The sequence below is a fragment of the Ursus arctos genome, unplaced genomic scaffold, assembly GCF_023065955.2.
Source record: "Ursus arctos isolate Adak ecotype North America unplaced genomic scaffold, UrsArc2.0 scaffold_2, whole genome shotgun sequence".
NCBI lineage: Eukaryota > Metazoa > Chordata > Mammalia > Carnivora > Ursidae > Ursus > Ursus arctos.
The window spans coordinates 62,685,233-62,825,168 of NW_026622874.1; the positions used below are offsets into that span (position 1 = coordinate 62,685,233).

Genomic DNA, 139,936 nt, shown 5'->3' on the forward strand with positions numbered 1-139,936 from the left:
ACAAGGGCTTCTGCAGAGAGAAGTCTGCGGGGTGGGACGAAGCGGCGGCCCTTGCAGGGAAACAAGAAACACCATGCTACCTAAAGAGAAACAGCGGGACGACGCCACAGCCACGCAGTTACTCCACGCCACGCTCTCCTGCGCAAACTTCTGATCTGCCCCACGGTGGCCCCACCGACTTCAAAGATCCGGCTCCAAAAGCCGACCGTCGTCCCTCGAACTACAACACCCAACATGCCCCACGCGCAGGAAGAGCGACCCAGCCTCTTCCGCCCCCGTCAGCGAACGGGCTTCGCCAATCTCCTCTGCCCCGGAAAAGCCCCCAGAAGAGAGGGCTCTTTCTGTCACGTGACTCGTTCAGTTTCCACCCCCCCCCCCGGGGGGGATTCCAAAACTGTGGTACTGGACACGAAACCAAAGGCATAGGTCATAGGTCCAAGGACGAGATCTTCGGCGGCTTGGGTTCCACTAATGGAGCGTGGGCTGCTTGGGCGGATAGCTTGTGCCACGCCACTCCTTTCACACTCCGTCCCCGCCTCTTCCGGGGCAGGCCTTGGAACTGTGGCACATGCGCACTTCCCCACCTTTTGGGGGCGGGCCTCGGACTTGCGGCACTTGCGCACTGCGCCACCTCTTCTGGGGCGGTCCTTGTAATCGGAGCACACGCTCCATTCCCCACCTCTGGGGGAGGTTCCTCGGACCCGAGGCACATGCGCACTTTCTACCTTTCTCTGGGCGGGCTTCGGACTCGAGGCACATGCGCACTTTCCACCTTTCTCTGGGCGGGCCTCGGACCCCAGGCACATGCGCACTGCCTTATCTTCCCTTGGGCGTAGGTTGAAAAAGATTCGACCGTTCTGTTTCCTGAGCTAGAGATTGTATTTTGGGTAATGCTTTCTTTCCTTTTTTTTAATTCTTTTTTTCCTCGTGTTTCACTTCAGGATGCAGCAATGAAATGTTATTTTTAAAAAGCCCTGAAGCAGGGGTTGCAGTCTGCACTGCGTAACAGACCAGCCGTGGGGTTGCTGGTCACCTAAAGCCTGGCCCTGGGCGGGTGGTCTGTGAAGCCGGGGGGACTCGAGGCGCAGCCTGCCTTCTCGCGCTGCGGGGGCTGTGGACCCAGGCCTGCCGCCTGGAGCCCCGAAGCGAGCAGGTCAGCGTCGGATCCAGCATTTCTGGGGCCTCTGGAAGGAGCAGCCAGGAAAGAGAAGACAGCTTCGTTGGGCCTTTCCTCCACCTGCAATTCCTGATAATTCTCTGCATACGTACCTTCCCAGCTGACCACTTTTCCCATCCCTACCACCATTCACAGATCATCATCATCGCTTGCCTAAGTGATTTCCCTGTGTCGGTCCCCACCCCAGCCCTATGATCCCTCTAAAATGCAAATATGATCATTAAAACCATGCCATGGCTCCCGTGACCCCAGAATAAAGTACACACGCCTTAACAAGGCGTCCATGGCCCGGCCGCCTCCTCCAGCAGAGCTCTCCCACTCTGTGTTCCAATCCTCTGCAAATACCGCAGTCCCTTTAACGCATCAGGCTACCTCTTACCCCAAGGGCTTCTTTCATAAAGAAGCAATTTAATAAGCATCCTGAGCTCTGCTGAACACTATCCTGACGTGGTTTCTTCCAGAGCCTTCCACCACACTCAGTGCTTCTTGTCTGCCTCTGACAGATTCTGTAGCTTTCTGCTCCCTTGGTTATCAGAAGTCCAGTCTAGTGAATCTGCTTTAAAACTTCAGTCTCATATGAGGTCTTACACTCCCTTCCCGCAGCGCCAGCCAGGCTTCCGCTGTGGCACTTGGTTTGGGGAACTGGTGCATTCTGTCCTTTAGTAGAACTCTCACTAATTGAAATGACTTGTTGCCTTGGGAGCTGGAGGATGCGTTGGAGAGGAAGGGCAAGGAGTTCCTTCACCTGACTGGGCATGTAATTATAATCATCTGTTGGTTCTCTGCCTCCCAGGGTAAGGCTGACTGGTCCTGGATACCTTCCATTTGGAAGGTGCCCAAATGCCAGCTCTTATGGGCACATGGGCTAGTTTCCTGGAAGCTCTCCCCATTGCACAATCCCAGATGGGGAATGTGCTCCAGCTTAACTGCTTCCCACAAGCCCTCAGGTCCTGCCTTTGGTGATATAACAAGGCTCCCCCCGCTACTGTTTTTCTTGGGAGGAGAACTGGCAAGATGGCTCAAGCCCTGCTGATCTCACACTGTCCGTATGACTTGCAGGAAACTCACAGAACCTTCTACACCAGAGAACCTCCTTCCCACTATGTGACTGCAATGGAAAGAAAGCTACAGCGTCTCCTATCGCTATGCTCCAGCCTCTGGGTGTGACATTCCTTCGTTTGTTCAACTAGCCACTGTTAACTGACCTGGAAGGGGTGAGGGAGCTTTACTGCATGTCTGGCTGGGGCCCTTCACACCAGTGAGGACAGGATGATGGGTGAACAGCTTCCCTGGAGCGCGTATGCCCACGCTCAGATACCAGGTAGAGTTCTCGGGAGCTACAGCCTCTCTCCCTCTCTACGCCCCCACGATAGAGCAGAAAGGACAGGTTCTTCCACAGGCCCACGGAAAAATGCTGCTTGGCCTTCAGAGCCCGAGGCTAAAATTGGATATTGCTCCCAAGAGGCAGTTCCAGACGTAAGACCCTCCCAGATCTCCTGCCCTGAACTGTTCTCGCCTTTAAAATGGGGACAGCAATTTTGTCTGAAGAGCCAAGTTTCTGGGATAACGAAAACTGAGCTTACCCCAAGCATCACATTCTGTTCATCCAACAAAAATATATGAGCGATATTTATATGCTAGTGTTCAGGGAAGCTACGGCAAAGACAGTTGCTGCTCTCAAGTCACAATCGGGGTGGGGGCACTTTGAGCACCAAATACTCTGATGGGGTTATGCATGTTTGGCCTGGAGGTGCAGGTCAGGGTCCCAGGAAAATAGCTGTGACGGTAAAGTAGGAGCTGAGCACGCAGAGAAGCGGGAGGGGAGAGACGCAGGGCTGCGGACAGAGTCAGTGCCAGGTGCAGAGGCCAAGAGGTGGCCGAAGCAGATGGCCTTGCCGACCCCTGAGCCTGCTGGACACCTCTCTGGGAACCGGGCAAGTATTGCTTTGTTTGGTTCTTACAGCTCTTTGAGATCAGCACTATGATGAACCTCATTTTATGGAGGAGGAAAGAGAGGCAGGGAGGTCAAGTAAACGTTTGAACAAGATCACGGTTTGCACCATAAGTGCTGAGGCCAAGACTCAAACAGGAGCGTGAGTGCAGGCAGCGCCCTTCACCCCTTTGCCTCCTGGCTCTGGAGGTTGGTGGAAGTGCTCTTTAGAAAAGGAGTACAAGATGCAAGGGGATGTGGGACAGGCAAGGAAACTAGGCAGGTAGGCTTGGCAGGATGTGAATGCAGAGTTTATACACCGTGTGGGGCACTTGGACTTTATCTTAGGGTAACAGGGACGCAGATGATAGATTTTGAGGAGAAAAGTGGCCTGACTTTACAGATATTACTCTGTCAATGTGAGTAGGGGGGCGGGGGGTGATCCCGGAATAAGGCTGGTAGAGGTGTGAAGGCTGGCTGGCAAACACTGCAGGAGTAGTAGGGACCGGGAGACGATCACTCGCATGGAGGTGGAAGCAGAGGGGGTCAGGAGGAGGGGTGGATGAAGAGGGTACTTCAGAAGCGGGGAGTATCGAAACTGAGGGCAGGGGTCAGGGAGGAGGAACAGGCCAGCGAGACTCCTGGGCTGCTTACTTTGGAGTGAGGACGGGGAGAGGCAGACGGGAAAGGGAAGACCCCTGGGATGGGTTGGGAGGAGGGCTTGCAGTGCCCCGGTGCCTTGCAACGGTGAGCAGGACGGGACGGTGCAGTTCGACCTGGAGCCTGGGGTCGGGAGTGCGGTCTGGGCGCAGGCACGGGAGCCACTGGTGTGTAGGCCGTCACCGAAACCAGGAGAACGGATGAGACAACCAGAGGAGACTCCAGAAGACAAAGACCGGAGGTGGACCAGAGGGACCACGCAGCATACAGAAGGGCACTGGATGAAGGGGGCAAAGGAAGGGGTGCAGAGGGAGGAGCACAGCGTGCAGGGGCGCAGCTTCCAGAGCCCCAGGCGCAAAGCGGCTCAGCAGAGGGGCTGGGCAGTCCTGACACACCCGGATAAACTCAGAGAAGCTCGTGCACTTGGGACGAGGACATGGTTGTTGGGTCTGGAGAACACGGGCTGGGGGTGGGCTCGGACCCCAGATCAGGGTGGGTTTGAGAGCAGGGGTGCGGGAAGCCGATGAAGACGGCTCTCGTCACTCAACTTGGCTCTGATGGGGAGGAGAGAGAACACAGTATCCAGGGACGGTTTTGTTTTGTTTTTGTTTCCTGTGGCTGCTGTAACAACTGGTACAAACTTAGTGACTGAAAACTGCACGAACTTATTCTCTGACAGCTCTGGAGATCAGAGGTCTTAAACTGGGTGGCGGGGAGGGGGGGAACCTTTGTGGAGGTTCTAGGCAAGAATCTGTTTCCTTGCCTTTTCTCACTTCCAGAGGCAGCCTGGAGTCTTCGGCCCGTGGCCCCTTCCTCCGTCTCCAAAGCCAGCAACACAGCACCTTCCAAGCTTGCTCGCTCTCTGTCTCTCTGTCTCTCTGCTTCTGTCGTCACATCGTCTCTGTCTGGCTCTTAAAAGGACTCTAGTAATTACATCTGGTCCACCCAGGTAATCCAGGATAATTCCCTCATTTCAAAATTTTTAACTCAGTCGTATCTGCAAAGTTGCTGCTACCGTGGAGAGTAACTTAGCCACGTGTTCTGGGGATTAGGGTGGGATGCGGTCGGGGAGCCGTCACACAGCCCACTGCAGGTGGTATCTGCCTGGGGCATAGTAGGTGTTCAGCAGTATTATTACTAGTAGTATTATCAATATTTCTGTGCTGAGCTGAGAAAGAGCCATCGGAAAGACATTACAAACAGAGAGAGAGAGAGACTCCGGGGGAGAAAGCAAGAACCCTCAGGCAGAAGGGATGCGCCTGGAACGTGGCTGGTGGAGGAACCACGTGGCTCCCAGACCCTAGGTGAGCTAGTACACACTCACCTGCAAACGCTTCCCCATGTGGCATTCAGGACACTTCTGTTTTTCTCCCTCGCTCCTTCGGCTGTGCCCACACGGGGGAAGGACCATGGCATCGTCACAACTTCAGCCTGGCAACCGCGTCGTATGCAGCATGCAAACTTCCCAAAATCTCACCTCTGATTCATTATTGCCACCCCCACCCCCAGCCCAGAGCTCCTGGCTTGGCCTCTTCTGCAAATCCACGTTCAATACATGTTTGGGGATGAATAAGTAAATGAATTAGCGGGAGAACAAATACGCAAACTTCGCGGGCCGGGGGCTGGGGTTTTAGGATGATGAAGATGGAGCCCCTTCCGGCCGTGAAGGCTTCCTGCGGAAAGGCCCGTGTCCGCTGGGTCAAGGGCAGAGAGCTCGAGGAACAGAAAGGGGGTGCTGCAGGTCGAAGGGCTTCTGTGGGGTAGACGAGAGGGGGTACGTGGGAGCCAAGTGAACGCTGGCTGAGCCGGGGGGCAGGGGAGGAGCGGAGGAGCGGAGGCTGTCACAAGCCCCAGGAGTGAGCGTGCACTGGTACGAGGTAAATTAAGACTCACTCTAGGTTTCTGAGAGATGTGAGAACTGAACCACAGCAGAAAGAGCACTGGAATAAAAAGAGCCCTAGGTTGGGGTTTTTTTTTTTCCTCTAAAGCTAAATGTCTGGTCCTAGAACTGATTTCTGCCCGACTTGGAGCAAATGACTCAACCGCTTGAGCCTCGGTTGCCTGAGACGACTAAGGCAGCAGCAGGTGCAGCCCTTCGCCCCGTAGCTGGCGTAAAGAAAGAAAGAAGGCGATAATGGATTGCTATTACTGTCTCTTACAGTTATTGTTTTAAATAAAATGATGTCAAAGCACTCAGGATTGTGTCTTGATGGAGGCTCAGTGAACTTTATTTCCTCTCCTCCGTGTTAGAAATTAAAGTGCTCTACACACACAAACGTAAATGCTCTCCAGCAGCGGGGCCTGGGACAGGCTGGAAGCTGGGAGGTGAGAAGACTCAGGTGGTCGTCAGGCTTTGCCAGAGGAGAACGTGCAGATGTGTGTGTGTGTGTGTGTGTGTATGCACGCACACGGATAATGGGCATTATCTCCTGCGATTATGGAGGCAGAGAAGCCCCCTGATCTGCCATCTGCAGCAGGAGACCTAGGAGAGCTGCTGCTGTCATTCAGTCCAAGTCCACAGGCCTGAGAACTGGCGGTGCTAATGTCCATGGGCAGGAGAAGGTGGGCGTCCCAGCTCACGCAGACGCCACAGAGAAAGGAGGCAGATGGCACAACTCATCTCTATAGCAGATAAAGACCGTGTTGGAAGACACGGCTTCAGTGTGCAGCCACAGTGGGCTTCCTAACGGAAGACTGGAATCAGACTGACTCCCCACCCCATCCTGATGGTCAGTGGAAAACCACAGGCCTCTCGCTCATGGGGTGAGCTTCCGTAAAAGTCATGGGAAGGAGCAGACCCTGTGGGTGCTCTCCGCACCGGGGAGAGGGAGTGAAAGCTGGAGTGCAGAGAGGCCATGAGTATTGGGAACACGGTTTCTGCTCCAAGAGAGAAGACCTCAGGAGTGCAGAGAAAGTGTCCGCCAATACCATGTTCTAGGTCTTGTTTTCTCCTCAGGCGTCCAGACACCGTCACCTGGGCCATCCAGAGATGCATGAGGAGTACATTCCATTCTCCCAGTTCCTCCTACGAAGCACGAACCCCGGATGTTTTACGTAAAAACAACATAAGAAGACTGTGAAAGGCGGGAAGGAGAAGGCAGACTGACCGGGGAACCCAAGGATGGACGTGGCAGTGAGTTTGTCTCATAAATTCTGGACCGAGTGCTGGAGAAACAACCCAGAAATGCCAATGGGCAGAGACAAAATAAAGTCTCAAGAAAAGCCTGCTTGGCTTTCTCTGGCCAAAAAACTAGGGAAAAGGCAATCCAGCAAGACACAAAACTTTTAGACAATAGTTGCCCTACTCTAGCCAAACACCACAGGAAAACTTGTGGCCCCACCCCCACCTGTAAGCAAAGACCAGGTGGGGATCCCAGGGTCCCACCCTTGCCCAGCTGGAACGAGGTACCCCTCCCCATGCTCCACCCCAGGCTAGGGTAGTATCAGAGAAGACAGAATGAGGATCTAGGACTTCCGTCCCTGCCCAGAGGTAGTGAGCTCCCCATCCAGAGGTAACAAGTGCCCTGCCCTGTCCTTGCCAGAGTGTCAGAGGCCACCTTGGGGGTCTGAGATCTCATATCCACCCAGCAATGGGGAGTCACCTCTCTCCCCAACCCTTAGTTGATAAAGGAGGCTAAGCAGAGAGCCCAGACCGTCACCACTGCCTGGCATTAGTGAGGTGATGCCCCCTACGCACAATGGCATGATGTCAGAGTAGACATCCTGCTAGTAGAATCCTGCTAGAATAGAAGATTTTAATAAGATCCAGAGTCTCCTAACACCTAAATGTTCAGCATACAATCAAAATCAGCCATCACACCAGGAAAATCTCAAATTAAAAAAAAAAAATGCTTAATTAAAAATCAGCAGAGGCTAACACCAAGATGGGCAGATATTAGAATTACCTGACAAGGATATTAAAGAATCAGAAAAATACTTCAACAAGCAATTATGAATACACTTGAAAGAAATAAAAAATAGAAAATCTCAGTGAAGAAATGGACAATGTGAAGGAGAACCAAGTGGAAATTTTAGAACTGCAAAACCTAATTACCAAAGTATAAACTCCAAGTATGGGCTCACCTGTAGAATGGAGGGGACGGAGGAACGGAATCTGTGAACTTGAAGACCTAACAGTACAGATGACCCGAGCTGAACAACACTAAGTGGGGTAAACAAAACAGACTTTCCTTCTCCTCTCGTGTTCTGTAAATCACATCTGACCCTGAAAGCAAAAAGTATAACATTGCTGGATGTAAATTTCAACATATACAGAGGAAATATTTAATAAAGCTGTCCTGCAAATGGAGAAGGGGGGAAGCAGCTTGAGGAAGGGACGTTTTCTGCACCTGTCTCCACCTGGTAGGATGTGGACACCATTAGTCTTCATGGTGACGGAGTAATTCTGTATCATGGTTTCAGCGGTGGTTACAAGAATCCGTGCACATGATAAAGGCCGTGGAACTACACACACGCATTTGTTCCAACGTCTGTTCACTGGTTTTGATTTTGTACTGTAGTTACACACGATGAGCCGTCTGGATACGTGGGGTCTCTGCTAGCTCTGCAACTTCCTGTAAGTCTACAATTATTTCAAAATGAATAGGAAATGATAAAAGGGGATTGAAGGGGGCATCTTCACAAGCAGTTAGGGAGTCTTTTCCAACCTAGAGGCCAAGTGTGAAGGGAAGTGGGGCTCAGAGGATGGAGGCATCTGGGCTAGAACCTTCAGTTCAGACCTCAGCCTCACCCTCAAGTGACGTCACAAAGCCTCAGACGCCCCGCCCCCACCTGGAAGTTTTATCAACCCAGCCATCGTCTGAGGACTGGGTTTGTCCTGGAAACAGTTGTTCAACCTCGCTGAGCAAGCTTCTCTGCCCGCTCGGTTAACATCCAAGGAAAATGGCACCACGTGAGCAACAGGGCTGATAGATGTGTGACTGGAGCTCCACACCTGGTTTGAGGCCATAACGAAGAGCAGCCCGGTTCTCTGGGTGTGTAGCCATTGGGGCGGTCTGCATCGACCACATAGCTCAGCGGTCTCTGAGAAACCTATGTCTTCCTCACAACTCCCAGCCTTCCTGTGGGACAAGGGCACACTCACCACCGCCATATCTGATCCTGCCTACCTAGTAAAGGTTCTCTTCTTCTTCGCACTCCTGATGACGCTAGTCACTCTGCTCCTCCTGGTCTGGAAAGTAACCAAAGACAAAGGCCACAAGAACAGAGGGCCAGACCCAAGAAAGGAGGAGACTCTGCTGGCATGAAGATGGGCCGTCCCTACTGAGGACTCCATTGAGGGGAAGACCTGGAGGCTCATGAGGCCGGGCCGTCTGTCCGGGAGCCTTCTCAGAGCCAGAGCCTGAGGACGAAGAGCTGCTCTGGCCCCCCAGGTGCCCCAGGGCCGGAGTGCCCCCCCTCTCCCGCCTCCTGCCCTCCTCCACCACCACTTCCACTGTCGTTCCCGCTCATCCTGCTGTTCTCTAGCTGGTCCAGGTGGCCGGGTCTGAATGTCTTCTCTCTGCGGATCTTCTCCACTGAAATTATAAATGGCTCTTGATTTCTGCATTAACAGAGGAAAGAAGCAAACACACGGAGGATTAAAAATTGATGACAAAGCCCAAATTTTCCTTTCTAAATTGGGTATGTGTTGACTCTGGGATATTAAAATTATTGGGAGCTCACAGCATCTCCGGTATATAATGACGCTATACCATGAAGCTCAGTTCCAGAAGGTCCTTGACATAGAACAGCTCGCCTACCCCAGAATTCTAGGGAAAATGCTCTCTCCTCTTCACCTAATTCTGTGAATAAAAAACTATGGCCTCTCAAAAAATGATTTGGAGCACCAAATACTTTTCTCTCTTCTCTCTCATCCTCCAACTTTGTGGGTTGGCAAACTTTAAAAATATCATATTCTAAAATAACAAATTCATTTTAAAAAATCCTTTCTGAGTTTGGAATGAATTAACTCCCTTTTCAAGTGAAATCCAAATTAAAGAGGCAGTGTTTTGAAAGTCCATAGTCTCACTCAGGCTTGGGTTACCCCAAGGAGCATTTGAGCATTTGCCTGGATGGAATTAGTAATTTTTTGGAGAAACACCTATGTCCAACCCCGCTATTAATCCTTCCTCCTAGACACATCCCATCATGTGTTCCCTTGTCTCGCCTTCACGGGCACCCAACCTTGGAGTCATAAGCCAAGAGCCCCTTCCTCAAAAGCCTTTCCCATTGTTTAGAATCATGGGACTGTGTTCAGTCATCTCTGATGGTTTGGTCCCCCCGCCCCGGGAATCTGGGCTGCGTATCTGCATCTCAACCATGGGCACCCATATACTTCCGCTTTAGCCTGTAGAGATGAAGGAGCTCGGTCACCTGGTGCTGAAGAGAGGCCAGTATTGCTACCAGACCCAAGGGGAGCCCACCCCGGTCAGTGAGTGTTCCCACCTGCCTCCTCCAGTGTCCGATGGCGGTGTGGTGTTTGTTTTGTGGTTGATCAACTCCAGCAGAGACAGATCACGGCTGGCCAGCAATGGGACTGAAAGCTTCATGGCCAAGGAAGATGTACCCCTCTTCCTCTGAAGCATGGGTCCCTTTCTCAGAGGCTGGCTGGCATTCATCTCCAGCTGGCTACCACACCCCTTCTCCATCCAGCACGACAGCTTGAGAAGTAGAGGGTGGGGTAAGGTGTTGCCTTGAGTGTGCATGGTTTCCACATCGCTCGTGGAGACGGAGCTCAGAGTCAGCAGCAAGGTCCTCAGCACCTCAGCACTCAGCAGATCTTTCTCTCCTACTCTGCAGACACCTGTATTCATCCATCAGTTGTTTACTGAGCTCTTGCCATGAATCAGGCTCAGTCCTGGGTGCCAGGGCTACAAGAGGAAGGGGCCCCATCTTCTCTCTTCCAGACCCTGTACAGCACAGTGAGAGATAGACGCCCATGAAGTGATCACGTAGGTTAACTATAAACTGAGAAAGTGCTCTGGAAAAGAACCGGGCTTGATGGGGGCAGGTATGGAGGCAGGTATGGAAGGAGCCTGGCCCCGGCTGGAGAAGGCGCGTGGGGGGCGGGGGGTGCTGGCTGAAGCTGCAGAACAGGAGGAAGGTCTGCACGTGACGGGTGCAGGCCGGCAGCCCCGTACTCCAGAAGGAGATCAGCATGGGCAAAGGCCCATACGGGAGGAGTTTGTTGTGTCCGTGGGATAGAAAGATGATGCTTCTGGAGCACAGACCGCAAGCACGAGAACGGAAAATGAAGCGCGGGAGACGCAGGTGGGAGTGGAACTCACAAACTCCGGACGGGGTGCTCCGAGTCCGCTGGGGTTCCTTTGGTCAACAGCCAAGTGTGTGTATTATAGGCCACTCCCTGGGGCCCTAAGTCAACCTCCTCCCCAAACTCCTCACGCTCCCCAAATCTGTTTTACTGACCAACCAGCTGGACTGCATTGCAAGCTTATGGCCACCCGATGGCAGCAAAGGGCCAGCGAATCCAGTCCTCAGGCCACACTGGGCACAGGGATCCTCCCCTCCCCACTCAGAGCAGGATAGAACCTAATGGACTGCACCCATGTTCTCCACAATGCCCGGAATCTCTTATCCTCAAGATCTCCTGGCTGGCAATCTCATCCTTTTTATTTTTTTTATTTTTTTAAAGATTTTATTTATTTATTTATTTATTTATTTATTTATTTATTTGACAGAGATAGAGACAGCCAGCGAGAGAGGGAACACAAGCAGGGGGAGTGGGAGAGGAAGAAGCAGGCTCATAGCAGAGGAGCCTGATGTGGGGCTCAATCCCATAACGCCGGGATCACGCCCTGAGCTGAAGGCAGAGGCTCAACCGCTGTGCCACCCAGGCGCCCCAATCTCATCCTTTTTAAAACATACTATATAATGAGCATCAGTTATATGCTGGCTTTTAACATATGGTCTATCTATTCTGCCTAAGTACCCTGTGGGCAGGACTCTGTCCCTTGTACAGATGGCAAGGTGAGGCTCTGAAGCTCAGAGAGGCTGCTACCTGCCCGAAGTCTCATAGCAGAGCTGAATGATTACCCCCCTCCCATGCATTCTTCAGGGAGTAAGACACGCCCGTTTGGAGGCAGCCCTTGGTTCCCTCTCAGAAGTTCCTGCTCTAAAATGTCACCAGCATGAGTATGTGTGGTTCCCTTGTGCCTGGGGCTCCCCGTCAGCTTCTGCCTCTGCCACCTGCAGAGCGGTCTGTCTGCTGCCCCCGGGCCTTATGCCTGCAGGGACCAAACACCATAAAGCATTCAGAGGGTGATGGGGACCAGAGGGAGGAGGCAGTGAAGGGGCCGAGGATGCTGCCTCCTCCAGGGAGCTGCGAGTCCAGACGCGGCTGAGGACCTCCCTCGGGCCAGTTACAATCCAGGGTGATTTCTGAGAAAGGCCAAGGATGGATGCTAGTGCAATGCTCTAGGCTTTCTGAAGCTTGAGGGGCCCCTGTGGGCTGAATCAATCAGGGAAGGCTTCTTGAAGCAGGTGACATGTTAGGGTACCAGACAGGATTTAGGATCAGAAGGAAGCACGTGACATGAAAGACAAGGGACAGTGAGCCAGCTGCAGGATGCATTAGGGGATATTGGGCAGTCAGGGCAGGAAGAGAGTACCAGTGGTGGGAAAGGCCTTGAATGCCAGAGGTTTCCAAATTGGACCAAGAGGAGCCAGGGAAGTTTCTCCACAAGGGGAGTGACAGCATAGTCGAGGTGCAGGTGAGAGGAGAAGGAAGAGACTGGGGAAAAGGCCCTTTGAAATGCCCACCGAACACTAACTCTCCAGTTCCCGGACCTTCCCTGCTCCGTGACTTCCTGAATCCCATTCCTTCCACCTGAAATGCTCTTCTGTAGACCTTTCTCTGCTCAACAGTGTGTGTGAGGAAGGAGGGAGGTGGAATTCCCGCTCCGTCTGAAAGCAGGTCATACGGACCGGGACCTCCGAACACAGCCTGGCCCCCAACCTGCCCCCTCTGCCACCTACCACCCCCTGCCCTGGGGGCCGGAGGCTGAGTCCATGCCTGAACTCCGTGATGCCACAGGTGGGGGTGGGGAGAGGCACCTCTTTTCTTGGGAAAGTATAGAACCCAGAGCTGTCTTCCCAAGAGAAGGTGGAAGCAGAAAGAGGTCCCACTGGTCTTTCTTGCCGCTGTAGACATTCTCGCTGTGCTGGCCCCGTGACATGCAGATACCGCGCACTCCCCATGTGGGCCGTGGCCCAGGACCCAGAGCTGCCCCAGACTGGGTCAGGAAAGGTCAGAGTCAGAGGGCCCTAGGCCACGGAGAAGCCCACCCTCATCTTACAGAGGAGCCCCTGATGCCCAGAGAGGGTGAGTGGGGGCCGGGAGTGTTGGGCGAGCCTGGGTGCCTCCCAGCTCCACCACCCCACGTGGGCTGCCCAGCCACGGGCACATCAGTTAAACCGGTAACTTTCGGAGTTCCGCCCTGGGGTCCCTGGGGGTCCCCCAAGACCCTTTCAGGACTTCCACAAGGTTGAAAACTACTTCCATACAAACATTATGACATTGTTTGCCTTTTTATTTTTTAAATCTTTTTCTTTAAGTAAGCTCTACGCCCAACGTGGGCTTGAACTCACGACCCCCAGATGGAGAGTCGCATGCTCTCCCAATGAGCCAGCCAGGTGCCCCTGATTCTCTTTTCTTACTCCCGTTCTTTCATGGGTGAGGTGGTCTGTGAGCAGCTGTGATCTGTCTCTAACAAGCCAAGTGTTCAAGAGATTTACAAAAGTGTAAGTATTGTTCTTCTCTCAAAATGTTTTTTATGTTAACATATAATGTGTGTTGTTATTTTTAAATGAATTAATAAGTATTTGTTAAAGTTCATTGTTACTTTCTAACACAGCCGATATGGATACATATAACCCCGATTAACAAAAGCTCCTGGGGGTTCTCCATAGGTTTTAAGAGTGTACAGGGATAATGGAACTACCAAGTGTAAGAACCACGGATTTAAACTCCGCCTGTTTCTTTATCTGCAAAATGGACATCACACTTCTCTGGCAGGATGGTGTGAGCCCTTGGGTAGAATGTAGAATGCATGTTCCAGGTCCCATGGTTACTTAGTAACAGGAAAGGACAGCTGCTGGCTTTCTTGATCCCCTGCTCCCTCCAGCATCCCCTCAGGGCTGTCCTTGGCTGGCGGGAGGGGGGCGGTTGGAGAGTGTGGCTGAGGTCTAGGGATGAAGCATCTCGGAATGAAGGGGCTGAGCTGCTGGAAGCCTAGGCTGCATGCACAAAATCCCCATCGGTGGCCTGGGGCAGGTCCCTCGGGCAAGGTCACCGTGCAATGAATGACAACCCTACTGGATTGCCTGCTGGGCCAGGTGAGAGCCCAGACGGGTCAGTGCACCTTCGGTCACTGCTCTCACCACCTGAGGGCAGCATCCCCTCAAGGAGAACAGCGGAGAGACTCAGGACGCAAAAGCTCTCAGAGCGTGTTGCAATAAGAAGTCACTTCAGTGTCTCCCTGAAGCCTGTTTTAGGAGCCGTGACATTTCCCAACCCTAAGTGAGTAAGGGCGGCCGACTCAGCAGCAAGATGATAGACCAAGGGCAAGGGAAACACCTCTGAAGAGTTGCAGCTACCAGTTTTCCTCCAAGGGAGGATTTCAATGTTGCCCTACCTCCTGCTTCCCATCCCTGCTGCCCCACGCTCCGTGAGCCCATCTTCATTCCAACGGAAGTGAGTCCTAGAAAGAGTCAGATGAGGGACTCCTGGACCCATGTGATCACTAATTTTCTGTATGAGCCTCAGTTTCTTTATCTGAGCCCATTTCGGAGGATTGTGAGCTCTAAGGAGGGAGATATAAAGGATATTCATGAAGTCCAAGGTGCTGTGGGCCCTTTAAGAACTTAACATCTTAGGGAGGAAAAGCGAAGGAGGTAAATCCCTTCATAGACAGAGGCAGAGCTCCTCCAGGGTCTGCAGAAGACTGTGTCTGCCTGGTTTGGGTTAGAAAGGTGAGCGACCGAGCAGGAGCAAGTTCCTTGGCCTCTGCGAGTCTCGTGGATTCACAGCTCCGTCAAGACAAGACGGCTGCCGAGGACACACAGGCACGTGACCCGGGAAACCCTGTCTTTTCCTGTTAATAATAGCTAACAGCTGTCTAGCCCCTTAGTGCTGACAGATTACCCCCGAGAACAGAGAGGAAGAGGCTCATTCTCTCTCAGTGGAGAGAGCAGGCTCAATGCAGGCAGGTGATGCTCAAGGTCCCGCTGTGAGTCTGGGGTACAGGGCGGTGGTGGAGTCTGAGGCTGGCATTCTTTCTTCTGTGGGCCCCCGAAGGCCGGGGGGTGAGGGAGCCCCTCCACCTCAGCTCCCAGGGAGTCCCGTGGGTGGGTCCCTTTATCCAGCCTGCTGATGGAGGGCCAACGGCGTCTGGCCCCCACTTCCTCACCCCCAGTCCACGCCAGTGGCTTTTCCTTGTCCTGCCTGAATGCAAGCCAACCTCTCTCTTCAACTCAAAGGAGCAGCCACCACTCCTCTGAGCCCAGCTCCCTCCTGCCACTGAGCCCAAGCCCCAGCAAGCAGTGGTGCACAGCCATGAGCCACGTGGAGCCACGTGGAGCCATACAGGACCACGCAGAATAAAGCAGAGCCACCCACACGTGCAGTGTGGAGGGGTGGGGAGAGCACGCTGGACAGAGGGGGCTGTGTTCTCCTCAAGAGGGGAGAGCAGAGGGCAAGGGGGCACAACGAGATGGAGATCACCTGGGAGCAGGGGCGGGGGCACCGAGGAGTGGGAGCCCTGTTTCTGCTGCCCACCCCTTCGTGTGCTCAGGCAGGTCGTTCAACCACCCAGGTTCTTGGCTGCCTTGCTCATAAAAACGCCTACATGTTCCAGAAAGCCCTCGTGGGTGGACCCTCTCTGTCTCTGATCTCCCTAAATTGCTTTTCCTAATTCACATGAATGTGTATTTCAGCCAATCGCTTCTACTCTTAACCTGAGATGCATGGGTAGCTTTTAAAGGGGGCCGGGGACTTGGGTGAGGGGCCATATTTTCACTAACTCTAAATGATTTCAGGATTTTTCTACCACAAGCCCCAGTACTGTTAATAACACCCGGATCTCTGTCATTGGTAGAAACCAAGGAGCGTTCATATTCTCCCTGTGGCTGCGGGCCTCCTGAAAATCCTCCACCCTCGTTCCACCTCGGAAGTGATCTGCCACTAGATCTGGTGATTGAATGTATCATTGGAGAAGGGGGTAGATGTCGTGAATTTGTTTGTTTTGGTTCCTTCAATAACGGTTTTTCAGTAAAATCGGCTTCCTTTACAATTGTAGGTGCCCACTGTGATGTGGGAGCTGCCCCAGGGTGGGCCACTTTCGCATCTGGACTGTTCTGAGCTGCAGGCAATCGACCCTGTGGGCTCAAGAGAAACATTTGCCCCTCCCTTAACCACACAGAAGAATCTGAATCGGGGGTCTTTCCCAGAATAAGGGTTATGAGCGGAGATGAACTTTATCTGAGTGTCCTGTCTGCACGGCAGGGAAGACATCTAATTACCAAATATCTGCTCTTCTCCGCATTGCCCTGTGAGCTACACTCCTTCCCTCTGAAGTCCCAGACCCCTGCCCCCTTCTCCTTAGTTTGGGATGACACAGATACCTCATTTTGCCTGATGGTCTTTGGAATTTCCATGTCTGTGTGGATTCCCCATATAGATGCTATTGAATTTGACTTTTTCCCCTGTTAATCTGTTTCATGTCAATCGGGCTCTTGGTCTGGCTGGAAGGGCCATGAAGGAGACCGGGTTCTTGCTCGCCGACAGTGAGAAGTAGTCCCTAGGCTTTATCAGACTGCCAGAAGGGTCCTGAGCATAGGAAGGTTTGGGCGTCTGCGTGCAGCCAGGCTCTCGGCTCCGAGCCCCCTGAGTGCAGAGGGACACGGGGCAGAGGCTAAAGGCTGAGGCACCTCTTCTCTTGAGCCACTGCATGCACCAAGCCTTGCTATCTCATTACATCCCCAAGAGGATTCAGAGATGAGCAGACCACACGCACTTTAAAGAGGGAGACGCAAAAGCTCACACGAGAAGTGACCCGCCCTTGCTCCTCTGGGGACTCACGCTCCTGCCACAGAGCCCCGTCCCGGCACCTGCAGAGCCGGGTTCCGGTAGGACACAACCAGTGTGTCCTCATCCCTACAGCGAACAGAAACACCGATTCCACGGGGCTCCCTCATGGGGATCGAGGAAAGCACATGTGTGTGCAGGGCCCCACACGGTCCTAGACCTGCTGGCTAGACCCTGAAGAGTGGCCGTCCTCGCTGTGGCAGACGGACCCAGCACAGGGCATCTGGAGTCTCAGGGCCGTCCGTGTCAGGACAGACAGGCAAGTCCTGCGGCCTCCCTCCCACCTGCAGCGGCTGTCGTCAGACACCGCCAAGCGTTCTGTTTGTCTTCCTTGGCATCCGTGACCTCTGAAGGCCAGATGGAGCTCCCCGTCCTGCCCAGCGAGGAGTTCGGGCTGGAAGGAGGGGGTCAGTGTCCAGCCAGGCTGTGGGGTGGATGCAGGCAGGTGTGCAGTCCAGGGCTGGCCCGGCTGAGACCCTGCGCCCGAGGGCGAGATCGCGCCCCCGTGTCTGTGTACATGTGTGTGATTCATTTTCCTGCGTGGTTGGGGGTGGCTGAGGCTTCCCCGCTGTACCTGACAGATAATTACGCCAAGATAAATGTGGCTGCCTTACCCTTCTCCCACCGTGTGTGCTGGGAGGGGTGCGGGCTGCTCGGGAGTGGGAGGCCTGGCCGGTGGCCCCTTACTCACACGCATGCTCGCGGCGGGGGTGGGGGGTACAAAGGGGCCCTAAGTACAGCTGAGCTTCTGGACCCAGGAGCGCCTCTCCTACAGGGTGACAGCCAAGGACAGTGGCTCCCATGAAGGCCCAAACCTGGTTGCTCTGTGGGAGGCCAGAAGCCAGAGCCCCGGGGCTGCGGGGACCAGACTCGGGGTTCTCTGCTGCACCCCCAGAGCCTGGAGGGGCCCGACGGTGCCGGCTCGGCTCCAGGAGCTGATGGGAATCCCAGTCCCTCCTGGGGGTTCTCTGGCCTCCCAGGCTCCACCCCACGCTCTCCACTCCCACCTCTTCGCCTCTTTCCTTCTCTTTCCCATTAAAACCTTTTCTATTGCGTGACAGGATTTTTTTAATGTTTCCAGAAGAAATACGGGAGACAGTGTATAGCCTACGAACCTCCTATGCTGTTTTTTTAAATTAAAATGGTAGTGATTTTCACTGTAATCTTGAATTTATAATTATTTTATGTTGACCAGCATGGAAGCTAATAAAAATAAATCAAACCTATAAACATATTAAGATTTTTTTTTTAAAGAGAAAAACAGACTGTTCCAGCCGAGGGATGCTCTGACTTCAGTTTTAAATCGTCCCAGAGCTGAAGGAGAGCTTGACGCCCTCCGTAGGGTGGGAAAGGACTACGTTCCCGGGAGGGTCTCGCCTGCGGCAGGACACACTGGAGCGTCGGCGGTTTGCCCGCGGAGCGTCTGTTGGGCACACGGCACGTCTGGCACCGGAGGTGACCTGGTTGGGCCTGTATCCCCAGAGAGCTGAATAGAAGGGTCCTCTGCGGGCCCATCAAGGCAGGAGGGATCCCCGTCCTGCACCGAGGGGCCCGGGGAGCTGCAGTGACGGGCTTCTGGGATCAGCAGCCCCGTCTTGGGTCGGGCCCTCCTTGGCCCCTCTGGCCACGTCCCTGTGGTGCACCTCAGCCTCGTGCTGGTTCCGCCCTCGGCCTCCACGGCCCCGGGTGACATGAGCAGCTCCCCTCAGAGCCACCGAGAAAGCACCTGTGACGGTATCTGCTCCCCACCATGGGCCGGCCCCACGGGGCACTGAGCAGGTGCCCACCTACACTCAGGGAGCTGGGCCCATCTCGGTGGGCTCTGCCGTTCTCTTGCCTGCCTCCCCCCAAACTCCTCCCCCATCCGGCTCCTGGGCTCCTGCTCACCCTCCTCTCTGCGTCTGGGCTGCTCCTTTGTTCTCTCTCCTGAGATCTGTGGCTGAGAAAGGTTCCTCCTCCCTGTCAGGCCCATTCATCCTCCTGCCGCCTCCCACCTCCTGCCTGGCCAGCTCTGTGGGTATCGCTCACCTCCCCTGGATGCTCTGCCTTCCCTTGGCTCCTCCCTCTCTCCCGGAGCAGTGGCTGAGCCCTGGCAGGTGCACCCAAGACCCTCTCGGCCTCAGTAGCAACCTCAGTGCATACCTTCCCACCACATGCATGTTTCCACCGCAACACAGACCTCTTGGGGCACACGCACCCCACACAAACCCCAGGGGCTGCAGCCTTTCCCTTCCGGGAGAAGTGGGGCTGCCTTGACCATGAACCCACACGTTCTTGGGAGGAGGTGCCCCTACATTACTGGGAAGTTCAGCAAACCTCAGGGGACAGGGCTCTCTGACCCCAGAGGCTCAGAGGACATTTAGGGAGGTCCAGGTCCCCACAATACACTCCCAACTCATGTCCTGGAGGGTCCTGGTCCATGGTGCCGGGTCAGGTGCTGGCCTGGGCACTTCTCTTGCTCTTTCCCCCGCTGTCTACCAGGGCCCTTCTGGCTCCTCTGGCTCCTTCTTGCATCCCTTGCTCCCTGAGAACATTGCCTGAGGATTTCTGGGACCCCATCCTAACCATCCTACCCCCACACTCCTGCTTGCGGCTGCATTTGTCCCCAGCCCAGTGCCTGCCCTGCTCCTGTCACACAGAGGCCCCAAATCACTCCCTGGCCACTCCATGCTCTGCTCGACTACTCACAGGCCACCTTGGATGGCGAGCCTTCCCAAATCCATGAGCACAGAGGACACTACCCTGCCCGGGATATTCTGGAATAGCCTCTACCCTCACATGGGAACTCAGTGTGTATGACCTCTGAGTCCAGCCAAGGCAACCTCCTTACTTTACAGAGCAGGGGAGATGGAAGGCTCCAGAAGGAGGAGAAGCATCCCAAGCACACAACTCACTTGCCGGAATAGGAACAGCCTGTGCCCAATCGTCTGAGCTCACACTCGTCTGCAATCTCACTCATCAGCGCTCACACTCGTCTGCACTCACACTCGTCAAGCTCACACTCACTAAGCTCACACTCGTCAGCGCTCACACTTGTCAGCACTCACACTGGGCTGCGCTCACACTCGGCTGTGCTCACACTTGGCTGTGCTGTGCGGACAGCCCCCAGGCACGAGTTCCGCGGCCTGGCCTGATGCTGCCGATGGCGCAGGGAAGGGCAGGGGTGAGAGCTGTGGATACTTGTGCGTGGGGACCGCAGGGACGGACACCTGCCAGCTTCCTTCTGAGTGTGTGTAGAAACTCACCAGCCCAGCCACAGTCAGTGGTGGGTTGGACACCCCAGGGCGCTCCCCCCAGGAGACCCCAGCCTGGCAAGGTCTGGGCTTCACGAGGGAATCGCCTCTGGTGAATGGGAAGGCTGGGGGCAGGTCCTCCAGTGAGGCAGGTGCCCATCCTTGGGATCTGCCTGGACTTTCATCACCTGGAAATGATGGCAGCATACTGGGGGTGTCTTCCCGTGGGCATAGGGATGAAGGTCAGGGTCAGCGGGAAAACAGATCATGAGGGAGCCGGAGGGAGAAGGAGGGACAGAGATGGCCAAGGGTGGGAGAGAGGAAGCCAGGGTCCCCAGAGGCTGAGTTCCTGTGGCAAGGGGACGGTTGCTGTCATCCCTCTACACCCTCCAGCGCCACCCCGTCCCAGCACAAAAAAGAGGGTAATGGGAGAAGGAACCACTAGGCTCAAGAGCACAGAGCAGAAGGACAGGGCAGCAGGGGAAAGAAAGCAAGCCGCACAAGAGGAAGGGTAGGGGGAGCCATGGAGGCCCCAGCCTCCTTCGTGCAGCCCCCGGCCCCCTCCGTGCAGCCCCAGCCCTCACGCCCACCCTGCCTGCCGCCTCGCCACACTCCAGCACAGCCATTACAGAGAACAAACTACCTTCTTGTCTCCGAGATGGGTCCCCGGGGCGGGAGGCAAATTGCCTGCCTCGTGCATAATAAACCAGGCGTGGAGAGGAGGCTGCAGTCCTGTGCCTGGAGCCCCTGCTGGAGCCTGGGTGCCCACGGGGGCGGGGGCAGAAGCACCTCAGCCTGCCTGGAACACGGGGTGGCCTGTCCCCGTCCCCACACCCAGGCCACACACAAGCGGGTGACCACGGGTTAGCCCAGGAAAACCACGCCAAGCACTGGGAACCTTGCCTGGAATGCCTTCCTTCCCCGGGAAAAAGTAGGCTGCCTTTCTCATCCTTCACGTCCCTGCTCAGAGGTTACACTGTCCTCGCTTTGAACCCTCAACGCTTACTAGTAATGGCCTTCTCTTCCTGCTGAAGCAGCCCTAGGCTCAGATTCCGAGGGTTCAGAGATCACCCTGCAGGTCCGGGGCTTTGCAGACAGGTACGTCTCTGCTCTTGGACGGCACATTCCCAAAGGACAGAAGCCATCATTTACGTGTCTCCACACTTCCAGAGACTTGGCCCAGAGTCCCGAGCTGAAGGACTGAGTGGGTTTAAACGATGAAATGGGAAGCCTGTGTCGCCAGTCCCTCACACGTCCTTCCCCTCCACTCACTGCTGGCCTCCTGTATCTCCTGCTGTCCCTGAGAGCCTACCTGGGGTGAGGGGCTACACACAGATGCTCTCCTCTGGGGGGCCAGCCACCCTCAGGCACTGGGCAGGAAGAGGACATCGAGTGGGGAAAGGAGTTTACACCGAGCCCAATTCCTGGAAGCCTCTTGACAGAGAGAGACACCACCCAGCATGCCAAGTGCATAGAAAGAGAAAAGCAGGGAGCCACCAGCTTTTCCTGCGATAAGTCAATGGCCACAAGCTTGTCCGTGACCCTGAATGCAGAGATGGAAACACAGGGAAGGAACACTGAGGCAGGGCCCATAATGAGACAGGAGCAGGTGGGGAGAACATCTTCAGGGAGGAGGCAAAGCCCAGTATGGGTTTTGTAGGATGACCAGGAGTAAACTAGGCAAAGATAAAGGGGGGTGGACACTGTTCCAAGGAGAAAACCACCTGTTCCAAGGAGGCAAGAAATGGCATGTGCCTCATCCCCGGGAACCGAAAGTAGACTCACAGGTGATATCCTTAAACCCCAGGACGGGACTCAGCAAGACGTGAGGCTGGAGAGAGGGGTAGGTCACGGAGGCCCTTAACCATGTTGCTAATGGGCTTAACTTTGTCCCGACCTTGACAGGGAGCCATGGAATGACTTCAGGGATGAGAGTATCACATCAGATTTGCATTTTAGAAGGATTATTCCAGCAGCAGAGTCAAGGGTGGTTTAGATGGAGCCAGGCCGGAGACGGGAAGATCAGATTGGAGGCTGTCACATTAATACAGACTAGACTGAAGAAAGCCAAAAACCAACGCGGAGTAATGGATGGGAGAGGAGAAGCCGGGCTGGAGCGTGATGGGGGAGAGCAGAATCTGCAGGTCTGAGATCCAGGAAGTGAGGAAGGGGAGAGACACAAGCCTGGCTCCCGAGGTGGTAGCGTCGGCCCCTGGGTGAAAAGTGATGCAGTTTGAGGAAGAAAAGTGGGTTCGGCAGGTAGGGCATGCTGTCCTTAGGTGCTGGTGAAGATACAAACAAACAGAGGTCAGCAGCCTGGAGGGAAGCTGGCCACAGAACTTCCTGAGTCCCCAGCCTATCGCTGGAGCCCTAAAGACAACAGAGTCGGTGGGATGTCCCTCAGGGGTGTGGGTCCGGGGTAAAGGGGGTCCCGGATAAAAGCTTGGAGAATGCCTACAGGAAAGGGGCAGGTGGAGGAAGAGGAGCCCCTGCCGAGGAGTGGTCAGAGAGATGGGGGGATCCGAGCCACGCCACACAGCGGAAGGAGGGGCTCCCCGTGCTCAAGGCTGCCCACAGGTCAAGGAAGTGTCAGGACAGAAGAGCCCACTGCATGTCCTGCCTTACCCATCAAGGTCACCTCTGCCCTTCGTGGTCTCTCCGCTCCCTTATATTCCCGTCAGTTGTAGAAAACTGCAGTGTGCAGGTCCCGTCCACGGACACGCAGACGCACCGTGCTTGGCCGGTGCGCACTTTGTGTCCAGACCACGTTTGCTTCTCTTTGCAAATTCGTGGCAGAATGTCTGGCTGGCCCGTGCCCTGTGGCCTTCTGGATTTTCCCTCGAACATGCTGAGATCTCTCATTAATGAATGGGTTAAATACAATGCTTGACTCGGGTTCACTTTGTATTTGTAGGAAGTCATGATTCAGCCTTTGTTTAAAGATGATCCCAGAACAGAGTAGCTGAAAAGTGACCATTGGGCTTGATGACCAGAGCAGGGTGTGTTTGGGAGTCTTGGCAGGAGCAGAAGGCAGACTGTAGTGTGCTCGGGTGTGACTGGGGGGCCACGCGCGGGCAATGGCCGGAGGGCACCCTGTTGCAGAAAGAAAGACTCCTCTTCCAACTGCCAGGACCTTGGTAAGCTGCGCTGGGTGTACAATGACAGGCACAGATAAGACCACCAAGGAGGGGCACTTAATGTGGCGTGGTGGGCGGAGGCCTTCCTGGAGGAGGTGACTCTTCCTTGGAGTCTTTAGGTAAGAGGAAGTCACGTCTTTTTTTTTTTTCTGCGGTGCCGAAAGCCCGGAGGGAGTCTGAGATGCTGCACTGAGTCAGCGTCCAGGACGAGGGGAAGAAGCTGCGGTGGGAAGGCCTTCGGGTCCCAAACCCCGATCCTGGCTCCTGCCACTGACTTGCCAAGACCGTTACAGACACAGAAGCTGGTGCAGAGCGTTTGAAAGCGTCTGCTCCTGAAAGTCCAGGCTGCCCCATGGTGGCCGTTTTGGCACCCCTAAAAGACCTCAGAATCTTGCGCCCCTAGATGTTAGAGCCTAGAAGAATCGGAGATCAGTGGTCCAGATGCCATTCTGGTCATATATATTCCATTTCTTTCTTTCTTTCTTTCTTTCTTTCTTTCTTTCTTTCTTTCTTTCTTTCTTTCTTTCTTTCTTTCTTTCTTTTTTTTTTAAGATTTTACTTATTTATTTGACGCAGAGAGAGAGAGAGAGAGAGCGCGCACAAGCAGGGGGGAGGGGCAGAGAGAGAGGGAGAAGCAGACTCCCCGCTGAGCAGGGAGCCTGATGTGGGGCTCGATCCCAGGACCCTGAGGTCATGACCTGAGCTGAAGGCAGAGGCTTCACCGACTGAGCCACCCAGGCGCCCTGATATTCCTGATTTCTGACAGAAAAAAGAGGTGAAGTTGCCCTTGGGGAGTGTCAGCGCTGTTGACGGACTCAGGTGCCAGAATCGGACCCCTGCAATCAGCCCATGGGCCTGAGCTCAAACAGGAGGCTTTTCTCCGCAGTCCTCCAGACGCCAGTGTTTCTACTCAGGCCTTGAGGTTCTTCGACCCGCAAGGAGATTTTAAATCCAGGAGGCCCCTCTGTCCAGGGCCGGGGTCCGTGTCCTCCCGTGAGAACAGGGCAGGGCCTGGGCAGGGCGCTCTCTGCCTCTCTCTCTAGCCTGGTGAAGGGCTGCCCTTTCAAAGGGGAATCTGGGATGCCAGCTTCTTTTCAGGGCATGTAGCCAAGACCAAAGGGACAGGCATCAAAAAATGGTTTTAATAACTGAAGAGACTGTTAATAGCCTTTAGGTTATTAGAAGGAGAGCCGGAGCCCCGGGGGCTCTGGGGCCAGAAGCTTCCGTGGCTGGTGTGCTGAGCTCTTCTCTGAGCGGGCCCACCGGGTGCTGGGTGGAGGAGGGGTGTTCCCTTGAAGGCCTGGCTCCAGGGGCCCATTCCTCCGAACGAAGCATGCAATCACATGTACGAAATGCCGGGCACGTTTTCTTAATATACGCCAACTTCTTCCCCTCCCTAAGCATCCCCCAAACCTCGGTGGTCCAGTGAAGGAAGGGGTCCAGCATTTCACTCAGGGATAGAATGTCCCTGAGAGCAAGGAGGTCAGTCCTGGGAAGTGACAAAGGCCGGCAAGAGGTAATCGGGGCAGCCACGCTAGGGCCCCAGGGACCCACCAGGCGCATGGATTTTATCCTGCATGGGATGGGACGCCGTGAGGTCTGAAGCAAAGGCGCGATGGGGTATCATTTACGCTTCGAGAGGATTCCTTCGGTTGTGCTTTCAGTGGAAGTCTGACAGTGAAATGAAGACCAGGTGCTTTTTCGCCAGGGGAGACGACTCCTCACAGAATGGCTGCTGTGAAGGACAGATTCTGGGGCACAACGTAGGGAACGGGGAGACCACTCAGCCACTGCGGGGGTCAGGGCAGCGCCAAGGGGCCGCTGGACTGGGGAGGGCGCTGGAAGCCGTGGTGGGATTCGGGACACATGCTCATTTAATACCCAGCTGTGTTAGCTCTCCCTCCAGCTGAGGAAGTCGGTTGTTATCTATCCCCCTTTCATGGATAAGAAAACTGAGACTCAGGGCGCCTGGGGGGCTCAGTCGGTGAAGCGTCTGCCTTTGGCGCCGGTCATGATCCTGGAGTCCTGGGATCGAGTCCTGCGTGGGGCTCCCTCTCCCTCTGCCCCTCCCCCCTGCTCATGCTCACATAAATAAATAAGATCTTTAAAAAAAAAATAAGGAAAAGAAAACGGAGACTCAGAAAGTTTCAGGAACTCGTCCAAGGTCACATGACTAATAGGCGGAGCCTGGACTAGAATTCTTATCTCCCGATGCTCAGATCAGGGAGGGAACAGATCCGGATCCTGACAGCCAGGTTTGGGACACTGTGATGCCAGCATCCTACTAAAATGTTCCAAGTAGGCCCACCGCACAGAACATTCCAGGTCTCAGGACGCCTCGGAGAACCGAGGTCGTGGGGCTGGGCTTGGCCGCGGCCGAGCTGCAGGACCCGCGCAGCCCTCGATTTCTGCCTCCTCGGGGTTTCTGTCTGAGAATCTGGCACATTCTCCCCCTGCAGTGGACAGGATGGGTCTCAGGGCCATTGGGAGGTTAAGGGGCCACCATTCCCTCCTGGGGAAGAGCCAGAAGACAGTGTATTTACTGAAAGTGAGGAGGTGAGGGAACAGAGACCCTTAGCGGGGTGAGGTGCGGAACTCTCCCCGATTAGAGGGCTGCAGGGGGAACACTGCTTTCCCACAATTGTTCAAAACTCACTCCACAGGCAGGGTGCGGGAGAGGAGGGGAGCCAGGGAGCCACGTCGCAAGAGAAAGGGTTTGCAGAATCAGAAATATTTAACTCAGGAAAGAGGTGTCTCGGAAGAGACATGACGTCATGGTAACAACCAAGGCTCAATATCAAACGTGGGGACGGGGGACCGGCTCCCCAGACAGCAATGCCCTGAAGGCTGGATTATAGCCATTGGGTGAAAATTGCAAGGAGGCAGATTCATGCTCAGTAGAAGGAAGAAATGTCTTCCAATTAATCCTGCCAAAATAACAGAAAAGCCTGTTTTTTCAAGTGCTGATAATAAACGAGCGTGACTACACGTTTACATCTATCAGGTTGAACCAAATAAAATTGCTGCTGCTCAACCATTTCTGACCTAGAAAAACAGCAGTTTCATATGGCTTGACTTACTACGTTTTCCCATCTCAGAATAATTCCCAAAGTCCTTTTTAACGGCCTGCACGTCCTCCCAAGATCTGTCCCGGCTGCCTTCCCAAAAGGGTTTGCTACCACCTCCCAGGACTCCTGCAGCAGCCTCCTGGCTGGGCCTTCAACCCTCCACACCCCTCCCTGCCTCAGGGCCTTTGCAGCTCCTGTTCCCTCCGCCTAGCATATTCTTTCCCCGAGCTCACCCTTCCTCTTCTCTTATTGTCCACCCCCCACCTCCCAGCGTCCCTGCCACCTACCCACGCACCCTGCTCTGTCTCCCTGTCCACCTGCCGCCGTCCATCGTTGTCCTGTGAGTGCCATAGGGGCAGGCACTCTATGTGACCTTCCGGCACCCCCAGGGTCTGGAATAGTACCAGACACGTGGTCAATGTTCAATAAATATTTTTGCCACGAATGAAGGAATGATTTTTTATCAACGAGCAAACCGAGGCCTGGAAGGGCCCAATGATCTTTCCCAAAGGCACAGAGCTGGTGCCTGGGAAGCCGGAGGGAAGTCCCAGCATTCTGATCCCCAAGTCCAGGCTCCGTAAAAAGCCACCCTGCTTTCAGGGCTCGAGGGTCTTGAGGCAGAGCCTCTCTCTGAGACCAAACAGGGGCTCCTGCTTTGGGTCCATGGTTGGACCCGGTGCCCTGGAGGTACCCTCGACTCTTGAGTGTGTGATCCGTTAGGCATCTATGTTAGAGAGGCTCTGAGAAGAACAAAGTGTTGGTTACCTCCCAGACCCGCACGGGTAGGGTAGCATACCAGGAGTGTGGGCATGACAGTGTCTCTTTCGGGGAGCTGGAGAATTCATCTGAGCCTCAAAATATGAAATATTCCCCAGTTTGCAAATGAATGCAGGATGTGTTTGCATAGCGACCACCAAGAGAGCAGTATTATGTGGAGAGGAACAAAAAGACAAGCTCCCTGCTCAATTCTGGGAGCTGATGGCTCTGCTCTCCCCGGGAGGCTGCCTCTGTGCCGCTAATTACAGTGAGTAAGGAAATGGAAAAGTAAGGAAGTGATCTTTCTCCTCCCCCAGGTTCCGGCTTTGCAAAGAGCTGGTCTTTTGGTTTTAGAACCCTGGGGAATGGCCAGATCAGCTCTGTCAGGCACACTCCCTGCTATGGGGTCACTGCCAGGGCTGTCAGCACCCAGCGCGCACGTGGGGGCTGGGGGACGTGGGCGGAGGCAAGGTGTGTGGCGGGGGGATGCAGCGTCGAGAGACCAAGGTAATCAGCGCACACTTGAACAGCATTTAGCGATTGGCAAAGGGTTTTGTGTATCTCATCGCACTGAGCACTCACAACATTTTGCAAAGAAAAGGTAGCTCAGAAAACGTGCTGACCTGCCGGGGGACGGGGGATAATGGAGGGGTGAGGCTCTGCTGGGGGCGGTTGTTGACCGCTCCGCTCACACTCACGATGTCTCTGAGGAAAGGGGCACAGGGCCCTGGGGCACATGCCTGCTGCTCCCCTTTCTCCAGGCTAACAGAAGCTACTGCTTACCGAGCAGTCATGTGCTGGGAGCTCTGCTAAGCACTTCGTGTGGGACAGGAGCGATCATCAATTCCTTTCACAGAGGAGAAAAGTGGGCTGTAGAGACCGCGGTCAGGCAGGAGCAAGCAGAGAAGACCCGCGTTAATCAGGACGGGCCGTGCTGTGTCGCGGGAATAAGCAACTCCACACGTCCATTAACCTAACAAAACAGATTCCTTTCCCCCTCAAACTCCACGCTCATCATGGGTTGGCAGAGGGGCTCTGCCTCGCGTGGCCACCCAGGGACCCAGGCGGAGAGGGACCCACTATTACGAAGCTGCACCATCTGGAATAAATGAGCTCCTGTTGCCAGGCAGGCAGAGGGAGAGCTGGAGGGTCTCACACTAGCAATTAAGTGCTTTGGTCTGGAAGTGACATGTCACTTCTGTTTATAGCACACTGGCCCAAACGAGTCGGGTTGGCCTTGTCCAACAGCCAGGGGTCTTGGAGAGACTCAATGTTAGCGGGTATTGGCGATGTCCAACCGCATGCAAACTCGCTTGAGAGCCTGTGCTTTGAGTCACCATGCTGTCCCACCTCATGAAACACCACGTCCTCGAGGTGCACCCCCCCCCCCGCAGTGCCCTGCATGCACGGGGCTGCTGGCTTTCCTCCCCTTCTCCCCATCCACATCCCTCCAGCTCACATGGAGCCACTGTATGCCAGGCACTCTGCTGGGGGGTGAGGGTACTAAAATAAATGATACACGATCTCTGGGTTCAAATGCCCTTGGTTTAAGAGGACAGCGCTAATGTGCCCCATGCGTAACCCTGCCATCGGAGCAGACAGCTGGAAGTGAGATCAGCCCGAAACAGTTCACCTGTCCCGGGACTTCCCAGGAGGGAGCGAAGCTGAATCGATAATGAGCCAGGCAAGGCTTCCTAGCGGAGAGGGCCTTTGAGCCAGGCCCTAAAGATGAGTACAGTCGGGAAACGAGAAGGCAAAAGGACAGGCACGTTCCAGGCACAGAGGCGGGGGAGCGGGGCACGCCCCAGGGCGGCACCCCATTTAAGGGCAAAAACCCTGGGGCAGTGACGGTGAGAGGTGAATGAGCCCATGCTCTGGGAAGACCGTCTTGATGTCAATTGGTGGGGCCCTGAACCTCACACTTTGGTGAGGAAGGGCAGACAGGAGGCTGTTGGGCCTCGGGCCAGAGCTCGCCAAGACAGAGGACTCACAAGGAGGGAGTGGCTTTTCAAAGTCTGCAGAGCTAGGCGATGACTACGTGACCTCAAGCAGGGGGTGACTTAAGGGAGGCCTACTACGTGGGATGAGGATCTGTGGCCTCTCCTGTGTCAGGAGCAGAGTGGCGCCATCTACAGATCACAGGCTTGTCCCCAGGAGCCTGCTGGCCCCCGCGTGGGGCTCTGGGGATGCACGGAGGACGCAGGGGCCTCCCACGCGGACCCACCACACAGAAGCAGCCACCGAACACAGCTCCACGCAGCGGACTCACCTGGGTCTCCACGTTTGCACACTTGCTTCTCTACTCTGTTTTTTTCTTACTCTATTCTGTTTGCTTCTGGCCCCCAACTATCGTGCCAGGCTTTACCTGCCCCAGTTCAACTTACCTGGCTGCAGCCCGCAGCTCCACGTGCACCTGGGCCTCGCACTCCCGTCCAGGTGGGACTCGCCTCAGGCTCGTGGTCTTGAGACGGCTCCCACTGCACCGGCCCCTCCATCAGCGGGGCCTCCGGACTGTGACCTCCAACCTTCTCGGAAATGGGTTGCATTACCTCGAAAGTATTTTTCAGCTCGCCCATCCCCACCTCTGCTTCCGACTGTGTCCTGCGTCCCTTGCACACAGAACGGCTCCCGTGGACCAGAGTCTGTTTGCTTGGCTGTTACGCGGGTGATGCAGACAATAAAGCCTTGCGTCTCTCTGATGACCTATAGCTTTCAAAAAACATGATCTGAAAACAGCCATTTTTTTTTTTTCCTGGTGATCCTCAAACGCTCCTGTGAAATGACCAAAGTGCAGTCCTTGCGAAGGCCACTACACTCCAGGATTTCAAATTTCTCAGCGGGGTGGCCCATCCGGGCCTCCACGGCACCTGCTTGCATCTCCTCCCTCCGAACCAGAACCAGAAGGCCCCGGGCTTGGGGACTTGGCTGTTGACCCAAACCTCTGCATCTTAATAAATGGAACCCGTCTGGCTCCCACCTTCCCATATCCTTCAGGATCCGGACCCCAGGTTCAGTCGCCCCCTTTCCTGGCCCTAATGAGATTTGGCACCAAACTTTCGGGTGCGGGGTTCCCATGGCAGGGACCTCCCGCTCTGTGTCCCCCCAGCTGCCGGCTTCCCTGGCCTCAGGGCCCTGCGACAGTCACAAATATAAGTAATCGCCTGGAGGACACAAACAGATCCTTTCTGCAATCTCAACCCAAAAGTCTCATCTTTTCCCCAAATTTGACCATTTCACTCCAAATCAGGGGAGCTTTTAAGTAACTAGAGCTGCTCATACCTAAAATAACACAAAACATGGTACTTTTTAAAACATTTATATTTATATATATAAAAAAATTAAATATATATAATATATAGTGTGTTTGAGACTAAAAATATAGTACATAATATTTAAAAAAAAGGAAAATGGAAACAGGCAGAATAGGAAAAGGCGTGAGGACACACGGACACACATTGCTAAAAACCTACGATGGTCTGTCCTAACAAAAATAATATTTTTTCCTCTTCTCTTAATTGTCATCATGGATCCATTTATTATTGGGGTTTGGGAGGAGAAAACTCAACTGGAGCCAGAAGTGGAGGCTGTGACCCCGAGGGTGGTCGGGGTGCAGAGCGGGACCGCCGGGGCCCCGGACTCCTCCAGGCGGCCGTGCAGCAGCCGGGCCTCCGGGGGCTCGGCTGCGCTCTCCCCCGTGGGGGGTATTCCCGGGGGCAGCATCTGATCTCCAGAAACAGGGAGAAGGCCCCACGGCCCACCGACCCTCGGAAAGGCCAGGGGTCGTGGCCAGCGGAAAGCCGGGAGCAGGGGCAGGAGGCTGGCGGGAATGTGATAGTTCTATGCAAACGGAGCTACTATTATTATTATTATTATTACTGTTATTATTTTCAAGGGTGGGCTTGTACCAGAGCCGCCCATATGGCCTGTGACGTCTGCGCAGCAATGCTCTCTCCAGGGACAGGGCCTGGAGCTCCCTCACAGTGATATAAGAAAAAGGAACCTCCCCCAACCCCCACATCGTGGACTCTCCCCAGCGGCAGACAGCCCAGGCCAGCAGCCCGGAGGCGGGAGGAGGCCAGGCTGACGGAGGCCGGGCCAACGCCTTTCACAGAGGCTGGCCTCCAGGAGAGGCAGATACCGTGGGGGGCAGGGAAGGCAGGGACAGGGAGGGGGGTATTTAAATGCTAGTTGTATAGCCTCTTCACAAAAATAGATGCCTTTCCAAATTACATCCCTCGGTCTATGGAGTGTCCCGTGACCATCTCCTCACGGGTCCCACCAGGGTCAGGAGCTTCACTAACGCCTTTCAGGTGATCCCTAATAAGAGGCCCGGGGCGGGGACCCGCCCGGGACACACAGCACTAGACTGGTAGAGAAGCCTCGGTCTCCAAGGCCGGGGTGGCCCAGGAGTGCAGCCATGTGGACGGGAGGGTCCACATGGCGCAGTGAGGCAGTGACCGAGCCAGTTCAGTCCAGCGGGGCTCTTGGCTTCGATACGCTTTTCTTCCAACCTGAATGGCCCACCACTGCTGTGTGCAGTGTGTCAGGTGGGCTGAAAGACCACCGGATTCCGTTCTAAGGAGCCCAGGACCTGTGGTGCCCGACAGAGCGTGGGAGCCAAAGGGTCCTGGAAGGCTGCCCTCAAAGTGATGGGTTAAGAAGAGGCCGGGGACCTGCAGATGGGGGTCAAGCTGACTTTTTCCGTCCCCAGCATGGCGTTCGGAGGAGCACCGCTCCATCCCTGGTGGCTCCCCTTCCTGACCTCACGAAGACTCTGGGGCTGGGCTTGGAGGGATCCAGGACTCAGGACGCAGTCCGAGCCCCCACGAGGAAAGAGACTGCGGCTGAGAATCACCAGAACCTCTTCGAGATCCAGAGTTTATGTCAAAACTGCTCTGCCCTCTCCCTCTACCGGCTGCTCACAGAGCAGTCAGCCACGCTCACGCCTCACCAGCTGGCTCGAGAGGCCCCGGCCGGCAGGTTCAGCTCCTCAGTGAGAGGGGCGCGCCGTCCTTGGGCTCCTGGGGACGGGGTGGAAGTGGCTGCTCCCATTACCCCTCGGTCGACGCTGCCTACCCCGCCCCGGCCCCGGACGCCTTTGCCAAACGGGCAGAACTCTGAGTGGGCTCCCAATAGTGAGCAACCGTTCCCGGTGGTCAGAGGAGAAGCCCGTCCCAATCTCACCGAGGCTCAGGGTATGCTCTGCTCCCGGTGGGCATCCAGGGGACCCTAGTAGAAACTCGTGCACAACACTTCCGACAAGAGGCCCACAGTGAAGGTTTTTTTCAAGAGAGAAACTTCCACCACCCTCATCCCTTCCCTGCTCACATACTGTTCCCAGCTCCTCGCCAGGGGTGGCTGGGCCCCCCACCTCACCAAATGAATACAGCAAGAGCAGAATAATTCTAGGGTTGTGCAACCCTCCCCCTATTTTTAAGGCCAGAAAATCGGGGGCAGTAAATGTAAAAAGGTTAGGCCAAGGTCACTCAGTCGATGGCAGCTTAAGGATGGGGTCCCCCCGATCTCCTGACCTCTAGTGCCTTGCTCTTCCCACTAAGATGACGGGGGATCAGGGGATTGAAGGGGATCAGGATCCCCAAGGCGACCACATCAAGTACTCAGGCACCCTGCTGGCGGGGCCCAGGCTCCAACAGCAAAGCTCTACTTCGTTCAAGGGTGCCTTCCACTCCCCAAAAAAGTAATTCCCTCTGGCCCAACAGGCAGGCCCCAGTTCCGATTGTGATCAGACCAGCAGCGTGCAAATTGCAGAGGGCAGAGAGGGCCCGGGCGCTGGTGTCTCTCTGTGCCTTGCCCTGCGCATGCTCCGTACCCTGGGGGGGGGGGCGGTCAGGGTGTCAAAGAGCAGAGAGCAGAGAAGTAACTGGTCACAGGCTTCTGAAAACTAATGGTCCCTGTGTCAGGGGAGTGTCAGCTGAGTGGGCTAGTGACCTTGGGCCCCTCGTCTTCAGCTTTTCAACAGAATGGGCCCAGCACTAAAACAAAAAAGGGTGGAAACAGAATGTGGCCAAACCCCAAATACAAATGAATATTTTTTGGAATATTCCTGTTTAAAAAGCCATCACCACCTTTAGACTTTAACTGTCCGGATTACGCATGGCTTCTGTTTCTGTGAAGATAATCCCAATACGCATGAACTCATCTTTACCAGACCCTCTCCCGGGGCTCACATACACGGACTCTGTCGGGAGGTGTCAGCTCCCAGGGGTGGGGAGGAATGCAGCTGGAACCTGGATGATGCCCCCCACTGCCACAGACACCCAGGATTTGCCCGTGTTGCAGCAGAAGGGGACGCGGAGGCAGTCTGCCGGGCTGGAAGGGAGCTGCTTTCTTCCTGGGCGTTAGCTGGTCCTTACCAGCGGGGACGGTGAGGAATGTCACCCCACAGACCCATCGGCAAGGGTGGTGATGGCCTGTGGCTGATGAGCATGTAACTCATTAAAGCAAACACGACTAATGAGTGGTGACCAGGAGAGAGGGCAAAGCGCGTTCCGGGGATCGCCCCAGAGGCCCCGCCCATCGGGAGAAGGGGAGGCCAGGGCGGGGGCACAGTTCTCTTTGGTCAGAGGCGGTGGCTGAGAATGGCCGTGTGGAATGTGTGTGGGGACAGCATGGGCGTGATTGCCTGCAGTGCCCTCCCGTGCCACCTTCCTTCCTCGCCAGGCCCCTCACCCGCCGTACCCGAAACTCTGCGATACCTGACGGCGGGTCTGGGGCTGGCGATACCCATCCTCCGTGCCCCCCCCCCCAGGGCCAGTCAACCAAAGCTGGACACTCAAGGCACTGAAAGTGGAAGAAGGAATCTGATTGGTCCAAGAAAAAAAAGACACTTAACAAACCAAAACCTGTCTGCAGAGACTATCTCCCATGGCCCTGGAAGGTGGCCCCCCTGACCAGCTGGTGAGCAGGACAAGGAGTCTGAGAGCCAGGCCCCATCCCTAAGCCTGTCAGAGCCCATCGGGGACAGGTCTTACCACCTGAATGTTTAAAAATGGATTCAAAGTGCTTGGAAATTCAGAGTAATGGACGGTGTTAGGATTCTGGTGGAGAACAGACGCCCCCTTTCCTTCCCATTGGGACTTTGGGTGGGGGATTCCCTACAGCTTTTTTTCTTTTTTCTCCCCAAATGAGGTTTTCATTGTTTTCTGTTGTCTTTGAAAAATAGCCTATAGCATCCCACCCTCACACCACCACTCCCCAGACAGGCTTAAGAGTTAAAGCCAGGCTACAGGGCAGGCTGGGGAGGGAAGGGGCTCCTCTAGAGGGGGTTCTGGAAACTGCTTTGCAGCACACAGCCTTCCTGCTGGTGAGTCAGAACATGGCTCCCCCACCGCCCCTTTCTGTAGGGGGACCCCTCATCTAACCGGCTGGCCCTACACAGAGGAGAGAGAATGGGGCTACTGGAGAAATCCGGAACCTCTCCAGGCGGACAGACAGGTGTCCACAATGTGCGGCCGGGACAGCTGGCACTTCCCTCCCGGCTGAATGAGGGCTGGATCTGAACTCAGTGCCAGGGCTATTCTGTGGACAGCTAAAATCAATCCAAGGTCCCTTCTGCAGTCCCGGAAGGGGACATGCTGCCGGGGTATGAATGCAGAGGACAGAGAGGCTGGCCAGGCAAACGGGTTTCCACATATCTGTGCCCGAGCCCCCCGCCCCCACAGCTTGTCCCCCTAAGCCAACGCCTGCTCATCGTCACACAGCCCCGTCCACTTAGGGGAGACCAGAGGGGTGGTGCGGAATGGGAATGCTAAAAAGTGCCCCCTCTGCTCTCCACAACCTTCGCTTCCCTGTCCCCCCGCCGGGGCCAGGCCAGAGCGCAGGTCAGAAGAGACACGTCCTCCCGAGGAAGAGGGAAGGGCAGGCCCGGGAGGCTGGGGCATGCACAGAGCACCATCCTCGGGACGGGGTGTTTCCGGGAGACCTGCTCCCCACCTGCCGGGCGACAGCGGAGGAGGAAGGCTGGTCCGGGCCAGGAGCAACGCGCAACGCCCCTGAATATCAGGGAACGGCTGTGAGAGCCTCGTCCTCTGCCCCGCAGAGGCGCCCGGCCGGGCTCCGGGCTTACACGTGAGTCTGCATGCGCTGCTGGAACCGCTGCCCGTAGTCCGAGTGCTGCGAGGTGTAGGAGAAGCGGGTGGCTGTGGCGTACTTGCCGATCGGGTCGTATGCCTCGAACGGGGTCCGCTCCAGGCCCGACGGCGGCGCCTGGGGGTAGCCCAGTCGGTAGGTGGGGTAGCCCGCCGCCGCGGGGAAGGGGTGCGGGTTGAACTTGTCGTAGTTCTCATAGGACAGCGTGCCGGCCGAATCGGCGCCAGCAGGGGTGGCCGGCCCGGGGGCGGCGGGTTCGGGGCCGAAGTCGGACGCGGGGGCACGGCTGTACGTGCTGAGCTGCGCGTAGCCGCTCGAGTGCGAGAGGCGCGAGGCCGGGCGCCCGTCGAAGCGCGCGGGCCCCGGGGCGCGGTAGTCCGCGTAGAGCACGGCCCGCGATGCCGGCCGATCCTCGTGGGCGCGCACATTGTAGTAGCCGTTGGTGGGGTCCTGGGGACGAGGGGCGAGGGCGCGGTGGAGGCGCGGCCGTGGTGCACCTGCCGCTCCCGCGGAGAGTCCGCGCCCCTCCTCCTGGGGCCCGCCCCGCCCACCCCGCCCACCCAGCGCGCGCACCTTCATCTCGTACTCCTCGCGCGTGTCCATGGCGTCGCAGCGCAGGTCCTGCTTCAGGTCCACATCGTCCTTGAAGGACTGCGGAGTCGCAGGGGAGGCGTCAGGGCCGGGCCGGCCTCAACCCGTGCCGCCCCCGCCCCCGCCCCACGCCCAGGGGCCACCAGAGGGGTCTGGGGTCCTGGGCACACTCGAGTTCTGAGTCTGAGCCCAGCCCAGGAGAGGCTCTGGGGCGCGGGGCTGGGGAGAGGTCGGAGATCTGACCTGACCCCGGTTTTGTCGCTACCACACAGTGTGACCTTGGGTGTGTCACTGCCCCTCTCTGGGACTGTCTCCTCGTCTGAGCTATGGGGCAGTTGGACCAGAAAACTTCTAGGGGTTTCCAACTCTGTGTGTGGGAAGGATGGGGCTCAGCGCGGCCCTATGGAGGGCCCCACCTGCCTGTCCTCTGCTGCAGGGAAATTAGCCTGGGGAGGACGTGTGCGTGCAAGCATGCGTGTATGTGCACGAGCATCTGTGCGCCTGTGTGTACATACGTGAGCACGTGTGAGCGTGGGCCTGTGTGTAGCAGAACCATGGAAGGCAGACAGACAGAAGGTGCTTAGTAGAGCTGGGGCAGGTGTCCCCAGTACGTGCAGAGGGGAGTGGGCCGGGAGGAGAGGACCCTCACCGAGTAGATGGCCTTCATGACCCGAGTGGCCGTGGACACGCTGGCAGTGTCATCCTCCCGATCCGAGTGCATCGTGAGTGGCTCGCGGTTCACAGTCTCCACCTTGATGTCCAGCTTCCTCAGGGTCACGTCCTTGCGACCTGGACAGGGAAGGGCAGCCTGGACGCGCTCCGCCAGCCTCTGCAGGCCGACCCGGGGAGCGCCTCGGGCCTGTCCGCGGGGCCCTGGGCGGGCGCGAGGCCCGTACTCACTGCCTTTGCGCCGTCGGTAGAGGAAGAACACCAAGGCGATGAAGAAGAAGGTGAGCAGGACGCCCGCGCCGATGGTGGCCCCGGCGATGATGCCCACGGGCAGCACCTCTTCAGGGGGAAGGAAAGGCTGGGGTGAGGGTGATGGCTCACGGGGACCTGAGGGCCGGGCACCACGGATGGGGAGAGTTGGGGAGGAAGGTCCGCGTTGTGTCTGGGTTTAGGCCTGAGCTTCGGCTTGTTTGGAGTTGGGAGCGTGGCCGCGTCCCAGCCCTGCAGCTGTGACACAGCATGACCCCGGCCCCGGGGGTCCGCCCACCCCTCTCAGCCCACCTGCCTGTGAGGCTTGGCCTCGGCTTCCTGGGCTGGGCTGCTCTGAGGTCAGCTGTCTCCACAAACTCCGACCTGCCACCTGTGTCCCCCCCTCCCCACCGCCCCGCCCCCCACCATGGCCAGGGTGGCACTGGCACCGGCCCTCCCAGGGCTCCCCTGCTCCCCAGAGCCGAGCAGGACCCAGAAAACCTCCTCCAGCTTACTCTCCCTTCCTGACAGATCCTGGACGGATCAGATCCGTGGGAGCTTCTGCCCCTCCTCACTGGGTCCTGCCATACCCCCCCCCCCCCCCGGGTCCGTTCTTCCCCACCACCCCCTTGCTGGTGCTCTCAGCTAAGACACAACCGATGGGAGCCCTCGCTTTTCTCTCCCTCAGCAGAGCTTCCAAAAAAGTCAAAGGCAATGCCTCCTTTGACATGCAGCGTCTTAAGGGAGGAAGCGTGTGCCTCCTTGCAGAAGAAGCGTTCTCGAAGAGGTGGGGAACCACGAGTTACGGGGCCCCCGCCATGTGCCTGGTGTGTTAGAGATACTCTCTCACTTCACCCTCCTGCCAGCCCAGTGGGTTCCGTAGTCTTAACGCCCTTTCACGAAGCATCTGCTTTTTCTCCCTCTGACGTCCTTTGCTCCCACTGTGTGCTCTCCACTGAACCGAAAGCCCCTCGGGGCCAGGACTGCATCCTGTGCACAGCCATTGCTGCAGCCCCTAGCATGGGCCCGGGCGCAGAGGGGAGGCCCAATGCACGTTTAAAAAAGGGGGTGGATTTCCCCAGCTGGGCACCAGCAGAGGCTCTGGAGAGCAGGCCCCCCAAGATAGTTGTCTCCCCACGAGGTCTGCCAGGGGAGAGAAGAGGGAGCAGAACCCCCAGGGGTCCCGCACCCTGGCCACGGTCACCTCGCTCTTCCAGCTGGATGATGGCCGTGCCAGGCCCAAAGCTGTTCCAGGCTGTGCAGTTGTAGTGCGTCTGAAAGTCTGCCTCCACGACGTTGCTGATGGTGAGTGTGGACAGCACCCCACTGCCCGAGTTGGTCCTCTCCACCGTGTAGCGCTCCAGGGTCCCCACCTCCAGGAAGTTCTCCTTCCATGCCCAGGCCTGGGGTGGGGAGGGCAGGGGGGGATAAGGAAGGGGTAGGTGGCAGAAACACCTGAGCCACCCTCAAGGCATCCTCGTCCCACGCTCCCCGTGTGTCACTCAGCCCAGCGCAGCGCTCACCCTGCAGCAAACCCAAGTCACAACTGCTGCCTCAAGCCTTGGCATGGGATCTCCAGCCTAAGGGAAACAGTGGCTCCCAACACAATGGACATGTATGCCCGGAACATGCAGATACGCCTAGGGACATTCTTTAAAATGCAGATTCTTGGAGCTTAACTTTTAAATATGTGCCTCCAGGGGAGAGGTCCAGGATTCCCTATTTTTACCACAATCCCATGGATGCAGGTGTGGCTGGGCCAGTGAACCAATATTTGGCAGCCCTGATGTCCTGGATGGGGAGTCAACACTGGGCCCTGGGCCTGGCTCTCCCTCGAGCCCCCGTGTAGCCTCCCTTCCCCTCTCTGGGCCTCCGAGTTCTCATCTGTAATGCGAGAGGAGCAGGCTGGAGCTGGATGCCCAAGGTTTGTCCAGCTCTGGGGGTCTGAGAGCCTACCTGAGCGTGGCTCAGTCCCCAGCCTCACTTCAGCCACCCCGCAGCCGGCCCCACGTGAACCCGCCTTACGGGCTCTGGAGACCCATCCCCAGGCTCAGAACAGGGAGGATCTCCTACAGGAGAGGGGTAACCCCAGCCTCCTCCATCTCTGACTGCCCAGTTGGGGCACCCCCATCATGTCCCCTCCCTGAGTGGAGCCCGAGGGAGGGGGAGTGGCCACGCATTGGCTCCTTTCCAGGGACCAATCCTCCTAGCTCGGCAAGGAAAGCCCCCGGGAGCCGAGCCGCCCGCTGCCCAGCGGCCGTGGTAATGAAGTGTCCCCGGGCAGCCCTGGAGTTAGCCAAATGGTCATTAAATGTGATGAGGGGTTTGACGGTTAATGGTCATGGGAGGAATTAATGGCGCATGGTGTGGGGAAGAGGAGAAAGGATGGGGGAGGGAGAGCGGGTAGGAGGAAGAAGACAGAAGGGGGCAGAGAGCCAGGGAACCCAGGGGCAGGGTGGAGGGCAGGGAGAGGAGGGGGGAGGCAGAGGAGAGAGAAGGAGATGAGGCAGAGAGAGCGGCCGGGGAGCCCCGGCCTCTCACAACTGTTGCAGCCGCCCTATCAGGCAGGGACACTGTCCCCGTTTTGTGGATGACAAAACTGAGGACAGGAACACTAAGGAACTGGCTCAGGGTCACGCAACAAGTGAGAGAGGAGGAGGTGGCATGTGAGCAGGGACAGGGCAGAGGGACGCGGCTCCTGGGAAGCTGGCAGCGGGGCTGGCTGTCCTCGGGCCCTGTGGCGGTCCCGGCACTCACAATGCGGTCCGGGGGCGGCGTGCTCCCGATGAAACACTCCACCTTGCCACCGTCGCCCCTGACGGCGTACTGCACCGCCTCGCTGGAGATGATGGGGGGCCCTGCGAGCAAGAAGACGCGGTCAGGACCGGCGGGACACCGCAGCACCCGTCCGCCTGGGCCCAGCCCCGCGGGCAGCTCACCGTTCACGTAGAGGGGCACCTCCCGCTCGGCCACGCCGATCCGGGGCACGATGGCCCTGCAGGTGTACGTGCCCGCGTCGGCCTGGCTCACTGACTTCAGCAGCAGCTGGTTGCTGTTACTCAGGACCTGGGCAGAGAGAGCAGCCTCGGGTGGGGAGCCAGGAGGCCTGGGCCCCTGGGTCCGAGTGGGGCCCCGCATCGGAGGCATTGGGAAGAAAGCAGGAAGGGCCACAAGTGAATTCCCAGAAGGGAAAAGCGTGCATCCCCTGACTCTAACAGGGCCGCGCTGAGGCCGGCCATCCCTGCAGGAGTGGGCTGAGAAGGGCAGAGGCCAGAGAGGGCAGCTGAGGCTGCAGTGATTTTACAGAGAACGCAGCCTCTCTGACGGTCTGTTCTAGAGCTTTCCCTGCCAAACAAGACAGGAAGTTTCACCCTGAAACTGCTCTCCCTGCAGTTCCCGCCCGAACTTTCTAATGCAGGTGTCTGCAGAGCTGCCGAATTCAACCGTCCCACCCTCCTGGGTAGACTCATTCACCAGATCTGCAGAAACCCCCCTCCCCCCACCCCCCACACGTAGGTCCCCATGTCCCTCCCACCGCCACTGAGCCAGCCAGCTGTTCCACGGGGAGAGGGGGTTTTGATCCCAAGCACTGACCTCCCCCTTCAAATCCCAAGACCCTAGAAACACTCTAGCTTCGACCTGACAAGTAATGCTGCACCTGCTTCGCCCTACCCCCGCTCTCCCACCTGAGAATGCCTCCTTCCTCCCAGTGTGCAAGGCGGGCAGCAGGCGTCTTACCATGTTTGAATCCTTTTTGGTCCAGGTGAGGGTGAGAGGGGGATTCCCCACCCAGACACAGGTGAGGGTCACATCAGAGCCAATATCTGTGGTCGTGGGTTTGGGGTCAACTACGATCCGGGGGGCAACTGCATGGAAAGGAGCACTCGCTAGGGTCTCAGTCTCCTCCGGGGTCAGCTCTAGCCGATCTTCTCCTCCTTCTGCTGCCCCGCCACCTCCCGCCGCCCGTCCCCTGTCCCCTGGGCTTCCTGGAGCACCCACCCCTTCCCCAGACCCTTCGAAGGTCCCTGCCCTCCCCATCCACCCCTGCCCTTGTGCTGCTCACAGTGGACGTTCACTAAGGTGCTGACGTTGGTGCTGCCCACTCTGTTGTGAACCTCACAGGACACAGGCTCCGTGAAGAAGGAATAGTCGACATTTGTCTCATAGCGACTCTCATGGGCATCTTCAATCAGGAAGCCACCCTTGGCCCACCTGGGGTGAAGGCAACACAGGGAGGGGATCAGGGCTTGGACCCCTCTCGCCCGCATCCAGCAGCACGACCCCCACCCCGGCACCCCTCACTCCAGGCCCAGAGAGCCCCCAGCCCCCACCCCCTTGCACCTGTAGCCCAGGATCTCGGGGTTGGCTGTGGCCTGGCACGTGAAGACGACACGCTCACCCTCCTGTACCGTCTGTGGCTCAATGGACAGGGTCACCGTGGGGGGGTCTGCAAAGCAGGGGACAGGAAGGGTCTCTTCTGTCCCTCAAGTTTCTCTTGCTAACACACACATCCAGTCCTCCCTGCTGCGTGGAGATCTGGGATTTGGAGTCTGCAGTGAAGCAGCCCCAGTAAAGAAGCCGCCCTCCTCACCTTCACCACACGGAGCCTCTGGGGGGCCGGCTGGGGGGCCGGGGCCCAGGCTGATGCTGAGGGGACAGTTAGCGGGTGTAATGGTGCACTGCGGCCACGAGGCGTCAAGGTGGCCTCGCGTGGCTGAGTGGGATGGGGGTGCGGCCGCTCCGGTCCCTGCCCAGCTCCCTCCCTGGGCATCCCCTGAGTGGCGGGTTCCACGCTGGCTGCTCTGACGCACTCGTGCATTAAATGCTCTCACGGCCCCACAGACAGGAACAGGTCCCACGGCCCTTTTCTGAGCCCCACGGGATCAGATGTACTTCAGAATTTGGAGTTTTTCAGGTTTTGGAAAGGTGCTGGTGTGCGCAGACCGTGTACTGCAAGACCCCCATCGGGGTCTGAGCAACGCCTCACAGTGACACGTGGGTGACATAAGAGACCATGCAGAACCCGAGTTCACGTTTTGCCAGCAAATCCGTTTTGGCTTGGAATTTCAGAGAAGAGATTGTAGGCCCGTATTTTATTTTCTTCTAGTACACAGAATTGGGAGCTGAGGCTCAGAGAGATTAAGTCACAGCCAAAGTCTCAAGCTGGATGAGACCCGGAGCTGCCTGAGTCACAGCCCATGGCTCTGCCACCCTCGGGGCCCACAGCCTTGGCTTCTCCAAGCAGGGGAGCCGAGAGCAGCCGTCCTGGGGCCCCAGGGCATCTGCACTCGGGGCTTCTCCAAGGGCGCCCCACACTCCCTTCCTCAGCCCACCCCTCCACCCACTCCGCGGCAGGACCCCCGCTCACGGTGCACGTCGAGCTCAATGGAAGTCTCCTTGCCAGTGGGGATGGCCTCGTTCACGCTGCGGCAGGTGAAGACACGCCCGATGTCCAGGTCTGTGGGGTTAATGAGCAGCTGGCTAATGGTGGTCTCCCTCTTCCCATCCTTCAGCAGTTCCTGGGGTGGGACAAGTGGGAGACGGGGTCAGGCTAAAAGCCCCCTACACTGCCATCAGGATGAGACAGGCTTGCGCTGGAGGGGCACGTGAAATTTAACTGAAAGTGCAGCCCTCCCCAGCCCCAGCCCCACCTCTTCCCCCGGTTTGCTTTGGTCTGGTTTTTAATTAATAGACTTGATTTTTTAGAGAAGTTTTAAGCGTACAGAACAATTGAACAGAAAATGCAGCAAGTTCCCATCCACCCTCCTCCCGGACCCCAGTTTCCGCTAATGAACGTGACACATGAGGGCCGTGCACACAACTGTCGGACCCGTGTCAGTGTGTCGCTGCTAATGCGTCCACGGTTTCCACCGGAGCCCGCTCTGCTGTCCTGTCGCTCCCCGTGGTGCTGAGACTCCTTCCCGGACTCTGCGAGTGCAGCACAAGCCCCTCCTCTTCTGCGAGGTCTTTGTGACCCTCCCGGCCCTCAGGACCGTCCCGGCCAGTCTGTCCTGCTCTGTTCTGGACACACGCAGCCTTGCCTCGTGGGCCCAGTGTGTGAGCGCACTGGTGCTGGGGCTCTCCTGCCAGACCGTAAGCCCTGCAGGGCAGGAAGGGCTCACAGGCGGTCTCACTGGCTCAGTGGGGGCCAACCTGAGGCCCTGAATGTGGTCGCAGGACCCCGTGAGCTGCTTTCCGTATTCTAGCTGTGCAAGGGAAACCACCCACTTGTCCAAGTGAGGCCCTGCACACTGACAGCAACACGCACGCCTCCGCCGGGCGGGAGCAGGGCCAGCGCCGTGCAGGGCTGGCTCCCCCCTGCTGCTTGGCGAGGATGTGCTGTCTTTAGAAAAGGGGAGAAGGAACGTGGATGACAAATGGCCACTAACAAATCAGCTCATTTGGTTGCCAGAACATTTCAAAATATGTAGCCCTACAGGAGAAAAATTACAGATGTCTTGGTGGTAAAACGTTAAGCACCACCGAGGCCAAACTGTCCTGGGTCAAGTGGGGAAACTAAGGCCAGAGAGCATGGACCTGTGCAAGGTCGCACAGCCTGTCAAGGGCAGAGCTAATCCAGTCCTGCCTGGCACTGCTCTCTGAGGCACACAGGTGAGCAGGTCTCCCGCGGCACCTGGCAAAGGGCTGGGCACACCTGTGTGTTTGCCCACAGCTGGCAGAAGCACCCCACACAGGACACGGGGATGCCACTTGCAGCTCCGCCCAGAATGTCACCTGATGACTCCTCTGTCACAGCTCCCTCATCCATACAACGCACCCATAAGCCCTGCCTCCTCCACATCTTAGTTGTGCCAACCAGAGGCTGAAGGAGGAAGGCCGAGGTGCTCAACAGCGCAACCCGAGCCAGGAGCAAACCCCAGCTCTGCTGCACGCCAGCTGCGTGACCTGGGGCAAGGCGTCAGCCTCTCTGACCGTCGGTGTCCCTCTTTGTGAGTTGGCAGGAACATCTGCCTTATGAAGCTCCCTTGAGGAGTAAGAGGGACGTCCGTTAGGAGCTCAGCATGCACGGCGCCTGGCATACAGAAGGTGCTTAATCAGTGTGGCTGGTGTTACCACTATTCTTAGTCCCTGCTAGCCACTGAATGCGCCATGACCTGGAGCGCTCTCCTCTTCTCTGGATCCCAACCTTCCCAGTGACACGACCTACAGGCTCTCCTGTCACAGCTGTGTCCCCCGAGTCTGGGTCAGGCCCCCGTGGGAATGCAAGGTGACTTGGGATGGGGCCGAGGGTCTGGGGGAGCAGCTGGGTCTCACCGTGCTGGCCACAGCGCCCTCCTGCTGCGTCCCATCCCGGAACCAGATGATGGTGGCGGCCGGCTTGGCGTTGAAGGCTCGGCACGTGAGATTGTGGGGGGTGCCCGCTTGCAGCAGAATCACAGGGCCGCCGTCGATCCTGGTGTCCTCTGGGGGGACTGCGGGGCGAGCAGGGCAGTCAGTCAGGGTGTGGCCAGCACCACTGTGGTGACCGAAGCCCCTGGCAGTGTCCCTCCCTCTGCATGTCCACCCCGTGGACGGCTGCTGCCACCTCCACTTACAGTCACTGTACCTGTTGCTCCTGGGGGGGCCTCACTCCAGGCCCCCTGCACCCCACCTAGTTCTTTCCCAGCCCTGCCGGTGGATGAGGGGGAGTGGCCGCAAACTAGGGAAGAGCGGGGGTCTCCGGGGGGATCCGAGCGCAGCTCACACCCTGGGGGCCTGGCTTGGGAGGAGCGTCCTAATGTTTACAGCCCTGTGCACTCCTGTGCCCCGGGCCAGGGCGGTGAGCCGGGCCCATTACAGCGACCTCCCGGATGGACACCATGCCCCAGCCCCCTGGCCGACACATCCATCACCGCTGGCAGGTTATTTTCTCCAGCGCAGCTGAAACCGAGCCACCTCCCTGCTCAGACACCTCCGAGGGCTACGAAGTGCCGTGGGTATCGTCACACCATCTCAGCCCGCCGTTCAGGGCTCCCCCAGCCAGTCCTGCACTTTCTCGCGTCCTCCCCTCTGCTGTCCCTTCCCCGGCCTGCTGCACGGGCCCTCCAGCCACAGCCGGCCCAGTGGTGGCCCCAGGAAGGTGCGCTGAGCTCCTAACTGACCTCGCGCTGGGGTCACTTAGGACGACTGTCCAGGCCCCCTTCCCAGCGACAGCTGTTACCCCTGGCTCCCTGGCATTTCTACCGTCTCCGGGGCCCAGAGATGGCCACCGTCGGCTCTTGCTAACCGCTTGAGGGATTGAACGGGTCAGATTTCTGATGGCAAGAAATAGGAGGCCTCTTCCTGTCCTCTCCCCACAGGCTCCTAAAAGCTCAGGCGATCGGACTGCACGTCCCTTGAAGGTAGGACTGCTGCTTTCTCTGAAAGCCCGAGGTCCAGCCGAGCTCGGGGACAGCAGGTCCTCGGGGATATCTGCTGAATGAGTGAAGAAGGGATTGAGGAGACAGAGGCCGGATTTCGATTCTCATCTTTCTGGTGCACCCCGTCATCGTCGGGCCAGCAGTGAGGAAGGGCTTTGCTTGCCTCTGGGCAGACCCAGAGGCGCTCTGTGAGACAAGCCTTGAGAGCCCATGCCGGAGGCCACGGAGCCCCGCGGTGGGCAGGGCTGACCTGGAGCATGCCCTGGAGCGTAGGAAATGCCGGTCCTGAGCTTCGGTTTCCTCTAGAAAGGAACCCCCTGAGCCCGTCGGTGTCCTGCTCACCGCACACACGCAGAGGGGTAGTTTCCAAGCCGGCTGCCGTGATTTCAAACCCTGGCTCGTCTGTTTCCTGTCGTGGGGTCTTGCGTGAGGTCTCGGGTCAGAGTCTGTTTCTTCAACAGGGATGCAGCTGTGCCTAACCAGGGGCCCCTCGTGAAGGTCACCAGGGGTGCTGGGTATGGACTACAGGGTGCAGGCCCGTGTGACGTGTGCACTGTGTTCGCTCTGTGCTCGCACGAGTGCCCACGGTCCCGCGGTGCCCCCAGCTCCTGGCCGGCAGAGGAGCCTCTGAATCCCTGGCTCCCCCTCTTTGCTTGCGGCCCCACTGGGTTCCCGTGTCAGACGGTGCACGTGTGGGAGTGGGTGGGAAGGACAGACGTGGATGAAGAGCCCCCGCTCGGGGTCTCCTGGTCTGTGTGGGGCCCTGCAAGGTCACACCTGCTGGCTCACCCAGGAAGGAGGCCCTCTGCCCATCTGCGGGGGACACCATGTCCTGGGTCAGGGGAAGGTGTCACCTCCCATCGGCTCTCCCTTCCCTGGAGCACTGGCCCTTTCCCCTCATTCGGGGCAAGTCCGTCCATCTGTCGCTTGTCACTAACCCATCTTTCTCTTTGTTTCTGGGGCAAAGGAAAATAAGGCCGTTGAGCCGTTTGCCGTCAGAGGGCGCGTGTCCGTGGATGCTTGTTTTCGAACACAGTTTTATGCTTCGTGACAAATCTCTGTGTCAATGTGCACACGTCTCTGTGGCCTCAGTTTCCTTATTTGCACAATTTTAAAAACAACATTGACGCCTCTTCCCCAGACGTGACGCTGCAAAGTCAAAATGAGATCCCGGACACGACGCGGGTAAGCTGCGATGTGATGGAGTGTTTCTGCCGTCCGCAGAACGCTGACCTAAGCGCCCAGGTACCACGCTACCACGGAGTGAACTTCATTAATCCTTTCGCGGTAAATACCACGGACCCCAACTGGCAGACAAGGTCGCTGAGGCTCACAGAGGTCAAGGAATGTGCTCAGAGGCAGGAGAGTGAGTTAAGTGGCAGGGCTGGTGGGGACCAGGCGCGCCGACCCCGGAGCCATGCCCCTCCCCGTGGCGCTTGGGGGCCGCAGACCCACAAGTGGACGTGGCCTCTGCGTCTAGGGCAGCAGGAGGCCGCGGCTCGGTCCTGCCGCAGGGGGAAGGCAAGCCTGCTGCGTGAAGAAGCCTGGCCTGGGTGGGGGCGGGGAGACCACCAAGGGCTGTGCCTGCAGAGGAGGGTCTACCAGGCACAGGACGCGACCCACTCTCGACTCCGCCCTGCCCAGTGTCCGGGTCCCCGTGCCGTGAGCAAAGGTGTATGTAAGCAGGCGAGGGAGCATGCGAGACACAGCCTGTCTTCCTAGCCTGTGTGCGGCTGCAGGAGGCAGGGTTCGAGAGAGAGATGAGCAAGCTCGAACCTCTCACCCCTTTCCTCTTGGGGCCTGTCCCTGCCCCCCGCCCCCCTGCCCCCGCAATCCCCCAGATAGGCTGGGAAGGCCCACACACTGCACACAGACTGTGCCCTCCGAACGAGCCACCCAGCAGCCCCAACATGGGCTCTCCTTCAGTGGCTGGCAAACTTTTTAACAAGGTACTCCTCCATCTAGGGTGCCCATTGATAGTCTCCTCTTCCAGGAAGCCTTCCTTGAATGAGGAATGGCCACTGGATGCCATTATAAGCCCCATTCCTGCAATACCTAGGGGTTTAGCTGGCCTTTTTTCATCTTTATGTCTCTGTCTCGGGGGGTCTGGGGCAGGAGAGGGAAGGGAGTATCAGGGGCTCCTTGGATGGGGGTCCTCCAGGGCAGAAGCAGCACCTCCAGGACCCAAAACAGAGGCAGTTAGGTAGGGAAAAGAAGACAGACGGACTCCCAAGAATCTCGCGATTCCCTTAGAGGGCCCGGGCTGGCGCGGGCTCACACACACCCCAGGAGGGATGGGAGGTGCTGTCATGGCGCCCCATGCCCATCCCTGGCGGCCACCCGACTCTCTCTCCCTAACCTCAGTCCTGCACCTTGCTCCCCAGAGAGGAAGAGGGAGCCCCCCACCAGCCTAGAGTCCCAGCCCTGCGGGGCCTTGACACCCTGACACCTCACTGCCCAAACCCTCACGGTTCTCAGCTCCCTGGGCAGGAGGGGCAAAGCGGCTAAGAAAAGGCTGATGTCCCCTTACGGAGGAGCACACTGATACCCAGGGGTCGTGACCTCTTCAGGGTCACAGTGCCAAAATGGCCACAGCTCCTGACTCCCAGTCCAGCCCTTCCCTGACACAAGGACGACTTCCTGTCACCTTCTCACTCCCACCCTCCTCCCAAGGAAAACCTTCCGTGTCCAAGCTCGCGGTCTCCGCTCCTCTCCTTCCCCCATCCCTTCCAGGGGCTTCTCCCAGGTCACAGATTGCAGGCGAAGGGACAGAAAAGAGGGAGCCAGATAGATCAAATGAAGGCAGAAGAAAGGAACGGGACAGCATGGAGGACAAAAGGGAAGAGGGGAGGCCATGGGCAGAAGGAGGCACAGCAGAGGCAGAGGCCAGGGAGAGCACCAGGCTGGAGGGAGCCAGAGGGCGTGTCCCAGCCGGCCTCCTGCAGGGGCCAGTCCCCTCAGTATGCAAATGGCCCTGGTGTTCTCACAGAGGGACATCTGCTCTGCTCCAGCAGGACCCAGCTCACCAGCCCAGTTCTCAGCCCTCGGGGTTCATTCCTTCCGGTCTTGCTCCCCGGCTCCCAGAAGGGCCTCCAGGAGAATCTCAGTGCCCAGGGAGGGAAGGAGTGGTGAGGGGAGTAGGGGCTGAGTGAGGAGGAAAAGGAACCCTAGGGGCAGTCGCTGGGGCTGGAGGCAGCAGAGGGGGAGGCCTGGAGAAGCTCCCTCACCGACAACCCTGGGCCAGGAGCAGACGCATCTCCAGCACCCCAACTCCTCTGCCCTGGGGGAGCCTTATGTCCCCAGGTAGAGCCCATGCAGCTGGGCACAGAGGATGCAAGGCCTCGCCACCCCGGTCCCGCCAGTGGGGGTCCGCCCATGCGCCCACATCGCCTTCTTCTATTGGACTTGGCTTTGGAAGTTTAGAGAGGGATGGGGGTGGGCAGTGGGGACAGGCATGAGGCCAGGAAGCAGTGAGGAGTCAAGGGGACAGGAGGAGCTGGAGGAGGGACTGGGGCATTACTGAGCACGGTGAGCTTGGCCCGCCGCGAGCGCAGGGCGGCCTCCGTGGCCTGGCACTCATAGGAGGCGTCATCAGACAGCTCGGCGTCAGTGATCTCCAGGTTGTACTGCCCGGCATCCGCGGAGCCCACGACCCGGTACCGCGGCCAGGCTGCAGGGACACAAAGGGCAAGCGAGGTGAGCCCTGCCCCAGCCTGGGAACTGGCCTAGACTGCCCTGCCCCCCAGGGTCCCCTCCCTCCCCACGGTTCAGCCCCATGCCCGGTGGCGGGGGGTTGCATCAGGCCCAGCCACCTCTCCTCCCTCCGCCCTGGCCTTGGACCCTGTCCGCAGTCCAGGTGTGACACCGCAACGTCACAAACTCCTACAGTGAGGCTGGGGGCCCTGGAGCAGGAGTAACGGGGAGACCAGAAGGGGGAGGCGAGCAGAACTCTCTGGAGCTGTTTGCAGACAAACGTCTCTCATAATAATAGGAAAGGAAGAAGAAAAAAGCCAAGAGAAAAGGAGAGGGGGAGGGGTGTGGGAGCTGAAAATATAGGGCATCATAACACAGAGGGGGCTCCCTGGGGTCCGGGGGGAGCCAAGGCAGGCCAATGCCTCACCCGCACTCGTGATGCGGGGGATGGATGGGGCAGGGTCCTGCTTCCGAAGGAGACCCTGACCCACAGTCTCTGGCCCCCTCTGGCTCAGCCTCCCCTGCCCACCCCTGCAGGCTCGCACCCCCTCCCCTGTCCCCCTTTCCCAGGCTCCCCACTGGCTCCCTCCCATTATCTCCCTCTGTCCAGGGGTAATCGATCCTTCTCACTCCATATCTATTGATCTCTCTCTCCCAGTTTCTCTTTCGTTCTATCATCAATAGATCCACTAGCCCATCTCCTTCCTCCACACGGACCAACTCCCCCTACCTGTGCTAATATGCAGAACCCACAGCAAATCATCTCAAGGCCCGGACAACAGGAAGAATAACAATAGAGAGCAGCTCCTGGACTTTGCTTATTATACTGCTTTACGGGGAGCTGGGGCTTTTTGCAAAGCATTGTCTCTCATTTGGTTCAAGACTCATAAGCCCGAGACTACCTAGCTATTTTATACAGGAGTAGACTAAGACCCAGAGAGGTGCAGCGGCTTTCCTAAGGTCACCCAGCTCCCAGGTGGCAGAGGCAGCACAAGAACCGGGGGCCTTCCTCCTTCGCCTCGGCCAGGAAGCCCTCCCAAAAGTACTTCTATTTTCTCTGGAATATGGGAGGTCGTTTGTTGGTCCTGTTTTACTGAACCTCTGTGTAGCTCTGGCACCGGCTACACGGCGTTGATAAAGGCTTCGCAGGGGAATTTACAAATCGGTGCTCAGGCTGACGGTCCCGGGGTTTTGGCCTCCGAGCAGACATCGCCTGGGGAGGGGCAGGGGGGAGTCCGGAGCAAAGCCAGCCTGGCCGGAGGTCCCTTTGGGACAGAGGGTCCCTCCCTGTGCTCTCCCCCTGCTCTCGCAGGGCACTCCAGTCTCCTGCACCTCCCGCCTCGCCTCTTTCTGCCTGGAGCACCTCTGCTGGTGTCTGTCTGTCTGTCGCTCTCTTACGTAAAGGTCTCTTGTTTTCCCTCCATCTCTCAGGCTCCCTGTTGCCCTTCTTTTTTTTTTTTTTTAAAGATTTTTATTTATTTATTTGACAGAGATAGAGACAGCCAGCGAGAGAGGGAACACAAGCAGGGGGAGTGGGAGAGAAAGAAGCAGGCTCATAGCGGAGGAGCCTGACGTGGGGCTCGATCCCGTAATGCCGGGATCACGCCCTGAGCCGGAGGCAGACGCTTAACCGCTGTGCCACCCAGGCGCCCCATCCCTGTTGCCCTTCCTGAGCCGGTCCACAGCCAGGAGGAAAGATAGAGCTTTGTGTTGGGGAAGCAGTGGAGGCAGAGCTCAGGAGGACAGGGAGGCTGGAGCACTCAGAGCGAGCACGGGGAGGGGCTAGGTAAGGGCGCCAGGCCCAGGAGCCTGTGCTGGGGGACAGGCACAGAGACAGAACAGTCGTTGCTAGGCCAGCGGGCAGCCCACTCACCTTTGAGGCCCTGGCCCATGCCCAGCGCCAGCCCATCCTTGGTCCATTGCACGATGCCCGAGTAGTTGACCAGCACGCAGGGGAGCACAGCCCGCTGTCCCGCCACCACCGTCTGGTCGGCAGGCTCCTGGCTGAAGCGCGTCTGGGTCCCTGGCAAAGCCAAGCCGGCACTGGGTAAGGACATGCAGGAGGGAAGGGGCTCCACCAAGAAGCCACCCTGCCAGGCCCCCACCCCCACCCTCCTGTCCCCGCTCCACTTCAGCCCACCCCTTCCCGCCAAGATGCCACGTGCCCGCCCGACGCCTTCCTCCCCCCGCCCAGGGGAGCGGGTCTCAGGAGCCCAGGCGGTCAGCGATCGGAGACCGCACTGCAGTGCTATATAAAGGCTTGGGGTGGGGCTAGTCCCACCGTCTCGTGCCCCAGACAGGACACGGAGGCCCGGGAGGGTGAGGGGCAGTGAGGGGCAGAGTGCGGATTCGAACCCGAGCCTCGGCTCTCCAGGCGCTGGTCCCGCTCCGCCACCCGCGGCGTCATCGCCATCCCTGCCACGGGCGCCGCACCCACGACCAAAGCTGCTGGTCGTGCCGCCAGCCCCGCAAGCCCAGGGCATGGCCATGCCACCGTACCCCCGCCCGCACGTGTCGTACGAGCCACGAGCTAGCTCACGGGAACAACACCTAAGGGACGGCCCCCCAGCGCGCGCAGTGGGCACACAAGGGCAGACCCCACGTGGGTGAAGGTGGGAGCCGACGCTCCGAGCGTCCACAGCGAACCTCCGGGCCCACTTCTCGGCACACCCGCCGCCAGCTCCGGGGCACGCATGCGCACACGCGGACACACCGCTCTGCGCTCCACCGCCCGCGCAGCGGGAGCCAAGCGCGCGTGTGACTTTGTTCCTCTCTCCCTCCGGCTGCGGGAGCCACACATGGCTGCCCGGCTGGCAGCCCGGCCGGGAGCGTTTGATTAGAGAGCTGCAGAGTAATTGCCTTTAATTGTGGAGCCTAAATGGAGCAGGGAATTGGATTGTGGCTGCCCCTCCCCCCCGGCTCCCACCCCAGGCGAGCCAGCACTGGGCAGGCTGGGGGAAGAGGGGATATGGCAAAGGGAGAGATCTGGGGCTTCCCAGCTTCGTCCCCAATCTGTCACACCGCTGTGACCAAAATCAGCTTTGCCCACCGCTCAGGGGATTCCCCTCTCCTCTTTCCCTCCCCAGCTCCCATGTTTCTGCAGAGACCACAGTCCCCAAATCCAACCCTTTCCACAATTTCTCAGATCCTCCATCACTCCAGTGTGTAAGCGGAGGGAACTTGTCCCTCCCCCTTCTGAGACCTCCCTCTAAGCCACCAGAGACAGGCCCCAGGTCTCGTCCCCTCCCTTCTGTTTCCTCCTCCAGTTTCATGTCTGCCCTTCTTTCTAAAGGGGCCCCACATTCTCTTCTTCCAGGAAGCCCTCCTGGATTGATCCCTTAGCTCCTTGGACAAACACAGCTTATCCCATCTCCCAGCCCTGCTGTCACAGCTCTATCCACGCATTTCCTGTCCCAAACTCTGTCTATGCCCATGTTTTTATCATGGGGTAGAAGGCAGCAGGTGGGTAAGGGTGTCTGCCTTATCTGTTCTACCAGAAGAGGAACCTCTCCTCCAAAGCCAAGGGCCATGCTGTCTCCTCCCTCTGAACCTCCCTGGACATCTGATGTCCATGTCGTCTGCTGCACACAAAGGGGACCGAGAGAGAGGGGGCAGGGCTGGGAATGACGGCCAGCGTATGATTTCATACAACGAGGCAGCCTCTTTAATCCCAGCTGAGCGTACAAATCCAGTTTCTTGGGTCTGCAGGGGCCAGGAAGTTAGCGACAGGGCAGCTCTCGGGCTGCTCCCAACTGTGCTGATCTGACATCCATCTAAAGAAGCCAAGGATAAGGTTCACCCACATTTCCAGGGATGCCAGTGGCAGGTGCGGAGATCCTGGGGGAGGGGGTGGGTCAGGTGAGCAGCCAGCATTATTAATTCAGGCATTGCCCTCATTATTATTCAAATTTATTCATATCCTTGCGCATTCGCTAGTGCAGCTCCATGCGGCAAGCTCCCCACACACGTGTCTCCTTCCCAGGGCCCTGGAGCACAAGTCAAGGGCTTGGGAGCGGGGTGGCCTGCCGTCCCTGGCTCAGAGATGGGGCTTGCATTCACGGCTTTCCTGCATGGGACCTGGACACCCTGGTCTCCAGCAAACACTGAAAAGCTGCTCTCTGTCCACGGGGAGCAGACAGGATGGAGGGGGAGCCCACGTGGTCAGAGTCAGGGATGGGGAGCTGACGAGTGGGAGGGGCCCACCTGCACCATGACAAGTCTGGACAAGGACTGCAGGGGGCCCTCTAGGAGCACAGCTGTAGGAGACAAGACTTAGGTTTGCAGAATGCCCCTGCCACTTCCTAACCGTGACCTTGGTCCAGTCCCTCTCTGAGCCTCACTTCCTCACCGGTGCTCTGGGGTGTGATAATGCCCACCTCCCAGGCTCCCTGAAGGTTAATGGGATGAAGGGTATGACAGGCCTGGTACAAACCTTTGCCTGTGCCCACTAACCGGTAGCTATGGCCTTTCCTTATCCCGGCAGCTAGATAGTTAGAGGCGCCCCTGGAAACCCGAGCAAGGCCACGACAGAGAAGGCCGTATCCCTCGACGACGTGGGGATTTGGGAGGAAAATCTGTTCTTGGTTTAGGCCCAGCTGAAACTGTTTAGTCCGGAGACAGGGGATGGAAGAGTCCAGAGAGGAAGGAAAATGAAGAGGTTTTGGGAATCTTACTCGATGGGAAGACCCCTATATCCTGACCCTGCAAAAATCACAAGCGAGTATCTCTGGCCCCCAAACAGCCTCTGTAGTCAAGACCGTGCCTGACCCAGGCCCCACCCTCCTCTGCACACCCCAGGCTTCTGTCACCTTCCACGGCCTTGCACAGCCCGTTCCTGGGGGTAGGGGGGCACTGCTGCCCCCACTCCCTTGGGATTCAAAGAGTTACTTCCTCCGGGAAATCTTCCATGACTTCCCATGCACCCTTCGTGCTGTTTTTACTCACTTCTTACGTCTGTGATCATATGGACCCCACGGCACTGCCGTCCCTGCCCCGAGCCCGGGGGGCTCCTTGAGTCCAGGCTGTGTCCCTCAGAGCTCTGGCCTCTCGCCCAGCATTTCCAGGGATGTGTTCCGAAGCAGTGAGCGATCCTGCCGTGTGACCCACACCCCCACCTGCCCCCCAATCAGGGAAAGGAGGCAGAGGGCAGAGCACGCCGAGCTCCCAAGGAGGCACAGACAGGGCAGGGGCGTGGAGGGACAGGCTAGGTTCTCCCTGCAGAGAGACAGAAACAGCACTGGGGGCAGGACGCACAGTCAGTCCTGAGGGGCTCCCTGAAGGAGGGAGCGTGGAGCAGAGCTGGGATGGGTAGGGGAGGCAGGACCCAAGGTTTTTAGCCAATGATGGGATTGCTGAGGGAAAGCCTGGAAAGTGAGCAGTGAGGGACGGACCCCGGACAGGGCACCACAGCAAGGGCAGACGTATCCTGGTGGCGTTACGACAGAGAAGGAGGTACTGGGGATCCCCCGCGTGTCACAAAGGCACCAAGAGCCAGTCCCGGTGGCCTATCGAGGACACACACACATATGGCTCCGAGGCCCTGGGGGACCGGGCCCTCCACCATCTGTGACCGAGCGGAGCCTGCGCGGTAGCCAAGGGCCGGACTCAGTCCCGCCTGGGCCCACACCCCACTCGCACCGAGCAGAACCGCAGGGGCACGGCTCACGGCTGCGGAGGCGGGGGGGGGGGGGGTCTCGGGTGGGCCTGACCTCGGACAGACCACGACCACAGTCCAGCCTCGTCCGCCCCGCCCGCCCTGCCGCTCTAGCCTGGGGCCAGCACGCATCTGCGGGCGGGCCCTGAAATGAACTCCTGCCGGCTTTGATCCACAGCCTCCCTGTCTTCAGACCCCGTCACAGGGTGAAGCCTTAGCAGCCACCGCAAAGACAGGCGGGGAAGGATACGCGGCCACAGGCACAGGGCCACACAGACCCAGGGAAGGCTGGCGGGGCTGGGGACAAAGCCAGACACCCACACGGCGGCCGGGGAGCGAGGGACATGGATGAGACCGGAGGAGAAGCACTGGGGAAGGTGGATCTTGGTGAGGAGAAGGCCCGGAGAGGAAAAGGCAGGCCCGGGCTGGGGATCCTGAGGGAAAGGCAGCAGGCAGGACCCGGTGATGCAAAGACCCTGAGTGTCACAGGCCAAGGCAGAGGAGAAGGAAGGCTGAGGTCCTGAAGATGGAGGGGGAAAGGCAGAGGGCAGGGGGCGGGGAGCCAGTGTGGCCACAGGGCCAGGCCCCCTCACGTCTGGTGCACTTCTCTCCTTTGGACACGGGCAGTGAGGCTGGGGTCCCAGACTCCTGGTGCCCACCCCCCAACCCAGGGACCACAGGACAAAAGACTCCCAGGAGGCTCAGCCAGGGTTTGCAGGCATGTGAACAGTGGAACCCGGTGGGGAGGGCAAGGGGAGCACCAAGGGACCCTGGGGAGAAGTGAGGAGTGTCCTGGGGGGCTGTTGGTGGCAGGCGGTCCTCTGTGCTTCTCACACAAGCTGAGGAGTGGTCAGAACTGCAGAACCCCCATTCCCACCACCTTCCCCAGGCCCCTCCCTCCCTGCCCTTACCACCCCCCACCCCCAACTTGCCCCGCACCCCAACTCAGAGCTCCTGGGCTAGACTTGTAAGAGCTCCCTCCCCCATTCTTCCCACATTGTTTGGGCTTCTGTTTAGAGCACTTCTCCCAGCCTGCCTTGGATTAAAAGTTACTCATGTGTGCGTTTCTGTCTCTCCCACTCTCCTGGGAGCCCCTGGAGAACAGAGAAGCTTTGATTTACCTTTCTTGTCCCTTCAATCCAAGCAGCGTTCCTTAATAATGATAACTCCCAATTATAAGATGCCAGCTACCCACCAGGCACCAGGCAGACGTGCTACAGCCATCGCTCCCAGCATCATAATCCACTGTGCAGGGCGGTTCTTATGTCCGTTTTATGCAAACGGGAAATGAGGCTCCGGGTGCTTAAGATACAGACATTATTGAGTGGCAGAGATGGGAAGGGACTCGGGGCTCCTTGGTGGCAGGGCCCCTGCTCTTGGCACCGTGCCACGCCCCAGGACATCCAAGAGGCGTTCCCTGGAGGCACCGGACTCACGGTCCCCGCTTGACGCCTCCGACTTCCAACTCAATCCTGTTGGCCTCTGGGGAGGGCAGCGCACCTCGATCTGGGGCTGACCAGCACCCTGAGGCCACGTGGGAGCTGGTCCGTGTGCTGCCACCAACCACAGCAGAGGCTTGACCGAACACCCTTACATGGACGGAGAGTGGTTCCCCAGGCTGGAACGACGTCAACGGCACCCAGAGAGGTTTCAGTGATTCTCAAAACCCCAAGTGTCAAGCTGCCAACGTCCACCATCAGGACTTATAACAAACAGCCCCTGCTTATGAAGTGCCAGTCCCTGGGCCAAGCTCGTCCCCAAGGCTAGCTCACTTCCTGCACACAACAGCCCAATGAGGCAGGGCCATTATTCTCCCCAGTAAGGATCTGAGGCTCAGAGAAAAGCAACTTCCTTCCAGCCACACAGCTGGTGAGTAGTGGGGCCAGTAAGCAAAACAAAGGGCCAGGACACCTGGCTCCCGGAATGCCGCTGCACCAGCCCGGCTACTGCTGTCTTCTCTGCTCTCACCACCCCCGGGACCTCCTGGCCCAGACCGGCCGTTGTGCAAACTGGCCCCCTGATGCCTCGGCACCTCCCCTCGATGCTGCCCCCTCCCCTAGGAGACCCTCTCCTCCACCCCTCTTCAGCCTGCATCTCCCAGGGGACACTGCCTTCCAGCTCTGCTCCCCAGAGTTAGGCCAGGCGAGGCCACCTGCCCCAGGATCATCTCCACTTCCCGCTGGGCCTGGTCGAGTCCCATTTCTGATTCAGAGCTAGAAGTGACCTCCAGCTCTATCCTAGAGGCTGGAGATGCTCACAGATTCTCGGACACACCCCATGTATGCCTTGTGGACACGCACGTGCCATAACACATAAGCACACGTGTCCCCAGTGCGCACACACGTGCACACGCCCGGTCTGGCGCAACTGCATGTGAGCACACGCTTCTGCACCCGCGGCCTGGCACCCGCGCCCTGGTGGTCATGTTCCCAGAGTGCTGCCTGCCAGGCCAGCCAGGAACCAGAGAGGGACAGGGGCCAAGCACATGAGAAAGCCAAGGAAGCCAGGCTGCAGGAGAGGGGGTGGTGGAGGCCAGGCCCCGTCTCCCCGGATTTATCAAACGCACAGTAATGAGCCCCCTGGGCGGAGCAGTCCCCACGCTCTGCACTCCAGATTGCTGCTGGTTCAAAGGAAAGCCTTTGATTCGCACCGACAGCTTTCAGATAGAACTAAATCTCTCCACACTCCACCCCTCCTCCTGCCACGCTGCCCCCCTCCCTGCTCTCACATCTTCGCCGCCCCCCCCCCGTCCCCCCCAGACTTTCTCCCCCAGCCCAGCCATTCCGTTCCTGCTCTATGAAAAATACAACAGCCAGGGAGGGCCCCTCCCGTTGGCTTCTCTCATCTCACCGAGAAAAGAGGATTGCGATTCTCCAGGCTGGCCCGGCAGAGGGGAAAGGAGAGGAGAAAGGGAGATTTGCACTTTTGATAGAAGAGGAGAGAAGGCAGGAGAAGGGAGGGAGGGAGAGAAGGAGGGTAGGAGGGGTGCTGGCGGGGCAGGCAGCGCAAGGGCACAGGGGAGAAAGACAGAAGGCCGGGCAGTGTGCAGGGACACACAGAAGCAGACAGACAAGGGCTCGGGATGCTGGGACCAGAAGCTCCCCGCTGGCGCTGACGGGCACGGGGGGGTGGGGCACTGCTGACCGGGGACAGAGTCCAGCCCAGAGCCAGACAATGTCGAAACGCAGTGTGCCTTTTGAGAAGCTCTGGCAGGTGAAGAACCAGGGGTCAGGAAGCTCCCAGCAGGTAACCTCAGGTGAGTGGACACCAGGTGATACGGAGATCAGGTTTGCGAACATTCCGAGGATCACTACCCAGCCTTGCTGCTGGCCAGGATTCATTTCACAGCCTAAAGTGAAAAGGTCACCCTGGGCAGCAGTGGCCTCAGTGCCCGGACTCAATCCACCCACCAACCTTCCCCACCTTCCCACCTGGACGCCAAGCCACAGGCAGGAGAACTGGTCTCTCCTCCCTCCCCCCGACCTGCCTGGTCAAGCCAGCCTGATGCCCATCTCCAAGGCTGGGGTATGGTAGGGACAGCCGAAGGGGAATCTTTCCAGGGACCAGATGGGATTTTACAAGTGGCCACAATCTGGCCTGGTTTCCCTGCATTGGAGCAGACCGCACAGGCTGGCGGTGGAGGCTGGCCCCAGGGCCCTGCTGGTACTCACAGGGACAGGGAGCAGGAGTGTATTGGTCTGGGCCATTGGACTAGTCACCGAGAAGCAGGAACAGAATCTGAAAGAGGCAGGGGAATGGGCCCAGCACCACCTGCTGGGGAGGGACAGCCGTACTCTGGGCCAGAAGTCAGAAGATGTGGGCTGATCTGGTCTTGCCTCTGCCCCCGTCCAGCTGTGTGACTTTGGTGAGGTCACTTCACTTCTCTGAGTCTCAGCCTCCTTAAACTATAAAGAGAGGGAGCTGAGTACTTGGTCCCAAGGGCCTTCTGGCTTTGATGTTCTAAGATTCTATGGCATTGCCGGCTCTCCTGGAGCCTCAGCCAGACCTCACGGATCCTCCCAGGACTCAGCGCTGTGCCTGTCCCTCTTGGGCTGTTGGGGGAGGGGTGCACCTGCGACACCCTGGCACGTCCTCCCAGCAGGTATAGGGGGAGGTCTGTGGGTTTGTGACACTAGGACAGTGGCTTAGAAGACCCAGATGGTGACCCAGCAGAGGGAAGGAAGGACATTCTTTGCTTCCCCTGCAAGGCCTTCCCCACCAGCGTTCCTTACCTCCCCTCCACTAGGTTCCCGGTGGGAAAAGGGAGGGCAGAGGGCAGGCAGGCAGTCCTGGTCTCTGCAGTGACCTGCCAGCCCAGGCCCACTCACAAGGACTTCGAGCTCCCGAACTAACAAAGACTGGCAGGTGCAGCTGGAAACACACCCCCTCCCCCGCTCCCATTTGGACCTCCAGCCCCCTCTGTCCTGCCAGCCCGGTGACACCTGGGCCAGACCTGATCTGACAACTCTATGCAAATGTGCCCTGGCAGGGGCCTCTGAGAATGTTTTATGGGAAGGACAAGGGCACGGAGAGCCCAAGTGGGGTTGGCTGAAGCAGGTACGACAGCGGGAGCAGGAAGGGGGGCGGCAGGGAGGGTGGATGGTTCTGCTGAAAAACTGAATTTCAATCTGGCTTCAGTGGGCAAGGGAAGGGGGGTGCGGGAGAGGAGGCAGGTGGCTGGCAAGGACTTAGCTCCGATAGGAGACAGAGGAGAAGAGGAACGCGCACAGACAGAGAGGGGAGGAGAAGGACATCAGAGGCCAGGACAGTCACAGAGCCAGAGGCCGAGGAGATGGAGCCAGGCACCAGGAACTGGGGGGAAGGCAACCAAGAAATCGGACCCTCTGCCCCTGCCCCACCTCCCGGGCCTGCACCTGCTGCCTCCATCAGTCCCCAGGCCCACGGAGTGGGAAGACAAGGAGCAGAGACACGGACAGTGACAGAGGATGGGACGGGAAGAGAGCCACAGACAGAAAGCAGAGAGCAAGGCGGATGAAGAGGAAGTCAGAGGCAGGAACGGGGAGGAAGGGCTGTTTCAAAGTGTGGGAAGGAAGAAGCTGAGGTGCCACTGTGGCACGAAAGAGAAGGGAACAGGACAGGAAAGGGAAACAAGAAAATTAAATTAGAAACAAGAGTCTGAAGGTCAGAGTGGGACAGGGCCTTGGTCACCAATCCAACGCCTTTATTTGAAGAAACTGAGGGTCAGCAAAGGAGGCAGGTGTTCGGGGTGGACCTGTCTCCAAGTCCCTGGTGGCTTCTGAGCCGGCCTCCCAGCTACTGAGGCCCCGTCTGCAGGCCACCCAGACCCTGCTTGTCCTGCATGGATGGCCAAGCAAGGGAGGGGCGACCAGTCCTTACCTGGAAACCCTCCTTCACTAAGCAAAGGGAGGGAAAGGGGCAGCGAGAGGCAAGTTATAGAAAAGGGGGCTGAGAAGATGCATAAAGCCGGGGAGTGAGAAGGTAGGAGAGACAGTCATGAGACGTCTGGGAGAAGACAGAGGCCCCGGCACCAGCGGCGAGGGGTGGGATCTGAAGCCACGCTCTGGCCTCATGGGAAGGCCTTGAGCATTTAGGTCAACGGAAAGGAGTGCAATCCTTGAGAAAGGGAAGGGATTTCTGAAAGGATTAGCCAAGGAGCGGGAGGAGGAGAGAATGAGGTGACTCCAGGGGCAGCTGGGGGCCAGGCCTGGTCTCTCCCCACACAGCATATGGTCCGAGGGACTGAAGCATCCGGTTCCCTCCACAGGCGTCCTCGGGGTGCCTTCGAGTGGGGGTCGGTGCACCAGCCCTCACCTCCCACCTCCCTGCCCATCCTGGGATTCAGCCCATTCCCAGCCCCAGGCCCTCCGGCACGCAGGCACAGAGCCTCCCCACGGACAAGCAGGAGCTCTACTCCTCTGCTCGCTGAACATTCTGTCACCCTCTTATGAATGTGGCTCCTTCCAAGTACGGTCTGAGAGCAGCCAGAACGGGGCCCCCGAGACCCCCAGCAGGCTCGAAGGCCAGGAAGAAATGCAGGCTGCTCCCCAGACGCTCTCCGGAGACGTCTCTTGGCACTTTTGGGAATGGTGTCCAGAATAAATAGCATCAACTCAGAAATCCAGAAGCCGGGGGCGGGCAGGAGCAGGGGGACCTTCCCTCCCTCACCCTGATGCCAAGAGCCAGAAGGACACACGCTCTTCTCTCGCGAGGCAGGGGCTCTTGGGGACACGTGTCCATGTCTAAGTTGGGCTTAGACCTGAGCTTTATTATATCCCTGCACTCCTCAGAATTACAAAGAAAGGAAGAGGCCAGCAGATCCAGGCCTTAGACTTTTATCTTCTTCCGGGGCTGGGACTCTCCATCACAGATGCCCTCACGGATTTCTCCAGCACCTCCAGATGGACTGTCTGACTGCAGGAGCCCCGCAGAAGGCATGGGGCATGGACGGTGCCTCCACCCTGGCCCTGGCTCCCCACCAGCGTCTCCGAGAAAGGCTGACTTGGCAGACACAGGTGTCTCCCCGGCCCCCCTCCTGGGCCTTCATTACAAGCCCCCACGCCCAACCTTAGTGACTGCGACTCCCAAGGGAGCAGGCCTTTTATCCGTGGAAGAACTTTCTGCTACCACATGGCCGCGTGCTCCCCCGTCTGGAGGTGTTCAGATAAGGGTGGGTGATCGCCTGTCAGCAACGTTCCAGAAGGCTCTGGGTAGTATTTAAGGTCTCTTTCAGTTCTGCATAGGATTAGGAACGGGATTCTATTCGCACACCTCATCCCTTCTCCTCTCACTTAAACACACACCGATCAAATAATCAATTCCTAACAGTTCGATCAAGGTGGTCCGGAATGGTTTGCAGTGCCAAAGTTTAAAGGAAGAAATTCTGCACAAAGTACAGGGACAGAGAAAAGAACAGGTCAAAAACACAATCTAGGATGGAAGTCAAAGAGAAGGAAAACTTCCGTCCCGGGGCAGTGAATCACTAAACTCAACAAGTCGGCAATGGGGGCTGAACGTATGATCGTGTAGATTCAGACCCACAGCTTAGTCCAGAGCGATACCGCGTCTTCCTCTGGCTCCTTTTCCACAAGACCAGGCTGTCAACACTGAGACAACAGATACAATCTTACACGCGCATCCCTTCCAAAGTGACTGGTACAAAAGTGCCTCGCACACACTAGGTGCTCCATAAATGCCTGTTCGATTATCTGAGTTAACGATGACTGGATAAAGCCACTAAGCCCAAAGTCAACGCAATTCAATCCAATATTTACCCATTCATTCAGTAAACGTGCTGTTAGCGTCTACCGCATAGCAAGCTCCGTCCTGGGCTCTGGGCTGGTCCGGCCCCTGCAGCGAACGGTCTAGGAGACGTATCCGACCATCCGGACAACACAGCACGAGTGCCGAGATGGAGCAGGGATAGGGAGGGAAGTACCTCGGATCAGTGAAGACACCACACTTTTCACATGTCTGACTTCCACCCTGGTCTTCCCCTGGAGCGAGATCCACACCGCGTTGGCCTTCGTTGGCTCTGGCCTCCTCCACTCAAACAGGTTGGACCCTGGAGGCCTTGCTTGGCACACAGTGGACATTCAATAAATACGCACTTCGGACTCGAAGTGCATTGAGCCCTGACGACAAGCAGGGTTTCGCCAGCTGGGGAGCTGGGGGAGGGCATTCCAGACAAAGGGAACCACGGGAGCCCAGACGGGGAGACAGAAAAGACCAGTGAGCAGCTGGAAGTGGCCGGAATTCAGGCACAGAAAGAAATCGGAACTAAGGTCATAGCTCTTTAAAAATTAAACACTTTCTCCTGGGCGTCCCGCTCCCCTCCAGAAACTTCTACGCTGTGGAGAGAGACTGGACCTGGACAAAAGAGAGTCTAGATTCAGAAAGACACAAGTGACACCGTGGCGGAGCCGAGATGCAGAGTTGTGTCAGCCGCGTCGGTGAGTCAGGAGGGGCAAGGCGGCTATTTGGTGTGCGTGGGTGTGCGTGCGCGTGTGCTGGGGGAGGGCACGTGTCCTTGTCTGCGTTCGCGTGTCTTGGGAGCTGGCTGCTGTTCCTGTACGTCTATATACGAGTGTTGATATGTGGCCACCATAACTAGGACATTCTAGGCTTTTCCAATTAATCTCCATTAAAAAGATTTCCCGCAAAGGCGCTTCTGGAGGCCGCAAGTTGGGGTCATCTGGATCAATCCTGCGTAGACTAAAGCAGCTCCAACCGGCTGCTGAATCGATCCATCTAACTTGGTTCATCCCCCATGTGCGAGGGGCACGGAATGTTAATTCGCTGCCGGAGCCGAGGGAGCCCAGAGGCGCGGGCTCTGTAATTAACGGCTGTGGGAGCGGGGTCCCGGCAAGGCAGCCTTCGGCGGGCTGCACCAGCGCAGCGCACGGGGCACCCGGACACCGGCCTGCGGGGCTGATGACGCCGGGTCTGCCAACCCTGGGGTCTGTGTGTCCCTGATCTCGCCTGTCCTGCCTGCTCCAGTCTGCTTGTCGGCTGGGACACAAAGGCCCAAGCAAAGGGGAAGGGGAGACCCAAGCCACTCCTCTAACCACCACTGGACATTTACGGGACATCAGGGAGGAACGCAGTGGTGGTGGCCAACTGGGAGTCCATGGCAAGGGGCCATGGAGAGACCTTCTCTTCGACCTACTGACAGCTCTTCCTGGGACCCTGAGGCATGTGGAAGCTAGGGCAGCTCCGAAGGTGAACCCGTGTACATGCCAGTCACCCCGCCATCTCCTGGCATCCTTGCCATCCCCCTCCCCCAGGCAGTCCTCCCAGAGGGGTTGTAAAGGAAGTGTGGCCTTCCCCATCCCATCCCACCCAAACCAGCCACCCTGCTCTGTGCCCTTCTCAACTCCTCGCTCACTTGTCTCTTCGATCTGTGCTCAGGACCACCCAGACACCAAAGGAGAAGCCAAGAGCGCGTCCCCGATGGAGGTGCTCACTGAAGCTTCACAGAAGGCTGCATGAAGAGGAGCTTGACGGGGTCTGTGGCAAAGGGTAAGGGAATGTTGGAGAAGGCACCCTGCCTCTCCCTCCCACCCTCTCTGCGTCTGACTCTCTCCTTCCCTTTTTGATCTCCCTGCATTGCCCACCCCCAGGGGAATGGGAAAAGCGGGGGGGTTTTTCCTTCCTCCACCTCCACTGTTCCGGGTCTCTGCGATAACCTAATGATTCCTCATTTCACTGCCCAGCCCTCGATGGGGAGAACTTCCCTTTGATTGCTTGTGACACCAATCTCACAACAAATTTAGCACCTCGTTTCCTGGACGAGCCAATATTCCCCCTCGATTATCTTCCTGTGAGGGGGACAGGGCGCCGTGCATTCCAACGAGCCGTTTATGCCTCCCCTGGATATCAGAGCCAATCAAGCTCACTGTCCTCCCAAGGATGGCTGGGGTGGTGGGAGGAGGTTCTCATGGGAGCACAGGAGGGCTCCAAGAGCGAGGAAAAGACAGAGGAGGGGGCGGAGGGCAGGGAGGACAGTGGGGAACAGAGAGGCCCCTGGAAACCCAGCCCTCAGCAGGTCTGTGTGCAGATTCTCTGAAATGGAAGGTGCCAGTGGGAACAGTGTGGCTTTTGCTCGGGTAATTCTAGACCTTCCTTCCCAAGCCTCTCTGGGAATCCTGGCACTTCCTCGGGACACCCCCTGACATCTCTGCATGGGGCTCATGGAGGGAGGGGAAGGATGACCTGGGGTTGGGGGCTCACTGCTTCACCCAGGAATAAAACAAGGGAGGGAGAGACGCGTCCCTACTCTGTGCCCCCACTCCAGCAGTCCCTGACACCTCGCATCCCATGGAAATGACCTTTCCTAGTGAAATCACTGGCTCCCAGCTGGGCTGCTGGAAGGGACAGGTGGCCTAAGAGGCATCTGCCCCACAGGACTGATGTGGGGCAGTGAGAAGAAATTTCTCCAGGGAAAGGGAGGGATGGGGCAGAAGGTTCTCTGACGCAGTGAGTGGAGGAGGAAGGGCAGACTGGCCGACCCTGGAAAATGGACCAAAGAAGGAGGGAGGGAGTGACTCGGATATGTTGCTCAGAACCCTGACAACTGCACGGAAGACAGAAGGGTTCCGAGTGCAGAAGATGGGACAGAGCCCGGGGCAGGTGGGCAGCGGAGCAGGGGAGGGGGTGGAACTCACGGCTCACCTGTAGAGACCGGGACAGGGGAAGGACAAGGAGGGGCAAGGGTCGGAGGCTCCAGAGCTGAGCCGGGGAAGAGCAGGGAGTGGGAGTGGGACAACGTGGCAGGAGTGTGGGGAAGGCAGAAGGAGGAGCTGGAGGCGAGGAGCCGGGGCTGATCCTGCGAGGCCTCATGGATGTTTGCTGTCATTAAAGGAATTCCAGTCGGTCCAGGGGGCCTCGGGCAGCAGGGATGAGCCTGGGTAAGCCACGGGAGGGAGAGTCCAGGAGCAGAGCCCATGAGGAAGGAGAGGCCTCCTACCAGGCTGTGTTCCCGTTTCCACACCAGCCCCACACAGGACCCCCAACCCACCTCAACGCCAACACCAGCTCCAACCAGAACCTAATCCTAGCAGCCATTCAACCCCGAACCCCAGCCAGAACCCCAGCATCTCACAGGCCCTCAGTGCCCGCCCAGCACGAGTGAGGTCACCGACAGGTTTACTCACTAGATGCGCACATAAACCAAATGTGAACGCCCCACCCGTCACGGTAACCCGCTCAGGCCTGCCCCCTGCCTACCCCCACGCCCGCCCTGAGCACGGGTCGGCCGCCAGCCCCGGCTCTGGCCGTCACCCACCACAATCCTGAGGGCCACTGTCCCTAATGCAGCCTCACTTACGGCCCGATCCGTGTCCGCCGCACGTCTCTGCAGAGGTGGCGACAACGCACGCGGACGAAGGAAGGCGCAAGCTCCACCTGGGGACCACGTCACAGTGGGAACACAGGTGCCCGAATTCTCGGGCTAAGTATGGAGGCTCACTCTTGTCTGGAAGCTGGCTGCCCAGAGCCTCCTGCCCTCGGACGAGGGGCTGAACAAGGGTGAGGCTCAGGGCTGAAGGAGCCCGATGCTGAGACGCCAGGAAGAGTGAGCTCGGCCCGAGGCAGTTTGAGCACAGAACCCCACGGGCGACGTGAAAGGGCTGCAGGCCGGGAGCAGACGCTCCACGTCTTCCACGCACGGCTGACCCCGGATGCCTGGCCCGGACCTTTCGTGGGGTGCCCGGGGAGGCCCCGCAGTGGGGAGGCTGCCTGGAGACCCTGCCTATTTGCCACCTGACCCCGGAGTGGGGCCTCTCCCGTGGGTTCCCTGCCCCTCCCTCCTCCCGGGACCCCGGGGCTGAGACTGGGACGGGAGCTGAGTGTTAGGTCCTGTTCTCGCCGCAGCCAAATCTGATCACCGGCACATGTGATGGATGACCCGGGTTTGGACCCCCAGCCCAGGCAGCGGCATGACGGAGCTGCCCTGTTACTCTTTCTCCACGGGATGAAGAATCGGGCCCCACACGTCACCTGCAGCGTGGACACCCCAAAGTGTCTCCAGAGCCAAGATCCCGCTGCAACCATGTCTTGACAGAAAGACCCCTGAGCACCCACACGCCCACTGCAGCTCCCCGAGTTCTGCCGAAGCAGGAGCCGGAACCCTGGTGCGAGAGCCCCCGGGCCTGGGCGGGACCCGTTGCCTCCGGCCAGCTTCCACTTCCGTGGGGAACACACTTTGGGGGGGCAGGGGGGGTGTGGAAAAGGCTGCCTCTGCCTGGCTAGGGGCCTCCAGGCATTTCTCAGTGACAGCCGTGGGCCTCGCAAGCCTGGGGCAGGGCAGGGAGGGAGGAGGGAGAGACAGCACAGAATAATAATGAAGGGTTTTTAATAACTCGTCAGCTACCGTGTCAGCTGAACAGCAGCGGCAGTGCGACCCGTTGGGAAAACTTGGTGAGGAATTGTCTTCCCAGGAAGTGAGAAGTGAGAGGAGCCAGGGGGCGGAGGGCAGGCGCGCGTCCCCGGTCCTTGGGGCATCCACTCCGGGCCAGACCCACAGGCCACAGACGCACCTGGGGCAGGAGCGGCAGACAAGACGTCACAGAGCACAGTGTGTGTCCCCCCCCCCACCCCCGCTCGCTCGATGGCATCAGTCAGCTGGAAGGCAAGTACGTGCTTATCAAAGGGCTTCTTCTCTTTACCTAATAATTCACCAGGGAATTGTTTGAAGTAGGGGTGTCATCCAAGAGTAAAGCCCTGGTGACCACCTTTCTGATGGCCTCGTTTGCAGATGAGGACACTGAGGTCCAAAGCTGTTGCAAAGACAGTGGTGGCAGAGCAGGGCCTCTGGAAACCAGAAATCCAGATCTAAAAATGAACATAATTTTACAGAAATAGAATTCCCATGTCCTTTTCAGGGGCCGATGAGGCAGAGAGGGCAGTGCCTGGATCTCCAGCAGGTCGGGGCTGGGAGCAGTGGTGGAACATGGGGGCAACCCGTCATAACACTACACGTCTTCTCTTTCCTCCGATCACTCTTGGCAGGCTTCCTGGAAGCAGTGACTGTGGATGTGGGCTGGGAGGTGGAGGGATTTCCCAAGCCTTTGGAGCGAGAGGTGGAAAAGGGCTCCATGTCATGGACAGAAGGGGAATCGTTCAGGTCTGCGAGAAGCCCTGGGAAGCAATGAAGAGATGGGGGCCCTTACCACTTGCGTGTGTGTGAAAGGCACAGAGGCTGGAGTGTGCAGTGTGAAAAGTTCCCGTTCCTGGGAGGTCAAGGACCTTGAAGGCCTAGGGGCTCCGAGCAGACCACCAAAGACAAGGCAGGGATTCCCCTCTGGGTCCACAGAAGTGAGCTAGCTGGGATGCCCTGGAAGCCCTGGCAGCCTGCCCACACCCTGCACACAGGAGCAGAGGGGAGAGTGGGGCTGGGAGAGGGTTTGAGGAGTGACAGCAGGAGTGCTGGGGGCTTCCCGGGAGGACAATGCAGGAGAGACGCAGGTCGGGAAGAGGGGTGGGGTGGCAAGGGGAGGCACCTCCAGGCCCTGGCAGGAGGCCAAGTCCGAAGCCTTCCTTCGCTGCTTCAGAAAGAGAAACTGAGGCACCAGGGAGCAGGCCCGTGCTCCTGAGAAGTCCTGCAGCGAAGCCGGCAGCCAGCCCCCCAGCCCAGCCAGCCACTCGGCGAGATGTAAAGTGCTATCCAAACGTGATGCATTATTAACACTTCAGAAATCATATTTCACAGCCACCCGCTGGAGCTGGGAAGCGAATCCTTCCTCCTGCTCTCGGGTGGGGAGCTATTGTTAGAGCCATAGAGCCACCTGTGACAGCAACGACATGTGACCGGGGCTGAGAGGGCGGTTGAGGGTGGAGGCCGGGGGCACCCCTACCCTGACCCCGGGCCCACCTAGCCAGGCAGCCAAGCTGACCCCTGCCTCTCCCACTTTCTAGGAGGCCCTGGCAGAAGGCGGGCTGAGCCCGAGACCCAGCCCCTGACCTCCAGGCCCCTGATCCCGCCTCCTCCTGCTTGGTAAGGATGAACACAAGGGCGGAAGATCCAGAAGGTCCCTGCCGCAGGGGCTTCCCCGGAGAGGAGGGTCCAGAGCAGGTGGGGAGGACTGCACTGTGCGTCCCGGGGTGGGGGGGTGGGGAGGTGCAGGCGGGCCCGGGGCAGACAAGGGGATGGTGTTGACAGTGACTGGCTCTGCCCGGCTGGGCCGGGAGGGGCGCGCCCTGGGCAGAGGGAGGAGGAAGCAGGCGGGGAGCTGGGTCCTGCCCCCACTGCAGGACGCCAGCGACGGGGCGGGAGGAAAGAGGGAGGGAAGGGACAGCCCTGCCTGTCAAGGACAGTGCCTACTTGGGTAAGAAACAAGAAGGGCCCGGAGGTGGATGTGGGAGAGGGAGGCTGCCAGAGTCAATGCCAGCCCCTCGCGGGACCCTCCCCGCTCTCGCCTGCAGGGGCTGGGCTCCCGTCCGGGTGCTGCAGGGCCAATGTGGGCAGCTTGTAATTAGGCAGAGGGAACAGATGAACCAATTTTCAATTAAAACCTTATCTACAGGGTGCATAGATATAAAGCGGTAGGTTTGATTCTTTTCTAAGCCAGCCTTCAATATTTGCAGTGCCTGGAAGGAGACGCGGGGAGGGCGCCCCGGCAGCCCTGGCGACATATAAATTCTGCTCATTATTACATGACTTTCAACACCACAAGATGCCAATAAAGTGTTTGCAAGGCCCACAAATGAACAGCGTGCTGGCATTCCCGAGACGGTGCTTGGACAGCCAGGGCACAGGGAGGGGCGGCCGCTCCTGCCGAGGGGCCGGGGGAGCGGAGGCTGCAGTTGGGCCTCCTCCCTGGCTTCTCAACAGAGGCCTTCAGGGCCTGGGCCTCCCAGCTTCGGTCTCTTGAAACCCCAGCTCTGTCCAAGCCGCAAAAGCAAAGGACGTGAGTTGTGTTCTTCCAGAAAGAAGTGGAGAAGGCTCCCTCCCCTTCCCGAGCCTGGACCCTCTCCTGCTCCCACCTTCTTAACATGGGCCGAACACAGGCCAGGCAACTGGGTGACCCTTCCCACCGGTTCCGAGAGGAAGGGCAGGTGGCCCGGCGGCAAGTACCAGCCCCACCTTCCAGAGCCCATCTTCTCGGGGGGCGGGGGGAGAACCCGGGGCAGTGGGCAGCCGGAGCAGGGGGCACAAGAGAGCCCACCCATGTGCACACGGCAGCTCTGCCAGAGCGAGACCCCCGAGCGCCCCATCCACCCACCTCCACCCACAGTGGAGGCCGCGAACTGTCGGGAACCTCGTCCTCCCCGTCTGTCTAGGCCCGGCCGCCCCCGCACGGGCCTCTCTGCAGGAGACACTCGATGCAGTAAACAGTCGTGGAATCGAACAGAATGGAGGAAGATGGACGACCAGAAAGGCTCACAGCAATTTGGTGTGGGGCAGATTTTAGGAGAGACGGTAGCAGAAAACACATGGGCTGGAAACCGGGACCGGTATGACTGCAGCTCTGCCGTTTCCTCCCTCTCCGGGCCCCCGACGCCTCGTTGGCGAGGCGCACGGGCCGAACTGGACGCCTGCTGGAGATGCTATGGGCTCTCTGAGAGCCATCGCGGACACTGTCATGAGAGCTCCTGGCGCAGCCCGACCACGGGCACACTGCTCAGCGCTCAGCATGCTGTTTGGGATACTCAAAAATTAAATAATAGTAATAATGGTCCACCAACACCCACAGGGAACCGGCTGGCAAGCAATCTTGTCACTTGTGCGGAAGGGTTCCCGTCGCGCGGGGGGGCCCCAGGCTCCACCCATTCCCGCCACCGACTGCTTTCTGCCTCCAGCTCCAGCCAAACCTGGAAGAACTTTGAACGCTAAACAGTTCAGTTCAATTCTATTCCACACTAATCAGCAACAAGTCTTGGGGACCTACTGTGTGCTAGAGCTTCGACTAAGCACTGCAGAGATAAGGGGATTAATAAGGCACAGCCTTGCTCTTGGGCATTTATAATAAATAGCTTTAGTTAGAGATAAGGCTCAGGCCAGTCATCAGCTTTGGTGTTTAGGAGAGAAATGATTAATTCTGATGGTGGGAAGAGGAGAGAGGGACTCTGGGCAGAGACTCTGTATGGGGTAAGACAAAGCCTTGCACCAGCAGATACGGAGGCAAAGCGATTCCGGGCACAAAGGACATCGGGGACAAAGGAGGGAAGTGTGTGGTGTGCGTGGGGAACAGTCTGGCGTGGCTGGAGCTCGGGGATTTGTGGAAGGGCAGGATTAAAAGTGATAATCCTCTTCAATATACTTGCAAACAACATGTCCATGGCAATTATAAGGTGCCCCATTTTATGGCTTATGGGACATAAGAACGGACAGGTGGACCAAGGCAGGTCATTCACTCATCCCCTCTACGCTTCCCACACCTTTACCCTACCGGGCGTCAGCACCGTGCTGGGGGCTGGAAGCTCGCAGTGGGATCCTACCTGCCTCCTGGTCCCCAGGGAACTTACATGGGAGTACGGACTGTCACACGTGAATGCCCGTTCATGGGAAGGGGCATCATGGGTGCACAGAGAAAGAGTCCATTTGGCCTGGGGGGTGGGCTGGCCCCCAGGAAGGCCTCACACAGCGGTTAGCACTGAGACTAAGATTTGCAAAGTGGGAGGCGTCCCCGGGTAGATGAGGGGAGCCTCGCCGCGGGGGTGGAGGAGCTCCCCCAGGAAAAGCATGAACGTGAGCAAGACTCAGAGGCTGGGTGTTTGGTGGGCGGGGGCATCTGCATGTGGTTCCGACGGGAGAGAGACCACGCAAGCCGGCTGGGCCAGGTTGTAGGCCGCGCTGCCCATGGGGTCGCAGGACGGGGGCACGGGACAGGCCGGGGTCCCGTCACAGTTCGAGGGGAGTAAGGGAGCATGAGGCGGACCACCCCACCAGCAGTTGGGGGCCGGCTCCGTGGGGCGCTGCAGCTCAGCTCTGGAGAGAGAGCAGGACCCGGCCGGAGACGGTGGACAAAGAGAAACGGAGCAGGTGTGAAGGCGTGCAGGACGCAGGAGCAGCAGGACCGCGCGGCTGGGAGGCTGTGGGGGCCGAGGGGATGGTCTTGAGCCGGGTCCCCAGACGGCGGGAGAAGTCGGGAACCCTGGAGCGGGCATGGTAGGGGTGGCCTGGCAGCCACACAAGGTCATTCTGGGGAGTATGGACCCCATCGTCTGGCCCATCGGCCGCTGAACGGTGGACTTCAGAAAGACTGCTCTCGCACCCCTCGCAGGGGAAGAGGAAGCGAGATGGCACCTGAGTTAGGGTGCGGCCCCCAAAGGGGAGAGCATCGCTCCGGCGCTGGTGCCGAGACCCCAGGGTGCTCTCGGCAGCGTTCAGCTGTGAGCATGGAACGAGATACACACAGTCAGGGCTTTAAAATACTCCTCACGGCTGTTACTTCGCGGATGACAACTCTGCGCCAGTAGGCGGTTTGGTGTGTGACCCTTACTGATGACAGCTTATGGTGCGTGACTGTGGATGACGGAGCTGGGGGAGGAGCCAGAGGCGGGCTGTGGTGTCTCCCCTGCTTCAGGAGGGCCGCCCTTCCAGGCAGAGGGAACAGCAGGAGCACAGGCTCAGAGGTGGGAAGACCGCAAAGGCACAGAGCGTGAGTGTGAGCTGACCTCACAACCGCACCGGGCTGCCCGTGGGCCCCTTGTCCCCACCCGGCCAGGCCACCCACGTCCACCATCGAAGAGCCGAGGACACTGAAGGCTGAGGACGTGGAGCAGATGTCTGTCCTCCGCCACCGGGTCAACGCTAAAGCAGGAGGAAGGGAAGGAGGGCTTCCCGCTCTCGTGTTGTCAGGAATCGAGAGAAGGTTACATTCTGGAAAAGTGGAGGCAGCGAGAGTGGGGATGGGCCAGCTGGACAGCCGCTGTCCGACTGCATTCCCATGTCCTGGAATGTTACAGCCGGAGGAGCCCATGAGATGATGTCATCCAACCTTCTCGTGTCACAGAGGGGTCACAGGGGGAACCGAGGCCCAGAGAGGTGACCCTCCAGAGTCACAGAGTGGGTCAACAGCAACGCCAGGAGGCTCCTCTGTCTAGCCCCGTCACCACAGCGGTCCCTTGAACACTGGACGCCTGCACGCTGAGCGGTCTCTCACGGTTTAGTGACTCCCGCCGTAATCAGTACTACTATCCTGCCTTCCTGTGGCCCCCGAGCCCTTCTCTGATGTCCCCGGCCCCTGCGGAACCCGGGATGGAGGGCCTTGGGACTCCTCCTCTACTCTCCCCTGGAGGCTGCGAGTGGGGCTGAGCTGCTGCTCCCGGAGCCGGAGCCCCGGGGACCCAGGAATTCCTGGACAAATGTTCTAGATGCTCTCTCCAACCACACGCCACACCTGTGCCCACCCCTCCCCCGACAGTCCTCCCCCGACACCCCCCCACGACGGCCAAGGGCCCCCAACCAGGGACTCCAGGGAGCGTTCACCAGCATGTGAGACAAGCTCGGTCCGTGAGAGCTGGGACTCCGGCTCCAGCCCTGGTCACACTGGGCAGTGGCCGCTGTGACCCGAGCACCTTCAGTTGGGTGTCCTGGTCCTTCTACGCACTGACTCTGGTACTTCTCCACTCACATCCCCATTGGGCACTCATCGCAGAGCCCTCCTCGCTCACCTCGTGCCAGCTGGCACCGGACGGCCCTCCTAAACAGCTCGGTCATCTCGTTCATCCCTGTCCCCCAACACCTACTCCCCCCGCTGAAGCCCCATCTGTGCTCCCCTGACCTATGGCAACAACCCCTGATTGGTTCTCCTGCCTCCAGCGTGTACCCCTTTAATCCATTCTCCACACAGTGGCCTGAAAGATCTTCCTAAGACACAAATCTCTACTATCGCCCCCACCATGTGTGAAACATCGATGGCTCCCCAGTGACTTCAGATGAAGCTCAAATTAGCTTAGGTCCTGCCCTACCTCACTGCTGTTCCCGCATGGCCCTCCAGAAACCCCGGCCGCAGCCCTCCACCGTGCATGCTCCCCCCGCCCCGCACTTGGCTCCCTCCTCTTCCTCCGGGGCTGAGGCCGGCCCTGAGCTCCCAGCTTCCAGCTCCTTGCCAGCCTATGACTGACAAGCCCTGAGGACAGACGCTGTTTGTAACCCTTCCTTACACGTGGCAAGGATGTCCTGCTCTTAGGAGACTGTCAACCTGTTGAATTGAACTGAACCCCAAAGTTCACTTGCTCTTTCTTTTCCACCTCGCCCTACAAATATTTTTTTATTCATTCTGTCTCCTCACTTGCTAATCCGAGTTTTTCTTCTCTAGTGCAACCCAAATGCCCCCCTCTTCCAGGAAGCTTTTCCTGATAAGCCCCCCCCGGAGTCTGGGCCACACCCCATAGCAGCTGGGCCTCACCTGGCACTTCTCTCCCAAGAGTAAGCTCCACTCCCCAACTGGTCTGCTCCTCCCTTCTCAAAGGCAGTCAGTGCTCTTGGTCAATGCACGTCTCCCTCCCGCTGCGGGCCGAGGACCGTGCCTCGGGCCCATGACAGCGCCCGCGTTCGCTGTGACAGGTGCGCGGCCACGGTTGTTAAGGGCCCGTGCTGAACTGCTGACTTGTGTGTTTTATGTTATTTTTGTACACGGGCAAAGGTATGTGTTCCCTTTCCCTTCGTAGGTGTTTCTCCGCGCTCTCTGTGTCCCAGTTTGGACGACAGCCCCGAGATCCCGTCCCGCTTTGATGTTCGGCGGGTCTGCCGCAGTGAGTTCACCGGGGCAGCAAACTACATCTATTTCTTCCCTCATGGCTCAGCACACCAGAGGCTCCCAAAAATCATGCCGAAAGGAAGCCGTCCCTAGTGTGTGCTTCTCCCCTTTCCGTCTCAGGGGAGGCAGGAGTGTCCGGTGGCTAAACAGGCTGACTCAGTGGCCGGCTCTGCTGTGCAGCCTGGGGCCATGTGCTTTACCTCTCTGAACCTCAGTGTGCTCGTCTGGAAAATGGGGATGATACCAGTATTTCCTCACAGATAGGGAGCCCGAGGTAAGTTATAGTTATTATTCTGATGATTGCTTTTTTTAAAAAAATTTTTTAGAGGTTCAATTTATTCATTTGAGAGAGTGAGAGAGAGAGAGAGAGAGCACAAGCAGGGGGAGGGGCAGAGGGAGAGGGAGAAGCAGGCTCCCCACCGAGCAGGGAGCCCGATGAGGGGCCCGATCCCAGGAGCCTGAGATCGTGACCTGAGCCGAAGGCAGACGCCCCACCGACCGAGCCACCCAGGCGCCCCTATTCTGATGATTTCTTATTGCCCTATCCTTCCATCCTTCTTATTTCATTTTTGGATGTCTCACACTTTCGGATTTTGGGGAGTCGATAGGTGTCTTCAGCCCCAAGGAGCCTGAGGACCGGAGCGCTGGTGCAGGAAGCCCACGGTAGCACAGTGGTAAGGCACTCTCGGGCTCTGAGAGCTCCTGGAAGTAACAGCAGTGAAGCCTGGTCAAGAGAAAGGGAGGCTCGGGCTGGCCGGGCGGAGCAGGGAAGTCCTGGGCAGAGGGCAGGAAACCGTGTGCTTCACCCAGAGCAGGATACTTCTGTGGGAGCCACAGTGGGGCGGGCGCACGGATGATGGAACATTCCACGGGAGACCCAAACCCTGGCCCCAAAGCACTTTGGTGCGTGGGTCACAGCAGGTTGTAAGCAGTGTGGCCGAGCATCGGGCAGCCCTGGGGAGGGTGCGCACACAGGACACTGAACGTGGGCGTGGCCCCAGCTCCATCTCTGCAATAATTAGGTGACTTTGGGCCAGGCTCTCTGCTCAGCCTCAGTCAACCCGACTGTAAAACAGAGCGATCTCGGCGGGGCCGTTGTGAGGATGTGCTGTGTCAAGGACAAAGCACCACCCACCCCTCCGCCCTGGGTTTTATGACGGCTGTAGCTACCTGGCTTAGCCATCCAGAAAATGCACCTGACCACGGAGTTTCAAGTACCTTTTTAAGCCTCGTTTATCGAAGCCAAATAGGTTCTCTGTTATTGGAAGGTGACCACCCTCCGTGAGCCCTCGTGGCTCCCCGCACAGCCTGACCGCCCCAGGCGGACCCCAGCCATGTCACCCTCCCGCCACCAGCCAGAGGGGTCGAGGTTTCAGCCGGGCGCCCAGGCCAGCGTGGCGCATACGGCAGGCACTCAGCGAGATCTCTTCAGCGAGTCAACAAGCAGGTGCACAGCCCTCTCATGTCTGTGTGCGCGGCTCCCCCCCTCCCTGCAGCTTCTAACCAGCGGCCCCAGTTCCCCTCTCTGGAGTCACATAAAATGAACCTACTTCTCCACATGACAGTGCTCGAAGCACGTGAGCGGAGTTACGGCATGCCCCAGTCTGCTCTTCTCGGGACCACACAGCCCGCTGCTCTCCGCACGCACGGCGCTCCAGTGGGCTGCGGCTTCTCCGCTGGCCCAGCTCCCGCCCCAGCTCTCTGCTCCTGTCACCGCAAACCCCCCAAGAGCAGTTGCCTCTGGGGTTCTCCTCCCGTTCTCCCAGGGCCTCACACCACGGCTTCCCCGCTCAAGGTCACCAAGGACCCCCAGGGGGCTACATCCGACATCAATCCTCACCTCCGTTCCCACATTGCTCGATGGGTCAGCAGCGTTCGGGACAGCTGACCGCTGCTCCCTGGGCTCGCAGGGCCTGGCACTGTCCCAGTCCTCGCTCTCCCCTGCCTCATGCCCAGCCCCCTGCTAGCTTCCCACCCTGGTTCCGCCCCTGCAGTCTTCCCCTCGGCGAGGTCACTGGGCTCGGGTCACTCACACCCCTGCAGCCGGCTAGGACGTCTCCCTCACTCTCTGGCCATAACCGTCAACCGGCTAACTTCACAGCTGCACTGGGCTGTCCGATGGGCACCTCACACTTATCTCCACAACGGAACTCCCGATCTTCCTCCCCTAAACCTGGTCCTCTCAGCAAATTACAACCTCTATTCATAACATAACAGCCAGAGTGACCCTGTTGAAACAGAAATTATATCACACTTCTCTGCTCAGAACCTACCACTCACTGCCCGTCTCGTTCAAAGTGAAAACCCAAGTCCTCGTGATCCCTTCAAGGTTCTTGTGTCATAATAACTTGTCTAGCCCTTGTGCTGGGTTCCCGGGACAGAGGCTGTAAACCCTCAGACTTCTGAAACACTAAGAGTGTCTTTGGGCTTTTGGACCACGGCTGGGTTCATGCTACGAAAGCGGCTCTGGGTGGGGGCCGGTCCTGCTCGTTCATCAGCCACGGCGTCGGCTGGCGGGGCTCGGGGCTGCGGGTACCAACCTGACCTGCTGGCCTCAGGGAGAGGATGCAGGCTCGGTGGGTTCCACCATGGGCCGGTGATTCAATCACGAAACCCCAATAAATGCTGGATGCTGAGGGGGGCTTCCTGGTTGGCGATCTCCTCCATGTGCCGGGACGGCGATGGCCTGATTCCCAGGGAGAGGACGTGCAGCTCCTCTCCTCACCTGCTCGGTCCTGACTAGTCCCCTTCCCAGTGCAGCTAACTAAGCCACTTGGCCAGGTTCTGTGAGCTGTTCAGGGAAGCTGAGGGGGCCGTGGTCAGGAGTGCGGTGGCCTGGGGACTCCCACACTCGTTGGGGCTGTGCCCCACGCCGCGGACTGTGCACTAACTGGGCGGTTAGCCTCAGAACTGCAGCGTGGTGCGCGTGGCCCCTCATGACTGGTGTGCACGTGCCTGCCGCACATGCACACATGCACACACGTGCACACACGCACGCACGCACCTTGCTTCTACCACTTGTTCCCTTGCTCACTTCACTACATTCATACTGGATTTTCCTCAAACACAGCAGGAGCCCTCCAGCCCCAGGACCTTTGCATCTGCTGTTCCTTCTACCTGGAATGCTTCCCCCTGCTGTGTCTGCTCCCTCTCCCCCTTCAGACCGCGGTGCAGGTACCACTTTCTGGGTGAGTTCTTCCCGAACCACACCACTTAGAATCACGCCACTGCTCCACGACATTCTGGATTCCCTTCTCTTGTTTTATTACCCCCCTGACACATACCAATATCCAACCCACCTTATATGTTACCTATTAATTTATTCCTTGTCTCCTTCCCTGACATGAGCCTCACAAGCTCCATAAGGGTAGAAATATCCACACGCCCCCACCCCACCTTGCTCAGTGCTGTGTGCTCAGCACTTAGAGTGCTGGTACTTTAAAAATACGAATGCATAAAAATGAGTGTTACGATTTCTAGAGGGTTTACCACTGTGCTCCTCTAGGGCAGTCCAGCTGGTCCACTTCCCATGAAACCGGGTATCTGGAAAGGATGGACGCTGTCTGGCACAGCCTCCCAGGTCAGTGCAGTGGGCCACCCCCGCCCCCACGGAGGGTTCCCATGGAGCGTGGGAGACGCACGGGACGGGTTCACCTCCCGCTATGCCACTTTGTTCCAGCTGCCCTTCACGTCACGCTTCCTCTACGCCTCGCAGACAGTGCCTGGTCCCGAAGGGCAGGGTCCCGTCCGTCCCGCCCACTCTTGTGCTCCCAGCAGGTAGCACGGTGCCTGCACCAAGATGACGTCCGGGTCACACCTGCCAATCGGATGAATGATGTTCAGGACAGTCAGCTGGTTGTCTGATGAGGATTGTCCCACTGGGTCCTCAACAACACTCACCATCACGAGGCTCATCACCAAGCCCGCTTCACTGGTGGAAACGTGGAGGCCGAGAGAGGTCCGGTCATCCGCCTCATGTCATAAAGCTAGCGATTTACGGCGCTATGACGGGAAATAGGATGAAACTCGGGTCTTGTGGCATCGGACAGCACGACCCCCGCCTCTGAGCTGCACTGCCTCAACGGCCACACAGATGTGCACGGGGAGCCACCCCTCGGAGCCCCCATTTCTTCCTCTGCGAGACGCACCTGCCGAGATCAGACGGGAAAGGCTGGCAGGTGCTTAGCCGCACGACGGGCTGTGTAAGCGGCAGCTGTTAGAAGGGGCCACAAAGCTGCCTTAGCCCATTTTTATCCACACCGGGGCTCAGTTCACCTCAAGCCAGTGAGGAGTGCCCCTCGAGGGGGCCACAGTATCCACACAGGAACTGCCACCAGCCAACAGGCACGGGCCACCAGGGCCCAGTGCCCTCTGGCACCCCACAGCTGGTCTCGGTGGGAGCTCGGGGGAGCAGGCCAGGAGGCCTCCCCGGGTCCTGTGGCTCACAGCCCCCTCCCAGCCTCCCCCGTGCTTCTCCAGGACGCACATGTTCTCCTCTGCTTCCTCCTCTCCCCAGGAAGGCGGAAGCCTCCTCCGGGCCCCTGGAACTTCACAGTGACGAGGTGCCCGGGCTCCAGGGAGGTGGTGGAGGAAAGTGGCAGGAGGCGGAGAGAAAAGGCGGGAGCCCTGTCCGAATTCCCAAAGCTGCCCCCTCGGGTCCCCTGAACTGTCAGTGTTCCCAGACACCGAGGCCTTTATCCCCTGAAAGGGAGCAGCCAGGCAGAAAGACAAAGGCCATATCTGATCCCGGCTGGGGTGAGGCCGCAGGGTGGGGGCAGGGAGCGCAGAGGGGCCCGGCATAGGGTGGAGGGAAACAGGAGCGAGACGGGGTGGCCTGGATCTGCGTGCAGTCCTCTCCGGTGAGAAGACAGGTGCCAGCCGGTGCCCTGCGTGTGCCTCGTGTTTGTTTTTACGGCGCTTTCCACACACTCTCTCCCCGCCGTGGATCTTCAGGCCCACTCTGCACGCAGCTCCCGTCTCCCCACCATCCCCCTGCCCACGTGGGTGCATGGCGCTCCCGCCAGGACAAACGTCAGTCCCTTACAGGGCATGCAACAATGCAACGCAAGGAGCCCGTGCACAGCCCGGGGAAGTGGCAGCGCACCGACCTGAGCCTGGGTGGAGGTGAGGGTCTGAGGAGGCTGTGTGCACGGGTCAAGCCAGGGCAGGGCCTGGCACTTGGAGAGCACTGATCCGTAAACACTAGCATGGACCCTTGCAGACTGCAGATCGCTTCCATCCCCAGAACAACCGCTGCAAGTTCGGTGAGCTTCTGTGAAGGCCCGAAACCTTCTTCTCACCTCTTCCCCAGGAAGAAACTCTGAAGCAAACTGCCTCACCTCCTCCCCACCTCCAGCTCACCAAACCCATCCCCTTCTACGGCATCCAAGCCAACCTGCTATCCACCGAGCTGAGAGCTAGTCCCGGGGCAGCCTGGGGCTCGCAGCCTCGAAGCACTGCCCCCGTCCCCCACGGTACCAACGAGGCAGTAGGCGTAGGAGATGGAGCTGACACGGACGGAATCAGCTCTTCTGGGAGAAGATGAACATCAGAATCGGAAAAGAGAGCCAAGAGCAGGTGGGGAAGAACCGTGCCCCTCCCCGGGGTTGGAGAGGCGAGCCCCAGACAGTGGAGGGGAGAGCCCAGATCCCTGGCCCAGCCAGATCCTCGGCCTGCTATCACCCCTGCTTGGGGCTGGACCACCATTCCTGGCCCCTTGCAAGCCCAGCGCCTTCCTGGCGGGTGTCCCCATGAGGGCCTGGATGCCCTCCTCCCCTCGATCTGTACCTCAAACCGATCGTCAGTTCCAACTCTACAATACTTTCTTGAGCTTCCCCGGCTCGAACTCCTATTTCTCCGCTGGACAATTTCAACATCAGGACCTCCTGCTGTACTGTCGTCTTGTCGGTGTGAGCGACGGCCATCCCTGCGGACCCATGAGAGCCTTGTCCACGGCCTTTCGCCCGCTGTCCCCATTCTGGCTCCCTGGGGCTGCGTGTCTCTCCAGAGCGCCTACCACGCCACTGTGTTCTCTATGTCCCCATCTCCCTGGGGGACCCTCCGTGACTCATCTCTGCGGAGTGCGTGGCACATAAGAGCTGCTCCGTAAGCGTTTGTTGAACGACTGACAGCCTACACACCGGCGTCACACTGCTGTCTCTCCCTTCCTCCATACCTACTTCCCTGTTCCACGCTGCCCCCCAACTTATTATCCCAAAACACAAAATGGATTCCGTCACTTACTACTTAAAAACCTTGATTATGGGGGCGCCTGGGTGGCTTGGTCAGTGGAGTGTTTCACTTCGGCTCAGGTCATGATCGCAGTATTGTGGGATCGAGCCCCGCATCAGGCCCCACGCTCAGCAGGGAGTCTGCTTCTCCCTCTCCCTCTGCCTCTGCCCCTCCCCACCCCCCGCTCTGCTCTCTCTCTCCCAAATAAATAAAATCTTTTTTTTTAAAAGAAGCATCCATTATGTCTCTGCTGTTTACAGTAAAATTCAAAATCTATCTGGACATGCAAGGCCCTTAACCACCAGGTTCCGGCCCCCTCCCTGCCTTGCCTCCCGCCGCCCACCCCCAGCACAGGGGAGCCCTCCTTCTCTGAACAGGCCGGGCCTTTTCCTTACTAGGGCTGGGTTAAGGGAATGCCTGCTGGAAATACCACTTGCTGGAGTGACCTGGAGCGACCGTCCCCTCCATCCTCTGCTGGTCTACTTCTCTGCGTTCCACGGCCACCTCGACTGTGAGGCCCTCCAGGCAAAGACAGCCACACCAGTTATATTCTCCTAGAGAGGGGAGGAGGGACCCATATTCACAGGGCACTGAGCATGCATTCTCTAGATTAATTCCTCCTCACTACAGTGTTCGAAGACGGACATTCCCATTCCACGAACCATGGGCTCAAGTAGGTCATGGAACTAGTAAAAGTGGGAGTCGGGATTTGAACCCCCGTCTGTCGGACTCCAGAGTCCCAGTCCTCTGCCTCCCTGCCTCTGCCGTCTGTTAGGGGCCTCCTTGCTGGCTTTAGGGCATGCACATGTCTGCTCCCTTGGGCTCACCGAAGGTCCTCAATAAATGCGGTTAATCGAACAAACACATGAGTGGATGAACGGCTGCGTTGGGGGTGACATCACTCCCCAGGCAGGGGCCGCAGGGAGGAACTGTCCAGAGGAAGCACACCTGGGACGCCCAGTCTCATGCTCCGCGCGCGAGCCCCTTGTGCATCCACTCCCTCCTCTCTTCGGAGTTCTTGCTTTATACGCAAATCAACAGCCTCAAGGAGATGGCACGGTTGCCAAAAAACAACACAGCAAACACATCAAAACAAACCAAAAACATAACAACAATGCCCGCAGGTGACAAGCGCAGCTCCCTACGAAGAATGAGACAGACACATCCTTGCCTTCTGGGAGCTCCCCCTGGGACCAACACACCCCCACAGGTAGCAACACCAGGCCACTCCGAAAGAAGGGCCTAGAAATAGGAAATCGATATTCGCCAGACTGTGTTTACATCCTAGGCCCATCAGGAGACCCAAAGGGGCGGGGAGGCAAGGGGAACAACGCTCAGGCCCAACTCAGCCTGAACCCCCGTGTTCGCGAGCAATCTATGAACTTGGAAGAAACCAGCCCCGTGAGCTGCTGTGGGGCACGGGCTGGGAGGTTCTCGGCATGTGGCGACGTGAGTGCACGCTCGTCCTGGCCCTGGCCACCCCAGCCCGCCCAGCCTCCCCCGCCCCACCCCCCAGCCCTCATGGCGCTCGTGTCCTCCAGCCTGTGACTTGCGCCAATGTCACTAATTGTTTTCTCCACTGGCCAACTGGTGGGAACGAGGGGCGTCCAGCAATGTTACTGTTGGCGATTTGATACAGAAAAATAAAACAGGGACAGAGCTGCAGGGCTAGGAAAGGGAAGTCTACTCCCAAGTGATTTTCCCTTTTGATGCTGGGCAGTCAGGGGCCTCCTTCTTCACGGACAAGCCTATTGCAGGCAAGACGCAGACGCCATCAGCAACGTCCAGGCATTCACGACGCAAGGCCTGCAGGCTGCACCCGGGCACAGGTGGTGGTGGAACGGCAGAGCCTCGGTGTGGGAGGGGACAGTGGAGGTACGTTGTCCAACCTCCCTCTCGATCAGAAGTCCCTGGCTCCCGGCCCTTCCTGAACCCTCCCGGGCTGCAGGCCTTGCTGCCTCACGAAGCGGCCCTTTGTTTGCCGGACGCTCTGGTCTCAAGAAGGGCTTCTTTACCCACCCTGGAGCTCTGCCCCTCCGCCACGTCCACATCCATTCCCCCCGCCTGGCCCTCTGGAGCCCGTCGGGACTTACTGAGGACCGACTTCGTACCACTGTTCCCGACCTGAAGTTACAGCAGCCAACGCACCAGGTCCCGTGGGTCGCTTCTGTCTAGTGGGGCCGTCCACTGCTTCCTCCTCGTGCCCCTGGATGTGCCCTCCTCCCCAGACCCTGGGCGCCCCGTGTGTGCTCACTCTTCACTCTGCAAGACTCTGAGGCCCAAGAACGGTTTCTCCTACTGCACAGCAAGACACATGCCTCGAACGAGGGAGAGAAAGCTGCAGGAGAACTAGAAGATGTCGGTTATTTCCAGCATCACAGCCCTTATTCCTGGTGGCCCTGCGTATCGTTCTGTACCGACGGCCAGCCCCACCGGCCAGCTCCCTCCGCCAGGCCAGGGCAGCCTCCTCCACTCCCCACTGCCGGTCACCCTACATCAGCGCCTGGCACATGGCTCAGACGCATACACAGTTGCCGTGTTCACGACTATGTGGATAGATGCACAAGACTCAGCTTACACGTGGCATCTGCAGACAGGCACCGCACCTGCCCCAGGAAGAGAGGGCTGCCCCCCCCCCATCAGCCAGACAGATGGGCAGATGGGTGGCAGTTTGAAGAGAGCTCCTGGGGGCGGGGGGTTGCGGGCGCAGAGCCAGGCCATGACTCCACCAGAGCCTCTGAGCAGCTGGCATGCTGGTCCTGCCTGGTGTCTAGCTGCCACAGAGCCCGGACAGTTTCCTGGTGAGTAAATGGCAGTGAGTGGCAGCTGGGTCTGCTGTGGGCCCTGCAGGTGGGACTCTGCTCTGGACCCTGGGGAGAGATGTGGGGAGGACAGGAGGCAGGCCCTCGCTCTGGAGACCGTGTTTCTAGGACACTCGGGAAAACAAGCCAAACTACCTGGGAATCCAGCATGAGGCCACAGGAGCCCAGGTTCAGCATATAGGAGTCCTGTGAGCTTAGTCAGAGAGTGCTTCCTGGAAGAGGGGGTGGCAAACAGGGTTTAGAACATGGAAGGGGGCTTGATGGCCAACACTCATTTACTGACCACTTACGTATGCTGGGCACCCTGCTAACCACTCACAGACACTGGTTCATCTAATGCTCACAACCCCAGAGAAGGAGATATGGCCTCTGATAAATGCAGAAGCAGAGCTCAGAGGTGAAGGAACCTGGCTAAGGTCCTACAACACAGGGACTTGAACCCAGGTGTCAAGGACACCAAATCTGAACTTGTTGCTGCCATGATGTCAGAAGGCCGCCAAGTCCGCAGACATCAGCGGGTACCCTGGCCTCAGTGGGACCTTGGCATCAGCGGGCATTGTGGCATCAGTGGGTCCCCAGGCACCAGTGGGCATCATGGCCTCAGTGGCCCCCAGGATGACAAGACATCTTCTGGGATTTCTGTCATAGAAAAGCCAGCTCACAGGGCAGACCTGAGACTGCATGCAGCCCCGGCCCCACAGGAGTGCGAAGCTCACAGAGGGTCACTGCAGACCTGCCAAGGCTCACAGAGGCACCTGCCCAGCCTGCCAGCCGTCAGAGCCCTCCCCACAGCGTCCCCGTGCTGTCTGACTGTGATCCCAGATCCGCTCCCACGGCCCTTCTGCAGGCGGCCGGCTGCCCGGCTTCAAGCTGAGATCGGGATATATGAAGCCATCACCCAGCCCAGCGGCCTCACTGTGTGCGGAGGACGTCAGCCCCAGGGGCTGACCCAGCGGCAGCAGGCCCGGCCCCTCCCCAGGCTGCACCTCGTCTGGGAGAGCCGGCAGCACCGCCGCTCCAGGATCGCGCCTGCTCTCCTGGCAGGACCTGTCCACCTGTGCAGAGGCCCGGGAGCCTTCCCCAACTGCTCTTCCTCCCTGCACCCTTTGCTGGGACGGAAGTGTCCCCCAGAATCCGTGCTGGAGCCCCTCACCCCGGTGCCCCAGAATGTGACCGCATCGGAGCCTTTAAAGAAGTGATTCAGGTAAATGAGGCCATTAGGGAGTGCACTGGCCCAATCTGACGAGGGTCCCCATGAGAAGAGGAGGTGTCGGGGTGCACCCACAGAGGAAAGATCACGTGGGGACACAGGGGGGAGGCAGGCCTCCGCAGCCAGGGAGACTCCAGCCCTGCCGACCTCTCGATCTTGGACTTGCCGCCTCCGGAACTGCGAGGAATCGAATTTGCTTTCCAAGCCGCCACGTCCACGGTGCATTGCGACGGCAGCTGTGGGGAACTGACACAGCCCATCACCATTTGTAAGTGCAGGTAGCCCAGCAGCGAGCCCTGCTGCCTGAGAGGAAGGGTGTGCCATCATGCCCGGAGGGGCTCCCGGAGGCCCCGCGGCCCCCCGACACGGCCAGCACATGCGGACACCGCGCTACCGTTCCCTCAGCGCCCATCCCAACGAGTCCCGCAGAAAGTGTCTGTAACAGTGATTGATAAATGAATGGATCAATGCACGTTCTGAACCCCTATTCCAGCTCCGTGCTCCAGGGGGCGCCGTCTGCACTGCAGTCCAGGCCACTGAGGCCATGACTTTCAAAGTCCCCACGCTTCCTTGCACGTGAAAAACCAAGCAATCCCGAGCACCTCTGGACTGCTGGGCTCAGGGAAGCGTCTGTCTGCACCCGGGGTCTCCGCAGTCACCGGATGGCGGCGGTCCGTAGACTCTGCGCTTAAATCCACCTCTGACACCCGTGGCTCCGTGGGGCTCCGTGGGGCTCCGTGGGGCTCCGGACCTCTGGACTTTGGGTGGCAAAGTCTTCTTCAGGGGCAAAGGCATGTTCCTCCCAAATCACTGGCCCTGTTGCCCCTGGAATACAGATCGGGGCTACCTCACCCGCATCGTCCCTTATTGCGGCTGGCCACACGGCTCCGCGCAGTGGGGACACCCCCCCTCACCTCCCCCATCAGCGTGCTTCCCCGAGGCCCCAGGGACCAGGACTTGGGGGTCAGACAGGTGTGGGTTTGATCCCACCTCCACCGTCACCTCTCTGGGCCTTCACACCTCCTCCAGAAAATAGTATTAGTAATTTTTTTTAACGGGACTCCGTGAGAACTCCATTAAATGGGTCAACAGTAAGCAGAAGATCTAGCAGGGTGTCTGGCACAGGGTAGGACGCACCACGTGCTCGTTCTCGTCCTCGGGTTCCCTCCGTCCTCCGATCTGCCCTCCTAGCGTGCATGGCCTCCTGTCCCCCTCCTGATACCGCGGGCCCTCCTCCGGTGCATGGAGGCGCCAGAGCCGGGGCAGAACCCCGCAGTCCTGGCCGCGGGCTCCACCACCTGCAGCCGCGTGCCAGCGCCGCAGCATCTGGACCTCCCTTGTCTGCCACACTCACTGCGCGGGGCCCAGTCCCAGGGAGGCCGCTCTCAACAGGTTTCCTTGCAAAAGAAAAAAGAAACTGACGGATGGTAAGTAACTGATCCCTTACAAGAGGCCAGGATGGTGGCGGAACAGCTACTCTCCAGGACGCAGGGGGCACGGCTCCCACCAGGTCTGCGCACACCCCAGATGCCAAGATGTGCTCCCACCCTGCGAGCTGGAAGGAAAGGGTGCAAGGATCACAAACAGTGGCGCACACACACACACACACACACACAGCACCGAGCAGAGAGAACCGAAATGCTCCCTTCCCCAGCGTGCCTCAGTTTCTTTCATTTACATGTAGCTGGAGAAGAAACGAATGCATGACCTGTGACCTGTGACCTGCAGTAGCTGCTGGGAGGCCCCACGTGACCTGAGAGTCCGTCTACACCAGCTGCTTCACTGTGGATCCTCCAAGAGGGCCTCCTGCCCTCCACCGCTCCTGCCTTGGTCAGGGACTGAGAATTAGCAAGAAATGCTCACCCCTGACTTCTGACAAACAGCTTTATCATTCATGAATTGTCTCCACATTCATTTCAATGTTTGAACCATAAAAACTCGGCACTAGGAAGCTGAATCTCAGGGAAGTTCTGTGACCTCCCCGAAGTCCTACGTCCTGTAAGAGCAGGGGATGAGATGGAACCCACACCACCTGGCTCCTGATGGGTGCAAATCGCAAGGGAGGGACATAACCTCGGATGCCCGTGGCTGACCTGCTCATGACACACCAGGTACCCAGACAACAGAGACCGGACACCTTCCTCTACCTGGGCTCTGTGGGATCACTCAGGATCCTATTAGAGCTTGGTTTTAGGGATATGAAGAAGCCCACGTACTTGGATATGAACCTGGATGGAAAATGGCCAAGAGGAACCCATGGGAAACTGAGGCCCAACATCAAAGAGGAGAAGGATGAAGAAGACCCTCATGTTCTGTTTCTGGAGTGCTGTTCGCTCCACGGTGCCCAGTGACCCCGTCAAGAGCCAAACAGGAGAGTGCGGGCTCGTCCTGCAGCAGCGGGCTTCCAGACAAGCTTCTAGCAACTTCCCGGTGGGGACGAGCAGAGCGAGGGGAGAAGAGGCTGAGCAGCTGTGACTCCACGGGCTCCCCGTCCACGGACCCCAAGGCGCTGTGTGCGAGGGCAGGCGGCCGCTCATGGAACGTGGGTGTGGTTCCTGCACAGGGGAGCCACGGGGGCTGGGCAGGGGCCCTCTCAGAAGGGGACAGGGATGCCCTCCCCTGGTTGGGGATGGTTTGTAGAGACAGGGGCACCTAGTGGAGGGGTGCTTGGTGGGGGGACCATCTGGGGCTCCTCTCCTCTCAGGCCGGGGGGTTTGAACAGACCTCCAGCTCCGTACTCCACCCCTGCATCCCGTTCCTTAGGAAAATGTTCTGCCTTCAACAGCCTCTGAGTCCTGCCAACCCCAGAGACCGCGGGGCGGGGCCCACCTCCCTGGCACAGCCTATCGCACCAGGTCCGACCGCACACCCATTCGAGCACGTACCCTGGGCCGGGCCGTGGGGTGCTGGGGAGTCGGTCCTGCCTTCGGGGGTCCTGCAGACCCGCCCCAGCCTCCACCCCCAATCTGAACACCTCCAGGCTGCACAAGCATGGCCGCTCAGGTCTCCCCAGCCCACTGGGCCCCCATCCCGCCACAGCCAAGTATCTCCCAGCTACTTTTCCATCTTGTTCTCATCCACCCGTGGTCAACAGACTGCAGGCCACGCTCTTCTCTCCCCTCTCAAGCCAGAGCCCTCAAATGGGACTCTGCCCTCCGGTCCCCCCACTCTGCCCACGGAGGGCGATCCATACCAACAACTCGCAGCCAGGCCACACAGTGTTTCCAGGTGTCACCCAGCCATTAGGACGGATGCAACTGGTATCATTGAGTACCCACTGCATACCCACCAGACTCTCAAGTATAATATACCCTGTTTTCTGATCAGAAAACAGAGGGCTCTAAAAGATGGGAGGACCCACCCACGGTGAAAGGTGGTGAGTTGACAGTGGAGGACAGGTGGGAACTGAAGTCTCCAGAAAGGGTGCCCTCTCTATTCCCCCCGCCCTAGCCGAAGGCCCGGACACTGGAGAAGCACCAAACGACAACACAACCCTAACGGGGCTCCAGAAACGTGTGTGCGTGTGTGCATGCATGCTTGTATGTGCGTGTGTGCACATGCGTGCACACGTGTGAGTGCGTGCACGTGGTGCAGAAAGGGATCGAGAGAAAGGAGTGGGAAGGCAGAAGAGGCAGAAGGACAAAGGTATCTGCCATCGCAGAAACGGTGCGGAACTGAAGGGAACCTTCCTGCTTATTTTTCCATATTAGGGAAGACATCCTACCGCTAGCTTCCCATTACCGCCCTCATTCCCTTCTCGTTCAGGGGACCAGAAGCACAGAGCTGCCTTGTTGATTGGTTTGAGTTTAATTCATTTGTGTAATATCCCTGTTCAGAACGATGTCTAATTAACACTTTTGTTGGGGGGAATAAAACCTCCCATAATCATTAATGAGCGGGGGAGGGGAGGGGCAGCTTTCCCAGGCAGCAGCCCGATTTCCACCCGGTGGTTTGCTGGCTGCATCTTACAGTTGTTTTAATGAGACATGTCTTCATAATGGGATTACCGCTCACTTTGGACCAGGACGAGCAGATGGAGCCGAGGTTTGATGACGGGATGCGTGATGCTGCGTGAGTCGGTTCTCACACCTAGTCCTGGGGCCTCCACTCTGGGTGCCGGATCGGAGAGGGGCACGAGACCCGACAGCCTCCACCCAGCAGGGCAGGTGCTCTCCGAGCCGCGGGAGGAGATTCCAAGTATGAACCTACTTTCTGGTTTCCTCGCCCCTCCAGGCCTTGTGGGGAGTGATAAGATCTTGGATTTGTTTATGACTTCACCATTTGCAAAATGACTTTATGAACGTTAATTCACAACTCTGCGGGGACAGAGAACACAAACCCCATTTAATGGAAAAGGAGGCTCGGAGGAATCGAGGGACTTGTCCAAGGTCATGAAGCTGAGACATGCGGTGGCCAGGAGCAGAGACCCCCAGGTCTTCTGACTCCAGAACCTGGGCTTCTTGGGGAGCAGACGGCATGCAGGCCATGGCTCTCCAGAGAGGACCCCAGAGCTGAAGCCCCGCCGAGGACATAAAGAAGGCCCTGGGATGGTTTGGGTGTCTAGTGGTGGAGAAGCCACATGAAATCCTATGTGTGGGTCTGGACGGCCTGGGGTGGTGGAGGGAATCAATAGCTCTCATAAGATTCTCGAGAGATTACAGCCCCCACATCACAGGACACAGCAACGTGGGGTCCATCTTTGACCACGCCCTGCAGCGGGAAGTGGGGACTGCAAGCTGGGCTTCCATCTGGGCGACCTCAGGTAAGCCGCTCAACCTCTCTGGGCTTCAGTGTCCATTCCTGAAAAACAGGGATGCTAAGCGCTGTCCCGCCTACCACACAGCACTTCTGGGAGGCCCAAGACGAGGCTGGCAGACGACAGCGGGAGACAGCCTCCCCCATTTACTCTTCTGCATTTTTAAGATTTTGCACCATGTGCATTACATACTAAAAATATAAAATTAAAAATGTAACAAAAACACATGACGTCATCAAGTTACAGAGTACTTTGCACTCAGTCACTTGGTTCCCTGCACAGCGCTGCAAGGAGAGAACTCTCCCAACCGCACGCAAGCCCACCGAGGTCTGCAGGCACAGGTAAGTGGCCCGATGTCATCGATGTGACTAAATATTAGGTCTGGGATGAAAACTCCTCTCTCTCCAATGTCAGAGTAGCTGTTTGGTGCTCTCTCTCTCTCCCCTACATCACAGGTGCTCACAAAAGCTCAGTGTTAAGAGACACACTGGGTGGGTATTGGAGGACAGCGAATCTTAGGATGTTGCTACAGGACAGCGAGTCCCCCCCATCATCACCTGAATATAGGAACCCCATCACCGCCGGCCTCACCACCAACCCAGCGGCGCGCTGGCGGCCCGAAGGAACATGCACACGGACGCACACACGCGTGCACGCACACGGGCGTCGTTATAGCAAGACGGGCAAGCTTCAGGATGGCTGCCGAAAACACAGCCCCGTGGTCTGGCGCAGGGGAGCTCTGCCGAGCCAGCCTGGCGAGGGCTGCTCGTTCCGTCCCACCCCCAAACGCACGGCGTCGCCGTGCACAGTCTTGGGAACGCTTCACAGCGGCTCTGGCTCTCGTTAGGGTACTGTTTGCATCCTGCCGCCTGCACGCCCGGTACAGGCTCATGCACGTGCGGGCGTTGGCTGAGCCGGCACCCCCGGAGGGCAGGACTGGCCGTGCGGGCCTCTCGCTCCACACGCGCGCACAGAGCCAGACACAGCCACGTGCTTCCTAAAGGTTTCAGCAGATGACCACACAGATAAAGGCCAATTACTCCACCTTGCAGAGCGGTGAGCCCTCCGGGCGGGTAACGTTTATCGGGCAGTGCCGGGCAGGGGAAAACGCGCTCCTACCCAGACCAGGCGCGCACGTGCCCCTGGCTCTCCTGGGCTCGACCCAGCTCCAGAGCGGGAGAGCCCTCTCTCACGGCCAGCCTGTCCCCCTGGATGACTGGGACGACAACACCCGCTTCACGGGACTGCAGTGAAATCAAGTGAAGGGACTGAGAAGTGCTTAGGGAACGGGAAAGTGCTATAAATCTGCTGCTCTGGAAAAAGGGAAAAGAAGAAATAAAAACATAACAACGGAGATGATCCCTAAGATGTCCAAGCATTGGGGGTGCAGTGGGAAGTCCACGGGTACAGTGGGGAGGTCATGGGGTGCAGTGGGCAGGTTACAGGGGTGCAGTGGGGAGGCCAAACGGGTACAGGAAGGAGGTCATGGGGTGCAGTGGGGAGGTCACACAGGTGTCGTGGGCAGGTCACACAGGTGTCGTGGGCAGGTTATGGGAGTGCAGTGGGAGGTCACGGGGTGCAGTGGGGAGGTCACAGGGGTGCAGTCGGCAGTCACGCAGATGCAATGGGGAGGTCACGTGGGTACAGTGGGCAGGTCATAGGGGTGCAGTGCGCAGGTCACAGGGGTGCAATGGGGCAGTCACAGAAGTGTAGTGGGTGGGTCACGGGGGTGCAGTGGGGAGTCACGGGAGTGCAGTGGGGAGGTCACAGTGCTGGCCTTTTTGAAGTGGTCTCTGGATTCTCATTCCTTCCTTGAGGTGCCCTGCCCTATGAACTCCTGATGGTCAAGCCTCCTGGGCACCCTGATAAACGTAATCTGTCCATGCTCTGAGTTTCCTGCCTATGCTACTCCACAGCAATTTAGCATCTCCTGCCTTGCTCTGGGATGACACAAACACACTGAGGACCTACTATGTGCCAAGTGCTTTCAGTGGATCCACACCTCCCTCATGGCCCTGTGCCCTGTGACATCATCCCCATTTCCGAGAAAGGCCTTGGAGCAAAGTCGACAGCCTCACCACTCCAGGCCGGACTATCTGACTCCAGCCCCAGCAGCTCTGCCAAGGCCTAGCTGGGAGACTCTGGACGATCTACTTAACTTCTCTGTGCCTCAGTTTCCTCTTCTGTAAAATGGGGATGCCAAAATACCCATCTCCTACCACAATGCCATTGTGAAGGCCATTGGTGTGTCAGGCACAAATGCCTGAATGTCACTTAGAAAGGGGCCTGGCGCACAACTGAAGCTCGGGAACTCGCCCAGGACCCCTAAGCTGGGGTTAGAACCGAGCAGGTGTGACTTCTGTCCATTTCTCCACGGTCTCCCTTCCTTGGATGTCCCTCCATACACTGTCCCCGTGTGTGACCAGTCCCCGCTGTGTTATCAAGCGCTCGTGGGATACCGGTGCTCCCCCGTCCAGCCCCCGTCCCCCACGGCACCTAGAAGCTGCGGGATCAGGTGAGCCCGACAAGTCAGTCCAGGGCCTGCGTATACCAAACTCAGCCACCACGTCACCCAGCAGGACGGGAGCAGGGGGACGCTGGGCCTGCCCCAATTTGTTTCCTGCGCCTTTGAGATTAGGAAGCAAAGCATCAGTACCAGTCAGTGACCTGGGCGGGGCGGGGGGTCCCCAGAGAGGTGCTGGGGAGAAGGAACCCCTGCCAGCAGCTCCTTCCTCTCCTTCCTCTTCCTCACGAGGCTCTGGGCTTTGCGGCTTCTCTAAGAGGCCAGCAGTGCCCGAGGGCCAAGCGCAGTAGGGGCGCCCCGCCACCTCCCATGCCGCAGGGCTGGCAGTGTGCCCGCCACCAGCGCGAGGGAGGCCCGCCAGTCGGGGCCGGTCCCCATCGGCCATCCTGCCAGCTCAGCATCCCTCCTGCCCCTGCCGGTCCCCACCCTCTACCCCTCCGCTCCACTGCCATTCTGCTTGGTGAGGGCATTTCTTTAGACCTCCTGACCTCCTCCTGCTCGGGAGGATGGAGGTATAATAAGCAGCTTCTCCTGGGGGGCGGGACTCCCCGGGTCCCTGCTGCCTCTGCTCTTTCCTGCAGCTCCTTTGCCTCACCTTCTGTCCCCAAGCTCACCTTGTTCCCCCGTTGCTTCTCTGGCCCCTCTGGGTCACACCTCCTCCTCATTTTGCCGTCATCCTGTCCCCACCCTTGCCTGCCTTGGCCCCCCAAGATCAGCTTCCTGAGGTCCCCCCATGCCTCTCCTTGGTTCCTGACCTCCTCTTCTGGGCCACCTGTCCTCTCTGCTCCTCCCAGCCACCGTCCTGGTCCCAGAGCCCTAACCCCTTACACTCCGTGCAGCTCCTCTGCTCTCCCTACCCTCAGGCTCCCCTTTCTTGGCCCAGCCCCAGATTTCTCTCTTCCCTTTTCCTACCTGTTCCCTTCACTGGTTCTCCTCCTCCTCCTTCCCCTCCCGGTTGGTGCCTCCGTCCAGGGAAAGACCTGTGTCCTCAAAGGGATTTGTGTGCGGTCAGTCCCTTTCTGGGTGGGAGGAGAGAAGGGCTAACGTGGGGAGGTTGCTGGTGAGTCTTCCTATCCTCATGCCCCACGATCTCACGACCACTGTGAGTCCCCGCTGTGAAACCCAGGGGCGGGGAAGAGCCTGCGGGGTCAGGGCCTGGGATGAGGAACCAGGATGCCTTCCCCACACAGAGGGGGCAGGCGTTACAGTGGGTCGTCTCGGAGACAGGCTCTCTGCCAGCCACACCTGGGCTGCCCACAGCAGAGGAAATCTGAGGCAGGACCCTTTTTAGGTCTGGCTTCCTTAACTTCAGGCAAGCAACTCCAGTCTTTGAGGAATTCGGCCAGGCCACCCTCTCCTTCTAAAAATGCAGCTGGAGGCAAGCGGCCTTTAGTTCTGAGGTCAGGGCGGATCCCGCCGGGGTGTTGGGGAACACCTGCCTTACAGAAAACATCCGATTTCCCCTGCCAGGTCAGTTTCCGGTTCCCCTCTATAAACCATGATGCCTTCCGGTACCAACTTCCACCACTGGGTCCATAGGCCGCCCCATACTCATCCTCCAGCTCTCCCAGTTCCTACACCACACGCTCCCGGGATCTGTTCAAAACCCTTTGTCTCCATTTACTCCCTCCCGCCACTCATTCCTGCCCCTATTTCTCCCAGATGATGCTACACACAGCAGGGATGCCTTTCCTAGCACAAGAACGTAATGTCTCCAACACTGTCATTGCACTTCCTCCAGGAAGCCTTCCTGGATTGATTCTATCTTAAAGATGGAGAGAAATTATTTAAGTTTCGTGTGAGGGCACCGAGTGCCAGAGCAGTTCAGTGGGTTGCCTGGTGCACTTGGAGTTTGCACGGCTGGCAGCACTGGGAGAAGCTGCTCTCCCCGGACTCCTCCCCCTGTGCTCTTTCCCTCGAGGCAGAAGGGAGAACTGAAGGTCCAGTCTGGTGGTCGGGGATTTCCAGAACTATGCCACTCAGTCTGGATCCCCAAATACCTTTCCCTGTAGTCACTCTCTTCCTACGTTTGACACGGGTGTTGTTGGTCTCCAATAAAAATTTATTTAACTCTGCACTCCTGGAAGTAGGTGCCCCTACTGTGTTCCCTGTCTTAGCACCCAGCAGCGCCTCGCACTCAGTATAAGCTTGCCGACCAGGACCTAAGCCCCTACCGGCAATGAGAGCATTCTGTTGCCTGCCTAACGCTGCAAGCCCTCACCCTCGGTTAGAAGGCCATAGGGTCTTCAGTAGCCGAGGGCTACACAGCAGAACCCCACCCCCCTGCGCCAGCCCTCCCGCCACACCCCACCATCCACCACCCCCGGGGGCACGACTCGAACTTCTTTCCCTTTCCGCCGTGGAGAGGGCAAGGCACAGCCTCCCAGGCTGAGGACTGCCGTCTTCACGACTATGGGCCAAGTCCGTGGAGAGGAGAGAGCAGGGGCTCCATGGGCTGCATGAACTGGGGACAGCACCTGTGGACCCCGACGTCTGCTAGAGGGGTGGCTCCTGGGTCCTCTCGGCCCCTCCTGGACCAAATCCTAGCTCGCACCTGCACCGGGTACATCCAGGTGGGAGTCCCCGGAGGAGGAAGCGAGCTGCACAGGCCCGGGCACTCGTACCGTGCGCACACAGGAGTCCAGATGTGGCCAGGTGAGGGAGGAGCCCGTGGAGCAGCGCTTGCCTGAACACTTGGGCCTTCTCCCTTCCTCCTGATGCAGCTGTTGTGAAATATGCCCCTGCGTGGGGGTTAAGTCTCTGGGCCGGGATCCGGGAGGCTGGCGGAGGAGCTGGGGCAAGTCCGGACTTCGGATGGTGGTGGGGGCGGGGCAGGGGCACCTCTAGAATGGAGCTCCTGGGGCGTGTGAAAAATCGCTCTATCCCCAGGGGAGCGGCTCAGGCACTAGGTGCAGATTTAACAGGGACACTGAGGTCCAGCAATGCCGGTGGTCCTTGGTGGTCCTGGGAGATAGGGATCAGCCGTGTGGCCCGTGGAACAGGCCCTTCCTGCCCCAGAATACAGCGAGTGTTCAGCACAAGTTAGACGACTGAGAAGAGACACTGCTGAGACTCCCTTCCCTCCAGATATTGGCCATGCTTTCCACGCCGCTCTATGGTCTCGTCTGGATGGTAAGGGCCCCTTCGGCACCGTTCCTGCTTTGTGCCTGCCTCACTTGCCAATGCCCAGAAATCTGCACGCAGCCTCTCAAACTACACCATGTTGGCCACTCCTCAAGATCCCACAACAGCTGCCCACTGCGATCCCAAGTGCACAGGGCTCCCCGCCGCTGCACCCACCCACACGCCGGGGTTGCTTTCTTTCTCCCCCCAAGAGATCCGCCCGCCACGTCCCCTCCTTCTGACCCTGCTCCAGACCCACACCTTTAAGCAAGCCCGGCCAAACCAGCATCGTGTGTAACCACACCCCGTATCATTTCCTGCCCCGTCCGCACTTCATGCCTCGGGTGGCATTATATTTATCCTCAGTGCTTATATACATATCCTAGTTAGTACAGCAAAATTTACCCCTGAAACCCTACGAGCGCACAGATGGGACCAGGGATAACCCCTTCCATAAAGCCCGCCGCAGCTGCCATGCCCACACAGCCTCAGGGGGCCTCCCTCTCGGTCCCCCAGGTAAGGAAGGGGAAAACGGGATAATTCTACAGAGAAACACAAAAGCCACAGCTAAAACGAGCCTCTGCTTTTACCCACTCCAACTTCCTCCCGTGAGGGGAGACGAGGCCCAGAGACGGTAAGCCACTTCTCCAAGCCACACCGCTCACTTAGCAGTCAGGAAGGACACCCAGGTGAGGGTCATGCCCCATGCACCCCCATCCTTTTCCCAGCTGACGGAACGAGCCAAACCCAGGAGTCACCTCGACCTCGTGGGGCCAGCCGAATTCTGTCATTGGGGCCGAATCTGCACTGAAGTTCAGGAAGAGACCTGTCGGGTCCCCGGAAGAAAGGTGTGGCCACAGAAGGGGACACCCGGGTCTGAGGAAGAAGGGAAGAGATTCTGTAATCCGATCCCAAGAAAGCTCAACAGCCCTGGAATGAAATCCAGATACAGCATTTCTGACTGAGACATTTTGGAGTTTTGGTGGAGACACTTCCTGGAGGCCAGCCGCCCGGGCCATTTTTAGGTATCCGCTGCAGGCACCCCTGCCCCCCAGGCCGGTGCTCTGTGCCCATCCCGGGCGCTCAGCCTCTGAGCAGAAAGAATCCCACGGACTTCCTCCTCCAGCCCAGGAAACCCAACTGCCCTTTAGGGCGGCCCTGTCCGCAATTATGGGGCACACACTCCGGCCTCGGCCCCTCCGTACCTCTGAGGGAAAGCAGTGGTGTAGATAATGCCGGAGTCATTTCTTGAGGCTTAGAAAGCATGATAATGAATTTTTAGCAGCACCTAATTATGTCCTAGTGAAGATAATATTAAAACGCTGTCTGCATTCTTGGAGCAGATATGAAGTGATAGCGTGAGAAGTGGTCAGCTGGGAGCGGAACCGCCTCGGAGCGAAACCTTCTTCCCGGGACCTGCCAAGCGTATGAACCGCACTGAGCGAGCGGAGACGGCGGCTGGGCAAGCAGTGGGTGCGCGTGTGTGGTGAGTGTGTGCGTGTGAGTGCGCGTGTGCACGCGAGTACGTGCGTGTGGTGAGTGTGTGCGCGTGAATCCGTGTGTGAGCGTGTGTGGTGAGTGTGTGCGCGTGAGTCCGTGCATGAGTCCCTGCGCGGTGTATGTGGTGTAAGTGCGTGTACGTGTGCGCCGTGCATGTGTGTGTGGTGTGCGTGTGTGTGTGGTGTATGCACGAGTGAGTGCGTGTGTGTGCTGTGCGCGCCCGTGTGGACTCACTGTGCCGCAGGCCCTGGGCCACGTGCGGTGCCGCGGGGAGCAGAGGGAAAGAGACTCAGTCCCTGGCCCAGGGGTGTTGAGTCTGGCGGGAGAGCCCGCGCTAAACAACCCACTGTGATCAAGACAGAATGTAGGGGCCTTGCTGAATTTGAGGCTGTTTCCCTGGGAAGCCCGAAGGAAAGAATCGTTTATTTGGGGGTGCAACCTTAGAGGATTGGGAGCGCACTCGAGGCAAATGCAGGTTTCAGAGGAGGAAGGGTCGGAGAAGGGGTCACAGGGGACCCTGAACTATCCAAGCCGAGGGAGCACAGAGGTGAGACGAGGCAGGGGCTGTCTGGGGGACAGTGAGAGGACACGTGGACCCCCACTGGGTGGGGACCGGGATCTCTGGGGGGAGGCCTGGCCCATGTCCCCCTTAAAGCAAAAGGAAGCACACGGCAAACCCCAGGACCCTTTCCCACGTGCCCCCTGCTCGGCCATGGTTCAGGCTCTGGGTCAGGTCCTTCGGCCGGTCAGTCGTTCCTCCAAGCTAAACACAGCTCCCCGGCAAATCCCTGCCCCAGCCCCGGCTGCCCATCTCTGACCCTAGACTCAGTCCACCGAGGGCCACCTTCTCCAGGATGCCCAGACCTGGCCTTTCTTCACAGGGACTGAGAGCTTTGGGGCCTCCCTTTCAGCCCTTCTCACTTGCCCCTGCTTTAAAACTGCAGGGAAGGAAGATGGAGAGGAGGCAGCCCTCTCAGCCTCGTTCCCTCACTCTGCTCTGCGCTCTGCGGTTACGCTCGGCAATGATCCTACAGGCCTGGAATCCGAGGAATTTCCTGCCCCGTGCTCCCTGGAAGAGCTGAGAGAGACCCAGCAATGAGGCCTGGAGTTTCCACTCCTGCCTCCCTCCACCCCAGCCAGGCGCCGGGTGCACCGCTCGCTCCCGGGGCCAGCCCCCGCGTGGTCTGGGGCGTGTCTGGGGCTCCAACAGTCCACACCGAAGGCCGCCCCTCTCGCCACCCTGCCCTCACCCCCTCATCAGCCACCCAGAGCCTCTGCCAAAATGGGCCACACCCTTTCCTCCACCCTCCTGGATCCAGTAATAGTGCTGGTCACACACCGGTGGCTCCTTCCTCATCTGGTCTGTCTCAGGATAATTCAGTCCTTTCTCTTTTCTTTCTTTCTTTTTTGCTTTCTTTTCCTTTCTTCCAACCCAGGAGCCACAACCACAGGGCGCCTGGGCTCTTTCTTCCTTCTCCCTCGGGCCTGTTTCTCTCCCCCGCCCCCCAACCCTGCCCAATCTCTCTCTCCCTCCCTCCCCCCCCTTGCCCTCTCTCCCTTTCTCCCTCCCTCTCTTCTCCTTTGCTTACATGTTCCTCATTATGTACTGACTTGATCTGTGCCCTTGTCCCAGGCCCCGCTCTCTGCAGACAGAGAGTCAGACCAGCTCCCCAGCAGCATGTCTGCCGCTGGGACTTGCAGAGATAGGGGGTAAGACCTGGGCTCCTATTTTTTTGGTTCAAGCCAGGGACCTAGGGACCGGAACGGGGAAAGATGTCCCCAAGCCACTCGAATGGACCCTTACATAACTTCTTCCTGCGGCAGCCAGAGCAGCAGAAGCAAATGTCTCTTCCAAATTACACTTTGTTCAGTCTAATATCAAAACCCGCTCGTAATCCCCCACCGCACATCAGCGGACGGCTGGATACCAGGTGCGGGGGCACAAGCGGCCTGGGATTTAAACTCTTGCTGCACATAGCCCTTACGCTGGCCAGCCCCCCGGGGGGCTCGGTGCCTGCGTGAGGGGTTCCTGTCCCCGCTTGCACCTCCCTCTCAATCCCAATGTTCCCTTGTGTCCAGGCCTCCAGCTCTGCGTTTTCTTCCCCATTCTAGACCCCCCTTCATAAACGCCCGTGAACCCTTTGTTTTCATTCTTCCTCAGATCAGCGGACGTTTCTGAACCTTTTCTGCCCAAAGTCGTGGGGAAGTTGTGACCCAGTTGTTACCTGGTTTCCACACTTCCCATCTCAGTCCGCATAACACACTCCATCCCAGGAGGGCACCCCTCCCGCTCCCCACCCCCGTTCCGTGGCAACACGGCCATGTGGCCTCCACTGCCCACAGGTCTGGCCCCGCTTCCAGCAGCCACACTAGATCCTTCCGCTGCCAGGGCCCTCCCACCGAGCCTCTCGTGCCCTCTCTGGGAGAGCAGGGAGGCCAGGCCCAGCGGCGCAGTGCTCCCTGGCTCAAGGTTCCGGGGCCTGGGCCTCCTTTGAAATCTTCCTGACTCTGACTCTTGGTAATTCGGATCCAGGACTTCCTGCACCTCCCGTCTTAGTGTCTTCCACAAGCCTCAGAACGAGAAGACTCCGGTGGAAAAGGAAATCAAAGCCATTCCAGTCCTTCCACGGGAATGTGCACCGTCTCCGCTTTCCTTCAACTGTCAAGATATTTGCCTTTCGAGGCTGAGAGTTGCTAGTTGCCAGTTCCCCCCCCCCCCACATTCCCTTCAAACAAAGCCTTTCTGTCAGGTTTTTGACCCTGATGAAGATTTTTAACTGGAATCCTCCCCCCCCCCCCAATTCTGAAGGATCTTTTGTCTTTGGAGCAAAAGAACTAAGGGATTGGAAAGGCTGCTTTCTTTTTTCCCCCCCCTTATAAGTAATTGGGGAAGAATTTTAAAAAGAAAAAAAACCTGAAGGATAAAAGACAGAAAAAACCAATATGGAGCTATCTTCTTTCTCAAAAATGTATTTTAACGGAAAACAAGAGAAAGACCTTGAGGAAAAGAGAGAAGAGGGGCTGGAAGAAACGCAGAAGCAGGAAGGGGGAAGGACGCATGGGACGGGGCACGTAGGACGACCATGACCATCGGGGGAGCACACGGGACGCCTGTCCCTGGAGCACTGGGGCTGCCTGCGACCTGGAGCACCGGGCACCCATCACCAGGGGCACTTGGGTGCCACGCCCGTCACTGGGAGGACTGGGGAAACCATCCCCAGAGCATTCAGGATTCCCATTACTGGGAGCACTCGGGTGCCCATCAATGGGGCCACATAGCTACTGAACAGTTTCTCCCACTTAAAGAGAAGAGAGGGAACTGGAAACCCGCTCGGAGGCAGCAAAAAGCGCCTCTCCATACAGGCACAGCGCCTAACGGGGCCTCGCGCTCAATAAATGCTCAGGGAGTGCAGGGCGGAGCTCGGGCCCATCTCACCTGCCACGCTCGTGCGGGGCTCACAGACAGAGCTCACGTTCGCCAACCACTTCTCGTCCTACTCGGTTACCTTCCTGGGGCTCAGCTCCTGCCCTGTCTGCCTAGACACAACCGATCCAAAGAAAGGCTATCGGCTCTCAATTACGAGCCCATTGCTTTCTCACTTGAGAGATTATCCATGGAAAAATCTTAATCCCAGGCACGCTGCTTCCCTCTGCCACCCGGAACGTTTCGGTTGTCAGTCTCGGTGCGAGCGGGGAATCAGACCTCACGTAAACAGCAGGCCAAGTCAACGCTAATGAGCAAGGCGAGTCTGATTATTACCATCGCGGCTATCACCGCCATGCACTCCAATGTTACAACAATTTTTTTAAAGCAGTGGCCGGGTGTCACCCACTGGGACACTTCCCCTCCACTGCGTCCGCTGGGACTGAAGGACATTCATAGATTCAACCCGGGGACTCCAACAGCTCCCCACAGCCCTGGTCCATCTCGACAGCACCTCGGAAAGGAAGATTACCAACAATTTACACATTTTGTTCCTTAGAATAGCAGCTCCCATTTTCGCAGCTGCTCTCTTATTACTTGCCGGGCACCATGCTAGACGTTTCATGTATCTTAACTCAACTGATCTATTTGTTCCAGAAAAGACTCAGGGCAGCAAACACAGGCATGTAGTCAACGGTACACACAAGAAATCTTGAGGAGAAAGCCGGCGTTGGGTGAGGTGGGGGTGAACAGGCAAGCAGGGAAAGAGAGATCGGGGTCAAGTTAACGTACTGGCCGCTCGCCAGGAGCGCCTGAATGCCCACCAGAGACAAACAGGAAGGCTGGCCGTGAGCTTCCAAGCAGCAAGTGCAAAGAGGACACGTTTCAAAAATCAGTGACACAAGTTACAGTCTCGGTAAAATAAAAACCAACTGATGGCTTAGAAGTTGCACTACAGAACTTTCTCCATGGATCCTCAGGAAAGGACGCGGTGATGCGCCACGTCCAGGCCAACGTCCCTACCATAACCACGAGTGCCAAGGCTCCTTCCTCAGCACGCTCTTGAGTGCAGCCTGGTGGCACGGGCCAAACGCTCAGCTCACCGAGAGCAATTCCTGGAGGGGCCAAAGCCGGTCAGTCTCGGCTGGCCGTGCTTGGAGGGTCTGGCTCAGGGAGAGGATAAAATTTGGAGTATCTGGAGGCGCAGACTGGAGGTGGGTCACACCAGCGGGAGGCATAGCAGTAAATATGAGACACGACTCTTGCAACTGAGCTATGTGGGTCCTCAGTCCAGAGCTGCTTCTGGAGATGAGGAAGAAAAGGTCACCTGCTCTGATAGTCACCATTTCTTAGGAGGCATCTGAAGGGAGGGAAGGCAGAACAACGCAAGACTATTGCCCTGAGGAGATGGGGCATGGGGCCAGCCAGCTATCGTGATGTCTGGGGGCAAGGGGTGCCTGAGCAAAACTCCCTTAAAAAATACAAAAGTGCTTCGGCATTTAAAAATAATTTCTACAGAGCACACTGAATCCCCAAATATCGGCTGAGATCCTGGCCATCCGAAGGCTCAGGAAGATGGAGTCCTGCTGGAGAGCGTCCAGATCAGTAGCCCAGCAAAGCTCCCAGCTAGAATGTACCCTCCCGGGAGGGAGAGCGGGGGGACCCAGCATCGCAGACCTGGAGGAGGGCGATCAGCACAGCGGTCAGCCTGCCGGTGACCTCTGCACCCTTTCCGCTGGAGATCGCCCGAGGGAAGGACGTCCACACCTCAGGTACCCATCGAGGCATTCGGGGTCCAGAAGTTCTTCCGTACATCTGACCAAAGCCCTTCTTGCTGACTGTCCAGGCAAGAACGCCTGCCCAGAGGCAAGGAGGCCGGCGGGAGGGCTGGAGCTCCCCGCTGCTGCTCCGAGCCCCTCAGTGAGTGAGGAGGACCAGGCTGGGGCTGGAGTCTCTGCCATCCACCCCCCGCCCCCCCGACAATGGGCAGGAGTCTGGAACCTGCAGCCTGTTACTTAATTATCTCTGAATGGTTTTTGTTCCTGGCTTTAAACATTTACCCCTGTTGGGTTTTCACGGCTTCGCCAGGGCCTCTGTCTCCTTTTCTTTGCGGTTGCCATGGCAACGACTCCAGGCGTACAACTGCTCTCTGATTTTAAATAAAAGTTGAGGTTTCTCTCTCTCTTCCCTCCCCCTACTCCCTCCTCTTTCTCTCTGGGATGGATGGGGTTTCACTCTCATCCCCGCCCTCCCCTTCACCTTCCTCTCTGCCCTGTGCCCTCCACCCAGCTGCTTCCTTATCATCACCTCTTCTCTCATTTCCTCCTTCCACCTGCCTCCTCCCTAAGCCCTCCCCAGACCTTCAGGCTCCAGGCTGGCCCTAATCCCTGGCTGCCGGGACTGCAGGGGCAGGCCCCCCGAGGGGGGGCGGGCAGAGGCTGGAGGACAGGGCACATCTGGGGAGCAGTGTCTCCACTGAGCAGTGGGCTCCTGCTCTCACCACCCCCTCCCAGCAAGGACCTCCTGGTCTGTGCAGCGGGGAAGTGGAGTGGGAGGTGTGTGTTGGGGGAAGGGGGGGCAGGAACCGTGCTGCCGTGTCTGCTCAGGGCAGCGGGTCACCTTCCCTCCTGAGTCCCAGTTCTCACTGCTAACTTCCAGGGTGGGGGCAAATCAGCCATTTTCAAACCTGAGAAGACTCAGCAGTCACAGGGCAAGGGGCTATGGGGTGCAGGGGCGCCTGAGACCCTGCTGCGGGCTCCGCTTGTATCCGCCAAGGCCGAGCCCCATGGCAGGCCTCACAGCAAGCCTACAGCCGCAGACTTTGGGTGTTTCTGGAGGAAGCTAGGAGCTCCTTCCACTCCCTGATGCTGGGCTGTCGGGGTGACTCTCCCGTCCCCTGCTGCCCCTTCACCAGCTTCAATCCCGGACGGACAGACAGGCCACGGCTCAGGGGGACACCTCCTCACCTCTGAGACATCTGCCAAGACAGAGGAGGTCCTTGTCCCCAAGCACTTTGCATTAACTTATACTCACAACTCCACCAGGAGGGGCCACAGGCCTTACGAGCTCTAGGCTACAGCTAAGGAAGCGGACTTGGGGGAGGTCGCACAGAAAGTCAGGAAGGACGCTGGAACCCTGACGACAAACCCAGAATGTTAGGACTCGATTCAACAGCAAAAGCTCACAAACACCGAGTGCTCAACGCATCCCAGATACCTTGCCGAGCGTCCGCGCGGGGGCCGTGCTGCGGCGTGTCCCGCCCCCAACCAGGCAGATGCACTTGGTCTCCTACAGATGCTTCTACAGGTGCCCTGGGCAGGGTCTAGCTGGTGGAAGGCAGCGCGTCCTGGGCTCGGACCGAGCTGTCCGAAGCCCAGAAGCTGAGGAGCCTGCCGGGGCCTCAGGCACCATCGCACAAGCTCCCTGTCTTACAGCCGAATAAACCCCGAATGGGCACGGCAGGTGCGACGAAGAGTAGAGCTGAAAACCCAGGGCACCCGGCCCCCGTCTGGGATTGGCTCCCATGTACCCTCGAGCTCTCACTGTTTGTCATCTCCCTGGGGACAGCGAGTGGGGATCCATATGGGAAACAACGTCCCAACACCCAAGGGTCAAGATTGGAGGGAAAAAGGGAGAAGAGCTAATGGTCAGCAGCATGGAAAGAGCTGCTTCCAGATGCATGAAGAACTGGAGAACTTGGGGCACCTGGCGGTTCAGTCTACGGAGCGTCTGACTCTTGGTCTCTGGGTCATGAGTTCAAGCCCTACGACGGGAAAACAGCTTACTTAAAAGAAAAAGAAAAAACAGAGAAGTCAGAATCGGGGGCCCGGCTAGGGGTGCCCAGAAAGAAGAAAGAGGCTGAGCACTGGAGGCGCCCAGACCAGGATGAGGAGGCTCGGGGCCTGGCTCAGAGCAGCGTCCTTCCGCCGCCTCCGAGACTCACTCGGGCTCCGAGTCCCGCTCGGCCTCACCTTGGCCTCACCGGGTAGACTAGATACCATTCACTCCCTCCCCTTAGCACCTAGCCTGTCCCCCCCGCCAGAGAAAGGGAAGAACTTGGCACCCCCCCCCCGCCCCAGCGCCCAGGGGCTCCCCCTTCTGCAGCTCCTGACGACCAGCCTCGGTGTGGAGGAGGGGGCAAGACCCAGGACCCCAGGCCTCTCACAGAGCAGACCCTTCCTCGGCCCAGAGCTCCTGCACGGAGCACTGAGCAGCCATCCCGGCCCTGCTGCCTCTCCCAGGCTCAGCCCGTCTCTTCAAATTGGTTCACAGAGGAGGCAAACAGGCCCAGAAGCTTCTCTGGGGGCCCTGACCCTCACCGCAGAGGAGGCCCAGGCATGACTTATGAAAGAGGTTGGGGTTTGTTATTTGTTATTTTTGTTTTGTTTTTAACAAAACATAATCCAGGGCCTTGGGGAACTTGCAATCTGGTGGAAAACTGAAAGGTCAGTGCTTTAAGTGGAGTCTGTAAAATGAGATAAAGGGGAGGTAAGTCAGGAAGGGCCCCTGGAGGAGCCGGTGCAGGGAGGCCTGGGATGCGGGGGCGTCGGTGCCGGACTGGCCGGGATGCAGGGAAGTGAGAAGCCCAGGCCGGGAGGCTCCAGTCCGAGGCCCTGGTTTTCATTTCTCCCTTCCCCCACAGCCCGGCTCCGGCTCCGGTAGGGCTCTGAGATGATTAAAACCAAAAGAATTTTAAATGTCTGCAATTCACTTTTCACCGCTGATGCCATTTGCTTATTTTGCCTCTCTCTCCCTCCCTCCTTATAATTTCTCCTCCTGGGAGAGCTGTTTGCTTCACTTCTTTCCTCTGGCCCAGTTTGCTGAGAGGGCTCCCAGTGCCCACCAGACCAGTCTGTTTTCACCGCGGGGGGGGGGGGGGTGTCTCGGGCAGCGGGGAGGGAGGAGGGAAGGGCGGAGGGGCCTTGATCTCACTGGCGAAAGTTCCCAGAAAAAGAAAAGAGAAGAAATAGCTTTCAGGGAAAGAAATCTGTCAAATGTTTATGTTCCCACAAGACTCTGCAAAATCTTTTCATAGACCCGAGCCGAAAGTTCAGGGCGAAGCCCGAGCATGTTTCTTCAGGGAGAAACTCTTACACAGGCCCAGGAGCCCAGGAGCCCAGGAGCCTCCCAGCCCCGGTCCAGGCAGCTGGACCGTCCCAGGAAAGTGCACGCTGTGTGCCCGGGCATGGTGGGGGGGTCTCGCCTGCTTTCTTGCCCCCAGTCCAGGCCGCGCCCCAAAACGTGGTAAATGTGTACCTCCCTCCCACCGCTCCACCCCGCTCTACCCGGCTGTCCTGGGGTACCCCAGCTCTGGCCCTCTGAGCCCAGTGCCTCCACAGACCAGATCGGAGACCCAGCGCCCGCCTCCCTCAGGAAGATCCAGCTCTGTCTGTGAACTCCCACAGGACGGCCATGAGTTGGAAAACCATGCAGCCAGAAAGAATCTTGGAGCTCAACCTTCTCATGTTACGATTAGAAAACAGGCCCCGGTCACTGGGTCACAAACGGGGCTAACATCCACAGCTAAACTCGCAAGCCAGTGCTCCTTCCTCCCGGATACAGACGTTCCCATTGTAATGCCCCGGAAGCCAGAGGCCGGGTCAGAAGTGGCGGCCACGTGAGACGCACCACGTGTAAGGCTCGAGCCCAGGGGCTCTGCCGCGGGCCACAGGCGAGGCGGCTGTCTGAGGCCCGGAGGTCCCCAAGGCGAGGATCAGCCCTGCCTGGAGCTGGACCCCGAGCTGAAGCAGCCCCAGCCCAAACACACAACTGATCTGTGGAAAGAAAACCTGTCCAGGGACAGAGTGGCCTGGGCTGTCGGGCTTCGAGCACAGCCCAGAAGGGGCCGAGGGTAGAAGGTCAAGGAGAGGACCCTCCCCTCTCACCAGCCTTGTAAACAAGACACCGTGTCTCCTGTGGCTCCCCTGGCCACAGGCTAGGTGCTTCCCGTGCTGTGGCAGTAACACTGCAGCCACGGTGATGGTAAGGCCAGCACTTCGGAGGCCCTGTCCTATGCCAGGGACCCGGTCCCACATAGCCCGCCTGCAAGCTCGTCAAGGTTCCCACTCGCCGAAGAAGAAACCGCGGCTCAGACACGTTACATGACAATCCCAAGGTCTCACAACTAGTTAATGGCAAAAAAATAAAGTTAAACTTAAAAAAAAAGAAGGTTCCAATTTATTTCATTCTGAAGACCAAGCATGTTACGCCAGGGTCAGGAATGCAACACGGAGAGGGAAAAGCGACGCTCCCCCGTTCCATCACCTCCCACGGGACCTGGCGACACCCGGCCGGACACCGCAGGTGCTGGAGCTCTGGGCTGCAGCCCTCAGGGTCAACTCCTCTGTGTCTGAGCCCCTCAGATCCACCCTCCGGACGTGGCTCCTCTCTGCTTCTCCCTGGGGCAGCTGAGGAAAGCCTGATGCCTGCGGAGATGCCAGGGCCAAAGCTGGCGGGGACGGCATCTCTGCCTCCCTGAGCCCCGGCCATGCTGGGCTCTCACCAGCGGAAGATGGGCACCGGCACCATGGCCACCCCGCGGGGGGCGGGGGGGGGGGTGCAGGTCAGGCCTTGCTGCGCCTCCTTGTCTGGTCATTCCCATGCGATTGAGCTAAGCCCCAGGGCGCGTGTCCCATTCTCCTGGAAACGTAAACTTCCGGGGCCAAGATCTGGGTCCCGCCTGCATGGTGGCCCTGGTCTGCTTTTGCCCACAACAGGCACAGGGTCCCACCCCGCTGGCCCCTCATCCAGCACAGGCCAGACAGACTTCACTTGGCACCATCTCGTGCCCCTCACTAAGCTTTCTGCCCAGCACCCCGCGCATCTCTCCTGCCGAGGGAGCCAGCCATGCACCGCTCGGGTGGGAGGGCCCCAGGGAGCGGGTGGGCCTTCCCCAGGGAGCACCGTGGCCTCCCCACCCGGGCAGCGCCTGCTCCCACGGCTCCAGGTGGCGCCCGCTGCTGCCCCTGGCCCGTTCTCTCCTCCCTGGGCCCCATCCCACCCGCTGCCCCCCTTCCTCAGCATCTCTCTCCCCTTCCCCCCACCCTGCTGCCGGCTTGGAGCAGGAGGTTATGAAAATGAGCTGCGTGCCCAGGAGACTGTAATTATCTGCTAAGTGTGAAAGCCAGAGTGATTAATTAAGAGATAATAAAAAGGAAAGGAGGGCGAGAGGGGGCCTCGCGGCTTTGCTTTGATGATAGAACCTGAGGTGAGCCCAGCAATTAGGGGGATCTTTATCGAGAGTTAGCTATAATCCACAAATTATCAAGCACCGAATGCTTCAGGAGCAGGGCACATTTCACTCCTGCCGAGTGACAGACCTGCAGACAGGGAAGGACAGCAGGAGAAAGAGGCCGGGAGCACCGGCTGGGGGGCCGGGAGGAGCCAGGGGCCAGCAGCCACAGGCCAGCCGCGCACACACGGTCCCGTGCAGGCCACCGCGCAGGCCTTCCAGGATGGCTAGCTTGGAAAAGGGCAGCTACCCCCCAACACCCGCTCCTGGCACCCTGGCTCCTCTCCCCGGGACGGCTCCTCCCAGGGACAGCACGTCCTGCAGGGACCAGGAGCTACCGAGGCACCCGTCCCCTCCTGAGGTGCTGGCTGCCTGTGCTGTGGGAGTTTGTCAGCCGCTGGTGTGAACGCTGCAGGGGTCACACCTGACAAGGCGACACCACAGCTCTGAGCTCCCACAGCCTGCAGCCCACCCGTTCTCCTGCCCTCTGCCCTCCCACGGGGCCCAGCTCTCCTGCCTTCCTTCTCACGGGATCCCGCCTCACCACCAGTCCCTCCCACCAAGGCCCCTGTCCCCTTGCCCCTTCCCACTGCCCTTCCAGGGAGCCTTCCTCACGGACCCTCCAGCACCCCTCTCTCTTTCTGTCTCCCCTGTGCAGGTGCACAACAGGGTTCCAACCCCCCGCTTCAACAATCTCCGTATGTGTGTAGACCTGGAGGAAGATGGGGAGCCTATGTCTCCTGTCCCACACATCTCCTCCCTCAAATTCCAGTTCAGAGCTAAGAGTCTGCGTCCATCTAATGTGCCCCAGTGTCCCAGGGAGATCTCCAAAGACAGACTCGAGATCCTTCTTTTTCTGCGCGCATACAGGGCCCTCGGGATCCACCCGGGCAAGACTGGGCTGAGGACACCCCTGTGGGACGCCAGTAGGCGGCTACTCCCGCTCTGAAGCTGGAGCGGGTCCTGCCTGGGGGGCCGGCCCGCCTGTGCCATCTCCTCCATGCCCCCCTGCAGCAGCCGCCGTCCAGGCCTCCCTCAGCCTGGCCCCCGTGGAGGGGCAAGGAAGGGCTCCCAGGCAAGAGCCGGTGGGAAGGATGCCAGGGCCCCCCAGCCTGTGCTGCTCTGAGCTTCTGGGAGGGGGACCCGGGACCAGTCAGGGCATGGTGGCTCTGGTCCTGACTGGGGACACTGGGAGACCGGCCCTGGTGCTTTGCTGGAACGCCAGTCTGACCCTGCTCTGGCTCACAAGGGGGGGGGGGCCTTAGAGGCGGTCTCGCCGATGACCTCCCTGGGCCTGCTTCTCTCTCACCCGGGGCTCTGCCTCCAAGTGAGCTGACGGACGTACTGGGGAAGCCGTAAGTCATCCACACGTAGAGAACCCTGGGTGTTTGTTCAGCCGGAATCCCTAGTGAGACTGCTTTCCACGCGGGAGCAGGAAGGGTTCGGGGTAGACGCAAAGAGGAACTTCCCACTTGTGGGGCTTCTTAGGCATGGAAGTAGTGAGCAGAGAGGGCTAATGCATTTCCTTTCTCCTCCAAAAAGGATGCTGAGGTCCAGGTGGAGTCAAGTCAGTGCAGCCTGAAGAGAGACATCTCGAGACCCCAAAGATGTGGAGGTTCTTAACCATCCCCCCATCTTCATGCCCGACCCAGTCCTCTGTTCCAGAAACGGAGCCCACCTCCTCCATTTACCCGAAACCCCTGGATTCACGTGTGCAGTTTGCATGCAGCCCACGCGCACGAGCCCCGGCAGAATGCGTGTTGTCCTCCGGGGGAGAGGGGAGGATGAGGAGAATCAGCGGGAATTCCTGCTTCCCCTCCTGGACGGGATTCCCTAGACCTGAGGCCCAGGCTTCACCCGGGGCATCAGGACTCTGACAGCAGAGTCTGGCTCTCCTCCGGTCTGCGGATCCTCGGGCACAGCCGGAGCCACGCGCAGATACGCACAGGCGGGAAAGAGTGCGTTAGCCCACCGTGTTGGCCAACAGCCATTAGGTCTACTGAGAACCTGACCGGCCCAGAGACGGTCCCCCAACCAGGCCCCCAGGGAAGCCTATGAACCTCTTGCTTCCCAGATCACACCATTTGCTCATGACCCAATCTTCAAGCCAAAACCAACAGGGTCAAGGTCCTGGCTAAATCTCTGTCAAACTGTGTCCCCCAAATCTCCACCAAACCAAGAGCTAGATGATGAGGGCTTTTTTTCTTAAAAGAAAAAAAAATGGAGTAGGAATGCCCAACCGGTTCAGGCAGGGAGGGGTCCCCAGCAACGCCCTGGCTGCTGGCTTTGCGCCTCTGCCGCTGGCCTGGTCTTCCCCAGGGTGGAGGGGTGGCTGGGGCCTGGCGCGGGGCAGGGCAGGGCCGGGCAGGTCAGCCTCCGCCACGATGGGAGCACTGGCGGGCACCGGCCCTCTCCTGCCCCACAACCTGCTTCCCCAAAACAAATACATTGAAAAAGCTCCCGAATCAATGATCCATCCAGGCTCCGTTATACAACTAAGCAGGCCAACAAGTGAACTCAGGGACGAGGATTCTATTTTCTGGTGTGTCTCATGAGAAGGTGCAAGGCCTATTTCCCCAGGGGAAGGCATCTTCTCACACTTCCAAGTGTGGTCCTGGGCCCGGCCGCACCAGCAGCGTCTGGGAGCTCGGGGCCAAGGCAGCACCTCCACCGGCTCCAGACCTCCTCAGTCCGAATCCGCATGTCATCAAGACCCCCGGGGTCTATAAGCATGCCAGAGTTTGAGAAGCATTGCTATGACACACCGAGTTGAAAGCTTCTAGAGACAGGGGTTAAGGCGGGGTCACACTTGCTGTGCCCAGGGCCGAGAGCGCTTTTCCAGGCGTACAACAGACGTACGGCTCCACTTCGCAGATGCAGAAACTGAGGTTCACACATCTGAGCCAGGGTGTTGTCCGCGATGCCGCGCGGCCGCCCTCGCAGCTCCCACCGCACTGCGCCCCGAGACCACAACCTCAGGAATTCCCGACATCACGGTTCACCTCCCTGGGCATGGCACCCGGAGACTTGTCTGTATTTGGACTATGACTTTTTCTTTGCTCACCCTCAGATCTGCCCTGGACTGTGAGCTGTAAGGAGCAGGCCCTGTGCCATATCAATAATAACTATGATTTACTGAATAGCTACTGTGTTTCGGATTCCGTTCCTTAATATACATTCCCCTCTGACTTAGATTGCGACTACTGTCCCTATTTCATGGACCAGGAAACTGAGGCTCCTGTCAGGCGGCTTGGTCGCAACCACGCAGGTGGCCTTCCCGCAGACCTTCTGGTAAGGAAGCCCCAGGGTCCTCCAGGGGTCGCGCAATTCCATGTTGTGCTGCAAGGGGCCAGGCTCCGTGACCTGACCCTGGAGTGAGACCAAAGGCTACGTGCACAAACTAAATCCCCTAGGTACGGGCTCTGCGGCCCCCGCTCTCAATTTTCTGCATAAATGGAGAGCAGCAGTGGTGCAAATAATCCAGAAGTCATTTCAACTTGGCCATGCAATGCATTAGATTTTTTTTTTTTTGCAAAGTCAGATTTTCCTTTCTAATTATATTTGGCTCAAACTGACATTAAAATGAGTTTGCATTCCCACTTCACCCACTGCCTGGTGAGGGGCGACTTCCCAGATGTGTGTGGGGCGATAGGCACACGAGTGTAGGATCTGCATCGCCCAGAGCAGCTGACAGCAGCAGGGGCAGCAGCCTAGGCCACACACGTGTGCTGGGAGAGCGGGCGGGGGAGGGCGGGCACCCCGGCCAGCGAGGGCAGCTGGCAGATTCCGGGGAGCTGGGTCGCAGGCACAGAGCAGTGGGCCAATTGCTTAGGGCTTGGGATTAAAACCCAAGAGTCCTGATGAAAGTCCTTCTGGAGAATGAGGGCACCCAGGTGGCGAAAACCTCAACTTCTCTCAGGAGCTCTGCCTGCCAGCCTGCCCACCCCTGGGTTTCTGTTCCTCTGAAAATGCCTTCTCCCCCTCCAAGATCCCTCTCTCTGCCCCCATCTGCCCATCTCAGCTCCTTTGCTCCTAACAACCTCCCGGTTAAGCGAATCGAATGGGAAGAAGCAGTTAAAAGCACCTCCTGGCTTGACAATGCTGGGTAATGGAGCGAGCAGGGCCCCAGGCTGTTCCTCAGAGAATTCGGGAAGGAGGGAGAAAAACTCCACTAAGCTGATTACAAGGACAAAGTTAATTTAGAGATGAGCCCCGTTGGGTGGGGTGGGGGTGGGGAGGAGGACACTGGACACAGGGGGTGAGGAGATTTGGGGAAAGTGGGCTGTAGAGAAACAGCCTTTGTTCCTGGAAATCATAATCCTTGGGAGGGACCTCAGCTCACTCCTTCGGATTCCTCGGCTCCTTCCATCCGGAGCAGGGAGAGCAGGGGGCACAATCGGGGATTGTCCAGAGCCGGGATATCTTCAATGGCACAGCACTGCATTCCAGAGGCTCCAGCCGCAGCCCCTGAGCCTCACATCTGTGGACGTCCCCTCCCCCGGCCGGGCTCCCAGCCTCCCCGCTGCAGACTGTTAGACCTCAGCATTTTTCACATTCCTCCCTCACAACCTTGATCCTATAGGATTGTCACTGTGTTTGTCCACGGACTGAGAGCGCCCCAAGGACAGGGACCACACTTCGCTTACCTTCCCACCCCCGTTGTGCCTAGGAGCGAGCCAGGCCCAGCCCGGCCATTAAAACAAGAACACTTGCTCAGAGGGACACAGGCTCCCACCCCGCTGGCGGGAACCTTCTTCAAAGGTTTCCATTTGAGAAAAGGAGCTTGCGGGCTTACAGAAGTTTAAAAATCTCTAGGCTCCCAGCCCCCAAACACACACATGTCTACGGCCACCACAGCCCCAGAGTGACCCCGCAGGGAGTAAGTCCTAATGGACCCTCGGAGGCAACCAGACGGCCCCTCTGGACTCTGGGCGGCCGCCCCGGACTCCCGGGGAACAGGCACAAGGGGCCTAGGCTCAGGCCTCCTGCCACTGCTCTGCTCTGGGCTCCCTCCACAGAGCTCTGCCCCACACACCTTTGTCCTAAACCTGACAACACGGGCTCGTCATCCCAGAGGCGCCCCAACTCAGCTCACGGATCTGAGACTTCCCGGGGAGAACTGGTATTTCTCCTGGGGTTTTGCTCACTTCTGCCTGGTCAAACCCTGATGATCTGTCTCCTTCGCCTTGTTGGTTTAACTGAAGGCTACACACCTGCACAGCAGCCCCAGCAGAGCAGGGGTGTAGGAGACGGGCGCGTTTTGGTGAGGAGGGAAGTAGGGATCATACTTAAACAGCAGAACACCCCGGGTCCAAGCTTCCGACAGGACAGTCTCTGGCCTGGCTTTCCAAGCCCTTCCGGGTCTGGATCACCTCGCCGGTTTCTCCCCGACGCAAATCCCCCACTGCCACCAGCCTCCACGGACCCCTGCGCGCTGCGGCCACACCTTGGCTCCGGAAGCGGCGGGTCTGGTAGCACTCTCCCTCTTCCTGCCAAATGCACATCCTGTCCATCCTCAGACCCACTTCCTCCACGGAGCCCTTCCTGGCCCCTCGGCCCACGCCGCCTCCCCGGCCCGGATGCCCCAGCTCCACGCTGAATGCTCCCCGCACAGCAGCGCCCTGCGCAGCGGTCCCAGGAGTCCCAGCGCGGGCACATCTTAGCTTCTTGGTGGGGAGGGACCCCCAAAATGTCATTTTTCAAAATTTTTGCATAATGCCTATCAGAACATGTTGGATATAGTAACACACATTTGCCGATTTGAAAAAACTTAAATCTCCCCATTTTGTGGAAGGTAACTAACTTACGCTTAAATCCTGACGTGAGACCCTTCAGGGCAGAGAGAGGGGTTCACTGGTCTGCCAGTGGTGTCTGGTCCACAGAAGGCACACCACACGTTTCTGCTGAGCGCAGGGACAGAGCGCCTGCTCTTTCCACAGGCCCCCCAGCCAGGATGGGCTCCTCACACTGTTTCAGAAGGAGACACAGGGTGAGAAGAAAAGCATCCCCCAGCCCAGTCCTGAAGGATCCACATTCTTTACTTGGCCTGGGTGGGGGAGGCAGCCTCCGGACAGTCCTGCAGGCACAGAGCACCTGACTTGGGCTCCTGCTGTCCCTCCTCTGTCTCCAAACCCAGGCTGTGCTGCCTTCTGGGAGAACCCCACCCCCCCAGTGAAGCCCCAGCACCAGCTAAGGGAATCTGCTAGGGAGTGCTAGAGATTTCCACCTCTGGATTTAAGACCCTTCGTTTTGAGGAGGGTGGTTAGCTGCAAGGCCCATTTATTTCAATACGATCCCAATTTTGTTAAATGGGCTCAAGGAGGGCAGAGAGGAATGAGGCCTCAGCTCCCCCCCCCCGGGACTACAGAGGTTAATAAAAGTTGCTGGAGAAATTAAATGTGGAGGGAGGGAGAAACTGGGAGCTCAGGGAGCAGATGAAGGTAGAGAGAATAGGATGGAAGAAGAAACAAAACGTGATGTCCACGATGTCCGGGAGCTAGAGCAGGCTTCCCGGGGGCGCTCCGAGGACCTAACTGGGGGGTAGAGTCTGTGAACTGGGCAGGCAGGTGTAAGGGCTGGGGGCTGCAGGAGGGAGGGGCTGAGGCACAGGAGCGGAGCCACTGCTTAACCTGGCTTGCAGTGAGCATCTGTCACAGGGGTAGGGAGCACGCAGAGCAAGACTAGCAGCAGGGCCTTCGAGGACTCAGGATGGCGCCCTGGCTAGAAGGGGTTGCTACCCAGACCTGTGGCAGCGCGTGCTCTGCTGAACGCACGCGCCCCGGCAGAGATGGAGACACTGTGTCCCTGCGTGTCTGGGGGCAAGAAGTGGGTCCGTGACAAGTGCACGTGCGGGTGGGGTGAGCGTGCACACGTGCGGATGGGGTACGGGCGTGTGTGTCAGTGGGGAGCGTGTGCATGCGTGTGGGGCGAGGTGCGCGTGCACACGTCGGTGGGCTGCACGTGTGTGTGCGCACGCGTGTTGGTGGGGTGAGTGTGCGCGCGCACGCATGTCGGCGGGGCGAGCGTGCACACGTGCAGGGGGACACACACGTGGTCGCGGGCCTGTGTCCACAGACTCCCGTGCGGCGGTAGAAGAGGTGAAATCTGGTCCACGGGGCTTTCTTCTGAGACTCATTCCCAGCCCCCACCCCAACTCCATCCTAGCGCTGGCTCTGTCCCGTACTGGCTGCGTCATCTCTGGCGGTCCGCTTATCCTCTTTGGGCCTTCTTGGTCCATCTACAAAATGAGGAGAGTAACTCCTGCCTTAACAGACCACCGTCGGCGTGAAGTGAGTTACTAACTCCTGCCTTAACAGACCACCGTCGGCGTGAAGTGAGTTACTAATATACACACAAAGTACAAAGTGGGTCCTCCACAAAAAAGAGTGAGCTTCTCCCGCACTGGAAGTGAGCCCATTCTTTCCTGACCCCCGAGACGGCCTTTCCTTGGCCTCCCATTTCAGGATCAAAGACACGGCTGGGTCTTTCTCCTCCACCGCGGACCGCCCAGCCCCACACCCCCAGCCCTTTCCAGGCCGGGCCTCCTCCCACAGACTGCCTAGTGAGATGGCCTGGAAGCCCCGTGGAAGAAACCGAGCGGGGGCTGGGAGGTCAGGAAGGGGCATGGCTCTCTCAACTCTGGATGCATAGAGAGGGAGCTCCCTACCCTCAGCAGGAAACAGCCCCCAGAAATTAAGAGAGACAGGGCGTTGGCCCGCAGCGCTTCCCTGCAGCCCAGCCGCTACCCTTCGCAAGTCATTCAAGCTCCTACGGTCTGTTTTCTCATCCACTGAACGTCTGTTTTCTCATCCACTGAACGGAGAAATGGGAACTACCCCATCCGCATCGCGGGATGGTCGTCTACGTCTAGTAAATGAGATGGTACAGGTGACACTGTTGACATTGCGAGACACCACCCAGCACACACCTAGACGCTCGAAGGGGAGAAAGAAAGGGGCCGACGCATCGCAAACCTCCTTCTGCTCATAGACCGGGGGGCGGGGGGGCAGAATGTGCAGCTCCCACCTCCTCTGAATAGAACAAGAACCACCAAAGCAGGACAGGGAGACGGACACAGGCCAGGCGCCAGAAGCAGCCTGCCCGCCACGCGGGGAGAAGGAGAGGACGGCCGCTTCTCCCCTCCCAGGCTGCCTCAGCTCCAGGGGAGCCCCGCCACACGTGCGCACATCCTGGAGGTGCCTGGCGGAGTGTGGGCTTTGTAGCCACACAAAGAGAGTTTTAATCTGGGATCTAACACCCCAGGTATGGCCTTGAACAAGTTAATTAAACTCAGCTTTGGTTTCCTTATCTATAAAATGAGGGGGAAGGATTTACTTCACAAGGCTGTTAAAAGGAATAAGGGATAATATGAGAAGCACACAGTAGGAATTCAATATCAAGTAATTTTGATGCTTTGCTGTGGAGCCCACCTCCCACGAGCACCCCTCACCCATGCTTGGCCAGGCAGAGCATCTCAAGGCCCACGGGCCCAGGCCGCCCAAGCCCCCGGCCTCTGTGTCTGCCAGAAGGGCCTGGCTTGGAAGTGACCGGCCGCCCGGTGCTCCAGCCTTGCCTCGGTAAGACTCTGGCCCTCTCCAGGAGCTGGCCTTCCGTGGAGTTCCCAAATGCGTGGTTCGTGGACCTGTAGGGCTGTGTTCAATATCAGAAACAAACACAGGGTTGCAACCCTTTTTATCTGCCAAGTAAAGTCCTTTAAAAAAAGCCACTTACAAGCACTATCATACCATCCAAGAAAAACCATCCAATACTAAAAAAATGTGGAAAGACAGAATTTCAGAACAAAGGATTGCTTTTAAAATGTAAATAAGTTTACCTTTACAGGACACTCACTCCCTCTTCTCCCTAGTTCTCATTCCACTCTGGACCTGGAGAGATCTGTCCCAGTCCAGTGGCAGTCCCTGGGGGCATGTGGGGTCCCTGGACAGGGCGGCGGGGGGGTGGTGTATGTGCAGGCTTTGAGGTCAGTTGGTTCCCACAACTACCAGCAAGAGAGTTAACCTGTCTACAACTCAATTCCTCATCCATGATGGGGGGACAATTACAGAGCTGATCTCAGGGCTGTTGCACCGATGAAACTAGATAACGCATACGAAGTAGTTAGCACGAGGGCTCCATAAATGGTCTGTGTTATTTCCGGTCTCAGAAAGGCGGCCACCTCAGGCTCGGGTCCCCTCCTCCCTGCCCCCAAGAGCCCCAGATCCTTCTCCCTGCAATGCCAGCCTCTTCCATTCTGCGTCCTTCCCAGCCCCAGAGCTTCTGAGATTTCCAGCCCACAGGGGCTGCTCAGTTTCCCCTCCCGGGTCTGCCGAGACCCAGGCCTCTCCAGGAGAGGTCCCTGAGGAGGAGCTAGAGGCCAGGACAAGGATCTGAGCAGCTGGAACGGGAAGACAGAGAAGCGTGAAGAAGAGCTTCGAGAAGGCGCAGACATCCCACCTGCCACCCCTCCACGTGCAGTCCCCGGCCCTGCAGGCAAGCACGGCTGGGCCCTTCCCTCTGTGCCAGACCCCAGTGCGTGCCGCACACTTCACGGCCATCCCAACCCTGTGAGGTGCGACTTCTATCCTCACTGTACGGGCGAGCAGAGTGAGGCCCAGAGAAGGCGCATACCTTGCTCAAGCTGACATGACATGTCTACCAAGTGGCCGAGGGCGTGTGACCAGGGAGCGACTGGCCTGGGGCCCGTGATGCAGTCTGCGCCTTTCCCACACTGTAGTGCTTGCATCGAACCAATCAATTGATCAGAGTCAAGGGCACTCATCGAGTAGGTAGCACTGGCGTCAGAGACTGAGGGGCTGGAGGAGAAATTAAGACCTGGTGCCCAAGGGTTCGAAAGCCAGAGGAGGCTCCCTGGCCTTCTGTCAGAGCCCTGGGCTCTCAAAGCAAAGGGTGACAGCCGGGCAGCACTGGCTTCCTGGTCCCCACCCCACCGGAGAACCAAAGGCCGAGCAAGACAAGCACAGGCCAGCAGCCCGGCAGCCAGCAGAAGGTGGGAGCGAAGGCCTCCGCGCCTCTGCCTTCTGACCCGGGACGCTCTGGGGTCCAGGAGTCATGCCCGGTGGGGAGCAGTGCGTTCACAGGCTCCCTTGAGCTCTGAGTGGAAGGTGGAGCCCATTCAAGGTCAGAGGGGGACCTAGCATCCTGATTCCTTCCATGTCTCCCCAGCCGCCAGGCCTGCTCCGGGCTGGGCAGGCACCCGTGGGGCACCTGCAGCCCCAGTGTGGAGGGGAGGGGAGGGGAGAGCAGATTCCCAACTACTGGTCCTTCCACACTCCTTGTTCTCTGCCAGGACGGGGCCGCACTCAGCCAGTCGAATCCTGGGGATTTAGGCGGCTCTTGACTCTTCCCGGGGCTCCTCACCCCCCTGCCAAGCTGTGGCAGGGGTACCTGGGGACCTCTGGGGGCTGGAGGGACAGATTTGTCTCCTACCCCCGGCTCCATCCCCCAGAGGCAGCTCCCGCCCCAGCCAGCCTGTCATCCCCACATTGCTCTGATTAGCTATAATCTTTCTTTTTCAATTTCTCCTCCCAGAGACTGGGGAGCGAGAAAATCTCCCAGAAAATGAATAAATATTTCAATTTTCAGCGCAATCAGTCTGAGGAGCCGGCGCATGATGGAAACGGGGGGAAGGATAATGGTTTTCATTTAGATAAGATACAGAAAATTATTTAGTGAAAAATGAAGATTGATGAAGCCCATTGAAATTCTTTAAAATGCGATTTTTATTTCTCTGCCTGGGCTGAATCTCTCCTTCCCCCCTCCTCTCTGCCCCCCTCAATTTGACTGCCTTCTGCCACCTTCTCCCCTTTTCTCCACTACCAGCCCCCCCCCGCCGCACCCCCTCCCCACTTTTCCTCTCCCACTACCCCAGTCCCTGACCTGGAACTCTTTCTTTCTAAGGATGGAGGCCAAGGAGAGGTCACCCACCCTGTGAGTGTCCCAGTCTCCCTAGGTCCCTGCCCCTTCCCTCCCTGCCTGCTCCCCAGTCCCTCCCAGGAACCTTGGCAGGGACTTCCTCTTCCCTCCCCGTCCATTTTCCCCCTTCCTTTCCTTTGGCACCCCTCCCCCACCCAAATACTTTACACACTCCATCGGTCTCTGGTCTTGCTTTCGCCCCCCCCCCCAGGCAGGGAGGGGGGAGCTTGGCTAACCCGACCCTCCCCCTTCCCAAAGGGAGGAAGGCACACAGCACACTCCTCTCTTTCTGACCGGTCCTGTTCCCGATTCAATCCACATGTCTCTCCTGTTTGCTAACTGCAGCTTTTGTTCCTTGAAGCTCATTTTGTTCCATACTGCTGACGTGCTAGGGCTGCGGGAAAGGGGCAGACATAAGCTTGCCCCCAGCGCACGCGGATACTGACCCAGCGGCCCCCCCCACCCCCCTAGCAGCCAGCCCAACAAAGTCAGAACTTGCGTCCTCTTCCCAACTTTCTGCCAAGAGGCTGCTCGGCCTGCCAACCCCAGGGCCAGGCCTCCTTCCCCAGCACCGCCTCCTACCCCTCTCACACCGGGGATGCGCACCCTTCCCAGATCTTAAGCTTGTGTTGGGAGGCATGGGTGCCTTTCCAGGAAAGATCAAGACCAGCCCCCCATCAACTCAGCCAGGCTTTGCCTTGGGAGCTGGGGAGGGGCCTGGTAAGGAGAGGAGGGGTCCAGAACAACACCCCACCCCTAAACACACACACACACACACACACACACACACACACACCAACCCGGGAAGGGAAGGGAACCAAGAACAGGGCAATGCCTGAGGGCGCTCTACCCAAGCAGACTTCCCTCCACCCAGATCCCCCTCCACCGAAAAGGAGACCACCTCCCCCATGCTGTGGTCTGTCCACCTCCCCGGTGCTGTGGTCTGTCCACCTCCATAGGTGTCTGCCTGGATGAACGTCTGTTCAAGTTTCTTTGTTTGCTGGAGGGGTGGTCTCTGTAGAAGGGTTTCCGAGTGTGTCTCGTCCTTGTAAACGCCCGTCTGCACACAGGCACTGGGTCTGGGTGAGTTCTGGTGTGTTTGGGTGCACTGACATGCAAGCCGACGCGGGGGAGGAAGCTCTGCTCCTCGGGGTGTCAGTGCCTTTGTGTGTATGTGTCTGTCTCCGTTTGGGGGATGCTTGTGGGTGTATCTGTCTCAGTAGGTGAGTCGTCTGTCTCCGCATCTATGACTGGTTTTTTGGTGTTTTGTGTGTCAGCTACATTTTTGGAAGGGGGCGGCTGGCTCGGCAGGATCAACTCTTCCTTAGAGTGAGACCCAGGGGGCCAGAATGCTCACCCACAGAGCGCGGTGCTGGCTGAAGCCTGGGCCCTCGGTTTCCCCAGCTCCCCCCCAACCCCCAGCCTCAGGATACACTATCGTCCTCATCTCTCTCAACCTCTCCCTCATTTCCCAGCTTCTCCCCTGCCAGTTCCAAATATGCCCCGACATCCACACTTTCCCACCCCCAAGTGGGATATGAACCCCCCCTCCAAGTGCCCCCCTGAATATCCAGCCGGCCCCGAAGCTGCCTGTGGAAGTCCTCTCCCCAGCCGGCGCCTCTGCGAGCAGGGGTCCCACCAGACGCCCCCAGGTAGCCCTCCCCATTTCCAGAGGGGGCGGCCCAGGCAGGCTGGACCGCCCCCCCCCCCAGGGGCTGGGCTGGAGTCGGGATTCCCTTCGTGGCGTCTTCGGGAGCCGGGTCCCCAGCTTTCCGCGCACCTCCCACCACAAATCTGAAATCCCACCCTCCTCCCAGCCCTCATCACCCTCCCCGCGCCCCCTCCCGCAGGACCCGGGCGTGCGGACTCCGGGCCTCGGCGGGCAGAGGCAGGGAGGCTGCCAGAGGCTCCGGAGGGCGCTGTGTGCGCGTTCCGGTCCCGCGACGGCCCGACCCCAGCGCTCGCGGCCGGGGACAACTTGGGCGCATCCGCGGGAAAGTCGGGCCCGCGCCCCGGGGGGCGGGCTGCCAGCCCGGCCGGGCGCCGAGAGCAGGCGGCGGGGCTTACCTTGGGAGAAAGTGTCGGAGAGAGTGAGGATCCAGACGAGGAGGCTCAGCATGCTGCCCGCCGCCCGCCGCGCCGGGGCCCCGAGTTGGCGACCGAGCGCGGGGCGCGGGCGGGAGGAGGGAGCGGGGCCGGAGCCCGCCCCCGGCCCTGCACACGCGCGTGCACACGCGCACACACACTCGCAGCCCCGCGCGCAGCCCCGCGCGCACAAACTCACTTCCCTGCCCTGCGCTCCCCTGCGCCCTCGGCCCCCAGCCGTGGCCCCTGCCCTCCCGGCCTCCCCGGCCCCCACGGTCCCGCCCTCGCCCCGGCCCGGCCCTCTCCCGCCCGGTGCTGCTGCTCGCCCAGCTCGCGCTCTCCGGGGCTCTTCCGCTCTCGGCTCCTCCGGGCCCTCCCCTCCCTCCCCGCCCCTCCTGAAGTCTCCTCCCCTAGCCCTCCCCCGGCCCTCAGGCCCCCGGCGCGCACGCACACCCCTCGCGGGGACTGAGATGCCCGCGGCGCGGGACCTGGGGGGACCAAGGACCGGCCACCGCGCCCCGCCCGTCACACACACGCAGCCTGGGGCCCACGCTGCCGAGGGGGCGACGGGTTGTGGGGGCGGCTGGGCGAGGACCTGCCCCTGGGCCGGGGGATGGCCGTGATGGGGAAGCAGTGTGAGAGTGCATGGGGGGGGGGGGCGACGCGGTGGGCAGGTGGTGGGTCTTGGAGTCAAAAAGCACAAAATCCCTGTTTTTTTCTTGTTAACCCCACACCCAGAATCTAACCCCTAGATTCCCGAAATTGGGAATTCTCGGTGGACTACTGAATGCTGGGGTGGGGATGCGATGCGTGCCTCTCCCCACCGACAAAACCCGGAGCTGGGCTCTGCGAGCTGCTTCTCGGAGCCGCCTGGAGCCCCTGCCCGGGTCGCCCCAGCACACAGTGGGGCCAGGCCAGCTATCGCCGCCCTCAGCCTGCCGCGAAGGGGCGCCATGGCCTCCTGCCTTTGTTCCTCCTGGGTGGTACCGTCCAGGAGGAGAAAGTAGCCAACTCCACGGCTGGCAAGGGCCAAGGGGAGGGCAGCCACGGGAGGATCTCTAAGCACGGAGGAGTTTGAGATCCTTTGGGGTTGAGAGACCTGGGAACTGGGAAGGGAGGGAGTTGCTGGTGAGTGGAACGAGGGCATTCCGTAGGGGTCTCCTTTTTCCTAAGAGCCCAGCTTGGCCACCAGGCCCCCTCCCAACCCCAACCAGATGCTTCTGCTCACATTGTTGCTGGGGGTGCCTGGAGTCGGCGTCCCAGGGGAATGAGTTGAGGAGAAATCACAGACATTGCACAGGAATTGCACAACTTTACAGGACTCTGTGGGTCTAGAGAGGTCTCCACTTCTTTCCACCAGATTCTCGGTCTCCTGGGTCCCTAACACTACCCGCCAAGAATTCTCGATTTCGGCCCCTGAAACGCAGGCGCGTGGCTCTCTGGTGCCCCCTGCTGGTGCGAGGCTGTTTTTGGGGGAACTTGACACCGGGCTGAATGGTCCAGACAAGCGTGCACAGGACTGGAGGACAGAAGATACCCAGGCAGAGAAACACACGAGCTCATATTCAGAAGCCTACTGTGCTCACACCCCGGGAGTCCTTCATATGTTCCAAAACACATGGACACAGGCAAACGCACAGTTTAAAAGTAAAGAGCCATAGCCAGCCCAGAGAAACAGGAATATAATCACAAATGCATTCGAACAGCCACACGCCAATGGGCAGACACATAAGGGCTTTTCATTTATTCGTTCACTAACCATGCATTCCGCAGATATTTCTCTAGCCTGCTTGTGCTGCACTCACGATTCTAGGCCCTGGAGATACAACAATAAAAAAAAAAAAAAAAAGCTGAGTCCCTCTTTCCTAGTGTTCCATTCTGGAGGGGAGGAAGATGCCTCTCTCTATACAAATATATATAAAATACACAGCATAGCAGTTTGCAGTAGACGCTGTGAGAGACAAACAGTAATAAGGGAGAACTGCTCAGCTAAAGCACCATTTGAGCAGGGACCTGAAGGACTTGAGGGATTCAGGTATCGGAGGGGGGAAAAAAGCAAGTAGGTGGGAAGCCAGTGCAAAGGCCCTGAGGTACAGCTGTTTTTAGAGTATCAGTGAGACCGCCTTTTCTCCTTCTCACTCTGCATAAGGTGCATGGCAGGGAGGCCCAGGGTGACAGTGATTTAGGACAACGTTGAGAAGAAGAAGCCCAGAAATAAGGGAAGAGAATATTCTTCAAGCTACTTACCCACCTCCTTCCAGCTTCTATTCAGGTTTGACGGTGATTCTTACTGTAAGCAGGGACTCAGAAGAACCCAGTTTCTCCAGTTCCTACATAGCCAAAGCAGTCACCTCACCTGTCTTGCCCAGCCCCTTAACTTCCCTTCCACCTCTCTTTAATCTCAAATCCTCACCAGCTCCATTCATACGCAGCAAACACATGTCTCCAAAATCCCCTCCACATAAGCCATTCAACATCCCAGATTCCGGAGCTGAAGACCGCAACTCCAGCCAGTGGTCCTCAACACCAGCTGTGTATCATCATCTCCTGGGAAGCTTTTAAAAAACACCAGGGCCTTCGCCTCACTTCCAGAGACTGATGGCTCTAGGGTGAAGCCCCAAGCACTGGTATTTTTAAGCATCTCTCCGGGTAATCCTAATGGGCAGCCAGGGTTGAGAGCCACTGAGCTCAGCAAGGCCCTGCTCTGGGCATTGCCCCTGCAAGCCTGGCTTCCATGACAGTGACTGCCCTACCTCCAAGCAGGGCCACTCATAGCCGGTCCTGCCACACCTCCCCTACCTTTGCTCTATTCTCCTCTTTCTGGCACGAAGGTTCACAATTCTAATTAAATTAACTGAGTCGACTGGAGTCCAATCACATAATTCTCATCAAACTGGGGGCATCCTGGGGCTCCCCCCCCAGGACCAGGTGGGTGCTTCCCAAGGCAAAGCCTGTCTTTTCCATTCAGACCAGACATACCTCCCCAGGACAGAATATCTGCCTCCCCTATGGAATTGGGACCCCTTGGGGCCAAGGGCTGTGCATGCCCCCTCAGTATGCAACTTCCTGAGGGCAAGGAAGAAACTGGGGAGCCCCTCTCCCCATCAGAGGGACAGCAGAGTGGTTGAGAACAAAGCACATGGATCTGGAAACCAACCGGAGGGAATCCTCATCCAGGTTCTGTCCCTTACTTTCTGCGTGACCTTGGCCGTTTATTTACCTAACCTCCCTGTCCTCGGTTTCTTCGTCTGAAGACAGGGACGGAGCACTGACTGTGGGGGGAGGTGTGAGGAGTAAGTGGGTCAGTGTTCGTGCAGCTCTTAGCGCTAGGCACACAGTGACCAGGGAAGGCTAGCTCTGTGGGAACTCCCCAAAGCAGGGACTTTCGAACCTTCCTCCTGCTGGATTGGTCTCTGTCCTCAGGCCTGGGGCCCTGCCCAGACAGAGGTATGCACGCCTGGAGGCGGAGGGAGTCATCCCTGAGGACACCTTCACCCAGAAAAGGGAGAGAAGCAGCCAAAGGTTATATATGGAGTTAAGAGAAATATTAATAATTTTTTGAGCACGAAAGAAAAAGATCAAGAGGTCAGAGAGTGAGCAGGAAGGCAATTTATGACCTTCCACGGGAGAAGCCACCCTGAGAGACAGAAATGAATTCTTTGTCTCAATGAGGGCTAAGAACAGCAGAACAATTCTATAAATTGTCCTCTTTCCCCCAGAGGGGGCGGAGGACTGTGTTCCTGCTGCTTCCCAGAGACACAGGAGAGAGAGGCCAAGATCCTGATTTTCAGCCTGGAAAATAATCCTGCCCACAAAGGAGACCCCAAGTCCCCACAGCCAGAGGCCATCCTGTCCGAGATGCCCTGCTGTCCACGCCCTGCTACATAGCCCAGAGCGGTGAGCCAGGCCCTCCTGCTCCCAACTCCTCCTGGCACCCCGGCTTCTCCCCGTTCCTTCCCCCCTGTCCCGTCTCCTCATCCCAGTGGCTGCATAAGCCCTTCCAGATATCAGGCCTGGGGCTTTCCTGCTGCTGTACCAGCCCGTTTTCTCCTGTTCTCGTTCTTAGATGCCCAGCTTTGGGGATGTACGGGAATGAGAGCAGAGACAGAGGACGGCCTCGCCAGGTACAGAGACTCAGATCTCCATGAGGGGAGACAAAGGGGGCAGGAAGAAGAGCGGCCTCAGGGGTCCCTTGGGGGAGCTGGACAAAGAGGTTAGGCTCTCAATGGGGTGCGGTGCCAGCGGACAGCAGAGGGAGCAATGCTGTGATTGAAGTGGAAGAACTCAAGCCTAGACCCCAGAAGGGACCATCTACAGAAGGGGCAGTGTCCACAGTATTTAGGGAGTGGTTTGGACAGGTGGGAGCAGCTCCCAGGCAGGGCTCAGGAAGGACGAGCTTGGTAGAGACAGGCTCCCAGGGCGTGTTCCCCATGCGCCAGCCTCAAGCATAAGCAATGGACCCATTCCTTACCACCAGTTCAGCCTCAGATTCCAGCTCCAACGTGGGGAGAAAATTTGCAGTCGGTGGACCAGTGACCTCGTCTTAGATGTAATGAGGGTTTCATGGCCAGAGCTCATGGGGATCGGAAGACCCCCTGCTTCACATGAGCAGCCCAGCCGAGACCAGCTCAGAGAAAGAGCGGAGGGTGCGGGGTCAGGGTCAGGGGCGTGGGCGTGGATGCAAGGAAGGGAGAGCAGGGAACAGACTCATTAGGAAAAAATGGAAACAGTAACGTGAACCAGAGGCACAAACACCTAGCCTCAGAACCAGAAGGGCCTCAGACAACAGGGAGTCCAACTCCCCTCTGACACGGTAAGATGCTCCTTCAAGGCCACAAAGCACATTCCAGTGGGGCCGGGACCAGAGCCCAGGCCTCTTGCCTCTTAGGCCAGGGTTCGCCTGTGTATCTTGCTAACTCCTGCCCCTGCGCCCCAGACCCATCCCAGATGCTTCATCAGCAGAACCCCTAAAGTCCAAACAGCTCTGACCTCCTGTGTGTAGCTCTGGCCTCCTTTCGGTATCTGAAAATGGAAATCAAGGGAGCAGACGTGGTGGGGGATCCCAAGGAGAAAGGGGGTGTCTCTCATCTTCCTCTGGCCCTTGGTTTTAGCTTCCTTGGGTCCTACTCCCAGCCCACAGCCTCCAAACCTTGAGCATTCCCCTAGGCCTCCTTCGAAGACCTAAACACCATTGTCAGATCTGTTTGTGCAGGACGGGGACACAGGGCTGTGGCTAATGTTTGCCTCGGAGCTAGAGAGCAGATCACGTTGGCGGCTGGCATCACCGGCTGAGGCTGTATTCAGGTCACTGAACAGCACAAGAGGTTTAAGGGTCAAGGTGAAGAAAGTCCGTAGGAATGGAAATCTAAAGGTTAGGCTTACTTAACCCTTACTACAAGAGGGGCCCGGAACTTAAAGCAAGACCCTTAACAATGTCACAGCAACCCTTGCTGAGGGTTTGGGTCACGACAAGCTCATTCACCCATTCGTCCATCTGCTCACCTCACGAACTGTAGGAAAGCTGACTCTGTGGCCAGGCACGAGGGGAAACCCTCGGGACACAAATATGGGGAAGGCTCACCCCCTTGTTCTCCAGGAGCCAGTCTTGGGGGAAAGATGGTGGATAATTACAGCTGAGTTGGGAGGTGCAGAGAGAGACACGCCCATGTTTTTTACGAGGGCAGAGCTGGAGCAGCTGGGAGTTTCCTGGAGTTGAGTACTGAGATTAGCTTCTCCAAAGTCAGAAGTTTCCCTCTCTCGGCCTCCGTTTCCTGCCAGATCTGACACGCCCGTGACCCTGGCACTTGGGCCTGTAATAAGGAGTCAGGGGCTCTTCCCTGCAGATGTCTGCGAGGGGTTCCCTCGGGCACATGGTACGCTTTGCAAATGCTCCCTGTTTGAGCCTGTTCCCTCTGGCTTCCCAGTTTGTCCGGGCCAGGGACCAGGCCCAGCTGTACTGCCAGGCAGGGTCTGGCAGCCGGCTTTGGTGGCGTTTCCTAAATGGACAGATGGAGAACGCTGATTTAATGTCCCTCCAGTGCCTCTATTCCAGCCCCCAAGACACAGCTGGCAACGAGGCTCCGGCACTGCGCCTGCCCCTTTAGGCCACGGCAGGCTTCCCTCCTCCCGCAAGCCCTCCTCCCTGACCCATCCCGAAGTCCTCCCCACATAGAGCACGAGTCTAGGCTTTGGGAAGAGACCTGGGAACACAAATCCAGAGGAAAAACTTGCCTCCCATGAAAACAAACAGCAGAAAGCTGGCTACCCCTGCAGGGCCCTCCTTCCAGGGGGCCACCAGAGGGGGGGGGCTGCCAGGGGACCCGGAGGGGGAGGAAGTGCAGTCAAAAGGTAAAAGGTTACAGTTGTACCGGAGCAGGAGCTCCTAGAGATGTCCGGCCCCGCAGCAGCAGCAGCCCCGGGCCTGGATGAATAGGACCGTATCTTAGACAGAAGCATTTGCTAGGAGCACATCTTACGTGACGTGTCCTCGTCACGACGTGCGATCGTAATAATAAAGGGGGTGGGAGGAAACTTTTGGAGGGGATGCACCTGTTTCTGGCACAGATCGTGGTGGTGGTTTTGCAGATGGATAGCCGTCTCTAAACTCACCAAGTTGTACACGGGAAACACACAACTTCTCGTGGGTCCGTCCCACCTCAATATGGTGAGAGAGGCAGCAGCCCCCCCCCACCGCCTGTTCAAACCCAGGCGCCTCTGCTCTGTGCTGACAGCTCCTCCCCCCTCCATTCCCACCTCCACCCCCAGCGCCTGGAAGGCTGGACCCCTTCCTGCCATTTGCAGGGTCAGCCCACCGTAGCCCCCAGGGTCTGCTCCTGCCCCATCCGAGGAGCTGCTCTCTGCAGCCCCAGGCTCTTTCTCAAGCTCAGTTCTGACCCCTTGGCTCCCCTGCCTGAGCCTCCCTGGTGGCTCCCACGGCCCTTCGGATCAGACACAGAATCTTCCCCTGGGCTCCCAGAGCATGCCTGGATGGAGATGCCTTGCCTCCCAGCCCCTGCTCCTTGCCAGCCCTCCTGCCCCTTACCGTCCAGCTCTCTCCGCGTCTCGGCTTCTCCGCCTCTCCGGCACCTGGAACTGGCCACAGGTCTCCATCGCGGCCTCTGCGCTGTTCCCTTGCCCACCAGGCCTACCCCCACCTCCTATCCCGTCCCCTAGGCCAAGTCCCCGCCTCCTTCAGGCTTCCCACTGGATGTCCCTTCTCCAGGGAAGCCTCTCTAATTCCTCCAGCAGGTTAGGTCACCTTGTTATTGCCCCCAAGCACCCTGGATTTCCACCGGCAGCATCAACCACACATGGGATTAGGGATTCAGTGTCTGTCCCCTGCTGTCTCCGAAGCCGTGTGCCAGCCAAGACAGCGCTGGTACTGTCCACAGTGGCGATCATGGTGCCTGCCGTGGCCTCGGCTCCCGGGACCTTTTCTGAATTGTGCAAAAGCTGCGTTTCATGGAGTAGGAGCCACAGGGCTGGCAATGAGACCACAGGAGGCACTTCCCCACAAGCAGGCACTTGATGAGCTGTAGATCACCCTTCCAAGGCACTGGAAGAAGAAGAGCACAAATGGCAGGAAAGTTTATCTCCGCTTGTTCAGCGTGAGTGTGTGGTGGGGAGACACATATTACCTCGAATGTGCAAAAAAAAAAAAAAAAAAAAAAATCCCAGGGAACGGCAAGCAAAGCTATAAATACAGCCGAGCGTCGGGTGACATCACCTGAGAACAGTGCGGCGATTTATGGCCAAGTCACAGGGCCCTAAAGTGTATTTATAACGGTGTAACTCACCGGTACTTCTCCCTGCCCGCCTGCCTGCCCTCGTTCCCTGGCTGGATGGTGGCCCCGTCCCTTGTTCTTCTGATGAAACCGCTTGGCTGGGCCAGGCCCCTGCGCTGGGGGGACTAGCCAGCTCTGAAGGATGGAGCTGTCTCTCTGAAAATGAGCTTTCAAAAACTGCCGGTGGTTCCCCGTTTCCTAGTGACACACCAGCTCGTAAGCTGGGGGCCGAAGGCAGGCAGAGCCACCCCTCCCCGGCCCGGGCTCACCTTGCTCTCCACGGGCAGCGTGACGGGCCTCCAGCCTTCTTCCTACGCTGTGTGGCCCCTAATCTCCAACTGTTCAGTTTCCCCAAAGAACCTAGGTTTCTACCCTTGTGCCTTTGCTCCTATTTCCCCTCCACGGGGGGTAGTTTTCTGCCAAAAATCTCCAGCCAGAACTCCTCCTCCAAAGCCCAGCTCAGACACAGCCCTTTCACTGACCTGCCCCAGGATGACCTTTCCAATGGCACTGGCTCCCCACTCTCTGCTCCCTGGGGCCACCTGCTCGCTCTTACGGGCGTGAGCACAGGTGTGTCTCATCTCCACCTCAAAGCAGGAGCGCCTTCTACACGTCTGAGATCCTCCCCCCGGCTCTGCTCAGGACCTATCGTGGGGAGAAGCTCAGAGAATGTTTTGTCAATCAAACATCCATCCCCTCCGTAAGCCTGGTCCCCCGTGAGCATCTAGAGTGGGTCCAGCACTGGGCTGGAAGCTGTCCCCGCATTCTGTTCCATCCTCGCGGCAACAAGGAGGACGTCACAACCCCGCTTCTGGGTAGGGGAACTGAGGCAGAGAGAGGTTCAGTAGCTTGCCTGAAGACATACAGCAGGTACATGTGACTGTTGGATTCACAATCAGCACGTCAGACTCCGCCGCGTTTCTTCTGTTCCTGGAGCCCTTGGGGTGTGTGTTCCGCAGACTGGTGTCTATCGAATGTCCCAGGATTTGCATTCTCTTCTCAAAGACACAGCACACGGCCAGCTGACAGCTGTCTTCTCCTCGCTCCTCGAAGGTGGGCCCTGGGTGGCTCGCTGAGGTGCCGGGTTTATCAAAATCCAAAATACCTACCAAGCAAAGTGGTTTTGTTGAAAATATGCTATTAATATTATTAATAATTTGTATCTCTTCTCTCATTGCTCAGATTTGAAAACTGACTAAAAATGATGCTAAGATGCTGTAGGCATTCTCCCCCACCCCAAATTCTCCCGTGGGCCACTTGCATCCCCAACATTGACTGCAGAACCCAGCACATTCATTCCCCACACGAACTGTGAATTGAAGGAAGTTGGCCTTTGGTGATACAGTCTCTCTTTCTTGACTCTTTAGATCACAATCCCAAGAGCTCTCCTACTGCTCTAAACGTCCGCTGGTGAATGAGTTTATACTAAAATGTGAAGGACTCCATGCCCTGCCCCCTACCACCCCCACCCCCAGCCCCAGGTGTATTTTCAAAGAGGAGCGGGGCTTTAACCAAAGGGACACATTTCTGATGGTGTAATTATGGACACCTTTGTACTTGATAGGGAGCCATGGAGGTACAATAGACAGACCTTCTGGAACCCCTAAAATAACACCTAGCGCAAGAGCCCACAGCTGGAGGTAGACGTACCATCAAGCTCACGGGGTTCACATGCTCAGGGCCCTCTAAGGCTCCAGGTGGCCTCCGCTGGCCTTCTCACGTGACTCCGCATAAAAGATGCAAGAGTGAGATATCACAGGGGCGCCTGGGTGGCACAGCGGTTAAGCGTCTGTCTTCGGCTCAGGGCGTGATCCTGGCGTTGTGGGATCGAGCCCCACATCAGGCTCTTCCCCTAGGAGCCTGCTTCTTCCTCTCCCACTCCCCCTGCTTGTGTTCCCTCTCTCTCTGGCTGTCTCTATCTCTGTCAAATAAATAAAATCTTAAAAAAAAAAAAAAGAGTGAGATATCATAACCACGAGCGATGAGGTCCGTTGTTTCTCTTTACCAGGACTTCCCCTCCACCCCACCTTCCTTCTTGGCAGTGGGTGGAGAAGCCAGGGGCGTTTGGGGGGTGGTCTGCTAAGTGGAAATTGAATTGAGAGCCCACTTAGGTTGGATGAAGGCTTCTGGGGTGCAGCTCACCACCACTGGTGTGTATGGTCAGTGCGGGAAGGTCTTTCAAGATGCTCCAGGGCCACCAAGCTGACTGGTGCAGCATCAGGGACACGTAGATGCAGAGACCCAGAGGGCCGTGGTGGCAAGAGCTGGTCCCCTAGCACCCGGCTCTGGAAGCAGTGCCGGAAACGTATGGCATGAGAAGCCGGGCCATCGAAACTGCTTCTCATGACCAGACATGTAACATTACAAGGGGTGGGCTTGGTGCTCATTGATGCTTTGTCGACATGGAAGTTCTCCTGCCACGCAGACATTACACACCACACAAAAATGTGTCCCATCTATTCTTAAATGAAATTGTTGGATAGACATTATGCAGACGTTAAGATGTGAATTGTAATGCAAAACTCAGATTATTCTCAAAGAGATACTGCATTAAGTGGAAGAAATAGATTTCTGATAATCCAATTAATGAAGAGGAATAACTCATATGATTACAGGGGGGGGAAGTTTTACATTTCTTGGTGATTGGACAAAGAGAGCGTAACACTCGCAATAGGGCCTCCACGACAGGGGCAATCCGGCTGATAGTGACTGGTGTCCTTCACAACCAGTATTTAAGATCTGTGACAATGTAAGGGAACTGAACTGTCCTGAAACCTTACAGTGCAATTATGAAAAACAGTGTATAGTATTTTTTCAAATTTGACAATAATCCCAAGATTATATACAGCATTACCTATATAGCAATTTTAAAGTTGAAAGACACTTTTAAAGACTACTAATACGAAAAAGATACATTTTGATCAAGCATACTAGAGGAAAACTGAACTATCCTGCTCTTTTGATAAAAACATTCTTAAATCATTATGAAGAATCAAAAGGTATGCAGCCAAAAAAGTAGAAAAAATATGACATGGTGTCTCAGTTACTAAAAAGTATTATGTTATTTTTCCGGGTTTTTAATGGTTTTTTAATTTGCCAACTCTTAAAAATCCACAACTTGTTATGATTCCTTTTCTCATTTTTTAAATACAATTTCACTTCTGTATCTACGTTTGCATTTATAATTTTGTATTCCTTTTCTTTAAGGGGGTCTCTTCCCCAACCCACCAAACAGGTGATGATGGTGGTGGTGAAGATGATGGTGATGGTGATGGTAGTGGTAGTGATGGTGGTGGCGATGATGGTGATGATGGTGGTGGTGACAATGGTGATGGTGGTGATGATGATAGTGATGATGGTGGTGGTGGTAATGATGGTGTGTTAGTGGTGGTGGTGATGATGATGGTGATGATGGTGGTGATGGTGGTGGTGGTAGTGGTGGTGATGGTAGTGGTGGTGATAGTGATGGTGGTGATATTGATGATGATGGTGATGATGATAGTGATGATGGTGGTGGTGGTAATGATGGTGTGGTAGTGGTGGTGGTGATAATGATGGTGGTGATGGTGGTGATGGTGGTGATGATGATAGTGATAATGGTGGTGGTGGTAATGATGGTGTGTTAGTGGTGGTGGTGATGATGATGGTGGTGATGGTGGTGATGGTGGTGATGATGATAGTGATGATGGTGGTGGTGGTAATGATGGTGTGGTAGTGGTGGTGGTGATGATGATGGTGATGATGGTGGTGATGGTGGTGGTGGTAGTGGTGGTGATGGTAGTGGTGGTGATAGTGATGGTGGTGATATTGATGATGATGGTGATGATGATATAGTGATGATGGTGGTGGTGGTAATGATGGTGTGGTAGTGGTGGTGGTGGTGATGATGATGGTGATGATGGTGGTGATGGTGGTGGTGGTAGTGGTGGTGATGGTGGTGGTGGTGATAGTGATGGTGGTGATATTGATGATGATGGTGATGATGATAGTGATGATGGTGGTGGTGGTAATGATGGTGGTGATGGTGGTGATGGTGGTGGTGGTAGTGGTGGTGATGGTGATGGTGGTGATAGTGATGGTGGTGATATTGATTATGATGATGATAGTGATGATGGTGGTGATGGTGGTTGTGATGATGGTGGTGGTGATGGTGATGATGGTGATGATGATAGTGATGATGGTGGTGGTGGTAATGATGGTGTGGTAGTGGTGGTGGTGGTAATGATGGTGATGATGGTGGTGATGGTGGTGGTGGTGATGATGGTGGTGATGGTGGTGATGGTGATGATGATAGTGATGATGGTGGTGGTGGTGATGATGGTGTGGTAGTGGTGGTGGTGGTAATGATGGTGATGATGGTGGTGATGGTGGTGGTGGTGATGATGGTGGTGGTGATGGTAGTGGTGGTGGCAGCACTTTTCCTGGAGTTTGCTCTGTGCCTGCATTATTCCAAGGCTTTGCTGTCATTTATCCCTCAAGTAACTTCTTGTTTCCTCCATTTTACAGATGAAGGCAAAAAGTCCCCTGGGATGTTAGGTAACCTGCCCACTGTTGCTCAGCTGGGAGGCTGCCAAGTCTGGACACAACACAGAGGCTTGTTTCCTCTCTGTTTGTCCTGACCTAAGTCCTGTCGCCCTCACCTTCCTGCTCTGGAGGGAACAGTAGGGTCCCCAAACTCCAGAGCTCCTCTTACACTCAGAGAGTTTGGATGACTTGCTGGGGGACACACGGCTGGCAAACAGCAGGGGCAGCATTAGGTTTTCCTTTCTCTCCCCCCACCCCCAGCTCCAGCTGCACCAGGCCCCTTCACCTGTGCAGGTGGGCCACAACTGGCAGGTGTGACCTGGGGCGGCCTGGGGTACAGGCTGCAGCCTCTGGATGAGATGCCTTTGGCAGCGGGGTGTCGCCAGGGGCAGCTGAGGTGGCGCGCCTCCCTCTGTCTCATTAACTGGAAAATAAACTGGAGCCACAAAGGCCTGGGGCCGGGAGGGCGCAGGCCCAGCTGCCGTGGGGCTGCGTGGTGGGGGCCAGGAGACGGCCCCTGGGGCCCAGTGAATTCCCAATTCCCTGCTGCCCAGCACATCGCCGTGCCACACGCTTCCCCCCTGTCCCCCCCACCGTGTCCCCTTCCCTGGCTGCTGCCCCCTCCTGGCATGCACCCCCTCCTGGGCCTGCTGTCCCCTCCCTGGGTGGAGGGGAGCAGAAGAACCTCCCCTCAGAGTGCCCCATCAGCCCCCTGGGCACAATGGGCTGTCAGATGGTGGGGAGGGGCCGAGACAGCTCTGGACTGTCCTCTCCCTGCAGAACAGAGGGACATTGAGAGAATGGCTCTGGGGAAAGCTGGCCCAGGGGAAATGGGATTTCAGGAGAGAAAGGAGAGACTTGCTGCCTTCTGCCTGGGGAGTCCTTCCTTCCCCGCGGGCTCCTCTGGCTCCCCTTGGTGCCCTCCCTCTTCCTTGTCTCCCAGGATCCCCCAACTCTGGGACTCCCCCCATGCCACACCTTCCCCGCCTCGCCTGCCTTCCCTCCTTGCTCACCCCTTCTTCGCAAAGCCGACCTCCTTGTCCTCCAGTGTCCTGGGCTGGCTGTCCAGGGAGGCCATAGCTGAGTTCCATGGACCGGTGGCCCTAGAATGTCTCACAGCCCCGGAGGCTACAAGTCCCAGAGGGAAGCATCAGCAAGATCGGTTTCTTCTGAGGCCGTGCTCCTAGGCTTGCAAATAGCTGTCTCCTCTGGGCCTTCACTGGGACTCCCTCTGTGCCTGTGTGTCCTAAATTCCTCCTAGAAACACACCGGTCCTATCGGATTAGGGACCACTCGAATGATCTCATTTTAACTTAATTCCCTCTTTAAAGATTCTATTCTGAGTAGGTACTAGGGTTAGGACTTTAGGGGACACGGTCCAGCCCATAACGTCTTCCACATGAGACCAGTCTGTCCCACACCCTGCAGGTAACAGGGCTGCGCTGGACCGGACACCGTGACTCCCCCAAACTTCGCTGCATAAGCACATCCTAACAGCTCCTTCCTGTTTCCCACCCCCCATACTCGGGACCTCTCAGAAAATGCCGTCACACAGACCCCGGTTTCCTAGTGAATGTCGCCCGCACACAGGATGTCACCCTCTTGGTCCGCTAACCCCCTCTGGCCTCGGGCTTCTTTCTCTGTGACTGGGGGGCCGTCTGTTGCACCCTCCCAGCTCTTCAGTATCATTAATCTGCTTCGAATAGGTTCAAAAAGACAATATGACAGAACAACATTGAAGACACCCACGGTCACCACCTTTGTTCCCTCTGCCCCTCCTGCCTCAGCCCTTAGAGGGGAGGATGAATTAGCTTTTCCTGTATCTTCCAGCTTCTTCAAGCTCCACAAATGCATGGTTCTAATCCCTCCTTCCTTATGCAAAAGGCACATGAACTGTTTTCCCCTTGCTTTTCTCACCTCACTGTGTATCTAGGAGGCGTCCCACCACAGCACTCAGAGGGCTCCTCTTTCTACTTTAGCAGCTGCGTGGGGCCGTCATTACATCATTATGTGGCTAATACAGGGTTTATTTGACCCCTCCCCCGAGAGGGACCCTTGGGCCGTTTCCCCACACCTGGGCAAGGGGAGGCCAGAGGGTGGGCAGCAAGGAGGGACAGCTGGCAGGAGGTGCGGTCTCTGGCCCTGGGAGGGTTTCCATCTGCTGGGGGTGGGGGTAGGGGTGGGGGGTGGTTCTGCTCCATGGAGGATTCCGCACAGAAGGACCCACAGAAGCCCACACCAGACACCTGTCCTTGACGCTGCTTTGCTGGTTCAAGACCTCTCCCAGGAGTGACCCCCCCGAGAAAGGGGCTATAATTACTCACCCTCGTGATCCATTCCTCCTGCTCGGTATTAGTTCTCTGTTGCCGTGTGACAGAGGGCCGCGGATCGAGGAGCTGTCCACGACATGGACTCATCTGTTCGCAACAGTGTAGGTCAGCAGCCTGGGCAGAAAGGACGGCAGGAATGCTGGCTGGCTATGGTCGTGGGGGCGGGTGGCCGGCCAGCAGCACTGGGGCTCTGGAGCCCGGGCTGGGGGGGGGGGTCTGTGGGGCTGCAGCATGCAGGCTGGGGAGCTCTCGGCTCCGTTCTTGCAGTGGTGGACTGAGGCCCTGGCTCCTGGAAGCCAGCCTTCCACGCCATTCACAACAGGGGTGCTGGCTTCGAGGCCAGCAGGAGATTTCCTGCTACTTCAGTCTCTCCTTCCTTGAAGGTCCAGCTCTTCCTCCTGGGGCCTTCCTCTGAGTGAGCATCACTCAAGACAATCTCCCTTTCGAGGAACTCAAAACCAACTGACTTGGGACCTTCATTACATCTGGAAAACCCTTTTTCTAAGTTTGTGTCCGACCTGCCCTCATGACTGCCACGCTGACTCTTCCCCAGCTCGGCACCGGCCGAGCCCCTTCTCTAGACCCCCTTTCTGCACACAGGCCAGGCCCCCGGGGCCCATCCCTCCCGGCCCCGGACTAAATGTCCCAGAGCACCGCTACCTGGCCAGCCCCATGCCACTGATGCCTATGGGGTGAGGTCCGATATGCACCTTCCCGCCGCAGGCCCTCAGGCCCCTCAGCCCACCTCCTTGCCAACTCCTGGCAGGGGCTCTGGACCTGCTGACCAGCTCACAGCTCCCGCACCCCCCAGCCCACCACCCTATCCCAGTTCCGGTGCCTTTATTTCTGCTGACTACACTGGCTGGATTGCCTTTTCCAGTCCTTCCCACCGCGTCTGCTCTCTTCCTGTGCGTGCATTGCACTTAGCAATTCTATTTTGAAACACTTCTGCATGTGCTGGGGTCAGAGACAGAAGGTGCTCTCCGGGTCCTCAAGAAGTTTGCAGACTGGAGGAAGAGAGGAGCAGGCAATTGCAAGGTGCCCGGGAAGTGCGGAGCCAGAGGTAGAGGTCAGTGTTGGGCGCAGTGAGATGATGGAGGAGGAGCAAGAGACTCAGCCTGGGGGTGAGGGAAGACTTCCTCGAGGGGCTGGTTCTTGAGTCCCGTCATAGGTGGACCAAATGTGAGATGGGGGATAGAGTGCTTGCCGGTACCTCGTCCGCAGAGAACAGCAGGTGCACACCCAGCCGTGTGAGCGCGGGGAACCTGCAGCACATCGGCTAGGCCAGGATGCAGGCTGCTGCGAGCAGGCCCGCGGCAGGACCCGAGGTGCAACAGGGTGTCCCACCGATGCCGTTGGCAGTGTTTGGAGGCGAGAATCAGGGGACCGACCTGTACCGTAATGAGGATATTAATCAGCAGACGGGTGGTATAGACAGTTCACTGGCCATGGCAGTCAGAGGTCCGACTGCAGATGGGAAAAGTTGGGAGAGGATCCCAACATCCCAGGCTCCAGGTGAGGCCCTCCTCCTCCTCCAAGAAGCCTTCCGGGAGTGCTCCGGCTGGCCTCTCCTTCCCGGAGCAATGACTGTGTCTACTAGCCACAGCTGTAGCAGAGGTAACAGAGAAGTAAAGGCTGCCACACGCATCCTTACCAACAGCGGCCTGTGGAGCAGGTGGGAGAGGGTCCTTATCCCCATTCTGCAGAGGTGGAGACCGAGGAAACTTTACCCACAGCACGGAAGAGGCAGCGATGGCCCTGAGCCCAACTGTGTGTTATCACAGCCACGGCAAGCGCCTCCTGGCTCGCCTGCATCAGCGCCTTTCCTTACTATCCAACCTGTCGAATACACGCGTGTGCATGTCGTCTGCTTACCTGTGTGCCGCGTGGGCTCAGTGCTGTGCTCAGGGAATGCGGGCTCCTGAAGATATGGTCCTTGAGGGCTTCTGTAACGTACCCTCTCCAATTCTGTTGGATGAAAGGATGGAACACTCATTCTGTCCTCCTCCCCTCTCCCGGTACCTAGCACGGTGCAGGGTAAAAACCAGGCATTCGATGCCCATCTGTGCGACGTACCTGACTGTGGAGGAGTGCGAGAAGTCTGGGCTGTGTGTGGAGACCCCGGGATGGAGGGGAGCTGGGAGCCAGGCTCGTGGGACACAGAGCCACTGGTCAGCTGCGCCCCAGGCCGGGCAGACTTGGCAGCCAAGTGGAGTCTAAGTAGCACTTTCCTGCAAAGAGCCCTGCAGGGAGGTGTAATGTGTCTCTATTTAAAATTAATTTTTCAGAATTGGAAGCCCCACTCTGAAAGGCAGTGCTCCCTTGGTGGCTTCTGGCAGGATTGGAAAGCCATAACTTTGGAGAGAAACACAATAAACCAGAAATTTCCTCCCAGGTGAGCAAGAAACTGCCTCTCTCCTCCTGAAGAGAGCATTTTCCAGAACTTTGCTCATCAAGTCGCTGGTTTTCACGTTGTTTCTTCTATTTGTAAGCGGACTGCACTCCGGTCAAGGGCTGCTCGCGCTCTGATGGACGGCACAGAGGCATTGCAATGCGCGTATATGGGGGAACACAGAAGTCATTTCTCTTCTCTTTGGCTCAGGGCTATGTTTCTGTATTTACATGTGAATGGAGTGACATCGGATGCTGTGAAAATTTGCAGCTCTTGCTGCCAACAAGGAAACACCACTGCACAGGGGACTTGGAGAACTCGCTCAGCTCCGCAAATGCTGACGGAGCGTCTAGGTGCCGGGGTCATAGTGATGCATTCATTCATCCAACCACTGTTTAGGGAGTGCCTACTGTGCGCTAAGGATTGCACCAGGCACTGGAGAAGCAGCAGGGGTAGACAGGCAAGAACAGCCTACCTTTATGGAGGGGAAATAAGCAATATTATGAATAAATAAAATGAAGGTACATTAGGTAATGATAAGTCCTGAAGAGATAAAGCAGAAAGGGGGAGCAGGAAATGTTGGGGGGATGGGTTTGCCAGGGAAGGATGTGCCTCCGGGGAGGTGACATTTAATACAGACCTGATGGAGGGGAGGGAGTCAGACATGCAGAGATCTGGGGAGAGCTTTCTAAAGAGGGTCCAGCAGGTGCAGAGGCTGGAAGGTGGGAACATGTCCAAAGTGTTTGAGGAACAGCAAGGAGGAGAGTGTAGGAGGCAGAGGTCAGGCACCTGGGGCCTGAGGGATCACTGCAAAGGCTCGGAGCTTTTAATATCAACATGATGTGTTGCCAGTGGAGGGTTTTGAGCTGAGGAATGATAATGATACGGCCTGACAGGTTTGAACAGGAACATTTGGCTGCCGTGGGAAACAGGCAGAGCAGGGAGGCCAGAGGGGAGGCCGCCTAGGATCAGGTAAGCATGACTTGGGGAGACTGAGCAGGGCACGTGCCGGGGAGAGACAGACTCTGGACTTGTTTTGAAGGTAAGACAGCTGGGTGTCATTGCGGGGTTATGTGTGAGCGATGACAGAGACAGCGGGGTGACCCTCAGGGCCAGGCCCAGCTGGAGCTTGAGGCACTGTCGTGGACCGTGGCAGGAAGGGAGGCAGACAGAGCAGGCCTGGGTGGGCCTGGGTGGGTGGGGGGCACCAGGGAAGGTCATGAGCTTGGGCTCGGACATGACGCTAAACTTGAGGTGTGTGCTGGACACCAAGTGGAGAGCCCATGAGGACTTGGAGGATGGAATCTGGAATTCAGGAGAGGATATTCCGAGCAGGAGATGTAACCTGGGGAGTCATTAGCATATAGATGGTATTTAAAGCCACGAGACCGGATGAGGTCACCTAAGACGTGCCTGAGTGTGGGTCAGAAAAAAGAGGAGATCCAAGGACTGGAGCTGGGGACACTGCCGGGTCTGGAGGGTGGGGAGCCCACAGAGGAGGCTCTGAAGGACAGTCGAGAGAAACCCAGGGAGGCGGTGTCCCGGGAGCCAAGCGGAGAGAGTCCGGGGGAGAGGTGGTCGGCATGTCCGAGGCTGCACCGAGGAGAGAACTGCACGAGGAGGTCACCTGTGACCTTGGAGGGGTGATGGAGCGAGAGGCCAGAAGTGGGCCGAATAGCCCGAGAACGCGCATGAGGACCGACGTTAAAAGCAGCGACAGAGAAACTGTGCTGTAAGGAGAGGGGAAGAAACGAGGGATAGCGGAGGGGCAGTGCGTCCTCCTCTTTCTCAGGTTGGACGAAGAAAGCCTGTCCTCACGTTGCTGGGAAAACAGGAGGCGAGACAGACATCCAAGCAGAAGTCGGAACGTAGACATGTTGACCGGATGCCACAGCCACACGCCGGAGAACAACGTAAACACTCCAACCTAAACACTCCAACCTAATTCGGGGAAAAAACACTTTGAAAAGATAAATCCAAGACCAGGTCTGGAAAGATCAATGGGAAAGAAAGAATTTCTTTCTTTCCTTTCTTTTTTCTTTTCTTTCTTTCTTTTTCTTTCTTTCTTTCTTTCTTTCTTTCTTTCTTTCTTTCTTTCTTTAAGATTTTATTTCTTTATTTGAGAGAAAGAGTGAGGGAGAGGGAGCACGAGTGGGGAGGCAGAGGGAGAGGGAGAAGCAGGCTCTCCGCTGAGCAAGGAGCTCGATGGATGTGGCTGGATCCCAGGACTCTGGGATCATGACCTGAGCTGAAGGCCGACGCTTCACTGACTGAGCCACCAGGTGCCCCAGGAATGTGATTTCTGAGAGAAGCAAGGACACAAGACAAATCCTGGAAATCTGAAACAGCTTCTTGTGCGTGGGAATCCCAGGGGGCTCAGCATTTCTGTTCCAGAACGGCACTGCCCGGGTGTGACCTCGGGACTCGGCAGTTCGCGGGACCGTGGGCAGATCACCGCTGGGCTCTGGGATCCGCTTCCTCCGCCCCGAAGCGCGGGCGGCCACCGCCTCCGTCTCGCTGGCTCGTCGTGAGGATGAACCAGGCTGAGCGCGCATGGTGCTTGCAGGTGTGGGGCACGTGGCGGACACTCAGGGCGCCTCTTGTCACTCGGGGCACAGATGATGCTGCGGAGACCAGTGGATACAGGGTGGAAGACGCAGGCAGCGGACATGGGGGACATGACTTCGTTGTGGGCACGGGACCATCGAAGGGTCCTAGGCTGAGGAACAGCGTGATCCGACTGGTGTCTCCAGAGCTTTACTGTGGCCACCGAAACGGTGGCTGCAAGTGGAGCCTGGAGACCTGAGGCAGGACTCTGAAGACCCGACGGGCTGTGCCGCCTCAACTCCCATCCGTGTGCTAGACAGGTCCTTCCTTGGGCCTCCCTTCGCCCATCTGGGAGGAAGGGCTGGCCACACACACGCAAGGGCTGCGTCGAGGGGGGCCTTGGGTAACGGAACCCACGCGAGGTGCACAGCAGACACGCAGCAAATGTGACTTTTGATGGGAACGGGACTTTTGGTGCAATCGAGTCACAGGAGAGGAGCAGGAAGCCCCATCTGCAGGCCCGGGTCTCCCTGGCTTCTGGGCACCCGCGAGGGGCAGGTAGGCCGGCCCCCCATCAGCACGATGTCGTCCGCTCCTGCCCCGCTCTCCCGCCCCCGGAGCTGCCCGCTTCCCTTGTGCCGTAGTCAGACCCAGCTACCCCTGAAGTGTCTGCTGCCCCTCGGCCAGGCCCGCGTCCCCAAGGCTGGAAAGGGGCACAGAAACTTCCGATGTCACACCTTCCCTTTATCTGTGGCTTGTCCTCACACCGCTCTTGTGCTTGACCCATTAACACCTTTTGCTTTACATTTTCAGTTCGCAAGACCTGTGTCTTATCTCCCGTGTCCGGAGGCGGGGCTCCAGGGTCGATAGCCCTGAGCTGGGGGCCGCGTCTTGCGGGCAGGGGCTGCAGGAGGAGCTCAGAGACACCCCTGCAGTGCTGAGCGCCT

At 58.0% G+C, this 139,936-nt stretch overlaps 1 protein-coding gene and 2 long non-coding RNA genes across 8 annotated transcripts; 2 read left to right on the forward strand and 1 right to left on the reverse strand.

Annotated features, from left to right (window-relative positions):
* The first annotated feature begins 797 nt into the window (after nt 1-797).
* LOC130544251 (uncharacterized) lies at nt 798-5,957 on the forward strand. The gene is made up of 2 exons (XR_008960411.1): nt 798-887; nt 2,237-5,957. It is a non-coding gene; the product is annotated as an uncharacterized LOC130544251 (long non-coding RNA).
* Nucleotides 5,958-34,225: 28,268 nt separating this feature from the next.
* Nucleotides 34,226-119,638, reverse strand: KIRREL1 (kirre like nephrin family adhesion molecule 1). 4 transcript variants are annotated; one of them, XM_026487354.4, is made up of 15 exons: nt 119,395-119,638; nt 50,611-50,760; nt 48,565-48,714; nt 43,960-44,117; nt 42,053-42,203; nt 41,026-41,131; nt 40,748-40,896; nt 40,423-40,550; nt 39,624-39,798; nt 39,442-39,542; nt 37,889-38,087; nt 36,667-36,822; nt 36,416-36,555; nt 35,749-35,826; nt 34,226-35,625 (listed from the first exon to the last, which is right to left on the reverse strand). In XM_026487354.4, the coding sequence occupies exons 1-15, from the start codon at nt 119,444-119,446 to the stop codon at nt 35,149-35,151; spliced, it is 2,370 nt and encodes a 789-aa protein (XP_026343139.1). In that variant the 5' UTR covers nt 119,447-119,638; the 3' UTR covers nt 34,226-35,148. The 4 variants fall into 4 exon arrangements, with proteins under 4 accessions (XP_026343139.1, XP_044235757.1, XP_044235758.1 ...); XM_044379822.3 differs by lacking the exon at nt 119,395-119,638 and adding an exon at nt 61,808-62,454 and having other exon boundaries at nt 36,667-36,774; XM_044379823.3 differs by lacking the exon at nt 119,395-119,638 and adding an exon at nt 61,808-62,453 and having other exon boundaries at nt 36,667-36,774; nt 39,624-39,750.
* Nucleotides 61,978-68,574, forward strand: LOC123000405 (uncharacterized). Of its 3 annotated transcripts, none has more exons than XR_006408364.3 (5): nt 61,978-62,321; nt 63,280-63,390; nt 65,188-66,002; nt 66,238-67,864; nt 68,455-68,574. It is a non-coding gene; the product is annotated as an uncharacterized LOC123000405 (long non-coding RNA). The 3 variants fall into 3 exon arrangements; XR_006408363.3 differs by having other exon boundaries at nt 62,008-62,321; nt 66,238-67,942; XR_007191371.2 differs by having other exon boundaries at nt 62,009-62,321; nt 65,743-66,002.
* Nucleotides 119,639-139,936: the final 20,298 nt, after the last annotated feature.

Coding starts and splice junctions, on each gene's coding strand:
- KIRREL1 (XM_044379822.3), bottom strand. CDS start 61,964: ATGTCCACTGTGTGCCAAGCAAGGCCTCCAGGGTCCAACCTGTTTGAG. Junction 36,556..36,666: donor CTACCGACGGCGCAAAGGCA/GTGAGTACGGGC, acceptor TTCCCTGTCCAG/GTCGCAAGGACGTGACCCTG. Junction 35,827..36,415: donor TCATGAAGGCCATCTACTCG/GTGAGGGTCCTC, acceptor GCGACTCCGCAG/TCCTTCAAGGACGATGTGGA.